General features: G+C 43.0%; 1 protein-coding gene and 1 long non-coding RNA gene across 4 annotated transcripts; both read right to left on the reverse strand.

Moving 5' to 3' along the window:
- Positions 1 to 2,196: 2,196 nt before the first annotated feature.
- Positions 2,197 to 4,600, reverse strand: LOC137229913 (uncharacterized). Its single transcript, XR_010945905.1, has 2 exons — positions 3,006 to 4,600; positions 2,197 to 2,737 (listed from the first exon to the last, which is right to left on the reverse strand). It is a non-coding gene; the product is annotated as an uncharacterized lncRNA (long non-coding RNA).
- A 103-nt stretch (positions 4,601 to 4,703) lies between these two features.
- KDM2A (lysine demethylase 2A) lies at positions 4,704 to 107,584 on the reverse strand. Of its 3 annotated transcripts, none has more exons than XM_067748129.1 (21): positions 107,158 to 107,584; positions 105,814 to 105,937; positions 45,772 to 45,910; positions 44,928 to 45,006; positions 44,475 to 44,521; positions 39,960 to 40,138; positions 34,320 to 34,426; positions 33,861 to 33,954; positions 32,521 to 32,674; positions 31,547 to 31,662; positions 27,879 to 28,005; positions 25,052 to 25,446; positions 16,060 to 16,143; positions 14,347 to 14,616; positions 13,672 to 13,803; positions 12,017 to 12,106; positions 9,388 to 10,100; positions 7,324 to 7,487; positions 6,571 to 6,729; positions 5,777 to 5,992; positions 4,704 to 5,344 (listed from the first exon to the last, which is right to left on the reverse strand). In XM_067748129.1, the coding sequence occupies exons 2-21, from the start codon at positions 105,853 to 105,855 to the stop codon at positions 5,163 to 5,165; spliced, it is 3,489 nt and encodes a 1,162-aa protein (XP_067604230.1). In that variant the 5' UTR covers positions 105,856 to 105,937; positions 107,158 to 107,584; the 3' UTR covers positions 4,704 to 5,162. The 3 variants fall into 3 exon arrangements, with proteins under 3 accessions (XP_067604230.1, XP_067604231.1, XP_067604232.1); XM_067748130.1 differs by lacking the exon at positions 107,158 to 107,584 and adding an exon at positions 106,652 to 106,837; XM_067748131.1 differs by lacking the exons at positions 39,960 to 40,138; positions 44,475 to 44,521; positions 44,928 to 45,006; ... (1 more) ...; positions 105,814 to 105,937; positions 107,158 to 107,584 and adding an exon at positions 32,848 to 32,915 and having other exon boundaries at positions 32,521 to 32,649.
- Positions 107,585 to 130,072: the final 22,488 nt, after the last annotated feature.

Consider the following 130,072-nt stretch of genomic DNA (forward strand, 5'->3'; position numbering starts at 1 on the left):
TGTATAGTATGGGGAACTATATTCAATATCTTGTAATAAACCATAATGGAAAACAATATGAAAAAGTATATGTATATATACATGTATAACTGAATCACTTTGCTGTACACCAGAAACTAACACAACATTGTAAATCAACCATCCTTAAAAAAAAAAAGTAGAGTTGCTGCGAGGATTCGGAGTTACTTCATGTAGGTGCTTAGAACAGTGGTCAGCACATAGTAAGGCTCAGAAGATGCCAGCTGTTTTTACTATGTTGTTGCCTGTGAAAGGTACAGTATGTCCAGGTTAATCCCTTCTGGTTGGTGGGGAAACAGGAAGGGCTTCTGGAGGAAGAGGTGTTTGAAGGAAGGATAGATTTTCATAGTTGTGAGGGTGACACACCCTGAACACAGCAAGCCTGGTGACTACAGAGGTGTCCAGTTTGAGGCCTCTTATAAGCACCTACCACCAACCTGGTGCTTCTCATTTTACGGATGCCAGTGGCAGGATGAGTTTACACATGACTCTGGAGTGTTACACATGAAGACTGAAGATTTTTGTGTGTGCTTTAGGAAGATTCATAGCTGAATACAGGTTAGATTGGAAACAGGCCAAAAAAAAAAAAAAGCTGGCAGCATTAACACAAGAAAGGAGGGGAAAGATGTATGAGGTAGTGAATTTGGAGAACATGACAACAAACTGGCTGTACTGGGGAGGCACAGGCCTCTGGGTATCCAAGCTACTGGGAACACTCAACCCTGTTGCTTGGGCATCTATTATGTGCCAAGCTCTGCGCCAGCTGCTGGGGATGACATGGTGAGCAACACAGTCTGATCCCTGTCCTGGTGGAGCTTCCCAGCTAGCTGGGGAGACTGATTTTAAAGGAGTCCTAAAAACCAGTAGGGTGCTACGGCAGCATATGATCCAGTCTTGAGCAGGGTGGGAGATGGCTTCCCAGAGGAAGTAACATGTAAACTACGGAAGGTGTACCAACAAAGGGAACAGCAAAGGCCCAGAGATGGTGGCACTGAAGTTAGCTGTGAGGGTGGAGGGGAGTAAGAGGGGCAGATGGTGAGGGAGGAAGCTTGGACTTCATCCTGAGACAGACACACTAATGGGTTTTAATAGAGAAGTAGTCAAATCTAAGAGAAATGTTCTGGCTGCCAACATGGAGGACAGGGGGCTGGCCTAGAGGCTGGGAAGCCTCAGGGCTCCTGCTGGGGTCAAGGTTCTGGACAATGCTGGCTTCACCTAGGGTGGTAGGCGTGAGGTCATCGAGAGGTGGACGAGGGGCTCTTGTGATATTTAGGTGGCAAAACTGACACTCTGCCTTCCCCTGCAACATGGAACATGGCCACATCCACATCCAACCTCAGGAAGTGGACTGGGAACCAGCTCACCGTCCAGGACCCTGTGCTTTTCCAGAATGTGCAGCAGAATTGGAGATGGTCCTTAACAGCTTGGTGAGTAGGATGGGCAGGGATCCCCAGATGCCCTGAGGGTAGTGATGAGAGCCTCCTCAAGACCTCCCGGATGGGATTTCAGCTCTCCTGAGATGGTGCAGTCAGGGCTGAGGGCAGCACGTCAGACATTCGTCTAAAGGCTGGAAGCCTGTACTCAATAAGCAGCCGGACAGTGGGACAAATGCCGAATGGAGCCTGCCTGACACACACCTTGTGCAGTGACCTCGAACAGCATTGTCCTTGAGGCCTGTTCTACAGCTGTAGTGGTTGGAGGTTGGCCTCGGCTAATGGCTGTCGAGGATGGCAAGATTAGAAATCCCCAGGCCTGCTCTCAGGAGAGCATCACAGGGGTCCTTTCCAGCTCTCCTTGAGGACTCTGTAGGGCCACTCCAAGCACTGCTTTGTGAGGAAGGGGTGGGGGTCCAGTAACCTCATACTTAAATTTTCACATCTATTAAAAAGTTCCCCTTCATGAAGTAAAATGTTTTGGTGTTTCCATAAGCAAGTGCTGCTTTTTGACATTCAAAAAAGGAAGGCAAGACAAGTAGTAGAGGCACATAGCAGTTCTGCTGCTAACTCAGGGATGAAGCAGGAACTGCGGGCCTGGGGCGGGGGGCGGGCGGGGGGAGTGGGAGGCGAGAGCCTGCAGGACCTTCTGACTCTCCCTCTTTCACATGGACGCACACACACACACCAAGGCAGAAAAGGTTTTGTTGTTGTTGTTGTTGTTGTTTTTAAAACCTTTTTATTAAAAAAAAAAAAACCAAATCAAAATATTTCCCATTGGAGGCTATTTCTTTTTTTGTCTTTTAAAAATTTTATTACACAAATATCTCCCATTCCCACATGTCAGAGGAAAGATGTCCTTGCTCTTTCTAAAACCAATAGTGGAGAACGTTTAGAAAACAAAAGTCCAACTAGCTTCCCTCCTTCCCTGGCCCAAAATAACCCCAATGTGTCAACTGAGATAGCATGACTTGTCCCCTTAATGCTTACATTTAATTTAATTTTTTAGCACAACATTGGAGATTGACTCTAAATCAGCAACAAAAAATATATATTTACAATATTTCTCCGAAAACAAAAACACAACCAAACCCTTTAAACATAGTGACTTTAGGAGTTTTATTTATGGAGCAGTTATTTTTTAATCACCAAGTGATTTTATATTATATATATATATAAATTTTCTTCCTTTCCTTGTGGTCTTTCGCCCCGGTGCTCGGAAAGATGGAGGCAGGGTGTCTGGTCCCGCGGTCTGAGGAAGGCAAGCTCTCCTGGCAAGGCCGTGTCTAAGAGCAGATTGCAGGAAATTTGGCGGAACTCCCAGGTTCCTCTGTCCCCAAAAACAGACTTTCTTTCCTCCACATGGACCAACCCTCACCTCTAAAAACCATTTTCCCCCTCACAGTCCCAGAGAAAAGGAAAACCCAGCAAGGGCACAGGTCCGTTGGCTGCCACTCCTGAGCTCCCTTTTCTGCTGACCAATTTACGTGCGCGGTAAAAATGCTTGTTTTTCCAAACCAAAAACAAAAATAGAAACCAAAACCCAAAACAAACCATCAGCTTGGAAATTTCTGTAGATGAAACGTCCCAAAGTCAGAGGCACTCTCCCGGCACAATCCCTGCTCTGAAGGGGTCTCTCCACCTCCCCTTTTATAAAAAGACAAGAAAACAAAACAAAGTAATCTTTTCAGTATTTTCCACAGGAGCAACCAAAAAAAGGCAGGAAGCTTCCAATTATAGGTCATTAACAATAATATTAATAAGGTTTTTGCTCAATACCCAGGGTTCTTTACAGAGAAGTTCCCCTAACTGAGGCACTCTGGAATAAGTCACTGGCATTTCCTCAAAGTTTCAGCCCCAGTTGGCTGGGGCCTGGAGACCAATGGAAGGGGCAGAGGGTCACGGGAGCAGACTGCTGCTTCTAAGGTGCAGCCAAGAGAATCAGCAGATTGGAAGAAACAGACACAATGCCACCCCCTCCCAAGACCCAGTTTTCTCTTAGGAGGCCAGTCAATGCCAGGGTCAAAGCTGGGCTAGGTGGCAAAGAGGGAGCCCCTCTGCCTCTATTGCTTTGGAAGTGGCAAGGGTGCATGTGGCGTCTCTCCTTGGGGTGGCTCACACTTCAGACCCCTGGTGCCTGGGCTCCTTCCCCTCCCCCAAAGGGCTTCAGGAGGAGGAGAGCCTGAGACTGGGCTGCAGGAAAGGGGCCAGGAAGGGATGGGCTGGAGGACGAGAAGGTGGGGCAAGGTTGTGCTATCTCGCTATCCTTACAGATGGGGAGCAGAGTGCAAATCCGCGTCTATCATTTATAAGCTCTTGCCACAGGCTGCTGCTACTGAGCATCTCCTCACACACTTAAATATTGACCCAAAAGAAATTCCGACCTTTCTTTCCATTTTTTTTTTTTTTTTAAAGTGCAAAAAGCTCTCTGCTGCCCTAGAGAGAGGATCTTTGGACAGGCCGTTCAATGCAAAGTAAGAGGGGGCAGCTGATGGGGCTCGACACAGGGCGGTGGAGTGGGAGATACCACGCTCCCCTCCTTCCCTCCACACACACGCTTACTACACTCAGCCACACACACAGAGGCACATGCACACCCCCTTCCATGGCTGCAGGCAGAGGGCAGGTGACTGGCTTCTAAGCAGGACCTCCCACCCCTCCAAAGGTGCCAGATCAGTGAGCCACTGGGGCTAGACACAGGCCTAGGCTCTGGTGGCTACGGGACACCTGAGGCCCGGAGCCTGCTGGGAGGCAGGTGGGGACTTGGCCTAGTTCTCTGATCCCCCCCAGCTGGGGGAGATAGGCTGCTCCCTCTGAGGACACGCATCCTGGGAAAGCCCTATTCAGGTGGGAATAAGGTAAGTGTGGAAAAGGGCAGGGCAGGCTGAAGAAGGAGGGAATGGGGAGATGGTGCCTGTCCCAGAATCTGCCTGGAAAGCAATAAAATGGGGGTGTCCCTGGGGTAGACAGTTCCAGCTCCTCTGAAGAGCCTCAACCCCAATAAGTGCAACAAGGACTTCACAGAAACTAGCAGGCAAGTCTGGGCTGGGGGAACCTCATTATGTGAACTACCACGAGCATCGGACGGGATCAAGCTAAAGGAGAGGAGAGGAGGGAGAGCACAGACACAACAAGAGGTTTCAGACACCTCAACAGCACCAGTGTGATCTGCATGGGGCTGGCATTCCTGGGGCTGCTGGCCCCTCCTGCATAAGCCGGGAGAGTGTGATGGAGGAGAGACACGCACTGGACACCATAAGGAGAACCTGGCCACGGAGATAGGGCCACTTTCTTCCCTGGGAGTTTGCTCAGAACCAGGCACTGCTGGGGACCATGGATGGGGAGGAGGACCCCAGGGCCCAGTGCAGATGACGGTTGCACAGACACCCCAAACTGAGAGCCCAGCCTCCTGGCAGGCGAGTGAGCGAGTGGGTGAGCAAGCGAGCAGGCACTGTGACAGCACACAGCCTGTGCTTTCCCCTCAGATCAATTTGCTACCCCCTTCTCCTTAGGAGGGAGAGAAGCAGGCAGGTAAGCCTGGTGTCCACCACCCTCTCTGCCCCGGCTGTAAGGGAAGGGCTCAAGGGACAGGAGAGCAGAGAGGGAGTGTGACGCTGGCCTCAGAGCCCGTGCAGGGTCGGGGAGAGAGGCTCTCCTGGCTGGGGAGTCAGGGGAAGATCGGTTTCCTGTTCAGTCTGGGCTGGGTGTGTCTTAGCTGATCTTCTGTATCAGCTTCTCGTCAGACAGGCAGTAGAGACTGTTGATGGACAAGTCTGAGATGAAGTGCTCGCAGGCTTTTCGGGTGATCTGCTTGCATCCTCGAAGGTCGATCAAGGTGACATTGGCGATGCGCCGTAGGTAGATCAGGGTCTGGTCTGTCAATTTATTGCAACCTGTGGGGAAAGTGACCACAAGGACAATGCTATGTACACACAGCCACAGGAGCCTCAATTTCCCAGCTTGCCTTCAAAATGCTAAACAAAAGCCCCCTTTTTCCCATAACTACCTGGCTCAGAGACCAGAAGCGCCATCAGCACAGCGGCCTCTGAAGGCCCCCTGCCACCGCACTCCCTGCACTGCAAGGCTCACCAAACTGCAGCTGGGTAGTGGCTGTGCTCTTAGGCACCTGACAACTGCTCGAGGCCTTAGTTCCCATCAGTTACAAAAGGGACAGAGTTCCATGTCCTTGTCCAGATGTCAGGAAACAAATTAACATGGTTTAGTCAACAGACCATGTTCTTTCTGTTCCACCGGTCAAGCTCCAAGGAGGGCTGGGCTTCTGGGAGGCAGGGGGCAGTTTGTCACAAAACATCACAGCGCCATACCTGCCATGTTGAGCTCTGTGAGGGAGTAACGAGTGGAAGACCCAACAGCGGTGAGTAGATTGGAGGACTGATCTGTCAGGTGGCTGCAGTGACTGAGGTCGAGTCGAGACAGGAGGGGCATGTGGCGGATGATGAGGCGAAGCGTGGCATCTGTGATGTCAAGGCCCGCCAGCCGGAAGTCAGTCATGTTCCGGAGCTTGCTGCGATTGTCCTGACCTGCACAGGCAAGAGAAGGGCCTAGATCAAAATTCCCAACTCTAGTCCAGCTCCAAAGCTGCAGGCAGCTTCAGCTACTTGCTGGCCAGGGCCCCCTGCAGGGGTTAATAAGCAGAACTGCCCACACGCTTCCCTTCAGGGAGTGAGCAGTGCGTGGGGGCCGTTTCTAGGAAACCAGACACGTTTTCTTTCTTCCCAGCTGCTGGACTGTGCCTCACTTACACAGCAAAGGGGTATGTGTGGAATGCTCCTCTCCTTGCCACACTCCCGCACTTTTCTAGACAATCATGGAAACAGCTTTCAATGCTCCACCTCAACCATGAAGCCTTCCTGAGCTTCCTCGGGCTTATTCTCTAAGCCCCAAGCTCCACTAACCCACAAAATGGACTTACTCCTTTCTTTGTTGGCAGTTATCTATAAACAGGTAACCTGTACTTGTACGCAGTCCATCACTCTGTTTTCAATTTGCATTTTTCTACTCTTCAACAGCATCAGAACCTTAGCTTCTGGGAATGAAGTTCAGCTGAAAGACAAAGCTACCCCAAGAGGAGCACAGAGAAATCAGGCCCAGAGCACACCTGGTTTATCAGCCGGTGGAGTCAGCAAGTCCCGAATTTGAGGGTCCTTGATTCCTACTGCCCACCGAAGATCAAGGGTCCTGAGAAGGGGGCAGCTGGAGGTGCTGAGGGCAGAGACTGCAGACCAGGAGCAGCCTGCCAGGAGGAGGTCTTTCAGTCCTGCAATGGAAGGAAACAGACACGCAATAATACACTCTACCAGCCCATCCAAAGCCTCAACTACCAGCTGATCAGATCAAGGTAAACAGATGCCCAGTCTAATGGAGAGAGGGACCATGTCCTAATTTTACTCTAGTAATCCAGCTCAAAGACTCCTATGCTTTCCTAAATTACATCTAACTCTGGTGGTAAAATGGACTGCTTAGTTCCTACCAGAGTCATGTAAGTGTGAGTGACTTCCTCTTTATCCAAGACCTCAAAATGCTTAAGGGAACAAGGCCTTACAAGGGGCTGATCAAGGCAACATCTTACTCAAATTTCCTCTTCAGTGGCTATGCTGAGCAGACCTGCAGGGCTGGCAGCAGCACCTGATCCCGTTCTCTTCATTGTCTACTGCAGTGATTGGCCTGCCAGTCCAGAGTGGCACCGTGGGGACTGGCAGTTAAGATGGCCCAGGCTAAGTGTCTTGCTAAGCAGAGAGGCAACAATGGCACAGACTGCTGCCCTAAATTGCCCTAAAGCAATTCTAAGAAGCGCTGCCAACAACGCAGCTTTCCCTGCCTGCCCTTGGAAGGACAGCGCAGGGCTGCTCACCTGGCAGCCTATTGACGAGCCACGTCAGTTGTTTTTTGGAGATGTTGGTCCAACTGAGGTCGAGGCTAACTGGCTGCCTCTTGATGATGCCACTGAGAGCCTGGGGTACAATAGCCTTACACCTACTCAAGTCAATTTTTGTCCAAAGTCTCTTGTCGCAGCACCTGTGACAGAAGGAAAGAGAACTAGCTGTCAATACCTGATGTCCCTTGTCAGAGGAACTTCATCACAGGCTGCTGGAGGCTTCTGGGAAAAGCAGAGCACCTGGAGGATTCACCTTCTCTAGATTCTTCTACATGCATACAAGGATCATGCCCTGTCATTTTTTTGCCTCAGAGAATAGGGATTACTTGACCAGTTCACCCTGATTTACTCTGGATGGGCTGAGAACACAGCACAATTGTTAGGGACACACAGTGAAACAATATACTATAACCCCTCATTTGCATTAAAATGGTACGGCTCCCATCAAAGTATATATATGGGAACATCAAAAAGTTTTTTGACTTCTTAACTGCTGGAAGCTACTAGGCTTCCCTCTACTCTCTCCCTCATCACAGTGTCTCCCAGCTGCCTGAGACGCAGGGCGCTACGTGGCACATCCACAGTTCATTTTGCCTTGAGCTCCACAAAGAGCCATTACTGTATCAGGTCGAAAGAGGCTCTTTATTAAAATCAGGCCTGGAGAGTCCTCTACCACCCTTGGGTTTCAGTGCTATCTTTACATTTTCTAGCCAGTCCAGACCAGAACTGAAAAGGAGAGGCTTGCCCTTCCACTGCAATCTACAAGTCCATAGGCCACAAATAGCACTGCAACATGCAGGCTTCTGTTTAATATTTTATAGTTCCTGCTCCCCAGCCTGGCTCAGAGTCTGGCTGGCAGGGGAAGAGGAGACGGCACATAATGCGAGTCTTATGTGGCTTGGCCTGGAAACTGAGGGATAGAGCCAGGCAGGCCCACTAGCCCTACGAAGAGAAATATTAGGAGAATTTGGGTAGATCACATATTAATTCAGATTTGGGAAATAAACTCAAGTTTGCAAAGAATGGAGTCTTTATTTAAAGACTGAAAAAACTTCACCAATGGCACATGAAACTTCTATGGCAGAAACAGGCTGCTTACAATAGAGCAGGGGATCTCAAACTTTAATGTGTATCAGAATCCCCTGGTGGAGAATTTATTAAAAACAGATTGCCTGGCCCCGCCCCCGAGGTTCTGATTCAGTAGGTCTGAGATGGGCCCTGAAAACCTGAACTTCTAACAAGGTCCCAGGTGATGTCACTGGTCCAGGCATCACACTTTGAAAACTACTGTAATGGGATTTGACCCAGATATAAAGGATATGTCCTAGGGTCCAGGAGCTTAAAGGAAAACAATGCCCAGTGGAAATCTTTATCACCTCTAGGTATCCCCCCCCCCCTTGTCTTAACGTTTAACTTGAGAAGAAATGGCAGGTCTCACTAAGAAGGACAACTAAGTCTCAGGAAGCTTCAACACTGAACTGCTTGCTGGAGAAAGGAATTCCGATCCAGGTTTAGAGGATGAGAATTAAAACTATGGCAAATTGTGAGCCTGTGAGCACCTTCAAAGTGTTTTAAAAGCATGTATACCTCTCTCATTAGATGGAGACATAACTGAGGCAGGGGCTTAACAGCAGTCATCTGTGTCACCAGCACCAGGAGAGTGACTGGCATATCACAGGCTCTCAACAAATGTATAACAAGTTCAGTTGACTGGGGGGTAGGGGGATTATGACTCTGAAGTTTTAGCACAAACTACAAATCCATCCCCCAGGCCCAAATGTACAAATCCATCCTTAAGTCCAGTAAAGAGAGATGGGAAAGTAGCAGGGAGAGGATGCAAAGGGCCAAATTTCCCCAATGACACCTGCAGGCACAACTGGCCACATATTTAACAGGACCCACCGTCTGGGGAACAGACTGGGTTGATTTAATCCTTTAGGACCTGACAAGCCTCCAGATGCCAAGACACATGCTGTTCTCATATGGAAACCTGCCACCTACTCCCGTACCCCTATTCCTGATCCCTGTATCCCTGCTCACCATTTATACCACGTCTTGCACACTCGCATACATTCACAAAGTTCTCTGCGGCTGAGGTAGCGGAAGACAGACATCCAGACCTCCCGCTGCATCCAGCTTTCGTCTCCATCCTGAGCCCAACTGCCCCGGCCATTCAGCCTGGCTGCACCCCCCTCCTCTGCACTGTCATCTTCCTCCTCCTCCTCCTCCTCTTCCTCCTCCTCTCCCCCCAGCCCCTCCTCATCCCCACGCTGGGGGGTTCGGGCTGGGCAGTGCTGCACTAGCACACGGGGGGAATGGCGAAGGTTGGCAGAGGAGGCCGTGATGGCCTGCAGCTTGGGCACAATGGATGTCCCGTGGAGCTCTTTGGTGGGCCTCTGTAGCGTGACAGTGAGGTACGATCCCCGGATCTTGGCTTTCTCAACTTCAGACAGCTCCTTTTTGCCGCTGGGGTTGTTCTCCTTTTCCCGTACCATGGTGCGCTCTGTGGCCTGCAGCCGCAGCAACTGCCGCCGTTTGAAGCGCTCATCGCGGCTGGCACTGTGGTGGTCGCTGGGGCCGGCCCCAGGGGATGAACGAGTCACCACGCCCCGGGGGGAGGCCGGGTCGTGGATGAGCTGCAGCATGGAGGTGGGCGAGTGAGGTGGGGGCGTGAGGGGCTCGTCGCAGCTCCGCAGGGGCCGCAGGACTTTGGCTTGCACGGCTTCTTCGTCACTCTCTTCCATTTTCCGCTTCTGCAAAACAGGCCCCCAAACGCCACATCAGTGCCTCATTTCTTCAAAACCCTCTACACTTACAGGGTCAACCTCACTGTTGCTCTCAGAGGACTAGCGAGAAGGCAGGACACTGCTTTTCTACGGGGAAAGGGATCTCTACCTGCTGCAGGGTGGTCATCTCCTCCGTCTGCAATCTAGACTCTGCCAGGATCAGCAACTGAGCTCACGTCTGTGCTGGAGAAAGCTGATTACAGAGCAAAACCCTCGAAATAGGTCACTTGGGAAATCTACCTGTGACAGAAAGGTCTGTGTCCAAGTACAGAGGAGTGGGATCCAAATTTGGGCTGCATGATTCCATAGCCTGCCCTATTCAGCTCTTGTCCCAATTTTTTGGTTATAATTCCCTGGGTAAAGAAATCCTTTAAAGAGGCCACAACTCTACCCCTATGCCATCTGACCATTTTAAACACCCAAGAGATGCTTCTGTTGGAAGAAAAGCAGCCTACATATATTTGAACTAGGATGTTGATTGTGATAGCAGTAAACACTACTGACTTTTAGCTCTACCAGGGTCTAAGCTCGACCCTACCAGGCTGCTTCTTCCACTCAGTGCCTCACGCTGTCCCGGGAGACCAACCACAGGTGAGAGATTATGCTGAGAACGAGAAACTGCACTGCTCCCAGAGGAATCTCCTCAGGATGAAAATGAGGAATTCAAGTTTGGTGAAGCCAACATCTCACAAAAAAAGCACAACCTCACCCTCTGCCACTTGTGCTTACCGGTCACTTGTCCCTTCCTGAAGCCCACCTTGGCTATGCTGCAATGAAGCCTAACCAATGTGCTCCACTAGGTATCACAGCAGTAGTTCAGATTTCCTTTAAGGAGACATTTTGTGTCCCTATGCAACAATTCTGCTCCCTTTTCTCCTTATATTCTTAGATCACTATGGTTGGAAGAGAATGACCAACTTTTGGGTGCTGGCTTTTACAATGCATTAGAAGGTAATATTAAAGTATCTGCCAATCCATCTGCTATAGCAAGAGCCCACCACCACCACCACCACCACCAGTGAAGACACATGTAAAAGCTATTACTAAAAGAACTTGCTGCTAGTATAAGAACTTGGAATAAGGAGAACTTTAGCACTAGTCAACTCCAGAAATCTTTGCCCTCAAAGATATTTAGACTGAAAATTCAATGACCTCAGTGCCTAAGTGGGAAGAAAGAGAAAGAAAACAAGGAAACGTGTCCCTACTCCTGCGCAGGGTACCTGGAATCATCCACCAGGGCATGGATGACTGACACGAAGCCAACGGCCTCCTCTGTATGTGCCCTTAACAGGTCTTGCCTTCCTGGCTGGAGTAACCAGCGTCTTTTTGGTCCTTTGACATTACTGGTGACCACTGGACCAGCAACAGTAGTAGCCTGGGGCCAAGGTCATGGCACTGATCCCCTCCAGAGGAGGGACGGCCTCTGTAGGACACAATTGGGCACGAGGGCAGGGTTTTCTGCCACAAAGGTGAAGATGACAAAAATGTAAACCTGCCTAACTGGAAACTCCAGTATACCACCGTATTTACCAGCTGACTCGGGTCACTGCCTCCCCTCAAGTTTCATTCCTCATGAGCAGCCCAAGCTCACCTCATTTCCCTCCTCAAACAGCCCAGCTGTGGCTCCTCTTTTTCAAGGGCCCCAAAGTGTAAAAGAACCTCAGGAATTTGCAGACCCCCAAGACCCCCAACAATATTCAATAGTAAAAAAACCCACAAAATTTAAAACTCAAAAGAAATATAATTAACCAAAGGAAAAAAAAAGATAGCAAACAAAACAGAATAAAAAATAATCTTGAAAATAAAGATGCAAAGGCAAACGTTATCCTGAGCTTGATGCTTCCTTCCTTCTCACAGTGCAAGATTGGAGAAAGTTCCCTTACCTGGGTTTTCTCTGAGCTGTCCTCCTGGTAGCACTTTGGACACTCCCAGCAATTTGGCAATTCCTCGTTAAGCAAACCCTCTCCATCCATCTGTAGGCAGATAACGATGTTAAAAATCTGTCTCATTTAAAAAACAGACAAAACCCAACCTGTCTCTTAAGTTTCCTTTATCAAACAATAACACAGCCACATGGTTGGGAAGAGTTACCCACTCTTAAACACACTGGTCCACAGGGGAGAAAGATAGAGAACCATCTGGCCTCACTCCCAGACAGTGGGAAACTGGCCATCCTCACTCTTGGTTACCTGATCAAGTTTAGACTCCAAGAGAAGATTCCCAAGAGTCTGGGTCAATCTGGGGTCTCTTCCCCTGACACATACATTCTCCTGAGGGTCTCATGCCACTTTGTAAAACGAACTGGACACACAGAAACAGTGCCAGTGTGATCTTGACAGTGGGGCATAATGGTTAAGACTTAGTTATGGTTTGGGGTCTCTGTGACTCAACTGTTAAGTGAGGATAAATAACAATACCCATTTTACAGGGTAGTGGTAAGGATTAAATGAATTATGTACTATGTAAAATGTTTAGAAAAATGCCTGGCATGTAGTAAACACTTTGTATTAACCATTGTCATCATCATGAAGATAATACCTTATTTTATCAACTCTAAGATGCATATTTTCACGTTTGAATCTTCTGAAACTGGGCTGCTTCTCACAATTAACAGTGTCTTATAATCACTGTCAGCCAGGTGGCAGTCATGACATAGTTGACACCTTCAGGAAGACCAAGAAAGTACCAGCACCAATGCATTTTAGATTTAAAGAAAACTTAAAGAAGAAACAGGTCAGACCCAACTTCACAGGGCTGTCTTAAAGATTAGACAAGGGAGTATATGTAAAAGAGTGCTTCTTCACTCCGGCTGCACATTAGAATCACTCGGGGAGCTTTTGAACACGCCTGGGCCCAGAGTCCATGACAGAAGAGTTGACTCAACCTCTGAGGTTGAGGTCTGAACTTTTTTTTGAACCTTCTAACTACTTTTTTTTGGCTGTGCTGTGCGGCTTGCGGGATCTTAGTTAGTTCCCTGACCAGGGATTGAACCCAGACCCTCGGCAATGAAAGTACGGAGTCTTGACCACTGGACCACCAGGGAATTCCTGTTACTATTTTTTTTTTTTTAAAGCTCTCCGGGTGTGCACCGAGCCTGATACAGACTGAACACACATTAAATATTAGCTGACAGTATTACTCTCACCATCTTTCAGGAACTAATATCCAGAGATAAAATGAAGTATGTAACAGAGGCACTTAAAGGCATGAGGCATTCCAAAACAGACTAGGCTATGCCACGATGGCCTGGGGACTCCAAACATACCCACCAGAGGCCAGACTGTAAGCTCCATGAGGGTAGGAACCAGGACTATTTTGTGTACCGGTTTATCCTCAGGGTCTAGCACAGTGCCTGACATTGAATACAGACACTGAATCAAGAGCAGATGTTAGACCACTATATGACCCACAGCTGATGGCCCACAGTAGGGATGCTGCCAGCCTCTCATGACAGATGTTCCACTTTCCTCTGCTCCACTCAGTATCTTTAGACATTCTATAAGCGGAGACCTCATGGGCCCCTTAGGCCTCTCCTCACCTGGAGGCAGCCAGGATGAACAATCTCGTTGCAGACACAGCATTCCATGAGTTTCTTCTCAAAGTCCTGTGTCTCCTCATTTTGATCCACCTCTCCACAGAGGGAACACGTGACTGAGTGAGGCAGTCTGGGCTACAAGAGGACAAAGACAGAAACCAAGAAAAGAGCAGGCTTAGATCCTTATCATTTCAGCTTCCCTTTAACCAAAGATGGACGATTTGGTTCCTGTAATTCTCTAGTAAACACTTAGAGAGCACAGAGACTGGGTGGTGAGAAGAGAGGTTTTGGCAGGAAAAATGGCTAAGGAAGAAAATGGGGAGAGTCAACTAGCTGAGGACAAGAGACCAAAAGAGATCAGTTTATTTTCAGTTGGCCTGTCCTTGGCCTCTCAGGTCCTTCCTTTCTAATCCACTTAAAGAGGGGACAGACAGCAGTGATTTGCCCTTCAAGTGCTGGTCCCTCAGTTGAAAATTGGCTAAGGCTGAAAGATTAAATTCGATTATTTTAAATATTAGATACCTTCTTTCTAAACCTAGAGAAAAAAGGGACAAAATGAAGAAAGCCATAAAGAGAGCAAAACCTTGTCTTCCCAACTCTGAAGTCTACACTGTGTGTATTTCGGTCCCCTGGTACCACCCCCCCTCCCCCATATTCTTTACCCAGCAGATCACTCACTGCCAAGCACTGCCGGAGAACACAGGACTGCTTCATGCGACCAGGGCCCCCAAACTTCTTCATGTCCCTGCAGTAGTGGCAGACACCACACTCTCCTTGCACACAGGCTTTGCATTTTCGACATCGCACTCGTCTCCGCCTGGCTCCTGACACTATGGGGGAGGCAGCAGCTGGCCTCACAGGTGTTAACCGTGGAGCTGGTTTCATAGTGTGAGGCTTTGTGATGGGGATGGTAGGAACCCGCACCTTTGGCCGGGTCGGGAATTTAAGCTAGAAAGAGAAAGCAGTGAGGTCAAACATATCAGGTAGTTTTAAGGACTGGAGGGGGTAGATCACTACACGGCTTGGCAAACTATGGCCAGAGGGCAAACCGCCCACTGCCTGTTTTTGTAAATAAAATTTTATTGGAACAAAACCATGTTCCGTTGTTTATGTTTTGTCCATGGGTGCTTTCAAGCACAGTGGCAGAACTGAGAAGCTGCAACAGACTGTATGGCCTGCAAAACCTAAAAAAATTATCTTTATTTATTATATTTATTACCTACACATTATCTTTATGGAAAAAGTTTGCTAATCCCTTCAGACTACTTCAGCCCCATCCCTCTCACTCTGCTGAGCTACCCTTCCCTGAAGCTTTCTATGTACCAAAGTCATTCCAGGGGCACTCTAATATTTCCTTATCCTGAATATTACTACTCAGAATACATTCCTGAAGAAGACAGTAAACTACTTGAGGGTGAGACAAGTCTTGTTCTTTATTATTCCAAATCCAAGCCTACAACCTGGTACACAGGAGACACTCCAATAATAGGTAAGGGCGGAATAAATCTCTAAGGTATATGTTTATAATTTTAGCACTTGTATTTTACCCTGCTGGTTATCTTTTCAAGAACAAGGACTATGTCTTCCACTTCTTTAATTTCCCACTGTGCCTTAAGTACTTTTCTGACACAGAACACTCAACAGCCAGGGCCAGAAATGCTGTTCTGAGGCAGTCCCATGTGGCCATGCATGAGCCAAGTGGGATGACACTACTTAGGAAGGAGGAAGTCTTCTTCAAAGACATCTTTTAGATACACACCTTTATATTCTGCCTAAACGTTCCTGGAACGTGATGGCTCTGCAAGTTTTAGCTAGGGAACCAAAGAAGGGCCTAATTTATTTGCCAGACTCACGACCAGGATCAGAATGCTATCACTGACCTTGACAAAGGACAATATGGGAAAAAACTATACAGGACCTGACTGAAGAGGCATGAAAATTCATAACTGACAATTTACTAACTAATGGGTAACTGTTTTCCTCTCTTTTCAATTCAATACTGAAAAGTCCAAATTAAGGGGAAACTTGAGAGTGTGGTCTCACTCCAATATAGACATCTAGCCTTTTAAATGTATATGCAATTATTTTAACTAGTTTTACATCAGATGTATGAAAATAATTGAGTCACTGGGCCAGAAGGATAGGAACTGATCCATTCTTGGCATCTGAACCTGGAGGCAGGTCTCCTAGTTTGACAGTTCCGTTAAGAGAGTCACCTCCAAAGATAGCCAATTATCCTGACTTAAGAGGCAAAACAGAACTGAGTAATGATTTTCTGTCAGTTCACACTAATGCAACCAAAGCTGTCTGCCTCTAGTTGTTCTTTTTCTTCCAGGAACAGTAATGGTTAGCCAGCAAAATGTTTCAGCAGCCTGAAGAATAATTTCTTACCTTATCCCTTTTCGGCCACTGTACAATAGGGACTCCAGTGAGGGCTAACTTGGGATCACTGTTGGCAAGCTCCTCCAGCAAAATCTAAGGGTAAGACAGGAGAGAAGAGGGGAAAAAAGGACATAGTGAACAGAGAGCCAACCACTCCTAACAGCATCCAGACTTAGCCTCAGTCCCCCTAAGCACCAAGGTGAAGGGCAGGCTGGCAACTGTCTATATTTTCCCTTCATATAGAGAGAGACTCACTGCAAAAGAAATCGAAGAGGGAAAAGAACTCAAACGAGTGCAGTACTATCAAGACTTCAAATTTACCTTTGCTTCCAACCCCATACTTGTGTACTTACTGTAACCACTTATGCTACCACTGTGACAAGTGTTGTCACACAGTTCTATATATGACAGTAAAACTTTACCTCATCCCATTACTCTTCTACACCAGTTAACAAGTATTATCATGTATTTAAATATTGCCTTCATTTCGCAGATGTTATCGGCGAAGTGGCAAAAAAAAAAGGATTGGCTAATACTGAATTAATAATATGAACAGCAGGGTGTTAATGTCTTGATTCAACCCCGGGCTGTGTTCTTCTAAGGCTGATTACAGAAATCTCAATCTCAAATCTCTCTCTCTCTCTCTCTCTCACACACACACACAGACACACACACACACACACACACACACGCACACACACACACACACACAGAGTTATTTGCCTTTATTCCCATAAAGGGGAGCAGGAACTACCTTAGGGGCAATAGTTCCCATGACTTTAGCCAATCTAGTTTGAATGACTTCAGGTACAATTCTACAGTAAGAAACTGCCACTCAAGTGAGTCACACTAGTTGAGTGTTATTTTGAAACAAATCTTTTACGTTTTAGACAGAAATTTCTGAGTCCCAAACCTTCTAGCAGAACGAAATCCCTCCTCATCTGACCTCATGAGCCCTAAAGCAATGGCAACTGCAAAAAAACACAAATCCAGAAGACAAGTTACACAATTTCTTTCTGGTTGCTTTAGGTGTATACAGGATATTAACTGTTTCAGGGAAAAGTAAACTTTGATCCTGGACAGGCCAGCATGCCTGGGCCATTTTTAATAATAATTCTCCTAACCCTGTGGGGTCTGTGCCTAGAGACCAGGACTTTTTGAAGCATGAGGCATTTCTCTACCAAGTTTTTTCATCCTTAACCTAAGGATCATGCTCCAAATCCAGAGTTGGGACTCAGAAAGACCCTTTAACTCATACCCATGAAGCTCCTCCACGATGATCCCCTTTGCCAAAGCTCCAGATGCCTCTCACACTCCCCCAAACTGATTTCATTTGCAGACGTTTTATTTACTTCGAGTTGCTATGGCACCCTATTCTGGAGCCTCCTCTTAGCACCACACTGCGTGGGGGTGAAGAGGCGGGGTGCAGTGCCACGTGGGACTAGGCTCTGGTACGGGCTCCTAATCTCCCCAGGGTGAAAAATTCAGGTCCATTCAAAATGTGTGCTAGGGAGTGCATGGCTCCCCTCCCCCACTTCGCACTGCCGAGGAGTAGGACTCTGCCCATTTCCTCTGCCTGCGAGCACTGAGCTGTCCACAAACAGGGACTTTCCACTTTCAGCAAAACAGACTACACAGAAAGATCCGCAATTGTTTAAGAGTAGAAAAGGAACCTAATTATTCACCAAAAGCAGTCCACCTGCAAGACTTCTGTGGGGGACAGGGAAGGGTAGGTGGAGAAACTGTGTCTGTGTTGGGGTGCGGGGCGGGTGGAGGGGGGCAGCTGTTCACACATACACGACTCAGTTACTAGGGTCTGTGTGGGTGTGGAGGGAAATGCAGATTTCCTTCCAAGCCTTATTTCACCGGGGCCATACGACCAAGCACGACCAAGCACGTCCTGCCTTCATCAAAAAAGGCAGACTCCAGCTGAGGCCCTTCAAGAAACCATATAAAGAAGCCACCACCCTTCACCAGAGGGGGTTTGGGACAGGGAGCGGGGGTGGAGTGCGGAAAGGCTGACGCCTATCTAGGCTCCTGGCATTCGAGAGAATGTTCAAGCACAAGCCCACACCCGACACAGCCCAGGAAGGGGAAGAGAACCGCGGGCGCCTGAGTAGAGAAGGGGAAAAGATTCCCAAAAGCCAAACGACCCAATTTGAAAGCACATCCCACCAGAAGGGGAACAAGTGCAGTGACGGCACAACCAACACCTAAGCATTGTCCCGGACTCGCTCGGCAGGCAGTTCTTCTGCCTCTTCACCAAGACAAAGTCCCTACAGTTACATACACCCCGAACCAGAAAGGGTTTGCCGCCCGCCTGCCTGACCTTGCGTTTCTCGTCGCTCTGGAGCTGCCGAGGCTCTTGGTTGAAGTTTCCCCAGCGTCTTTGTTTTGCTTTCTGTATTGGAAGTTGTGCTGAAGGACTTAGGTTTTCTGCCTCTAGGAAAAATCCCAATTTACTTGAAAATTCTGAAATCTCCCAGAGCAGCTAAGGCAGGACAGTCGGGCTAACCCCTTCAGGTTACCCAGAGGGAGCGGCGTGCAGTGCTCTAAGCTCCTTCTCGAGCCCTTCAGCTCAGCCGCGGCTTCCTGTGACTGCGAACAATGCTGCTGCGTCACCCACATGCAGCTCCCAGAAATGCTTTGCAACGGAAGATGGCAGGAGGGGAGCCGAGCTCTAGTGAGCAAGCCAGCAGAGGGCCCAGCGTCCTGCGGCAGAGTCAGGAGGGGGTGTGTTGGGCTGGCGCTCTCTGCCCGGCGATTGGAGGAGAGCCCGCCGGGGAGGTGAGCCGGCCACGCCCCGCCTTCTCCCTCCCACCGTCACCGCAAGAGGAGAACCCAGGGCCGGCCCCCAGGGCTCTCGCTGGCTGACTTCGGAAGGCGCCAGCAAAGGCAAGGCTTTAACCCATTCCAAGTCTGGTCCCGCGTTTGTCCTTGCCTCGGTCCACACCCTTCCCCCCAGGGTCACCTCTTATGGTCACAGCCGGTGCTCTCACTGGCTGCACACACCGATCTCTCCCCACTCTCAGGCAGACAGCGAGTCGCCCAAAGTTCAGCCTCTGCAGCTGAGCCAGGCCCCAGAGCTGAGCTCCTCTGGAGTTACCTTCACTCCCTGAACAACCGGCCTGCTTCACCTGCCCCTCCCCCAGCCCAGAAACCATAACCAGCACACGTTCCCAGAAAAACCTTCAGAATGACACATTTCAACCAATACTGAGGTATTCAATACAATACGTCTGTTTAATATCAGCTACTTCCACAACAGATCCCGGCCTCTGCTCACCACCCGGGGAGCCTCCCACAGTGAGAGAACCGCCTGGGCAGCTCTGCTGGCAGTTCCCTCGTGACCAAGTCAGACCAGCTGAGGCGCAATCTCAGGTCAAGGAGCTTTACTCTCCTACCTCTCCTACCTCGGAACCAGGCACAGGGAACCAGGGGGAAGTGCAGCTGCCAACTCCACACCTGCCAGTCTCCTGGGACCCTGCCCCTTGGACTACCCCGCCCTCAGGGCACCAGCACTCCTGCACATCTCCTCTGCCTATGCCAGTTGTCTGTTCTGCCTGCCTCTTTCTTGATATTCCCTGGATGAAGCAGCCAGCCTCACATCCTGTCAGACACCTTCATGCCACTTCTGACGGCCACTCGAGTGACACGTGTCACCCACTCTCCACGCACCGATCCACGGTCAGGGTTAAGCTCAGACAGAATGAGCACTCTCTCAGGCTACAGTGTCCCATATATTGGGGCCAGATTTATGTAATTTTTAGACTCTAATAAATGTAACTTGGCTTTTTTGGAAATGACAGAAGCTGCTTTGAAATAAACATCTCAGGCCACTGAGAACCTAGCTCTTAACCACTGGAAACATGCTTATTTATTCTCGCTTATTCCAGGACAGTTGTTTCAGTGAGTTTCTGGTGCAGGCAATGGCCTAATAGGCTCTCTGGGGCCTGGGGCTTTGGATGCCGGGCTCTGCATATTTTAATTTTTACAGTAGTTTACCAAGGAAAAGGAGGGACTTTCGTGCTCTTCTGTGGAGCTCTTCCTGGAAATGTTTGAATGGTCACTCTAATCCTAAACCTCATTTGCACTTTATCTTAAGACTCAGAGACCCTGTGTAATTTAGTCTTAATCACTGGACTGCCTGGGAAGTCCCTAGCCTATTATGTTAGAAAAACCTTCCTTAACAGGTGTGAGAGGTCTTCTTGGAAAATGCTTGTTTTGGTCTTAGTGTTATCTAACCTAGAGGGATGATGAAGTATGCACAAATACTTGACAAACAAGTTACTCCAAAACAAAACAAAACACAAGTTCAAGTTGTAGCAAGCAGAAATTCTAAAGGCCACCGGAAAAGGACAAAAACTAGACAGGAAACTCACTCCAGGTAAGTTTTCAAATCACACATTAAACAAGACCTAATTTTTTTCTCTTATTAATTCAGAATAAAAGAGCAACAAAGATGAGAATAAGAATATAACATTATATAATACAGGAATATAATGAAAATATTTTTAAATAATTGTATCTATTTTAACCTAACCTATATGCCTTGGAGCTGAGTTATTTAAAACTTTTTAGTCAGTAAGAATATGTGAATTATTACAAATATCTTGTCAGTAAAAATTGCAAATGAAGTTTTATTTATACAAGTTCTTTTTTTCCCTCCTCATCTGGCTTAATGGACTAAGTTCTAATTACACTGGGTCCTCTATCAGCTCTTCTCTTTATTAGTGTCAGAATCACTCCCAAAGTGTCAGATGAGGGAAATTTCTGATTAGTGTTTCTGTATTTATTCACAACCGTAACTCTCTGCTTCAGTCCCATCATACTCCTGGGATGGAGCTTAGTGTAAATTTTTACATCACAGTTACAAAATAAAATGTTAGAATCTTAGATCAGAGCAGCAGTAGCCAATTGTACCACAAAGAAAAAATTTCAAATTTATAAATTGAGAGCTTTCATCATTTAGATAATGTTGTAGTAATCAATCTGTATCATCTAACAGGAAAGTTTATTAACTGGTAAATTAAAAAGACTGGCACCTCCTTCCCTTAGAACAGAATCGACCACCCGCCCCTCAGTGTCATGCCCAGCACCTGTAAACCTAGAAGGCACTTACTTTCTTAGCCCACTTAAAATGCCTGCTCCACCACTGGACTGTAAGCCCCCTGAGGGTTTGGTCCACAGTATGTTCGCGTATTTATACCAACTCTAAGCCTGGTTCCTGGCAGAGAGTAGGCAGGCATTATTCACATTAGTGGAATAAGTGAATTTCATAGATCTGTAACAGTTAATTTTTTTCTGTAATAATGATACTGTTTATTAAGTACTTTACTAACATTATCATTAATTTTCACAACATCCCCACTGAGGTAGATGTTATTTTACAGAGGAGAAAACATGCTTTTATAGATCTAGTATCCTGCCCAAAAGTCACATGTTTGCCAAGCTTATCAAAAGGTTTTAGAGAAAATAGGAAAGTAGAAAAATATTCAGTAACACTGAAATTGTTTCATTAAGTGAGCTGGGCAGCCAAATGTATTGATATATTAAAAGCTTCTTTATATAATACACACACACACACACACACACACACACACACACACACACACATACATTAAGAGCTCCTTTATTACCAAAATAAACACAAACAGAACAGTAAAGTCTGATTAAAACTTCAGTCTTCCAGCTGACTCCCACCATCTTGCTATGACGCACTGTCAGCAGTTGATATGCCCCCCTCCAACCCCGCTGTAATGCACATACAAACAAAGACACTTTTTCTTACATTAATGGGATTGCACCATACATACTGCTCCAGGTCCTGCCTCTTTAGTCAACATTTCTCAAGGACATGGCCTCTCAATTTTAGATTAGGAGCCAAGGTTACTCACACCCCTCCCAAATAGGACTTTACACATGCTCATTACTTTCCCCTGAACTCTGCCAATAAATCAAAACTTTTTAATGCCTCATTTTTCATCTAATTCCCTTCAAACTCTATACTCCATGATCTTTCTTCAACACTGCAGAACATTTTAGAATCTTCAAAGCCCTTTTACCACATCAGTAAAATTGACTTTTCTCTCAGGGAATAGGTAATTACGGATGTCTTGAGATATCCACCAATTTTCCTCTCATCTCTTCTCCTAGTTATTTGTGAGAGTCATATAGGCTACAACAAGAAACAATCCCTCTCACTGCAGGAAGGGTAAACTCTGGGCTTGCTTTTGTCCTTTGCTGCAGTGTAGCCTTCTGTGCTACCACAGCACCAAGTTCTCTAGCACTGCAGTCTCCAGCTGTGGCAGTGATTCGGCACCCACCCAATCCAATGCTTTTTCCTTTTTGGTGATGCTTAGATTCTCGAAGTATTTAAGCCATAAACTCAGTGTTATCTAAAGCTCAGATTAAATATAACTGGTCAAATGTAGGAATAATCCGTTTGATCTTAAGTGAAATTACCTGCAGAACTGGGTTCTAAATCTTTTGTCTTCTGTTATCAGCTACATGTTGACTATGGTATTGGGTAAACAAGAGAAGGGAGAATTCAAACACTGTCGGTCTATGCAGTCATCCTACTGGGCCACTCATTCCTCATGCTCTGGTCTCTATGCCACTCTGTCTTAGTGAGCAATGGCAGCCAGATTCTCCACGATTCCTGATAAACAGGAAGCTCTCTCTAGACACTTTTCACAGTGTTAAGAGTTCTCTTTAGATGGTTCTTCTTAACTCATTCCCTTTCTTGCTGCCTCCTTTTACTCTGCTTAATATTTGACACAAATCTTTCTACATTTTCCCCTACCACTCTGCCTCTGCAAATATCCTTATTTAACTACATTAGTTAAGGGAGTTTGTGTATTTCTATCATGACATTTGACCTGTACAACTGGTTAGTGAATTATAATATGACTTCCTACAACTGGATTCAATGAAATCAAATCCATCTATAGACATCCTTTAGGATTAAAAAGATATTTTTCTTTTTCATGAATTAGAAATACAGATTCCCCAGGCCACAAGAACATTAGTGAGAGATAAACTTACAAATCTTTCTTCTTAGGGTTCCTAAAGGCAATTATACAAGTTAATAAGTCGCCAAAGTCACGGTTTAATGTTTCCTATATGCATCCATGATGGAATAGCTACATGAAAAAAGAAACTTCTGGGGAGTTCCCTGGTGGCCTAGTGGTTAGGATTCTAGGCTTCCACTGCCGTGACCTGGGGTCAATCATTGGTCAGGGAACTGAGATCGTGAAAGCCGCGCGGTGCAGCCAAAAAAAGGAGAACCTTCTGTAGAAAAAAAGATGATGTTACACTCAAACTCTCAGGAAAACATAATTATACACGTCCCATCACAATGGAAAAGAAAAAATGTAAGTGCCCTTTGTTCACTCAGGGGTGGGAAGTGAGTTTGGGAACTGGTTTGTGAGTCTGGAAAAGTAGGCTAAGTTTGTTTTGCTGCACATTAATCATGACAGATATAGGACCACACCCACCTGGAACTTTGTTATTTCCTCCCATAAATACAAGCCACAATGATAACCACCTGCCTTGTCTAGAACAGCTGTATAAAACCAAACTATAAAACCAACTGTCTAGCTTCCATCACTATGGAGAGGACCAACCTCACTAGGGTACCACCCCTTTTAGTCTTTTAAAGTTTTTACCACTTCACAGATGCATAAACAGTAAGATATAATTAAAATGTCAATCGAAGAAAGAAAACATTAAAAAAATTAAAAGTCTAGGTCCTGTCCCAGTCTTTGGAATTCTTTCCTGAGGTATCTGGCAGAAGGTAGGGAGCACCTCAGCTGGCTGGTTAGTGGTGGCCAAGGGAAAACTTGAATCAGGAATCAGGAATGGAAAAGATGTACTATGAGATATTTTGCCCATCTTCCTTGAGGTCACTAAAATTATTCCTTATAAATTCTTCTGTGGCTTAAAACAATCTATATGACAGGTCTGAAAAATAACACTTACTACAAATGGTGAACTAACTTTCTAATACACATACCCATGCCCTGCATCCAAGACATAATTCCAAACAGTGACTTAAAGACTTTTTGGTGTTCATATTAATGGTTACTTTTGTGTGTGTGTGTGTGTGTGTGTGTGTGTGTGTGTGTGGCCGTGCCGGGTGGCATGTGGGATCTTAGTTCTCTGACCAGGGATCTAACCCATGTCCCCCTGCAGTGGCAGCGCAGAGTCTTAACCACTAGACCACCAGGGAAGTCCCCAATGTTTATGTATAAGGAAAGATTTAATAGAACTCTCTCCAGTTCAGACAGCTCAAATCTGGATTCCTTAAAAATAAGCTCATTTCTTTGAGACCAATATATGAGGGCTGGGCTGGGCTTTGAAGATTACTAATGCTTGGAGACTTATTGAGAAAGAAGAAAAATATACAACAAGAAGAAACTTGAAATAGCAATAGGATGAATTATGTTTAAAATGACACTCTTCTCAAAAGTTGCCCCAATGTATTTAAGTCTTAATACTAGATAAATTTGAAGCTAAATATGTTAAACATGCTCAACATAACCCAACATTTCAATTTCTTTCCTCTAAATCTGCTTGGGGTAAGACTGCTAGAGATTGTTATTGGCCACTTTTGCTCTGAAATAGGCCTCTTTATCTTAGTGTAACTTAAGTTCAAAGTAACATTTCTTAATACAAACATTTTCTCGGGCTCTTCCTTTTTTTAGGGTCAGCCTGAAATCAGCATTTTTAGGACTAGATTTAAGTCCTAACTGAACGTACAAATGTTAGTATTTTCATAACAGGGACCTAACCTCATTCTAGGAATTGAAACACTGTACAGTCCAAACACACACACACACACACACACACACACACACACACACACACACACACACACACTTAACTTCTTTCTCGCTGAACCAAGATTACCCAAAACTCCCAAATTTTCTCTCAGAATCCAGAAACTGAATGCCCTAGCCAGATCAATAGCTGTCATGCAAAATAACCAACCCCTTACCTTTACATCAGCAATGAGAGCATCCTCGTCTTCTATCCCTGTAGGGACACATTTCTTGTGCAGTGGCAGAGACTCCAATTTATCTACAAGGCAACGAAGGCCTTCAAGCTCAAAATGGGTCAGATGCACCTGTCGGTCCTTTCTGGGGCTACACTGGGGATCCCATACTTGGCCATTGTGGGAGCCCCGGCTAGAGTCAGAGGATGAGTCCCCAGACAAAGTTTTCTTCAGACTTGGAAGACTTCGGCAGGTTTTGCCCAGTCCATCATAATCCAGGTTAACCCCATTGGCTACAGGGCTAGTGAGGACAGAACGCCTGCTGCTCAAGCGCCGGGGTTCTCGATCTACTGCTTCCTCATCCCCATTTCCAGACTCCAACCCATTTAACTCCAAATCTGCCAGTATGAAGAGAAAATGCAGTAAGAACATGACACATGGCCATGTGATCAACAGAGAAATAGGTAGTATGGGAGGGGCCTTGAGGTTATAAATGACAAAGCTGTCACATTTTAAAAATGGTCTTCCCTATTCCAACCCATTTGTCCACTGTTGAAAACCATTTACAGGTAAAAACAGGATCCTGAGCTAGCAGGACAACTGAGGTAACAGTCAACTGGATTTTTAAAAGATTGGGAAGGGTGCAGTCTTTAAACTGTGTGCTAGAAGTAAGTTACCTATGAAAATAGTTGTAAATTAGTTTCAAGTTCAAACTTAATTTGGGTATTATGGGATTTCATTATCTTTTAAAAAATTAGTGTGAAGCACATATATTTAAAAAGTAGTTTTGTTCAAAGTTTTCACCATAAAATTAAGCTTTGGAATTGAAATCTTAGCAACATGGCTAATAAAACAAAGTGAATATTTTTTAAAATAAAGATTTTGATAATCAAAACAAAGTGAAAATAAAAGTTTTAATGAAAGAAAAATTTTAAAATGTTAACTGATCTTTTATTATGAAAGTAACACATGTTGACTATTAATAATTTAGAAAATACAGGAAGGTGCAAAGAAGTAAATAAGTCTTCCCATATCTCTCCACCCTTGGATAACAACTCAGTGTGATGTATCTTCTTTCCATCTTTTCCTATACATATGTGTATGACTATGACTCGATGTATTTTTTTTGTAAACCTTATAATTTAATTAATTAATTAATTAATTAATTTTTGGCTGCGTTGGATCTTCATCGCTGCGCACGGGCTTTTCTCTAGTTGTGGCGAGCGGGGGCTGCTCTTCGTTGCGGTGCGTGGACATCTCATTACAGTGGCTTCTCTTGTTGCAGAGCACGGCTCTAGGGGCGCAGGCTTCAGTAGTTGTGGCACATGGGCTCATTAGTTGTGGCTCGTGGGCTCTAGAGCGCAGTCTCAGTAGTTGTGGCACACGGGCTTAGTTGCTCTGTGGCATGTGGGATCTTCCCGGACCAGGGCTCGAACCTGTGTCCCCTGCATTGGCAGGCGGATTCTTAACCACTGTGCCACCAGGGAAGCCCGACTTGATGTATTTTTAAACAAAATTAGGATCATGCCGTATGTACAATTCTGTATCTTGCTTTCATGCATTGGTGAGCATGTTTCAGAAATGCTAAGGCAAAAAGTATCTTGCTTGGATTGAAGACTCTCCATTAAATATATGACCACAGGATACTACAGTGTTGGCTCCTCTTTATTTTTAAGGCATGGAATAGCCTAAAAATGTATAACTGAAACTATCTTGACATCCAATAAAATATTTCTCTTGATAGAAGTTGGGGAAACATTAAAGCACAAAGGTTAAGAAAATACATTTTAGAATCTTACCAACATGGTTTAAGCTGTAGCTTTCCCACTTATTAACTCTTAGATCACAAACAAGTTTTTTAATCTCCTTGAACCTTAATGCCCCCATTTGTAAAATATGCATAATAATACCTACACCTCACAGCTAATAATAATAACTTAATGTATATAAGCTGCTTAGTTTGGTGCCTGGAATATAGTAAGAGTAATTATGATGATATGATCCTAGTTTTTATTGTGCCAAAGACCATTCTTTACAGAATAAAACATTTTAGACAACTGATTACTCTTCTCTTTTTTTTGGCTGCGCTGTGTGGCTTGCGGGATCTTAGTTCTCCCACCAGGGACTGAACCTGGGCCATGGCAGTGAACGTGCGGAGTCCTAACCACTGGACCACCAGGGAATTTCCAACTGATTACTTTCGTGAGGAGCTAAGTACTAACAACTCAGACAAAGATGAGATCCAGAATATTTCATTTAGCCCTAGTAATTCACATCTGGATAGGAGGATCAGCTGTAACCAGTGTTCAACTTCAGTGAATGGATTTGGTACTTCTAAGTAGATAAGTAAAAAAGACAAACTATAAAAACAGAACTACTAGACTTCCCTGGTGGCGCAGTAGTTAAGAATCTGCCTGCCAATGCAGGGGACATGGGTTCGAGCCCTGGTCTGGGAAGATCCCACATGCTGCGGGGCAACTAAGGCTGTGTGCCACAACTACTGAGACTGCGCTCTAGAGCCTGGAAGCCACAACTACTGAGCCCATGTGCCACAACTACTGAAGCCTGAGTGCCTAGAACCCATGCTCCGCAACAAGAGAAGCCACCGCAATGAGAAGCCCATGCACCGCAACGAAGAGTAGCCCCTGCTCGCCTCAACCAGATAAAGCCCGCAATGCAGCAATGAAGACCCCACGCAGCCATAAATAAGTTAATTAATTAATTAATTAAAAACAAAACAAAACTACTGAGCAACAGCCTACGGAATAGTCCCAGTCTCACCCTCAGTCCTGCAGAGTATCTTGAAAGTTCATGTAGGTGGAACACTTACCCATGCTAAGGGACTCTTTCTGAAATTCCTTAGTTAGGTGGGAACGGTTGGTTATGCAGTACACATAGCGCTCCAACACGTACCAACACATCTCATAGTAGAATGGATAGCGGAACTTATTTGGAACCTACACAGGAAAAAAATGATGAAAAAATCAAGCTGATAACAATTTTCAAGGAAAGAGAGAAACAAACAATCACTGCAATAATTAGCCCAGGAAAAACACTCTGTAAGTAACCTGCAAACCTAAGTTGTCATGTGGAGCAAGAACTTAAGTGGATCTGTCAACTTAGAAAATGTTGGTCTTGGGAAATAATCACTAAAGATAAAAGGTACTTGGAAAGACCATTTAGAACTATCAAGAAGCTGTCTTGTTGAGTGGGAAAGCATCAAAAACAAGTTTCAAGACAGAGAGTAAAATGTTAGTAAGACACAATATACTTAATTGAGAAAATTGTTTTAGGGTTCTTAGGATACAAAGGCATACCAACCACTCTTGCCTTTACTGTGGTTTTACCCTGAACCAGAAGGCCATGAAACACAGAATATAATAGGAAATCAGGACATGAGATAAAGTTATATGTTTTTATTATGTCCTTACATATATGAAAGTATGATTAGAGATGCATTCTCAAGGTATATCTAGTCTAGGACATGAGACTGAGTACTTGCCCCACTATTAACTCTCAGCTTGCCCGTCTCATACATTGTAGTCTACCAAAATGGTATGTCCACAAATCAGGTTACTACTCCATGTGGCCTAATCAGTTGCTATCTTTAGTCTTCTTTCCAATTCTCCCCAAAAGTAGCATGAAATTATTCCAGCTGAATTATAATAAAAATAAGTGCCCTTTAGATCTACCATAGTCAAGGAAATGGCAAATCAGCATGGATCAACGAGTGAGAAAGATCAACCATGGGGACTATCCTAAATACAGGCATAACTCATTTTATTGTGCTTTTGCTTAACTGAGTTTTACAAATTGAAGGTTTGTAGCAACCCTGCACTGTCAAATGACGGTTAGCATTTTTTTAGCAATAAAGTATACTTTAATTAAGGTATCTACTTTTTTTTTAAGACATAATGCTACTGTACACTAACAGACTACATGTAATGTAAACATAACTTTTATATGCACTGGAAAACCAAAAAAATTCATGTGACTCAGTTTACTGCAATATTCGCTTTATCGCGTGGTCTGGAACCAAATCTGCCATATCTCTGAGGTATGCCTGTATATTCTGCCCGTCTTCTTTCAGAGGGGCCATCTCTCAAAAGGATAAGGCAAACAATACTTTTAGGATTGTTTTGAATATGTAACTCCTGAAAATGTTCCCACCTCCTTTCAAAGCTCCATGTCAGGTAGTCTTCCCCAGTCAAGGAGACCCAGATGGGAGTCCCTTTTCAAAACCCTTCACTATGTCACAGGGCATCACTGTGGAATGAGGAGATCACTTTCCTCATTGCAAGGCAATGCAGGTACTTTTCATTAGCTTTAAAACGCAGAGGCTTCAGGCTCCGAATCTCGGTCTCTTATTGCCACTACATCTTTAACAACTAGAAGAGGTTTATCCACCCTTATTTGAAAATCAAATTAATTTACTTCTGGTACAGTAGGAGGGAACACAAGAATTAATAGATACTTGATCCCCCCCCAAATTAAACATAATATACTGGACTTCTCTGCTCGTCTTTTAAGTTTTATTAACACTTTTCTGAAAGGTCTTTATTAAAAGTTCAGGACAACCCAAAATTCTAAAACCTCTGGGACTCTGTTGAGAGCGGAGTAATACTGACAGAAAATAAATAAATAAATAAAATATAAAATGGGCATTAAACTTTTGATTTTTCACTTGGAACTCAAGAGACTGTACTAATAATAGCCAAGACATCACACACCCAAACTGTGCCATTACATTTTACCTATGCTGCTAGACACCACAGAGCACAGCAGTTTCTAAGACTGGGTTAGAATGTTTTTGGAAGAAAAAATTTTAATACTCATTATAAAATTACTGAACCTTTAAGAGCTATCAACAGAATAATTACTAACAATCAAGTTCAAATAGTCTATTTCTACACTGGCATGGCAAAGTAGCTAAAACATTGTCTTAAATTCACAACACTGTATATTTCTTCCCTAAAGCATTCTCTACACATTCTCTTTTAAGTTAAATTCTGTAAGTTTATAGCAGTTTGTAACATAATAAACATATGTCAGGTTGATATTGGCAATGTGAAAGCTTGGTGGAGAAAGTAAAAAAAAAAAAAAAAAGGCTCTGTGTGTACATATGTAGAGGACCCAATGAAATGTTATAGAAACACGGAAGGGTTCCTATTTGGAATGAAAGAATTAAGCCGTTCTTAGGAAAAATGGAATAATATAGCAGTTAGATACTGAAATTTGACATTTTCTGATAAACAAAGTCCAGGAAAATTAGATAAATCAACATCAGTTATTAACAGTTTAACCGTCTGAAGGAAATTTTTCATGCAGAGATAAAGGTGATCATTTTACCTATGCCATTGAATATACATTCTCCCTTTCTTCCCTCAAACTGAGCAAACAATTAAGCTATGGGTATAATAGCTATTTTTAGCCAAAAAAGGGAATGCTTTTTAAAAACATTTTCAGATTGAATCTTACAGCAGTGTAGGTGGTATTACCTCTTAGAACGATTTTGAGTTAAATAAGAGTATTTTACTATGAAATTATGTAATTTTTCTCTTTTGAAACATTTTAACTACTTTTACTGTTACTATAACTTAAAACTTACTAAACTATTTACTGTTTTCTGTAGTTTCATTACTTTTAACAAACAAGCAGAAGTTCAATTCTATAAAATTTATTTAAAAAGCACTGCATCCTCTCAATTCTAACAGGGCAATCCCTATAACTCCAACAATACCAATCTTATATCTTACGTATAATAGCTCCAACCAGAATAAATGTTTCAAAATAGGCACCAAAATGGTTAACTGATCATGTTCACAGTAAATTGGTCAGTGACTACTCCTTCTAAAAGTTGTGAATTCTTCATTAATTGTTATTTTTTGATTTTTGATTTTGAAAACTTTCAAATCCACCGAAAAGTTTAAAGAGCAGTACCACTAAGACTTCCACAGCGTCTCCAAGATTCACCAGTTGTTAACATATCACATTCTCAATGGCTGGGGTTGGGGTGGGAAGAAAACCTAACTAAGAGAGGGTTTTGTGACATGAGAAACTTATATGAAAGCAAATTTCAGTGTCCATAAATAAAATGTTATTTTATTTGAGCCATCCTCACTTATTTAAGTATTTCATTCTACAAGGCAGAGTTAAGTGCTTGTGACAGATACTGTATGGCCCACAAAGCCTAAAATATTTACTATCTGATCCTTTACAAAAAAAGTTTGCCAATTCTTGCCTTAAGGTATCCAATGCATGTAACTTTTCCCCTATATATCCAGAATGGTTTATCAGCTATGTAACATCCTATGGAAAACTGACAAAACAAGACACACAAATCATTTTCTATAGGGCTTCATTCTCTCACACAACCCCAGTTGAGAAAGGCAGTATACACATTTGTAAAGTATAACAGTTTGAGTGTTACATAGTAAGCAGAGTAAAGAAAGATATAAGAAACCTCTTCAAATCCAATTATTACATAGAGTTACTTACCCGTGTCCGATCTTCAATGTTGTATATTTTTAACTGCATGGGGATATTGAAGCTATGCAAAAAATTGCCTCCAAACACTAATGTGTCTGTAGGAGTATACACAGCATGAATCCAGCCTAGAAGAAAGGGAATGGAGGGCAGTGGCTGTAAGCACACGTTGTAACATGGCTCTCTCAGAGCATTAGTACAAGACTTCTGGATCACACTTTTTACTCTAATTCTGCCTCTTCACGGCTGGTCAAGTTACTTAATCTCTTGCAGCCCCAATATCCTCTATAAAATCAGGATAAATTATACTTTATATGTGTGGTTGGTAAGCACTGAATGAGAAAGTACATGTAAAGTGTTTACAACAAACTTTCAATAAATGGTGCTTGCATTTTTTGGAGCACCTAATATTAACCAGGCTTAGTACAAGAGAATTTACATGTATTGTCATTTACTCCTCACAACAAAATGAGACAGGGATTTAAATATTTGACCAAAGTAGTATTAGCAGGTAAATTCATAGTCAGTCATACAGGCCTGTGACTCCAAAATCTATGCTCCCTCTAAGTACTTATTTGGGAACTTAGTTACCTGATAAAAACTATTACTGATTTAGTACTCTAGCCTTCACAGCTATCCCTTAGCAGAGTAGGTAGCTCTTAATAGGGGGCTGTTTATCACCTGCAAAACAGGTCTTATCCCTAGGATTCTGAAGAGCTAGGGCTAATGTGGGGCTCAAACATGTAGATCTGAAAAGCCGCCACTGGCAATTCTGATACATACTCTTAGTGGAAAATCATAGACTTTAAAAAAGAAGATAAATTCTTGTCATCTACTCAGTAATGACAAGAAAGAACACGCCATTGTTTTCTGCCCACTCCAGCATCATAACCATTCTTGGTGTTGGTGGTAATCTATCAATTTATTTTTCTTTAAGAAAAGAAAGTGGCTAGAGTAGACAACCCACTTTTTTGCATCTTGCTTACCTGAGGGAATGACGAAGGTATAGCCCTGCTTGAGCTCAATGCGCTGGCAATCTGACACCCGGTCACCCAGAAAGATGTCTCCCTGTTTCCCTGACAGCAGCCAATTCTCGTACAGCTCCAGGTTGTGGGCTGTAGGGGGGATGAGCCAGAAGACCTGTGAGTTAAAAAACTTCAGTCTGTTAACAGCCATTGACATGACCCAGTCGTCTCCCTCAACTGATAAACAGGTACAAACTTAAGACCAACAGGTAGAAGAGAAACAAGCAATCCTCCCAGCCTACAGAACTTGACCATTTGGGAAATTCTAGAGGCCTCAAGGAAGTGAACCTTTTTTGTCCTCCACTTGATCAAACAGCATTAGGGCTTCCCTGGGGTTTGATTGTAGAACCCGGAACCTATACAGGACTCAGAGAGAAGGAGGGCATTTAGCTTGTCACCTAGGCAGTCCCTTATTTGCCCCTGGCTGGCTGGTCTAAATGGTCCTAAGAAGCACAGTTAGTTAGGTACAGTACCTTCAAAACACAGGCCTGAGTTGCTTTATTCCAAGATAGTAACCAAGACTGAAAGGACAGAACTTAAGATACCACTTAAATGGATCCAAAATAAACAAAATGACTCTGGATTTGGAGGTACAGCTGTTCTAGATTTGGCCCTCACATTTTAAAAGCATCATCTGTTTTCATTCCAGTTCTACTTTTCTCTCACAAATGCTTTCACTTCTTACAAGAAAAAAGGGTAACGGTAAGAGTGTAATACTATAAACCTCTGATATTAATTCTACATTTCCATTCTTACACAGCATTCAGAAGCACTCTGAGAAGCTGGAACAAAGGTCTTTATGAATGAGGATAATCTTTCAAAATCTATTTATATCCTCTGACAGGACTTAAAGGCTTCCTATGGCTACATTTCAGACCAATGCCTCTATATAGGGAAAAGAGGTTTGGATCCCAATTTGCTGATTTCATTGTGAATCTACCCATAATTTGTGTTTCCTTCTACTACTTTATTATACTTTCATGTAGAGAAATTATCTTGTCCTCCTAAAACCAGTTCCTAGCCTTCCTTTGGAGAATTCTGTTTTGGGAATCTAGAAACAGGACCATTGAGGTTTACTAAGTAGTGATGCCAATACTGGTAAAATGAGAATGAACTAGATGAATAGTAATTCCTACTGGACTCTAGCCAAGGAGGTCAACTTAATCTACAATTCTCTCCAGATACGAGTGGGGACAATCCCCTAGTAGACTCGTTTCCAGGGTATATGAAGCATGCATGAACTGAAGGAAACTCATATAACCAGCTTCAGATTCCAACCCCCATCACAACTATGACCGTACCTTTCCCCCTTGATGGATGTGATACCAAACAGAGGTACCACCAAAGTCCACATGGAAGTCAGTATAGCAGCCTCGAACACTCATCAGACAGTACCTGACCCAAAAAAAGCAGTAGCTTTAGTGCACTGACAAGAAAAAGAGGACTTTTCCCACCACAATGCCACACTCTCCCCTTGTGTACTCCACTCCCTCTATTTTCCACCTAATAAACTCCCAGTCGGTGAGAGGAATGCAATCTCAAGCTATCATATTATCAGAAGATACTTTTGTTTTTATGTCATCATGGGCTATGGTTCTCTTACATACACTCTTCCCTTTGGAACTAAAGTCTACTCTTTAAATAATTCACCTTTTTGATCACTTGGGACCCAGAGCAAGGTTCCGAAGGGAGGAACCATTTCTTGCTATCACTTTGGTGTCCCACAGCACACCGAGGAAAATGCAGGGTAAGCCACTTACTTCTGCACTTTAGGGTACTGCATCTCCAAGATGGCATTTGTTGACTCAGTCTGACTTTCTTTTAAATGCCTTGGCCACATATTGTCTACCCAGTCAATGAAATCCACCTTTAAAAAGGAGGAGGAACATTTAGGCTTCAAAGGAAGGGTTGGGATTAAAGAGAATTCTAAAGTCAAGAAAAATAGAAATTCTCAAAACACACACTGAAAGACTACAATTTAATTTTAAGCAAACAAATAATATGTTGGTGAATCTTAGGATCAATAGGCAAACATTCTAGAAATAATTATTAAGTGAAAATAAAGACTAATGGTTCCATCAGCATGATCATAAAAGTAGCCCTAATGAAAACAAAGTCATTAAATGATGCCATAGTATCCAACCAAGCCCTCTCTTCTGTGTCAGTACTGGTATAATCAGCTATAATTTTTTTTTTTTGGTCCAATAAAAGGCACTGTCTGGAAGGTACCTATAAACTTACCAAAAGATATAAGTACTGTTAGAGCAGCTAAGATACCATTTAAGAAAGAAAGAAAAGAGAAAAGAAAAGAAAAAAGAAGAGGAGAGAAGTATAGTCAGCTGTACTTTTTGAATCCACCTTACAATGCAGGGGACGCGGGTTTGACCTCTGGTCAGGGAACTAAGATCCCACATGCCGTGGGGCAACTAAGCCCGTGTGCCACAACTACTGAGCTCCTGCGCCTCAACGAGAGGGCCCGCGTGCCGCAAACAACAGAGCCCACGTGCTCTGGAGGCCACGTGCCACAACTAGAAAGAGAAACCCCCCCCCACACTACAATTAGAGAGAAGCCCGCGCACCACAACAAAGAGCCCACATGCTGCAACGAATGATCCTGCGTTCCTCAACGAAGACCTGATGCAGCCAAAAATAAATAAATAAATCTAAAAAAAAAAATCATTTAAGAAAAGGTTAAGATAATAAATTTAAAAGAAAAAGGAAGGGGAGGGGAGGGGAGGTGGAGGGGAGAGGGAGGGGAGGGGAGGGGAGGGGAGGGGAGAGGTGGAGGGGAGGGGAGGGGAGAAGTGGAGGGGAGGGGAGGGGAGAGGTGGAGGGGAGGGGAGGGGAGAGGTGGAGGGGAGGGGAGGGGAGAGGTGGAGGGGAGGGGAGGGGAGAGGTGGAGGGGAAGGGAAAAGAATTCCAGTAGGGGTTTGTAGCTTGCATGAGCAATGTGCTATAGAATCTACTGGGTTAGGAATCAGAAGTTACAGGTCTAGTTTTCTGAAGATCGTATGTGAGCCTCTGGAACTTATCTGTAAAATAAGGATAATTACCGCAAAGGAATATTGTGAGGATTACATGTAAATACATGTTAAAAAATTTTTGAAATAATGTCATCAGAGTTTAGGAATCCGTTTGTTTGGCCACACCATGCGGCATGGGGAACTTCCCTGACCAGGGATCGAACCCGTGCCCTCTGCAGTAGAAGCACGGAGTCTTAACCACTGGACCACCAAGGGAAGTCCAGGAATCTGTTTTAAATATTGGGTTGGCCAAAAAGTCCGTTTAGGTTTTCCGTAACATCGTACAGAAAAACCCGAACGAACTTTTTGGCCAATCCAATATGTGCTGAAAGAAATGAGAAATGAAAACAGTATGAACTTATTAAAATACTTCACACTGAATTGTAACGTGCCCTGTACCTTCAAATGACTGCACCCAACCACTGAACTCCAAGAAACAGTCTTAGGTAGATAAAGTGTGATAACCATGTGATAACCAAATAACCATAGATTCAGCATAGCACTGGTGTTCCAAGTATCTAACTTATGGCTATAAAAAGCATGTACCTGGTAAGCTTTATAACTTATGTATGTATATATTTGATCATTTATTTCCTTACAACATAGATCTAGATAAATGCATACAATCTGTGCGTAATGATATGAGGCAAATGTCCAGTGGACACTCAGATGTAAACTGTGGGAGAGTGTTTGGAAGGGGTCACCGATGATATACAAGGTTTTTTTTTTTTTTAAAATATTTATTTGGCTGCGCTGGGTCTTAGTCACAGCATGCAGGATCTTTAGTTGCAGCACGTGGGATCTAGTTTCCTGACCAGGGTTTGATAACCCAGGGCCCCTGCACAGGGAGCACAGTGTCTTGACCGCTGGACCACCAGGGAAGTCCCGATATGCAAGTTTAAATAAGCAAGATGAGGAACAACTATGAAGGTTAACTTGCTGCCCCATTTCAAAGAATTTCCACTCAGGGATCCAACAGTTTTAACTAAGCATCCACTGGGCCTAAGAACACTGAATGAGCCCCAGATTCTTCTTTCTATCAAACAAAATCTACTTTCTGCTCTATTGATGTAGTGGCCAGTTTTCTCCCATCTCCTGGTATTGTCCTTTGGAAAGCCTTTAACAGAATACAGAAAAACTGTGAGTTGCTCAGTATACTCACTATAAGTTCTTATATCTAGATAGGGAGAGGAAAAGTTAGGAACACATGAGTATTTTTTGTCAAGTGTTCACTCAGAGATAGATGAACTTCTCTGGCTAGAATTTCTCACCTGCAGCAATAAGTCACTCTCTGGCCTCCCTTTATTTGATATTATTGGGTATTATCTGACTATCAAGAGAATATTATGGTAAGGCGTTCATACATTTTTCTTAGGTTAATCTTTAGGCTCTGGATAGGCCTTTTGCTAAATGGCCTCATCCATATGACAGCAAGTCTCCAGCGGAGATAATCACAGTTTCTTCCTGTCCCGTACCAATACAAACTGGCAAGAAGTGCAATAACTAAGACATAATCTATTCATACACTGTGCAAAAACAGCTCATGGCCTTCCACGAACTAATTTCCCCATCACCAAACAAATCTGCACATTACATCTGCTGCTATTTTTCATCTACTTCTCAGTTACTGCTGGGATGACAGCAGAAATCACCTCTCTCTCTTCACTAGAGAGTCCCACTTTATGCTACCACCTACAATGGGCACTTAAAAGTTGTCCACCTTGGGCTCCCCTGGTGGCGCAGTGGTTGAGAATCTGCCTGCCAATGCAGGGGACATGGGTTCGAGCCCTGGTCCGGGAAGATCCCACATGCCGTGGAGCAACTAAGCCCATGTGCCACAACTACTGATCCTGTGCTCTAGAGCCCACAAGCCACAACTACTGAGACCGCATGCTGCAACTACTGAAGCCCGTGTGCCTAGAGCCCATGCTCCACAACAAGAGAAGCCACCACAATGAGAAGCCCGCACGCCACAAGGAAGAGCAGCCCCAACTCGCCGCAATTAGAGAAAGCCTGTGCACAGCAACAAAGACCCAACACAGCCAAAAATAAATAAATAAAATAAATAAATTTATTAAAAAAAAAAGTTGCCCACCTTACTTTCCCTGCACCTACTTTTGCACATATTATTCTTCCTGCCTGGGATTCTGGTCTTCCTTCTCTTTGCCTCATTTTTTCTTTCATGTCAAGCCTAGGTACCGCTTCCTCCAAAAAACTTCGCCCAATTCTCCTCCGGTTTAGGTTAGGTGGGTCCTTCCTACTGGCTCACACAACATTCCGTACTTATTCAGTTTTGAAGCACTTACCACACTGTAGTTTCTATAAATGCCAATTCTCTGGTCTTTCTTCCCCATGAGACTCTAAGCATTTTGAGGACAAGAATGATCTTGTTTTCCACTGTACCTCTAGCACCTAAGCACAGCACTTAGCATGTAGCAGGCACTTAAACCAATAAGCTCACTCTGAAGGTGTGAAGATCATAGAGAACAAGAAATTATGTAGTTTATGTAAAAGATTACTACATGAATGAATACATTTTTCAAAACTCACTGAAATGTACCCTTAAAATGGATACACTTTATTGTATATCAATTGTACCTCAATAAAGTTGGTTTTTTATTAAGCATTATTGAGATATATTAGAAAAGACCTAGATAAATGGAGGGATATACCTTGGGGGAAAATACCCCGGTAAATAAATAACACCCTAGTAGAATAAGAATGTTGCTGCTTATATAGCAAGGTCATAAAAAGCTTGCTTCCTTTTAGGAGGTGACTTTGGTAATAATAGCTCACTCAATCTTTCTGGCCTTGTTTTAGGTCTCTAGAAGATACTGGTGCACTGTTCTCTGCCCTCTAGAAAATTTTCTATTTCTGAGCTCTTCCATGGGTTCTATTCCTCCATTTAATGGTGGAGTACTTTTCTAATTTTTATAAAATGATGTAGCATTTTTATCATTAAAACTAGGGGCAAAATGAATTAAGGATGTTACAAAGAAGGCTTCATGTGTGAATAACACATTTCTAAATTTTAAGAATGGAAAAGTATGATCCAGGCCAAGTTTTACTTTTACAGCTACAATCTTACTACTCTTAAACTGAAATTCTAAAAATATTAAGGAACACATTTATAAACAATGTTATTGTGATTCTTACTATCTCTCTTATTGAATTCTTTATTTATTAAGTGCACCTTGTTAGGTTAATAACAAGGCTAAATTCTAACCACCTGTCTTCCTGTATTTCCACATGACCAAACAAATGACAATTAATATATAAAAAGGATTTTTGTCATTTTAGGGGGGAAAAGTTTTCTTGAGAAATTCTGTATTTGTTGTAGCATCTCCAATAACAAGAAACAATGACAAAAATTATAGTCTCTTCACATAACACTGACAACATTTTCCCTTTGGTCTGTACACACCAATGTGTTAGTGATAAAAAACAATGCAACTAACTAGTAAGTTGAAGGTATGTATGTATATAAATGTATATATAAAACAGTATTATAACCAATTAATACCACATTTCAACTTTGAAAGTCAAAAGGTACAATTTGAAAGTCAAAGTATATGTATATATATATTTTATATATAAATGTATATATAAAACAGTATTATAACCAATTAATACCACATTTCAACTTTGAAAGTCACAGGGTACAATTAGGATAATTTAAATGGCGATAGGATAAAACACTGAGAACTTGACTCCGAAAAAATGTACATTTTTTCCATTAGTACATTCCAAATTCCACCGTTCCAGGTGGAATACTTGACTCAAGTGAGTTCTGTGACAGGAATAAAAGTGGTCGAAAAATGACTAGGTGTATTTTAAAAGTGAAACCAATCCCACTTAGGGAAATGAGTGCTCTCAGCATCCTGTAGACAGCCACTTTCATAAGAGATGGGTTAAATCAGTATCTACCTCAGGAAAGTTAAGCATCAAAAACTAACTTCCCCTCAGGATGGGTTGTCAAATTACTGCTATTAGTCATCCAACAGAATCTACTCGAGAAACCATCTCATACAATCACCTGGCTCTAAATCAGTTTTCTCCCAAGCATCTCTGCAAGTATAAACCTATAGGATAGAAATTTATTAGGCAAACTTCCTATTCACAGTTCTTATCAGAATGAATTTAAGACTTTTCTCCATTACATGCAAAGGCCAATGTTCTTAAATTATCAGAATGGCCTCTCCCTATCAAAAACTAAGTGATGTTGGAAAATGATGAACCTTCTAAAAACACAAGTTATTCTTATCAAATTGTCTTGTTCATCCTTATCCTGGTATGTTTAAGAAGTTATAAATTCTCCCAGTGTATAATCAACCCTCTTGGTGACAAAGACAATGTGGAGAAAATGATTAGACTAACCGTGGAGGGCCGCTGCACCATATTCTCCAGCCTGGTGTGGCTAAACTCCAGGCTGATGACATTATAGAGTTTTTCTCGCTCCTCCTCTGGGGTCTCATAGTAGCGTGTCCACTGAGCCATGGTCATTTCAATGCCTTTCTGTGTGTTCACATCCATGACATCCACCATCCGACGACTCCCTGCCATGAAAGATGCATTGATCATCTCTACTGAGCCACTAATATCCTTAAATATATTAAAAATATAAGACACAAGTGAAAGTAAACAAACTATCCTTTCTTCTTTACAGTATTCACTAATAGACAGGCTATAGCTGTCACTTTCAAGGTAATCGACAGAAAATCAAATCATAAAGAATGACAAAGACAATGGTTAATATTAAAAACAACAATCACTCCCTATGGCATGTTTACTATATGGTCAGGCATTGAATCTTATATTCAACATCTCACTCAATCCTAACAATTTTAAATACTAAGTACCATTCATAGATGAGAAATTTCATTCATTCCATAAATATTTACTGAATGATAAAGACATCTTAATGATCTTAATGAATACAAAGATGTACATCAGATTCTCAACCAACTATAACAACCACAACAAAAAGCAGAATGTCACAGAGCCAGCATAAAATAGCAGAGGGGAGAAAACAATAGCCTCAGAGCCAGAGACCCAAGTTTAAACCTCAGCTCTAATATTACTTAGGCAAGTTATTTAACTTCTCTGAACCTTAATATCTTCTTCTGTAACTTGGGAATAATATCACCTTGTGGGCCATTGTGAGGATTTAGTCAATGAGGTAAAATGTCTGACACAAAATAGGTGCTCAGTTAAACAGCAGTAAAAATAAAAGAAAATTTAAAAAAAAATTTTAAACTAGACTGACCAGAGAAGGATTTTAGAAAAGGGGGCGTGCGGGGTAGGGGGGGCTTCCCTGGTGGTCCAGTGGTTAAGAATCCACCTTCCAATGCAGGGGCCACAGGTTCGATCCCTGGTCGGAGAAGTAAGATCCCACATGCCGCAGGGCAACTAAGCCCGCGCCGCAACTACTGAGCCTGCGCACTCTAGAGCCCATGCGCCACAACTAGAGAGAAGCCCGCGCTCCGCAACGAAGAACCTGCGCGCTGCAACGACGATCCCGCGTGCCGCAAATAAGACCTGATGCAGCCAAATAAATAAATTTAAAAAAAAAGAAAAAAAGGAAGGGGAAGAAGAAACATTTGAGTTGAGCCTGGAGGAATAAATAGAATTTCAACAAGATTCAACAGAGAGAATTCCAAGCAGAGGCAACAGCATAAGAGAAGATATGGAGAGGCAGCACACCTAAAAAGTTAAGAAAATGGAGGTCAAGGAGGGGAGAGAGAGAATAAAAAGTTGCCACTGAAATATTAAGAATACTGTTCAATTTGTAAGAAACTAACAAACACCTATATATCCACCTGGCTTGGTGGATATACCAAGCAGTGTTAGGACCTGGTCCCCTGCCTCAAGGAGTTTATAGTCTAGTTAGAGATAAGACATAATAGGCAAAAGGACAAGAATATGGCCATAATGAAGCAGATATAGCAGAATACACATAAAAAGATAACTGCTAATGTAAGACAACGGACTGAACCTACTCTTCATTATTTGGAAGAAAAAGCAAACACTAAATCAAAACTGCCTTGAAATACCACTTCACACCTACTAGGATGGCCACAATTTAAATTTTTTAAAAAAGGGAAAATAACAAGGGCTGGCAAGGGTACAGAGAAATCAGACTGTGCCAGCAGGAATGTACAATGGTGCAGGTGCTATGGGAACACTTTGGTAGCTCCTCCATAAATTACGCAGAGAATGACCACATGATCCAGCAATTCTACTCCTAGGTATATATCCAAAAGAATCAAATGCAAGTGTTCAAACAAAAACTTACACATGAATGTTCTTAGCTGCTCTAAATCACAACAGCAAAAAGGTGGAAATAACCCAAATGTCCATCAACAGATGAATCGATTAACAAAGTGTGGTGGGACTGCCCTGGCGGCGCAGTGGTTGACTCTGTGCTCCCAATGCAGGGGGCCCAGGTTTGATCCCTGGTCAGGGAACTAGATCCCACATGCATGCCGCAACTAAGAGTCTGCATGCTGCAACTAAGACCTGGCGCAACCAAATAAATAAATGAAAAACTAAGGAATTAAAAACAAAACCAAAAACAAAGTGTGGTATACTCATACAATGAATGGATTATTCAACCATAAAAAGGAATGAAGTACTGTTATATGCTACAACATAGATAAACCTCAAAAACATTACGCTAAGTGAAAGAAGCTATACACAAAAGGCTGCATATTTTATCATTCCATTTACATGAAATATCCAAAATAGGCAAATCTACAGAGACAGAAAGTAGATTAGTGGTTGCCAAGGCCTGAGGGAAGGAGAGGACAGGGAATGACTACTTAATGGGTATGTAGTTTCTGTTAGGGGTGATGAAAAAGTTCTGGAAGTAGGTATTAGTGATGGTTGCACACTGTGAATATACTTAATGCCACTGAGTTGGATACTTTAAAATTATTACAATGATAAATTTTAGGTTATCTGTATTTTACCATAATTTTAAAAAAAATTAAAAAGTGAATGCTTTCCTTTAGGAATGTAGATAAGGCAAACACAGTTCCACTCTGCCAATGCTACCAGAGCACTCAGATAAAATAATGACAGTCATAGAAATAGCTAACTTTTACTGAGCACATACTACGTGCCAGACACTGTTCTTCACATTTAAGTAACTTGCCCAAGGTTACACAGGTAGTAATTAGTGGAGCTGGGATTTGAAACCAGCCAGTTTTGTTTGAGTCCACACTTTAAAATCAATATATCCCATTATATAAAGTTTACACAATAGAACATGTGTACTATCTTTTGGGGACATGAACTGACACTGGAGATGTAACATTCTACTTTAGGTAGAAAAGAAGAATGGATCAGCCAAAGTACATTTAGTAATAATGGGTTATTGTAATCACCAATATGTTGTTCCTGCATTTTAACAATCATCATTTGAAACTTCTGATAAGTCTGTCAGTTTAAATATAATCACTGCTTTATTTTAAATCACAACAAAGATATCTGTGACCATCCACAGGTCTATGTGGAAAATATAAGGTTAGGAAGGGCTCTAAAGACCATTATTAGCAGAAAACATATTGAGGACATGAGAAAGTGATAAGTGAGAAGGAATGCAAAAGAAGGCTAGTGAGTGAATCAGTCCTTATATCTGTATAGCTCAGAAATTTGGATACTGTAAGTCTATGACAGGATCTAGAAGTCTATATTTTTAACAAGTATCACAGACGATTCTGATGCAGGTCATCTGTGGACCATAAACCCCTAAGAATGCCTGACCAATAGAGAAAAGCTTTGGTGGTCCATTAACTTGTGGATCCAAGGAATTACTTCCTGGAGGTCCATTAGGAAAAAAAAGTCAAGCGATGGACCGATAAGTACTCAAGTACTATGTTTTCCGAGGCCCCCTGAGAACCCTGCCTTGTGAAGAGTAGGAAAGCATTTTAATTAGTAAACAGATTTACTGAGTATCTACTATACTCCAGAGACTGTGCTAAGTAATAGGAAATACATAGTGACAGGCAGATAGCTGGAATCTAACATAGAAACAGGTAGGGGAGTGAAAAATACAGGGAATTAGAGAAACTTCCTCTACCTAGGACATTTATCTCTTGGATAAACGGAAGTTATCCAGCTGTCTAAAAAGAGCCCTCAAGTGGCCAAGAGACAGTACTGCAATACTTAATTTCAAAGGGAGAGACTGCACTGGAGCTTCAGCATAGAGGACAAAACATAATAGAAGTTGTAGTGTTAGGCGGGAAGCATCTGAAAACTTTTGTTTTAGAAGCCCGCACACCGCAACGAAGACCCAGTGCAGCCAAAAAAAAAAGAAGAAAGAAAATACAATTCTTATTAAGACTCAAGTTAACCAATCAAGAATGGTTAACCAATCAACCAATGAAGAGAAATTTTAATGAACCCACTTCTCAGCTTACAAAGTTTCAAACCTTAGCCAAGTTACCAAATGTAGCATTGGTGAAAATTTCCTGGAAATTTCTCCATGGCTTTTAGGGAAAGGAAGAGAATCATAAATGAAGTGTTATTCTTGGCTCAGAGATATAAAATTTCACTTTTGAAATTTTGCCCTGGAAGGTAGGCTCTTCATGGAGAGAAGGAAGGATGCACAGTGATAAAAACAGTAGGTAGGAAAGAGGCAGATGTTCAGATGTTGTATGTCTAATGGGTAGTAATAAATGAAGCAACTTCTATAACTACCTTTGAGAAAATCCTCAGTTGCTAAACAGTAGTTTCTAATCAAGAAACTATTTCAAGTAGTATATACTTCAATCAAATATATAGTTCAATGTTCCTAAGCCTTAAATCTCAGTAAGGGATTTAAGACTCAGTTGTAAATCTTAGATCTTTGCCTCAAAGACACTCAAAGGCCTCAAGTTTAATACTTACCCACACACATTTTGACATCATTCACAGTGAAGTCTGGATCTGGCATCCTATGAAACAAACACTAGTAAGTATAATGGGAAGCACAACTACTCTAGTCAGGTGAGTTTTTTCTTAAAGAACTAAGAACTCCCCAGTCAAGACATATCAATCTTCATATTGAGGATTAAAACATATTTGAAATATAAATGTATATATATGTACATATATATACATAGGAAAAAAGAATATATGAGAAAAGGTTAATAGGGATTATCTCAGGGTGGTAGATTTTAGGAGATTTAAATTTATTTTCTTTATATATAGCTCATCTGTATTTTCTCACTTACCTATAACAACACACTTTTAGATATTTTCAATGATCTATGCTTTGGATTATCCATACTGCATTGTCTATAGCCCTGGGTGTAACGTGGCCATTTTGCAACCACATCCAATCAAACAGCAAACACTTACTTTATTCCAAGTCCATCGGAGTTCTTGAAAATCAGAGGATCTCTTAAGCCACCTCGCTGGATATACTCTACATTAAAATCTGTCACCATAGGAAAACAATTGTTAGAAAGGGAAAAGGTTTAGCTGGAAAAAGACGAAAGGACCATAAAATGGATCCTAAATAATAAGGTAGAGATGGTATTTGCTATTTCTGTGTATACAGTTTTGCTGTTAGATAATACATGCTTGTTATTAAGAAGCATCTCTTAAGGTATAGGGAGAGCACACTGAGAAGCAGGGCTCAAGGGGTTTGCTAAATCTATACTTCCACAATAATTCAGAATTTAACCAACAGGGGATAGTACTATCGAGTCATCTCATAAATCCTAAGCAGAAATCATCGCCCTGTCACTTAATAGCCTAAATATGTAACTCTGTCCACTACAATACATACCATGACATCCTTGGAAGTTTGCCAAGGAACAAAGCTGCATGATACACATAGAGCTCAGTTTTGGTGGGGCAGGTACATGCATAAAAGGATTTTTATTATACTATTCTTAAATAAACCCAAACCAAGGGATGGGAGAAGAAGAAGGAAGAGGCCTTTAGGGAAAAATTCCAACATTCTTGCCCTAATAAACGCTTGCTTTTTCCAATATAGCAGAGAATGACTCACAGGGTGGGAGGACTGGGGCGGGGGTGTGTGCATGAGTGGCATTGAGTAGTAAGAGAAAATACAGATAAATAGCATCACAGCATCAACAGGCAGTACTTTGGCTGCAGAGATGCTGAGCCCACAGCTCCCAGAGTCTACAACTTCCTACATCAAGGGGCTGCAGGTCTGAACCCAAATGATACTGACCTCTTCCTTCCATAAAAGTAACAAAATTTGCATTATATTTGTTGGTGTGGAGTTTCTCTTCCAAGTCAAAAGTTCTTTTTCCTTCAATTTCATCATCTGAAATGCCATCATCTTCATAGCGTCGTCGCATGGTACCACGCTGGGGAGAGAGGGACATAAGGATGAAATCATGTACTTTTTCATGCCTTTCAGTTGCTATGTTAAGCATCAATTTTCCTTGCCTTATAGATCTTTTTCTCAACCAAAGGTCAGCTAATAGTCTCAGAATGTACAAAATTTTAAATGAGTCACTAGGTTTCCTACTTTGTACATTTTACCACTGCTAACTCTTTGAGCCTAGAGATATAAATTTACAACGAAAATATGACCAAATCGGGTCTACTTAACATTTTATTTGTCTATCATTGCTTAAACTGTCTTCATAGACATTACAGGCCAGGATACAAAACATAATTTTTTCATGGGGAAGGCCCTGTCTAGATTAGCTTTCTAAAACAACCTTCAAGAATAGACTAGAACACTTGAATTAATGAAACAGAAACTCTTTTACAGCAGATAAAGAAAGTTAATCTAAACAACAGTATTCCAAACAGCAGACCATCAATACTCAGCATTAAGGATAGTGTCTTGCCAAAGAAAGATACACAAATGGCCAAAAAGCACATGAAAAATGCTCGGGATCAAATGGCCAAAAAAGCACATGAAAAATGCTCGGGATCATTAGTCATTAGGGGAAATACAAATTAACACCACAACGATACACCACTTCACACCCAATAGGATGGCTATTATCAAAAAGGTAGACGATAACAAGTGTTGGAGGGCATGTGGAGAAACTGGAACCCTTATACAGTACTGATGGGAATGTAAAATGTTGCAGCCATTTTGGAAAACAGTTTGGCAGTTCCTCAAAAAGTTAAACACACAGTAAGTTATCCTATGACCCAGCAATTTTAATCTTAGGTATATATCCAAAAGAATTAAAAACGCACGTCCATACAAAAACGTGTACACAGATGTTCATAGCAGAACATTATTTATAATAGCCAAAAGGCAGCAACAACCCAAATGTCGATCAATTGATGAGTGGATAAACAAAACGTGGTATATTTACACAATGGAATAGTAACTGGCCATAAAAAAGAATGAAGTACTGATATGTGCTGCAATATGGAAGAATCTTAAAAACATGCTAAGTGAAAGATGCCAAACACAGAAGACCATAATCACATTTTTATTTTTTTACTGTACGAATGGACTTTATTGTTTGCAACAGGAAGTGGAAGAGAGGATACGACAGATCCGGCTCCTGGGGCAGCTCCAGACTCGGTCACCGCCCTCAAAAAGTCATAATTTTATTTACATGAAATGTCCAGAAGAAGCAAATCCACAGAGATAGAAAGTAGATTAATGGTTGCAATGGGCTGGGGAGAGGGAGAGATAGAAAGTAACTTTTAACAGTATGGGTTTCTTTTGGGAGAAATTAAAAATGTTCTAGAATTAGATAGTGGTGATGTTTGCACAACTCTGTGAATATACTAAAAACCACTGAGTTGTACACTTTAAACGGGTGAATTTTATGGTATGTGAATAATCTTGTAAGCTTTTTTTTTTTTAAGATAACACGTTGCTTTTGCTGCAAATTTACCTTTTGGTATATTTTACTTTAGCCAGTGTTAAAGTCTGTCCAAGTTTCTTGAATACATACACATAGGACAATTCACGTGGGAGGCAATGAATGGTAAAGTAGCCCTACTCCAGTATGTGCTAAGGACAACCAAACCTGGAATTTAAAGTTAGATATTGATGATCTAGAATTGATTACATGGCACCTGAATTTATATAAACACATAAGAAAATGAGACACTGTAGAAAGGTCTCTTAGGGAATGGGATCAAGGAAAGGGCAGAAATAAGTCATAAAAAATAAAAACTACACACAGAGGAGAGCACACCAGAGGAGAGCAAGATTCAATTTAGCAGTTTTAGGTAGAAACACTGATAGATACCTGATATCTTTTCCATATTTGGTAAAAAAACTTTATAACACTCTTGGGCTTCCCTGGTAGCACAGTGCTTAAGAATCCTCCTGCCAATGCAGGGGACACGGTTCAAGCCCTGGTCCGGGAAGATCCCACATGCCGCAGAGTAACTAAGCCCATGTGCCACAACTACCGAGCCTGTGCTTTAGAGCCCGCGTGCCACAACTACTGAAGCCTGCACACGTAGAGCCCGTGCTCCGCAACAAGAGAAGCCACTGGCCCGCGCACTGCAACGAAGAGTAGCCCCCGCTCGGGGCAACTAGAGAAAGCCCACGTGCAGCAATGAAGACCCAACACAGCCAAAAAGAATAAATAAATAAAATAAATATTAAAAAAAAAACACAAAAAACTTTATAACACTCTTACCTAGCACTTTGTTGCCATAAATCACAGCTCAAAGGCCAAAAGACCTAATTTAGTAGACCTCTCACTCTAAAAATGCCATCACTGCTCAAAATATTTTTAGTTACCTTTATATTTGAAAGGGGGGGTGGTATTTTCACTGACAATTTCTTAAATAGGTTCGTTTTTTAGAAGACACCACTCCGTTCTCTTCCTCACCTTATTTCATATATGTGTCTTTGAAGAGAACTCCAAAAGATGAGTTCCAAGTATGTCAAAAAGCAGGAACAATACCATCGGAATAAATGTAGTTTCCCACAATAATCACTTTTAGAAAGCATTCATTTGTGCCCAGAAATAAACCCACGCATACATGGTCAATTAATTTATGACAAAGGAGGCAAGAATATACAACGGGGAAAGGATAGTCTCTTCAACAAATGGTGTTGGGAAAACTGGACAGCTACATGCAAAAGAATGAAACTGGAGCACTATCTTATACCATATATAAAAATTAACTCAAAATGGGTTAAAGACTTAAATGTAAGACCTGAAACCATAAAACTCCTAGAAGAAAACATAGACAGTAAGCTCCTTGACATTGGTCTTAGCAATTTTTTTGGATCTGACTCCAAAGGTAAGGGAAAACAAAAACAAAAATAAACAAATGAGGCTACATCAAACTAAAAAGCTTCTGCACAGCAAAGGAAACTACCACCAAAATAAAAAGGAAACCTACTGAATGGGAGAAGTCATTTGTAAATAATTTATCTGATAAGGGGTTAACATCCAACATATATAAAGAACTCATACAACTCAATAACAAGCAAACAAACAAACTGATTAAAAAATGGGCAGAGGATGTGAATAAACATTTTTCCAAAAAAGACACACGTGGCAAGAGGCACATGAAAAGATGTTCAATGACACTAATCATCAGGGAAATGCAAACCAAAACCACAGTAAGGTATCATCCTACACCTGTCAGAATGACTATTATCAAAAAGGTAACAGGGACTTCTCTGGCTGTCCAGTGGTTAAGACTCCATACTTCCACTGCAGGAGGTGTGGGTTTGATCCCTGGTTGCGGAACTAAGATCCCTCATGCCACATAGAATGGCAAAAAAAAAAAAAAAAAAGTGACTTCCCTGGTGGTGCAGCGGTTAAGAATCCGCCTGCCAATGCAGGGGACACAGGTTTGAGCCCTGGTCCGGGAAGATCCCACATGCCGCGGAGCAACTAAGCCCATGCGCCACAACTACTGAGCCCGCGTACCACAACTACTGAAGCCTGCGTGCCTAGAGCCCATGCTCCACAATAAGAGAAGCCAGTGCAATGAGAAGCCCGCGCACCGCAACGAAGAGTAGCCCCCAAAAGCCCACGCGCAGCAATGAAGACTCAATCAATCAATCTATCATATCATCTAGCAATTCTACTACTGGGTATCTAACCGAAGAAAACGAAAATATGAATTTGAAAAGATATATGCGGGACTTCCCTGGTGGTCCAGTGGGTAAGACTCCGTGTACGCAATGTAGGGGGCCCAGGTTCGATCCCTGGTCAGGGAACTAGATCCCGCATGCGTGCTGCAACTAAGAAGCCCACATATGCAACTAAGAGTCTGCATGACAAAACTAAGAAGTCCACATGCTGCAACTAAATTTCCCACATGCTGCAAGGAAGACCTGGTGCAGCCAAAAATAAATAAATATTTTTTAAAAAGAAAAGACATATGCATTCTTAAGCTCCCTGCAGCATTATTTATAATAGCCAAGATATGGAATCAATCTAAGTGTCTAATTGATTGATGGGTGAATAAAGATGTGGTATATGTGTACACACACACACACACACACACACACACACACACACACACACACACGATGGAATACTACTCAGCCATAAAAAGGAATGGAATCTTGCCATCTGCAGCAACGTGAGGGTTGAGAGTATGACGCTAAGTGAAATAAATCAGGCGGAGAAAGACATACACTGCATATATATGGAATCTAAAAACCAAAACTAACAAAACAAAATCCAGAGTCATAAACAGAATAGACTGGTGGTTGCCAGAGGGGTGGGCGTGGTGTGAAACAGGTGAATAGGATTATGAAGTACAAACTTCCAGCTATAAAATAAACAAGTCATGGGGATGTAATGTACAGCATGGGGCAATATAGTCAATAATACCATATTAGCTTTGTAAGGTGACAGATGGTAAGGAACCATTGTGGTAACCATTTTGCAATGTATACAAATGTTGAATGTTGTACACCTGAAACTAATATAATATTGTATGTCAATTATACCTCAATTTCAAAGAGAAAAGAAAGCATTCTTTTGCATAAATTCTAATATGCACATCAAAAAAATCCCAGTCATATTTTCAAACTTTAACATTTCCTAGGTCAACTATTACCGACTCTTTTTCAGTCAAGATATCATCATCTTGATTATCCCAACATTTCTAACATGGTAGCCTGAAGTTCTCTGTCTCTTCTTTCTTTTTATATGCTTTTATTTTTCCTATATTCAAGAAGAATTATTCTTCCATTTGTACTTTCAATATGGAAAGTGTAAGGATATAAGGAAAACTCCTGCCCCAGCCAAGCTATGCCCATTTCTGAAGGACTACAGAAAAATTAAATTCTTGTTTTCTTTTGATTGTTGCAATTGGGAGGTCAACAGTAATGTGAAATTATTTGTGCTGGTTTTAACACTGTCAAGGATAAGGGTCCCCCCCACCATTCTCCTATCTATATGTAAACCCTGGTGAAAGTAAACATCTACGGCAAATCTCTAAGTGCTTAAAAAACATATTCAATCCTCAAAATAACCCTGGAAATAAGTAGTCAATGACACAATCTGCTACAGGTGAAACTCAAAAGGCAATGCCACTTTAACACTAAGGAAAGCAGCCACCAATCTCCTCCAGCCTACCAACATTACCAAATAATTCTAAATGGTTTAACTAGCATGCTGTGCTTTTTTTAATTCTAGGTGCTTTTTGGCAACCTAAAGGATGTTTCTGGCTTCCCATAGACACCAGCCCTTGCTGAACCCAGTGTCACAGTAAATAGTAGGCACAAACTGAACTATGAAATCTATTCCAACCACATTTTCACTCAAAAGCAATTTGTACTTTCCAGGGTTAACTAGTGAGTTTTACTCCTGAATAACCAATTATCATTTATTCTATTTAGATTACCAAACTATATAGCAAACTCATGTTTTCCAACTCACCATGAGCAAACTCATGGTGGCGCAGTGGTTAAGAATCTGCCTGCCAATGCAGGCGACACGGGTTCGAGCCCTGGTCCGGGAGGGTCCCACATGCCACAGAGCAACTAAGCCCGTGTGCCACAACTACTGAGCCTGCACTCTAGAGCCCGTGAGCCACAACTACCAAGCCCGCGTGCTGCAACACTGAAGCCTGCGCACCTAGAGCCTGTGATCCACAACAAGAGAAGCCACCGCAATGAGAGGCCCGCACACTGCAACGAAGAGTAGCCCCTGCTCGCCGCAACTAGAGAAACCCCACGCGCAGCAACAAAAACCCAACACAGCCGAAAAAAAAAAAATTTAGAAACTGCCTTAAAAAAATATTTACCACTCCTGGTCAGGTGGTAATTAACTATATTAAATGGTAAAAACAGCCACATAAATGGAATATTTAGTTAACTCAAGTACTGACACATAAGATGAAGGGCTACAGATACTATACTATACTATACTCTACTCTACTCTCCTCTCCTCTCCTAGATGGTTAGCTGTAGAAAAGACAATGGTGGGAATTCCTTGGCAGTCCAGTGGTTAGGACTCCACACTTTCACTTCTGAGGGTTCGGGTTCAATCCCTGGTCGAGGAACTAAGATTCCACAAGCTGCAGCATGGCCAAAAAAAAAAAAAAAAAGACAATGGTGCAAGAATAGATGCAAACAGGTATCCACTATTACACAGAAACATCTGGCATTCTCTTTTCTAAACATGTGTAAATGGAAAGCAACCTTTAAAACTATAAAAATTTTAAAAATTAAAAAAAAAAATTTAAATGGTGCTGGGACAACTGGATATCCACATGTAAAAGAATGAAGCTGGACCTCTACCTCACACCTTATACAAAAAAGCTAACTTAAAATGGATCAGACTTAAATGTAAAGGCTAAGACTATGCAATTCTTAGAAGAAATTGTGGTGTAAATATTCATGACTGTGGATTAGGCAACAGTTTCTTAGATAAGACACCAAAAGCACAAGTAACAACAACAAAATAGATTAACTAGATTTCTTCAAAATTAAAACTTTTTTTTTTTTTTTTTTTGCGGTACATGGGCCTCTCACTTTGTGGCCTCTCCCACTGCGGAGCACAGGCTCCGGACGCGCACGCTCAGCAGCCATGGCTCACGGGCCCAGCCGCTCCGCAGCATGTGGGATCTTCTCAGCCCGGGGCACGAACCCGCGTCCCTTGCATCAGCAGGCGGACTCTCAACCACTGCGCCACCAGGGAAGCCCCCAAATTAAAACTTTGTGCTTCAAAAACACTATCGAGAAAGGTAAACGGCAATTTATAAAATGAGAGAAAATATTTGCAAATTATATATCTCATAAGGGTCTAATATCTAGGATATATAAAGAACTCTTACAACTTAAAAATGAAAAGACAAAATATAAAATTAAAGTGGGCAAAGGTTTGAAAGAGTATTTTTCAAAGATATATAACTGGCCAATAAGCACATGAAACATCATTAGTCTTTAGCTCATCAGTCATTAAGGAAATGCAAATCAAAACCAAGAGATACTACTTCACAACTACTAGGTAGTAAGTGCTGGTGAGGATGTGAAAAAAGCAAAACCCTCATACACAGTTAGTGGCAATGTAGAACAGAGCAAATCTTTTGGAAAACAGTCCGGCAGTTCCTCAAATTGGTTAGAGTTACCATATGACCCAGAAATTCCATTCCTAGGTATTTACCCAAGAGAATGAAAACACGCCACACAAAAACATGTACGCCAACATTCATAGCAACATTATTCATTATAACCAGAGTAGATGGACACCCCAAGGGTCTATCAACTGACAAATGGCTAATAAAATATGGTATATATCCATACAATGGAATACAGTTGAGCAGAAAAAGGGAGTGAAGTACTGATAAATGCTACAAACACAGATGAACTTTAAAAAACACACTAAGTGAAAAAAGCCAATCACAAAGGACTACATATTTTATGATTACCTTTATCTGAAATGGACAGAATAGGCAAATCTATAAAGCCAGAAAACACATTAGTGGTTGCCAGGGGCTGGAAGGAAGAGAGATGGGGAAAAACTGCTAATGTGTACTGGGTTTCTCTGGGGTAATGAAAATGTTCTAGAATTAGATACTGGTAATGTTTTCACAACTTTGTGGATTTACTAAAAACTATTGAATTGCACACTTTAAAAGGGTGAATTGCCTAGCATATGAATTCTATCTCAGTACAAAATAATGATGGGCAATCTGTAAAAGAATAAAGGTAATACAACATACATGTTTAAGTAAAGCAATGTATTTTTATAAGAATAAAGTTTGATGTAGACCAATAGAAGACACATTGCCTGATATCATTTTTTTGAGAAAGCAAAGTCTTTTTCTAAACAATTTCCATAGACATTTCAGTTGATTTTATATGAAAGGACACACAGACAAGTGACTAAAAAAAGTTGTTCAGTATTTAATGAACTACCATGATGTGCCAAAAATGCAGAAGCAGTTTGTTAGTTCTGAGAATTTCCACTCCATCTACTGATATAATTCACCACATTAACAGATTAAAGGAGAAAAATTACATGATCAGCTAGATCTGAGCTGTCCAAAATGTTAGCTACATGTGACTATGAGACTTAAATTAATTAAGATTAAATACATTTTCAACAAATGATGCAGGGAAAACTGGGTATCTGCACGCAGGAGAATGAAGTTGGACCCTTACTGACACCATACAGTACAAAAATTAACTCAAAATAGATCAAAGACATAAACATAACTGCTAAAACTATAATAAAGTTCTTAGACAAAAACATGGGAAAATCTTCACAGCATTGGCTTTAACGAGGATTTCTTAAACGATATCAAAAGCAAAAGCAAAAAAAACAGACAAAATTGGACTTCATCAAAATTTTTAAAATTTGGGGACTTCCCTGGTGATCCAGCGATTAAGACTCCGCGCTCCCAATGCAGGGGGCCCGCGTTTGATCCCTGGTTAGGGAACTAGATCCCGCATGCCGCAACTAAAGATCCTGCACACGGCAAAGAAGATCCCACATGCACAACTAAGACCCGGCACAGCCAAATAAATTAAATAATTTTTTTTTAAAATTTGTGCAAAGGACACTAATGACAGAGTGAAAAGAAACCATAGGGAGAAAATATTTGCAAATCATATATCTGATATGGGATCAGTACCTAGAATATATAAAGAACTCTTACAACTCAACAACAAAATAAACCCACTTCAAAAATGGGCAAAGGACTTAAACAGAAATTTCTGCGAAGAAGATACACAAATGGCCAATATGCACTTGAAAAGATGTCTAACATCACTAAAAATCAAACCCACAATGAGATACCACTTCACATCCATTAAGATTCCTATCATCAAAAAAACACAAAATAACAAGTGTTAGTCAGGAAGTAGGGAAATTGGAACCCTTATGCATTGCTGTTTGCAGCCTGTGTAAAAAAACAGTCTAGCAATTCCTCAAAAAAGTAAACACAGAATTGCCATATGATCCAATAATTCCACTTCTAGGTATATACCCAAAAGAACTGAAAGCAGGGACTCAGACACCTTGACACCAACGTTCATAATAGCATTATCCACAATGGTCAAAAAAAAAAAAGTGGAAATAGTCCCAAATTTCCATTGACAGATAAATAAAATGTGGTGTTTATATATACAATGAAATATTATTCAGCTATAAAATGAAATGGAGGTCTGATACATGCAGCAACATGGATAAACCTGCAAGACATTATGCTAAGTGAAATAGGTCAGACATAAAAAGATAAAATATTGTATGATTCCACTTATGAAGTACCTAGAGTAGACAAATTCATAGAGAAAGTAGATTAGAGGTTACCAGGGGCTGGGTGGAGGAGGAATGGGAAGTTACTGCTTTATGATTACAAAATTTCTATTTGGGGTAATGAAAACAAGTTTTGGAAACAGTAATGATGGCAGTACACTGAATTAATACACTTAAAAATGGTTAGAATGGCAAATTTTGTTATAAATATTTTACAATTTCTAAAAATTAGTAACGTAATATATCAAAAATCTCCCTTTGAGAATCACTGTACAGGAACTTCCCTGGTGGTGAACTGGTTGAGAATTTGCCTGCCAATGCAGGCGACACGGGTTCTATCCCTGGTCCGGGAAGATCCCACATGCTGCGGAGCAACTAAGCCCGTGCGCCACAACTGCTGAGCCTGCGCTCTAGAGCCTGCGTGCCACAACTACTGAAGCCTGCGTGCCTAGAGCCCATGCTCCACAACAAGAGAAGCCCCCGCTTGCCGCAACCAGAGAAAGCCCATGCACAGAAACGAAGCCAATAAAAAAAAGAAAAAAAAGAATCACTGTACAATTCTATCATTTTATATCAAATAGTTTTTCTTGCTAAGATAATCAACCTGTGAGAATCAGGAAATATGGCGGTATTATTTTACAAAGAAAAAGAAAGGTAAAACTGACCTAAGTTAACCCTCTCAGAAAACAACAGAAAAACAAGAAAGTAAAAGTGTCTAAAGGGAGAAATTATCTAGTGTCAATTCTACTATTGCTACTTTCTGTGTGATCTTAGGCACTTAAGTAAATCATTTAACCTCTCTAGATCCTAGTTTTCCCCTGGAGGTAAATAATTCAAGGTCCCTTTGTGTTCTAAAATAAAGTCCTCAACAATCTGATTCCATCTAAGATATCAGCCTTGCTCCCTTTTACATTATACCATGTTGAAATTTTGCTACATACGGGTCCCCCAGGTCTGCCTGCCCTTATTCATAGACTATCTAAATTCCAGACCTAGCCCTCTCTGTCCTGACCAGAGACACTGAGAGAGACCAGTGGTGGGTTGGCAGGGTAGCCCTCCTAGGGACTTCCACATCGTCCTGCTGTCTGCCTACCCCCCATATTAAACAAACCTCCGTGTATCTCAATCAACCAGATGTTAGAGGCAGTTCTTTCTGGAGAGCTTAGGCAATTCCCATTCCCCTAGGGATACAAAGGAGTCAGAGAATGAAGAAATTGTATAAAGTATGAAAAGGCAGTTAGTTTTTTATTAATGACACCCACAAGGGCTACTGCTCTGAAGGTGAACTATGATGCCAGGGCAAAATTACAGTAGTAATAGCAGTTAACATTTGAGTGCTTACCACGTACCGAGTACTGTAATAAGCACTATGCATGTATTAACACATAGAAGAATAGTATCCTCTCTACTTTATAAAAATAAAAAAGGCAAATGTAGGATAGAAGTAACTTGCCCAAGTTACAAAGTTAGTAATTGGTGCAGCTGAGATTGGAACCCCAGCACTTTGGTTTCAGAACCAATGGTCTAACCACCCTATACTACTGAAATCATTTTGGAATGAAACTTCAGCCAGACCAGTAGCTTGAGACAGCTGGAAGTAACTGTCAAAGGAAGAAGACACCCAGACAACTGAAATGACTCTGTCAGCGAGAGGAAGTAAAGTGGTGGGACCTACTGGCAACAAAGGAGACTATCTATAAATCAGAAAACCATGCTTGGTAGAAAGAAGATTAGCAAAAGACCTTCCCTAAGGTTGGAGGTTTCTGATATTTGCTAAGGGATACTACATTTCTAGCTATGCCACTATTTATTTAACATTCTACCATTCCTGACTTCTAATTCTAGCTTTTACTTGACAAATTATCTTACGGGACATTCAGCTATTCTGGCTGAAATAAAAATATTGTTATTCCTAACCAGAGATCATTTTATTTTATATCAGAGTGCTTTGAACTTAGTACATTTATTGTGTATGGTATTAAAATTTGTTCTCATTCTCTGTATTTGTAGTCAGTGACATTTATTACACACCTTCTGTAAAAATGAAATTGCCAACTTTTTTTTTTAAGCAAGATTTCTATGTCTCCTATTTTCTCTAAGATTCTGATCTGAGATAGATCTACCCCACTACCTGATAGAAAAGTTTTTAATTACACAGCCTCTTTGCTGGTGATGGTATAAGAAGCCAAGTAATAACTGGATTTTCATGTCCACATCATGATACTGCTTTAAAAAAAGTTTGGGGCATCTTTTTACAAATTTATAAAGCTATGTGGATTAAATCTGAATCTTTCCAACATATACCAAATCCCCTATTTGATAAGTGCTTAATAAGCTCTTACACATCTTTAAAGAAAGCAGCTGAGGTTCTCAACTAGCCTCTATCACAAAAGTATGGACATATACATACCCTAAAAATCAATTGAACTTTAAAGTGTTGTTCTCATTTTCTTTCTTTCCATATTTTTGAAAACCCATCATTACTGTAAGATCACACACTGGGACAGGTACATATGTAGATAGATCGTTGCCTACCACCTTCCTATGTGTGTATGTGTGGTTTGTGCTATAAAAATTATTTGAGGGGACTTCCCTGGCGGTCCAGTGGTTAAGACTTCGCCTCCCAATGCAGGGGGTGGGGGTTCGATCCTTGATCAGGGAGCTAAGATCCTACAGGCCTCGTGGCCAGAAAACCAAAACATAAAAAAAAACAGAACAAATCAATAAAGACTTTAAAAATGGTTCCCATCAAAAAAAAATCTTAAAAAAAAAAGAATGAGAAAAATAAGTTCTTAAAAAAAAATTATTTGAACACTTACTCATTCATAAAACAGGACACTGAACATGGAGTAACAGCCAGATGCTCTGCATACAAAGATAAAAGGCACAGTCCTAGCCCTGAAGGAGACTGCTGGCCAGTAGGGGGAGACAGATATGTAAATAAATTACAGTATTACAATTCAATGTGATAATGTACTGTATTAAGATAGGTAGATACAAATGTTATTAGAGTCCAAGAAGAAGTAACAGAATGGTTGGTGAAGGCTCCACATAAGAGAAGAAATGTCTGTTCATTCATAATAACTTTACTGAACACCTACTAAGTGCCAAGGACTATAGATACAGACTCTATATTGCTCCTCTATAGCAGTGACCTCTTCAAACTTTTTTGGGTTTCCCCCTCACCCTACTGGATTACTCAGGACCTCCGTATTAAATGAGAGGGTGTGGATAACATTTTTCAAAAATAAAAGCTTATAATCTTTGTTTAGAAAATGTGATAATTTCATTACACCTCATGAGGGATTTTAATGGAAACACCCTAAGGTAGTACAAGAACAGTAGGAACCACTGCCTTACAGTGACTGAACCTTGGGCCCAAGTTTTTACCTTTTGATTTAACACTTACTGGCCCTTAAAATAAGAGGCCTGACCACAAAGATAAAGGAAGGCACATGCTTAGTTTTAACACGACTGCTTTAATGTATTACAAAGAATGTGTACTGATCAACTGACAGGGCTGAAAAGCTTGCATTTCTTTTGTTGACAGTTCAGCCTTCAAATATTTTCTGGGCTAACTGAAGATCACGTTCTGCAGAGATCAACAGTACACAGAACACTTTCTATATATGAAAGACGTTAGCAGATCACAGTAATTCCAACAAGGCAGAGTAATCCATAAATAGAATTTGGCAAGAAGCTTTATTCACACCTAAGTCTCTGATTAAAAAAAAAAAGATAGCTGAGAAGGCACAATGCTCTGAAGAAGAGGGATATATAACACAAAGTGAACTTTTCCCCTAAAAGTTCCCTCAGAACTAATATCAAATACCTACTATATACAGAATGATCCTAAAATTCTGAGTCAGGATACAGTTACTCAACCACAAACATGTCCTCCAAAAAACCAACTGGCTGAGAAATGAGTTAAAGTGCTGGATCTCTTCCACCAACATGCCCTGCTTTTCTGCATACTATGTGGTATAATCAACTGTTCAGTGTGCTTGCTGCACAAGTAACCATGATATTGCCACAATTCTGTAAAGAAAAAAACTGTGGCTACAAGTAGCCAAATCATTCTCTGAAATTCAGGATGAAGACAGGCATCTCAACACCATCTTTAAGAGGAATAATCTTAGTTCAGACATTATAGAAAAAGCACATTTTTATTCCCCTAAAGGTTTTTACTAGAATATACATACATTCTTCTTCTTGGATACTGGCAAAAGTAGTACTCAGCAATATTACACTATCAACATGCAAATGTTCAATCCGTTTATCCTCCCAAAGTAGCCTAGTCAAGCCATCAGAGAAACTGGAAATAAGTAACAATATTTGTCAATGTCCAAGTCATGTTGGGGGTTTTACTTCTTTTTTAGATTTATTTATTTATTTATGGCTGCGTTGGGTCTTCGTCGCTGCCCGTGGGCTTTCTGTAGTTGCAGTGAGCAGTGGCTACTCTTTGTTGTGGCGCGCGGGCTTCTACTTGCGGTGGCTTCTTGTTTTGGAGCACAGGCTCTAGGCGCACAGGCTTCAGTAGCTGCAGCAAGTGGGCTCAGCAGTTGTGGCGCACGGGCTTAGTTGCTCCGCAGCATGTGCGATCTTCCTGGACCAGGGATCGAACCCGTGTCCACTGCACTGGCAAGCAGATTCTTAACCACTGCGCCACCAGGGAAGTCCCAAGGGGGATTTATTTCTTAAATAACTGGGAAGTAAAGATGTGTAATTCCCCACCCTACCTTCTATCCCGCTTTCAAATCTTCACCTCCTTTTAGTAACCACAGAATGATTTTTAAACTCAGCACTCTTACTATATGACACTCAAAAATTAATCTACTCATTGCCAACCCCCCCCAAATTAATCTGAATTAAGTGAAATCATTACCCAAAAGGAACATAAAATGTTTGCTTTTTCTAATTGTTCACCTCCTAGAGCAGAAAAGGGAATTTTGGAAGGCCTAATCACTAGGAAATAATCTTCAAATGACCTGCACACAACCAAAATGGATAATACCACCCACCAAAAATGGAAACAATAATGAACTCAGTAATATTCAGTTTATCCCTCAACTCAACAAATTTCTTAACTTTATTTTCATTAGCCAACGAACATCCATTGAGATTCAAATACTCCCTAAACACTCATGTTTATTGCCTGGTTTGTTTCTATAGCAACAGACACCCAGAATCCAGAAACAAAGATAATGCCTAGTTTTTTCACCATCTTCGGTAACTGATGCAACTGTAAGCCATTAGTATGATGTGTGGCACAAGCCATGCCATTTCAGTTCCTAGAAGGTAGAGACTAGTGTATTTGTTAGGCAAAACAATTTGTAGAAAAAGAAAAAGCCCCTAGAAGTTTACCTTAAATCTAATGGGGAAGTAAGAGTGTGAGCTTTCTGCCAGTCACTGAGAAAGGTACTGCAAACCTAAAAGGACAGCTTGTTCTGGAAAACACTAACTCTAGACATTTACTCAGTAAATGATATGAACCATTAAATGTGTCCCACATGCTGCTTCTCCTAAATTTTAGGTGAGTTTGGGGAGACAGCAAGCAGTCACTTGAAGCCAGATGATATTAGATAAATGTACCTATCTCCAGTCTTGCTATATTCCTCTGATCAGGATGCTTTTCTCTATGGCCCTCCTCTCTGGAGCTATGATTAATGTTTTGATTCACAAAGATCAATCTCTTCACCAACACATGACCTCTTTCAAACTGTCAAACTTGAGATTTAGAGGAGTCATGAAATTTCATGTTTAGGAACAGAAGCTCTGGAAGGAACTGGCAAAAGATGAAGAGCTGGTATTTTAAACTGTCCCCCACAAACACATATACTCCTCCCCTTTCCCACTACCATGATTATATTATAATCCTGCCAAGACCTTTTTCCTTCTCATCTTTCAGTCACTCATTTGTGCCACCCAAGGAAGGTTAAAGCACAGAAAACTATGTCTTCACTTCTGAATTTACCTAGAAATGTTAGTGTAAGAGTGGTAAACTGACCCATAGCATTGAGAAGCCCAAGAGCAAAAGGAATACTTAGATAAAGCAGTTATACTCAAGCTATGAGAGAAACCAATAATGCAAATTAATGACCACATATTTGCTAACTTCTCCAGACATCTAAAACATTACCAATCACCTTCAACCAAGTGAACAATCTTAGAAAATTCACCGTCAGATATGACCCTATTTATTACTTATTATTTTTAGCAAAACTACATAATGAGAACAAAGGAACTGGAGTCAGAGTGGGTGTGGGCCTGGTCTAAGTACCGGTACTTTGAGCTTCAAATTCCTGAAGCTTCCATTTTCTTGTGTGAAAATGTCAAGATTTTCACTTAATGCACAGGATTGTGGTGAGGTTTAAATGAGAACATATGCACAAGTACTCTGCAAACTGTAAAGTGTCCCATACATAAAAAAAGGCTGAATGTAGTAGTGGCAGAGTCTAGGGTTCAAATAATGGTTCTGCCTCTCACTGTACATGAGCTACTTTAATAATTAAAATAGAAGCCATCACACAGGACTGTATGAGGATTAAGTGAGATAAAAGACGTGAAGTAGCCAGCACATGTCCAAAAAATATTAGCAACTATGGTTTTGAACAGGAACCAACACTGGACTGCGAAACAAACTATCTTTCCCAAAAAGAGCGGTTTATGCGGCTAGAGACAAGTCATACCTCACATGCCTTTTCTCAAACAGCATTAAACATCAGATAAGATTTTTTCCTCCCTTATCATCCCAAGTGGCAAAGCTTCTAATAAGTTTCCTAAGTCTATCCCTTTCACGAGCTCTTTTATGTTTTCACCATCTCTATCTCCTTACATCAAATATCTAATCCTAGGGATGAAATTTCAGGAAATGCAGCACCTGTACCCTCTCCATCCCCACACTGTCAGCAATTTAATATGAAGTGGTCATTGCTGGAAGGTGTTATTTGGGAGAAGCCTAAAAGTCTAAGTGGTAGAGCTGGCTCTACTGTTGTTGATTTCTGGGTAGCAGGAACTTAAAGGAATGGTCATATGTGAACAGGGGAAGTGCGGAGCCAGAAGATAGAGGAGCTATGTGCTTATATAAGAACAAGTTTTTGGACATTAAGACAGAGAGAAGGCTGAAGACAGACTAAAGGAGAAAAGAGAACTGACCAACAAAACTAGAAGGTTTAGAACACAGTTCAATTCTTGACATAAAATAAATTTCAGACCTCCCTGCCTGTGTTGCTCTAAAATCTCAGAAAGTGCTATAGAAGTAATCATGTACATTTACAGAAAACAAGAATTAAATCATCTATTGCTATGATTCTCTTGTATTGTTCGGATGTAATGAAAGAAAACCCTGGTGAAAAGTATACAATTATGTTAGAATTTTATACTGCCAAGAGAAAGGGCAATAACCAAATAAACTGAAATGATTTAATAAATTGTAATTCATCCTTCACTATACTTGTTAGGAAGCTTGTTTAGTAGTGGAAGGAAGTTCCTGAGAGAGACAGAGTAAAGAATCAAAACAGGGACCTACAAAGCTCTTTTCCCACCATCATCCTCATAGAGATTCTAAGCCTGTGTGTCGCACAGCCTTTGTACTAGGACTTACAGGACTTACATGTCCTGAGTACTTACTATAGGCTGAGTTCTGTCCAAGACAGAACAGAAATAAATAGAAGAGAGCGGCTATTTTCAAGAAGCTCATAATTTCTTTGGAAAACAGAACCCACTTAATTAAGAAAAGACTAGAGGCACAGGCAAGAGCAGAATGAGAACGAGAACTTAAGAGTAGGTTTAGACAATCCAATTTCACACAGGTGCGTGTTGCTATGAAATGCTACAGCTAAATATCAATGTGACTAGATGTTACTACATTTTCTATCATAATAATAGGTAACATATGAATGCTTCCTTGTGCTAAGCATTTTTGAGCCCGTTTTTCTAGCTCATTTATAATCCTCACAACAACCCTATGAAGACAGTAAAATGCCAATTTTAGTTATGAAGAAAGAATCAAAAAGGTTGGGTAAGAAGCCAGGATTACTCAACATGTAGCTGAGCTGGGACTCAAATACAGCCAACTATCATTGAAAAAAGCCTATATTCTAAGTCAAACTCACAGAAGCAGAAAGTAAAATGGTGGTTGCTAGGGATTGGGGGAAGGAAGAAACAGGGAGTTGCTGTTCAGTGTGTATAAAGTTTCAGTTATGCAAGATGATCTGTTGCACAACACTGTGCTTATAATTAACAATATTGCACATTTAAAAACTTGTTGAGAGGGCTTCCCTGGTGGCGCAGTGGTTAAGAATCTGCCTGCCAATGCAGGGGACACGGGTTCAAGCCCTGGTCCGGGAAGATCGCACATGCCATGGAGCAACTAAGCCCATGCGCCACAACTACTGAGCCCACGTGCCGCAACCACTGAAGCCCGTTTGCTTAGAGCCCACGCTCTGCAACAAGAGAAGCCACCGCAATGAGAAGCCCGCGCACCGCAAGGAAGAGTACTCCCTGCTTGCCGCAACTAGAGAAAGCCCGCGCGGCAGCAACGAAGACCCAACTCAGCCATAAATTAAATAAATAAATAACAATAAAAAAAATAAAAACTTGTTGAGTACAGATCTCAGGTTATATATATATATATTTCTTAACCACACAAAAAAAGTGCGACTCCCCTTCTGCAAAAAAACACAGACAAAAAATAAAACGAAACAAGCCTACATTCTTACCCCTATGCCAGAAGTTCTCGAACTTTTTGGTTTCAGGAATCCCTTACACTCTTAAAAATTACTGAGGACCCCAAATAGCTTTTGTATATGTGGGTTACATAGGTCAATATTTAGTGATTACAAATTAAAATGGAAGAATTTTCTAAGTATATAATTGCAAAACAAGACAATGTCTTGTATTTCCACAAAGGCTCAAGGAAAACTTCAGGATTTCACTGGACCACAATGAAGTTACAGAGATTACAGCAGTTATAATCAAACACTAGCTAGTAAGAGCACAATATGAGTACTGAAAACTGAGTTAATCTCTGAAAAAACACATTTAAATCCTACTACTTTACAAAATTTTAGAAAACACAAGAATACACAAATACACACTCTATTAACCCTGAGAGTGATGTCATCACACATCATGTAAGTTCTGGAAAACTCCACTGTATTTCTGGAAAATCTCCACTGATTAGTGAATGAGACAGAAAAAGGCAAATAACATCTCAGTATTACTATGAAAATAGTTTTGACTTCACAGATCCCTATACATAAAAGAATCCTGAGTATATATCATACTGTGGGAACCACTGTTCCACACCAATCTTCTTTAAATCATGGGTCATAAAAATCAATGTAGGTCAGATATGCATTTTAAAATGAAATAATAGAATAGAATGAAATGGAGAGTATAAGAAAACACAGTAGGCTAAGTACCATTTCCTGAAACTGCTGTTAAAATTATGTACACCCATGTGTATGAGTGTACTAGGTCCTAACAGAAAATGTATTTCCTGGACTTCCCTGGTGGCGCAGTGGTTAAGAATCCACCTACTAAAGCAGGGGACATGGGTTTGAGCCCTGGTCCAGGAAGTTCCCACATGCCGCGGAGCAAGGAAGTCCGTGCGCCACAACTACTGAGCCTGCACTCTAGAGCCCATGAGCCACAACTACTGAGCCTGTGTGTCACAACTACTGAAGCCCGTGCGCCTAGAGCCTGTGCTCAACAAGAGAAGCCACCGCAATGAGAAGCCCATGCACCACAACGAAGAGGGGCCCCTGCTTGCCGCAACTAGAGAAAGCGTGCAGCAACAAAGACCCAATGCAGCCAAAAATAAAATAAATTAAAATTAAAAAAAAAGAAAATGTATTTCCTACTGCAGCTCAGTCAAACACTGAAAAACACTGTACAACACACTAATTTCCCTATACTACTGCCAAAGCAGAGGCTATACACACATAACCTACAATCTGTATACTAAAAACTGATAATTTGTTATAAGCTAGATATTCTCCAACATGAAGGCAAATAAAGGTTTCAGGTGGATACAATTTCTATAAATTGAATAAAGTCACAGGTCACCTCACCACGCTATCACGCTGTTGCCACAGCCACCACTAAAGCTTTCCTACCACCTTTGCTTCCACAGTCAGTTCAGGTAAATAGGAAGGCAAGAGTTATCCAAGCTCCATCAGCCACAAATAAAGGTGCTCTTCCCTTCCCTCTAAACAGAGCTCTTGCTCTTAATCACAGGTTGACTTCCTAAATGAAGGGCCTGCCTTCAGAGCAAACTGGTCAACAATCACTTTGCTGCTGGCGTTATGGTTACTGCTCTCATCCTGAATCTATACGATTTCCTGGGTCAAAACAGCAGCATTCAGACAATGGTTCAAGTTGTAGATCTCTCTCTGTATCCTGGCAAAGGCAGGTCTGCATCTGGCGAACTGCAACAAATGGAAACAGCAGACAGTGAAAGGCAGAGCCTGTCTGCACCAACAGCTGAAGCTCCACCCACAGCCTGGGCACAATCCAGGACACCCAGAGATCTCAACAATGATCTCCCTGAGAGGCTACAAAGACAAACTCTACTGGAGGCAGTGAATGAAACATAACATCACTGCCTCTTCCTCTCTACCAGAACTGAACTGCAGAATTTTCTCTCAGAAACAGTTTCTCTCTCAATTAGTCCAAACAGACTAACAAAAGCCTGATGAAAATTATCAGCAAAAAGGCAGTGAGGCAGGACTGAGTTCAGTGATGCATCATAATGGCATATACTTTTAAAAAATTGTAGTAACATACACATAATGCAAGATTTATCATTTTAACCATTTTTAAATATACAGTTCAGTGGCATTAAGTACATTCACGTTATTATGCAACCAACACCACTATCCTTCTCCAGCCAGGAGTTTTACATCATCCCATACTGCAACTCTATACTTACTGGCATATACGTTTTCAATGACCCTATTTTTCTGATATCAGCCTACCCTAAGTTCCAAGTGCACCCCGTCCAAGAATAGACCCAATCCCACTACTGTCTTCAAACTTGGAGGGGAAAAGGCAAATTCTGTGAGAGCAGAAATCTTTCTTTTTACTGCTGCCTCCCAAGAATCTAGCACATGCCTGACAAATATAGATTCAAATATTCATCTGTTACATGGCCAAAGTTATCCCTAGAGTACTTACTAATTGCAAAGGGAAAAATATACCTTTACAATGGAAAGATCTGCTGGTTACCACCTTAACCAGTCTTAACCATCACTACCAGTGGGACAACCTAGCACTGTGTACCTTCTGACTTGATACAATTTGAAGTGCTCAATCATCCAGGAAGCATCCTTGCCAAAATGTTTAACATGAATCTAATCCTCTAGACTCAAGTTCTAGTTGATGAGGAATAGTTTAGGAAAACAAATTAAAGTACACAATGAGGAAAGAGACAAATCCAGAATGTAGGGCTTTTTAAAAGACAATGTCACTCACATGAGTACAGTCAACTGATCTTTGACAAAGGACCAAGGGCAATTCAACGTTTTCCTGTGGAACAGACAGTCTTTTCAATAATTGGGGCTAAAACAACTAGACAGTCAACGTACAAAAAAAAAAATACAATCACTGACCTTATACCTTTCACAAAAATAAACTCAAAATGGATCATAGACCTAAATGTAAAACACAAAACTATAAAACTTCTAAAAGATAATATGAAAACACCGAGGTGACCTTGGGTTTGGCAATGAGTTTTTAGATACGTACCAAAAGCAAAATCCATGAAATAAAAATGTTATGTTGGGCTGCATTAAAATCAAAAACTTCTGCTCTGTGAAAGACACTCTTTTAAGAGAATAAAAAGAGAAATCACAGACTGGGAAATAACATCCACAAAAAGAGTTGAAGACTTAGTCCACACAGAAAAACCTGCACACAAACATTTACAGCAGTTTTACTCAGAACTGTCAAAACCTGGAAGCAACTAAGATGTCCTTCAACAGGTGACTGGATAAACTAATTATGGTATAGCCATACAATGGAGTATTATTCAGCAATAAAAAGAACTATCAAGACACAGAGACATGGAGGAAACTTAAATGCTTATTACTAAGTGGGAGAAGCCAGTCTGAAAAGGTTGCAATACTGTATTTGGATTCCAACTACATGACATTCTAGAAAAGGCAAAACTATGGAGATAATAAAAACATCAGTAGCTGCTGGTGTGAGAGGGAGGAGGAGAGATGACTAAGTGGAGCACAGCAGATTTTCAGGGCAGTGAAAACCATTCTGTATGATACTGTAATGGTGGACACATGACATTATGCATTTGCCAAAACCCACAGAACTATAAACACAAAGGGTGAACCCTAATATAAACTATGGACTTCGGGTGATAATGTTGTGTCAGTGTAGATTCATCAACTGTAACAAATGTAACACACCGATGGGGACTTCCCTGGTGGCGCAGTGGTTAAGAATCTGCCTGCCAATGCAGGGGACACAGGTTCGAGCCCTGGTCCGGGAAGATCCCACATGCCGCGGAGCAACTAAGCCTGAGCACTGCAACTACTGAGCCCGTGTTCCCTAGAGCCCGCGCGCCACAACTACTGAGCCCACACGTCTACAGCCCATGCTCTGCAACAAGAGAAGCCACTGCACTGAGAAGCCCACTCACCGCAACTGAGCTCACACGCCACAACTACTGAAGCCCGCGTGCTCTAGGGCCCACGTGCCACAGCTACAGCACTCGCATGTTGCAACTACTGAAGCCTGAGAGCCTAGAGCCCATACTCCGCAACAAGAGAAGCCACCGCAATGAGAAGCCTACGCACTGCAACAAAGAGTAGCCCCTGCTCACCGCAACTAGAGAAAGTCCCAGCAATGAACCCCCAACGCAGCCCCCCCAAGAAAACAGAAACACGGGGTTTCCCTGGTGGCGCAGTGGTTGAGAGTCCGCCTGTCGATGCAGGGGACACGGGTTCGTGCCCCAGTCCGGGAAGATCCCACATGCCGTGGAGCGGCTGGGTCCGTGAGCCATGGCCGCTGAGCCTGCGCGTCCGGAGGCTGTGCTCCGCAACAGGAGAGGCCGCAACAGTGAGAGGCCCACGTACCGCAAAACAAACAAACAAACAAAAAAAAACATGTTGAGTAGAAGCCTGACACTAAAGGTCACATGTTATATTATTCTGTTCATATGAAACATCCAGAATAGGTTAATCTACAGGAAAAGAGAGTGAACTAGTACTTACCAGGAGCTGAAAGGAGGGGTATACTGCTTAACAGTACGGGGTTTCCTTCTTGGATGTTTAAAATGTCTTGGAACTAGATAGAATGTACTGAATGTACTAAACGTCAATGCAGTGCATACTTTAAAATGGTTAATGGTTAATTTTATGTTATGAGAATTTACCTCAATTAAAAAAAAATGATATGGGAAAAAAATGTAAAAACTATTCTTACCTAGCAGGCTGTACAAAAACAGGTGGCTAGCCAGGCTTGACACAAGGGTTGTAGTATGTCAACCTCTATCCTAGATTAAAAGAGACTAAAGAGTCACAATTAAACGTAAATCATAAACTTGGACTGAATCTAGAATTTTTAAAAGTCAGGAAAAAGCTATTTAGGAAAATGTGAATATTAGATATCAGGGAACTATTGTTATTTTCTTAGGTTATGACAATAGATTTGTGATAAGGTCATATCCTTATTGTTAGGAAAGACATGCTGAAATATTTAGGGGTGATAAATATGTTTCATGATGTGCAAATTACTTTCAAATAATTCAGCCTCAAAAAACTATATATAGAAACAACGTGGCAATTTTCAAAAAGCATTTGGGGACTCTAGGGGAAGAATATACAGATGTTCATTATATGGCTCTTTCAACTTTTCTGTATTAGAGCTTTTTCAAACTAAAAAAGTTTGGGAGCAACTTTATTTTGTGAAGGTAGAAAACTGGCTCTAGACAGCTGAATACAAAGGTTGACAACATATTAAGCCTAATGTCCCAAATTCCTTGGGAGTAAGGGCTTATGAGAACTGCACTGAGGAATATACCTGGTTCCAGGATCCTTTTCTGGGACAGAAAAGCATCGCTTTTCCAAGGACAGGCTTAATCAGGTAGGAAGATTGGTAGGACCCATTCCTTGTGGACATGGGTATAAGATGCACCATAAGCACTTGCAAGAGGAATTCCTGAAAAATAACACATGCACAAGTGCATGCATGTAACACACACATAAAAAAAATCTGGCACTGCAATCCTATATTCTCATTGACTTACAAAATTAAATTTCAAATGCTGTTTCCCCAGCCAAGGGAAAAAAATCTGACTATAAAAGTTAAATGATGGCTTAAATGTTCTTACTGAACTAAAATCACTCAATGTCTATGGAATGACCCACATGAAATTCTACAGCAAGTACGCATCCCTTGTGCAGGTTGTTCTAGACCAGCGGGCTCCAACAGAAAGTAATGTGAGCCACATATGTAATTTTTTTCTAGTAGCCATATTTTTAAGGTGAAATTAATTTTAATAATATATTTTATTTATTCCAAGAAATCATTTCACATGTAATCAATAATATCATTTCACTGTTATCATTATAAAAATTATTGAGATCTTTATTTTTTCATATTAAGTCTTCAGGGTTCATTGTGTATTTTACACTCACATCTCAAATTACACTAGCCACATTTCATGTGCTCAATAGCCAAATGTGGCCAGCGGCTTACTATGCTGAACAAAGCAATCTAGCTCTTAGAAGAAGCGACAGAAGCAAAGCTTAGAAAGTGAGCTACCAAGAAAGGGATTTAATGTATGTATATGAATCTCCAAAATGAACAAATGCTGGAATTGTTCTATATTTACATATGATAATCAGCCAAACAACCATTTACCAAGGTTTAATTTACAAACTAAACTCAATCCCTGCTCTGGTACCCTCCACGATATCCTCTAAGCAAAGGGGGTTATCACATCTCCATGTGGGCAGGGCAGACTTTACTCCACATCCTCTACACACATACCGGGTGGGCCTGGGAGTTCTGTCCCTTGGCTTTCATTACTAGGTTCAGTCTGAAGACTAGGATGAAAAAAGAAAAAGGTGCTAATGGTTAGAATTAGCACCATTTTCCCTTGGCATTTGTCTTTGTCTACTAACCCCTTCCCCCATTGTTTTGTCCAACTGACCTCCAATTCCCCAGAGAAGAGAGATCATGTCAAATCCATATTCTCCAACTCTTAGATTCCTGCTGCCAAAGTAACTGTGGCCTCTTCCTCTTGACATTCCCTTACTTTAAAAAGAAAATTCTGCCAGAAAGTGGCTTTAGGAGAGCAACTAACATCACTTCAAGATCAATCTCTTTCCATAAGTGGCCTAGAATCCACTTCCCAATGTCTATTTCAAAAATACCATAGGTAACAAAAAAATAATTTAAATATACTTAGGATCAATGATATACAAATAGTAGTTCAATTACTCTTCCCTACTATCCTCCCTCAAATGTCTCCCTTGCCCCATGAAGATGAGAGCAAATTTTTCACATTTTTGAAAAAAGGAAACATCATTTCTTACTTGTCAGACTAACAAACAGTATCTTTGACCCCCAACTGTAGAACTTCAGGTAAACGGAGAGACAGTGAATTTCATAAGTTCTAATCTTTTATTGGTCTTTTAGCAAATGTGTATTTTTGAGCTAAATGACTGAAACTATATTTCTTATTTCTTCCAGCTTCTTCCCTTGAATAAACCTTTCCACGGTTATAAGAATTCTAGGACTTCCCTGGTGGCGCAGTGGTTAAGAATCCGCCTGCCAATGCAGGGGACACGGGTTTGAGCCCTGGTCTAGGAAGATCCCACATGCCGCGGAGCAACTAAGCCCATGCGCCACAACTACTGAAGCCCGCGAGCCTAGAGCCTGTGCTCTGCAACAAGAGAAGCCACCAAAATGAGAAGCCCGCGCACCGCAATGAAGAGTAGCCCCCACTTGCTGCAACTAGAGGAAGCCCGTGTGCAGCAACGAAGACCCAATGCAGACAAAAAATAAATTAATAATAATAATAATAAAAAAGAATTCTGTAATTTGGCCTAAGATCTGACACTACATTAAAAATTGTTGAATTCTGGGCTTCCCTGGTGGCGCAGTGGTTGAGAATCTGCCTGCTAATGCAGGGGACACGGGTTCGAGCCCTGGTCTGGGAGGATCCCACATGCCGCGGAGCAACTAGGCCCGTGAGCCACAACTACTGAGCCTGTGCATCTGGAGCCTGTGCTACACAACGAGAGGCCGCGATAGTGAGGCCCGCACACCGCGATGAAGAGTGGCCCCCACTTGCCACAACTAGAGAATGCCCTCGCACAGAAACGAAGACCCAACACAGCAAAAATAAATTAATTAATAAACTCCTACCAACATCTAAAAAAAAAAAAGTCTTAAAAAAAAATTGTTGAATTCTGCTATCCTTTGTTTACTGAGCTTATAAAATACAGATTCTAATAACCAGTACTTGTAATATATACGAAATTACTAACTCACTATCTTTTTATATATCTATGAAGTAGAAAATATATATACCTGCGTATTATTTGTGTACATGTGTGCGCGTGTGCATGTGTATGTGTGTTTAAAGGCAAAGAAGATGACGTGGAAGGATACATGACTTGATAAAACAGTTACTTCTGGGGAAGGGATTGGGACTAGAGCCGTTTAAGGGGCTCTTTAGCCTTATCTATAATACTTTATATAATAATGTGTTCCTATTCTATTTGTATAATTAAAAACCGGTCAGGGGGCTTCCCTGGTGGCGCAGTGGTTAAGAATCCGCCTGCCAATGCAAGGGACATGGGTTTGAGCCCCGGTCTGGGAAGATCCCACATGCCTCGGAGCAACTAAGCCCGTGCGCCACAACTACCAAGCCCACGTACCACAACTACTGAAGCCCGTGTGCCTAGAGCCCATGCTCTGCAACAAGAGAAGCCATCAAAATGAGAAGCCTGCGCACTGCAACGAAGAGTAGCTCCCACTCACCACAACTAGAGAAAGCCCATGTGCAGCAACAAAGACCCAATGCGGCCAAAAATAAAATAAAATAAATAAATTTTAAAAAGAAAAAAAAAGTCAGATTTGAAATATGTAGAACTAGCTGGTTATATAACTTAAGTTCTGAAAATTATAACAGATACCATTCATTCAAAGTTCATTGTTTGCAGTCTATATTCATTACCCCATTAAATCCTCAAACAACTCTAAAAAGGCAAGTATCGTTATTACCCCCAATTTAGAAATGAGTAAATTGAGACTCAGAGAGGTTAAGAAGTGCCCTGTTTAAGGTCACACAAATGTCAGGGCCTGGAAGGGACCCCAAAACCACACTAAAGCAAATCTACAGGGAATTTGACAGATTAGTTATAGCCTTGCTAAGGGAATATTCAGTTAATTCAGGAGTAAAGAGAAAACACTTTTTAACTTTTGCTATTGTTAAAGAAAAAAATTTGCTTATTTATCTGCCAGATTCAGTAAACGAAGCTATAAGACCACTTTGTGGTATTTCTTGACTGGCTTACTAACTCCGCTGATCGTGGCTGCAGCGTCCTGAACCTATTGAAAGTTTGAGAGATTTAAGTAGAGCTGTAGTGACAAGCCATGTACCACCAGCTCCCACCTCAGCTCTTTTGGTTAATTCTAAGCAAAGTACAGCAAATAAATTCAGCTGGATTGCACTTTAGGGTGTGGATTATTTGTTTCTGACAAAGGAAAAACCCTATGATTTGAGTTTTAACTACCAAAACCCCCATAATTTTCTTAAAGGACAACAACAATGACAAGTATTTGTACCAACTATAACTGATCTGGTAAAAATTAAGTTAATCAACTGATACGTGTGTATTCAGTCAATTTACATTACCACTAGAAGATCAGCTAGAAGTCTTGCTACAAGAATCTCTAATGTAAGGGAAATATATACAGTGTCTCCGAAGCTCATGATCCTTGAAATCCTCTTTCCTTCTTACCTTAATCAAGTTTAGCTAGGTTCACTGACTCCTGAAATCCAGTGAAGGGCATCTCTTTTAACCTGACCTTTCCCAGGATGGAACAAGAGCTGTGGTTAAGCCTGGATGAAATATAAGTAAGATTTATCTCCACTCTCAAATGCCAAGTCTTCCATACAGCATTGTTTTTAAGTTGATTACATACTCTGGACTTATACGTCAGACACTTTCACAAATCTTAGTTCTATTTCAAGTTCCGTATCTGGTTCAGGAAATTTTTACTGCCAGTGCTACAAATTAACTTTAGTCCTGGGTGAGATTCTGAGGGAGTTTCAAACATATTAACCTAATTCCAAATGAAATAAAAAAGCTATGTACCTTTAAAAGCTTTTATAAAACATTTTTATACTCAAGTTAAGAAATCAATAGATAAAACCCACTAAAATGACGGAGGAAAGCATGGCATTATAGTTTATAACCAATATTTTTTTATAACCAATATTAAACTGAAGAGTTTTCTACAGCAAAAAAAAAAAAAGAGAATAAATGGTTATTTTCCATCCACCATTTCAATATTGCTCATTCTGTATTCAGTGTCTTCGGTTTATATTACACATGCTGTTTCAAGTTCCTTTCCTAAACTCTGTTCCCAGTTCTACCACCTTTCCTTACAAATGATGACCTCATGACTTACTCTATAAAGAACATCAAAACTTTAAAACGTAGCAATTATAGTTTTTCTTCCCCACGATGTTGGGCCAACACTTGCCTCTTTCATCCTACCCCCATTATCAAGGTACCTTCTCACCCTCTCACTGGGTCTCAGTAAATTCACTCAAATTTCAAGACGACTAAGTTCTAAAATGTGCCTTTTTTTTGCTGTACGCGGGTCTCTCACTGTTGTGGCCTCTCCTGTTGAGGAGCACAGGCTCCGGACGCGCAGGCTCAGTGGCCACGGCTCACGGGTCCAGCCGCTCCGCGGCATGTGGGATCTTCCCGGACCGGGGCACGAACCCGTGGTCCCCTGCATCGGCAGGCGGACTCTCAACCACTGCGCCACCAGGGAAGCCCCTAAGATGTGCCTTTTGTGCTTTACTTTCTAAAATTATTTCTCTGGCTCTCTGTCCTCACCAGTTTAAGATCCACCATTTCCAGAGAAGCCATTATTTAATTCTGATTCTTGAATATCTATCATCACAATCACCCAGCTCTATCTATTTATAACCATAAAATAACTCTTCTCTTTTCTTTGCCACTATATCAGTAGATCTTAAATTCTGTCCTCTCCTGAAAGTTTCTGCAATTGACTGCTATATTCTGATTACTGATTATTTATTATTTAAAAAGAAAACTCAGAAAGGTTTAACAGGCCAAATGTGTGCGTGTGTGTTGTGCTGTGTTCTACTAGAGAACAATTAGAATACAGAACAGTGCCTTTGACATACTTCAGAGTACACAGTTCAAAAGTAATTTAGCGGGCTTCCCTGGTGGCGCAGTGGTTAAGAGTCTGCCTGCCGATGCAAGGGACACGGGTTCGTGCCCCCGTCCGGGAAGATCCCACATGCCGCAGAGCAGCTGGGCCCATGAGCCTGCGCATCCGGAGCCTGTGCTCCGCAGCAGGAGAGGCCACAACAGTGAGAGGCCCGCGTACCGCAAAAAAAAAAAAAATTTAGGAATTGCAAAGTTATCATAAAAGAATAAAAGCTCAACAGTGCCTTTGAACTTTTTCTCTTCTTTGGAGATCACCTATTATCTCTTACAGTGAAAAATACGTTATTTGTTTAATTTTCTAAATTTTTGGTAATAAACTTTTAAAGATGTCAATAAAAGTATACCACAGCAAGGACAATAAACGGATGATTAGCAAAAAGTTGTTGGGAATCTCAAAGTACCATCCCACAAATTATTTTCTAATTACAAAGGAGAAAACACATTTTTAAAGGAAAGATATGACAGTCGCACCTGTAACAAAGTGATCAAACATAGCAATGCCAAAAATGAGACAACCTGAAACTGTCTCCTGGTATGATGCAATAAATAAACACAGGCAGTGACCTTTGTAGTATTTTTGCCAATGTGTTTAACCTGAAGCTAATCACCTAAAGCTCCATAAACTTATTTCTAAAGTGCTCCTTTCTGATGTTTTAGTCTCAGTTTAGTCACGATCAAAGGGACTCTGGTGGAGCGCCAACAACCACCATGAAAAACGGGGTAGCAGAATGAGTAGGTCTGGGGCCAGGCAGACCTAAGTTTGAATCCTGGAACTGTTACTTACTAAGCCTACATAAGCCCTGAGCCTCAGTTTCCTCCTCTATAAAATGAGGTTATATAAAATACTACCAATTTCAGAGATTGTTACAAGGATTAAACGGCATATCTAATAATGTAAAATATCTAAAATACTGCCTGGCATATTAGAGCGATTCAGCAAATGTTGGTTACCCTATCATACCATATATTGTTCTCTATGTCATGATTAACAAAAAACTTTTATATACATACAGTGTCTCATCATCTGATGCTCCCTGTAAATAACAGCTACAAGTCACTAAAAGTGAATACAATGACATAAATCTTCCTGCAAGGAGTTATTAATCTTTTAACATTATAAAAATGGAAGGATTTGCATTCATTCACACATGACCCCTTTTTTTTTTTTTTTTTTTTTTTTGCGGTACGCGGGCCTCTCACTGTTGTGGCCTCTCCCGTTGCGGAGCACAGGCTCCAGACGCACAGGCTGAGCGGCCACGGCTCACGGGCCTAGCCACTCCGCGGCATGTGGGATCTTCCCGGACCGGGGCACGAACACGTGACCCTGCATCGGCAGGCGGACTCTCAACCACTGCGCCACCAGGGAAGCCCCCACACATGCTCTTTTTACTGGTAGTACTTGTTTTCCACAATCCCATGTGCCCAAATTTCAGTAGTCACACTTTAGTTAAATAACATCAGTCTCCCAACAACATCGTTCAAACTTCAGTTACCATGGTATATGAACCACAAGTAGCTGCATAAAGTACAAATTTTTTTAAACATCTTTATTGGAGTATAATTGCTTTACAATGGTGTGTTAGTTTCTGCTTTATAACAAAGTGAATCAGCTATACATATACATATAACCCCATATCTCCTCCCTCTTGCATCTTCCGCCCACCCTCCCTATCCCACCCCTCTAGTTGGTCACAAAGCACAGAGCTGATCTCCCTTCGCTATGTGGCTGCTTCCCACTACCTATTTATTTTACATTTGGTAGTATATGTAAGTCCATGCCACTCTCTCACTTTGTCCCAGCTTACCCTTCCCCCTCCCTGTGTCCTCAAGTCCATTCTCTACATCTGCGTCTTTATTCCTGTCCTGCCCCTAGGTTCAAGTACAAATTTTACTGCTAGTTCTTCACTCCAGAATGGCTGTGTAAGTGAAGATGTGCATTGTGATCAGTGACCAATCACATCACTTCTTTCAAAGTCTGTTAGTGATGAGTCACTGGGCATGCTATTCAGTTCACACACAAACAGCACAGCGTGTAGCTGTGTTGACTCCTAGTCTCCAGTAATAAACCCATGTGACATTTTATAAAAATGGATAATCAAAAAAGGGAACTGGCCTACAGAGATAAAAATGAAGCAAAGATGTAAAAAGTGGTAATGCTGAAAGTAAAATCTGAATAGAAAATAAACAGAGTTAACATGCATCAGAGGAGCTTAGTACTGGCAAACTTATCAACATACACATAAGGAAAGTGATGATGATGATGATGATGAAAAGGATAAGGATGTCCCAGAGGAACTGACACCAGCAAAAAAAAAAGGAACTCTCAATGATATTTCATGACATTGAAAGTACAAAGGATAGGGAGCACAAATATATGGACACCAAGGGGGAAAGTGGCGGGGGCGGGGGAGGGTGTGGTGGTGGTGTGATGAACTGGGAGATTGGGATTGACATATGTACACTTATATGTATAAAACAGATAATTAATAAGAACCTGCTGTATAAAAAAAATAAATTTAATTTAATTTAAAAAAACAACAACAACAAAGGATATGGGCTTCCATGGTGGTGCAGTGGTTGAGACTCCGCCTGCCAATGCAGGGGACACGGGTTCAATCCCTGGTCCAGGAAATCCCACATGCCACGGAGCAACTAAGCCCGTGCACCACAACTACTGAGCCTGTGCTCTAGAGCCCGTGCGCCACAACTACTGAGCCTCCGCTCTAGAGCCCATGCGCCACAACTACTGAGCCTGCGCTCTAGAGCCCGTGAGCCACAACTACTGAGCCTGTGCTCTAGAGCCTGTGAGCCACAACTACTGAAGCCTGCGTGCCTAGAGCCCATGCTCTGCAACAAGAGAAGCCACCACAATGAGAAGCCTGCGCACCACAACGAAGAGTAGCCCCCGCTCGCCACAACTAGAGAAAGCCCACACGCTGCAATGAAGACCCAACACAGCCAAAAATAAATAAAGAAAAAAAAAAGAATAATAAAAAAAGAAAAAAAAGAATAAATAAAATAAAAAATAATAATAAATAAATAAATAAGAATAAATTAAAAAAAAAAGAAAGTACAAAGGATAAAATGCTGGAAGCCAAGGCATCCAAAAGACGTTTGCTCCATATCTTAAGTTATAGGACAAGAAGCAGGCAAACACTGCTCAAACTACTCTTGATAAATTTTAACAAAGATATAGAACACTTCAATATTCAATGTTTCTAATGCTTTAGATTACAGTGTATCAAATAAATACTAGTTTTACTTTTTCGTTTCCTCATACCAACAATGAAATTGTTTTTAATATTTTGACAAAAATTTTAAAGGGCACATCATAACTTTTCCCATTGGTCATCTTGCATGGCCTTAGTCTTCATGGTCGTTTTTATAGTCCTACACTACCATGCAAAGTGGGGACTGCTTGTGGATATATACAAGAGTGTGTGTGTGTGTGTGTATACAGGTGTGGAATTTTTGTTTATTTCTTTATTGAAGTCTGGTTGATTTACAATGTTGTGTTAGTTTCTGGTATATAGCAAATTGATTCACTTATATATACATATTCTTTTCCATTATGGTGTTATTACAGGATATTGAATATAGTTCCCAATGCTATACAGTAGGACCTTGTTATTTATCTCTTTTATATATAACAGGTTGTATCTGCCTAATTTATCCCTCCCCCACCTTCTTTCCCTTTTGGTAACCATAAGTTTGTTTTCTGTGTCCATGAGTCTGTTTCTGTTTCACAGATAGGTTCATTTGTGTCATTCTTTAGATTCCACATATAAGTGATATCATATGGTATTTCTTTCTCTTTCTAACTTACTTCACTTAGTATGATAATCTCTAGGTCCATCCACGTTGCTGCAAATGGCATTATTTCATTCTTTTTTGGGGGGGCACGCCACGCAGCTTGCAGGACCTCAGCTCCCCGACCAGGGATTGAACCCAGGCCATGGCAGTGAAAGGGTTAAATCCTCACCACTAGGCCATCAGAGAACTCCCCATTAGTTCATTCTTTTTTGTGGCTGAGTAATATTCCACTGTGCCTATACACCACATCTTTAGCCATTCATCTGTCGATGGACATTTAGGTTGCTTCCATGTCTTGGGTATTGTAAATAGTGCTGCTGTGAACACTGGGGTGCATTTATCTTTTCTAATTATAGTTTTCTCCAGATATATGCCCAGTAGTGAGATTGCTGGATCATATGGCAACTCTATTTTTAGTTTTTTAAGGAACCGCCATACTGTTTTCCACAGTGGCTGCACCAATTTACATTCCACAGCTGTGTATTTTTTTCCCCACTTACTCCCAAACCATCTGAGAGTAAGTTGTATATACGATGGCCCTTTACTCCTAAATACTTAAGTGTGCATTTCCTAAGAATAAGGATTTTTTTTTTTAACCACACCACAGACCAGGTGTCAGTAAATTCTGTAAGTTACTTTTTAAGAACCTATCTACTCTTTAGGAATAAAAGATGGAGTCTATGCCTGCTGTTCAATGTCAAAGATAGCAGCTGTGAAATGTATAAATTAGTTTTTCAGATGTAATATCTTTCAGGCAATTATATAGTTTAAATTTGCAGTTTAAGACATTGTCAATAGTAAAAGTAAATGAATAAAAATAAAGTAAATGGATAAAGAAAACTTCCTAAAGCTAGTCAAATATTCAATTCAATAAGTTTTAATACTCCTTAGGTATATAGGGAATAAAAAATAAATTTTTATAATCTTCACTTTAAAATATGATACAATCCTTTCAGGAATTCAGCAATCACAAGTGAAACATCATGACACTACACAAAAATGCTAAATTAAATACACAATAGGGTTTAAGTATACGGTACAAAAAAAAATCTGTCACTAGTAGATAAAGAGAGAATTATATTCAATCGAATTCATTATATTTTAATCATCTCCCATGTGCCAGACATTGTCAATTTTCTGGTAAATAAGACGGTAATGGTTCCTGCCCTCAGAATCTAGAGAGAGTAAGTAGAAAGACAATCAGGGTATTATTTGTTATGACAGCAGAAAAATCTAATGTTAAAGAAACAGGGAGAAGAGGTACCTTATCTAGCAGGAAAAGAAACAGATGTCAAAATTTTCCCAAAGGATGTAACATCTAAGCTGAAATCTGAAGGATAAATCAAATTCGAGAGAGGAAGGAAAGTGTTCAACTCAGAACTGCATACGCAAAGGCCCCAAGGTAAAATAGGCCAGAGAACTTCAAGAAAAAGAAAGTAGCTGAGTACAGTATCATTTTCAGGTAATGGGAAAAGAGAAAGGGAGAATAAGGTGTAATGGAAAGAAATTCAACCCAAAGTAAAAAGACCTGGTTTCCAAGCTTTGCTCTACCACTTATTAGTTGTATAACTTTAGGACAAGTCTTTTTACCTCTCTGGGCCTCTATTTCCTAATGAGCAAAATGAGGACACTACCATATTTCCCCTCAAAGGGTTATCTCAAAGATCAAGTTTTAAAAAGCATGTAACAAACCATAAAACAAACAAAAAAATTATTTAAAAAATTCTGTTCACCAAAATACACCATTAAAAAAATAAAATAAGTCACAGATTGGATAAAAATATTTGCAGCATGTAAGTCTAACAAAGGACTTGTATCCAAACATATAAAGAACTACAAATCAACAATTAAAAGATGAACAAATCAATAAAAAAGGGGGCAAAAGACTTGAACAGATACTTCATCAAAGACACACAAATGCTCAGTAAGCACATGAAAAGGTGCTCAACATTATTAGTTACCAGAGAAATACAAATTATAATCATGAGATACTATTTCACACTCACTAGAATCGCTAATGTCAAAAATGTTGGTAAGGGGACTTCCCTAGCGGTCCAGTGGTTAAGACTCCATGCTCCCAATGCAGGGGGCATGGGTTCCATCCCTGGTCAGGGAACTAAGATCCTGCTTGCCACATGGCGCAGCCAAAAAAAAACACAAAAAAACGTTGACAAGCATATGGAGCAAGTGGAGGTCTCATACACTGCTGGGGAAGTATAAAATGGAACAGCACTTTAAATAGTTTGGCAATTTCTTATTTATACATATATTTACCATATGACCCAGCAACCACTCTTTTGTATTTTCTCAAGAAAAAAATGAAAAACATGTCCACATCAAGACTTACACAAGAATATTTATCACAGCCTATTCATAATAGCTGAAAACTGAAAACCACCAAAGTGTCCATCAAAAGGAGAATAAACAAATTATGGTATATATACACAATGGAATATATTCAGCAATAAAAAGGAAAAAACTCTGGAAACACATGGACACAACTCAAAAACGTAATGTTAAGTGAAAGAAGCCCCTCACAGAAGAGCACATGCTGTGATTCTATATTTATGAAAACTGGCAAGTTTAGTCTATGGTGATAGAAGTCAGATATAGGGATGGAAGAGGACACTAAATACAAAGGGACACAAGGGAAATTTCCATGAAGATGGAAATGTTCTCTATCTATATCTTATTTTGAATAGTGACTACTCTGTCAAAACTCACCAAACTGGGGCTTCCCTGGTGGTGCACGCAGTGGTTGAGAGTCCGCCTGCCAACGCAGGGGACACGGGTTCGTGCCCCGGTCCGGGAAGATCTCACATGCCGCAGAGCAGCTGGGCCCGTGAGCCATGGCCGCTGAGCCTGCGCGTCCGGAGCCTGTGCTCCGCAACGGGAGAGGCCACAGCAGTGAAAGGCCCGCGTACCGCAAAAAACAAAACAAAACAAAAAACCTCACCAAACTGAACACAAGACCTCTATATTTCATTATATGTTACATATATCTCAATTAAAAAAAATAACAACATGGATATACAATCAGCAAAATCCAGAAAGTGGGAAATTCTACAGGACAAGTGACCAGATCTTTCCACAAGACAAGAAAAAGAAAAGGGGGGAATAGTGACTTATAGGTTAAGAGAGTTTTCAGACACACATCAACCATACACAACATGTGGGTGGACCTTGTCTGACTCATGATTCAAACAAACCAATCATTAAAAAAAAAAAAAAAAAAAAGGTAATTCCCTGATGGTCAAGTGGTTAAGACTCTGCACTCTCACTGCTGAAGGCCTGGGTTCTATCCCTGGTCTGGGAACTAAGATCCCACAAGCCGCGTGGCCAAAAACAAGAGGAAAAAAAAAAAGAAAAACCATTAGGGAAATTTGAACAATGAAGGTATTAAGAAGTTGTTCATTTACTTTGATACTAGTAATGTTGTTTCTCATCCATGTTTTTTTTTGGCTGCGCTGGGTCTTCGTTGCTGCGCATGGGCTTTCTCCAGTTGCCGCGAGCGGGGGCTACTCTTCAGCGCCGTGAGCGGGCTTCTCATTGTGGTGGCTTCTCTTGTTGCAGAGCATGGGCTCTAGGCACGCGGGCTTCAGTAGTTCTGGCGCGTGGGCTCAGTGGTTGTGGCTCACCGGCTCAGTTGCTCCGTGGCATGTGGGATCTTCCCGGACCAGGGAAGAAAACTGGCAAATTTAGTCAAACCTGTGTCCTCTGTGTTGGCAGGTGGATTCTTAACCACTATGCCACCAGGGAAGCCCAATAATGCTGCTATGCTTTTAAAAAGTCTATATATATTACAGAGCAACATGGATAAGTCTCAAAATGTTGGGTAAAACAAGCCAGACACAAAATACGCACTGTATTATTCCAATTTTAAAAGTTCAAACTCAACTAAAACTAAATTATAACGCTAGAAGTCTCCATTGGGAAAGAAAAACAAACGAGTGACTCGGAGAGGCATGAGGAAGCTCCTGAGGTAGTGGCAATTCTAAATCTTGATGAGTGGTAGTTACAAGGGTATTTTCTGTGATCATGCACTGAACTAGAAATTTATGTTTTACATTCTTTTCTGTATGTGCTTTATATTTCACAAACAGTAAGTTTTACTAAAAACTCAGATATACATAACTGAAGGATGTTACAGATGAAATAAATTACTTAAATAAAAGTATCTGTGATTTAAGTTAAAATAATTGAGAGGGAGCGGAGGATACAGATGAAAGAGTTCCATATGTTGATAATCATTGCAGCTGGTGATGGAGCTCATTACACTATTGTTTATTTTGTGTATGTTTAAATTTTTCCATAGTAAGTTTTTTTTTGTTTTTTTTTTTTTGCGGTACATGGGCCTCTCACTGTTGTGGCCTCTCCCGTTGCGGAGCACAGGCTCCAGAGGCGCAGGCTCAGTGGCCATAGCTCACGGGGCCCAGCCGCTCCGCAGCATGTGGGATCTTCCCGGACCGGGGCACAAACCCGTGTCCCCTGCATTGGCAGGCGGACTCTCAACCACTGCGCCACCAGGTAAGCCCCACAGTAAGTTTTTTTAATGTTCATAACCTTAATTACTGTACTTGTAGGAATGATAAGGATATACTCAGAAACATAAAAAAATACATAAGTTCACTGTATTTTTATTTTTTTATTTTTTTTAATTTATTTTTTTTTTGCAGTACACGGGCCTCTCACTGTTGTGGCCTCTCCCATTGCGGAGCACAGGCTCTGGAAGTGCAGGCTCAGCGGCCATGGCTCACGGGCCCAGCCACTCCGCGGCATGTGGGATCTTCCCGGACCAGGGCACGAACCCGTGTCCCCTGCATCGGCAGGCGGACTCCCAACCACTGCGCCACCAGGGAAGACCCTGTATTTTTATTTTTAATGCTCCCCAAAGGTAGATACAACCTAATGTTCGATAACAGAAATGGGCAAATAAACTACAGGAAATCACAGCATACCTTTAGTCACTAAAAACTCTTGTAAGATTTTTTAATGACTGGAAAATGATTATGATAAATTTAGAAAGCAAGATATAAAATGATATCAAGCATTATCCCAGCTACATAAAAATACTTTTATGCATGGGGAAAAAAAACTGGAAGGAGATATGCTAATGATGGTTAAGTTTTAAGATTATGAGTGATTGTCTTGTATTTTTCACAACTAGCATGTGTAACTTTTATCACTAGACAGGGTAAAATCCTTTAAACTTCTTCCTCATTCACTCACCCAAAATATCAATTCTATCAAAGTTCAGGGAAGAAAGCAAAAACACTAATAAATTGTGGAAGAGTCATCAGTATTACATTCCAAAAGACTGATCAGTATGGGAAAAGGTAAACAAAATTTTACCCATGGGAAAATCCTATTTGAATTTTTCTCCATTCCTTTGTATTATTCCTGTATTTAATTACAATTTCAATAGGAGTCATATTAATCCCATAGTACAACTAACCAATAGACTATTTTTAGGATTTAATAGCATATAAAGAAGCATTATACCCAAAGGAACTTCTCCTTTTCAGAAACCGAATAGAGCCTATTTCACACGTAAGCCAGTGTGCCTAGTTTAAAGTCCTGTGGTAATGAACCTATCAGACACCTGTGAAATGAACAGACAGGTTTTGATTCAAATGCACATGTGTCAGCTTGCCATTCTATTCCCATGAGAGCTTTAGCAGAAGCCAGTGAATTTGATTAATATGGGTGGGCATACATAAGTCATTCAAATGATTATTACCATAGAACAAGATTGAGAAATTTTAGCCAATAGTTTTCGGTTTTCAAATGAGTCTTAAAAACCCACCAATAAAGTCATCAAATTAAGGAGCTGTATCCAGGTGATTAGAAAACTCTCAATCCATAAAAAATGAGAGAGAAGCCTGTTCTCACACAGGAAAGGCGAGAGGCCTAGAGATGTGATGTATTCCCAGATCTAAAACTACCACCACCACCCACTTGACACTTGACCATGGCACTATAAACTCCCATTCTACTTTTACCCAGTGAAAGTAGAGTTCATTGGCTCATGGCTGGTAACTGAGAGTTCCTCACAGTTCCAACCTGACTTAGGATGGCAAAGTATCAACAGGGGCTTTCCCAAATGTGCTGTTAGAATGGTCACATGGATTCCATGAAGGGAGAAACTCAAGAGAAATATAATTTATTTAGAATTATAAAAATTCTTAACAAACAAAGTTTATAGAATTTTAAAAACAGAATCTGGAAGAATTTTATATCATATATGAAGAACTGGTAAAAAAAACTTAGAAAGAAGTAACAGGGGCTTCCCTGGTGGCACAGTGGTTGAGAGTCCGCCTGCCGATGCAGGGGACACAGGTTCGTGCCCCAGTCCAGGAAGATCCCACATGCCGTGGAGCGGCTGGGCCCGTGAGCCATGGCCGCTGAGCCTGCGCGCCCGGAGGCTGTGCTCCGCAACGGGAGAGGCCACAACAGTGAGAGGCCTGCGTACCGCAAAAAAAAAAAAAAAAAAAAGTAACAAGTAAACGGATGTTTCCAGATGTTTGTGTTTTCCACAAGATAATGTTTGGGACAGTTCCTAATATTTTCATAAATGATATAGCAGACAACATGGAATAATATTCCAAACAGAGGGAAATGAACTGAGAAAGGGCTTAAAAAGCCACATGAATCAGTATTATACTATTAGCCTTTGATCTGGGCAAGTTTAAAGTAAAAGGCCTAGAGAAAAAATAATTAATCCATGTAGTAATCAATAGTTTCTGGGACTTCCCTGGTGGTCCAATGGGTAAGACTCTGTGCTCCCAGTGCAGGGGGCCCGGGTTTGATCCCTGGTCAGGGAACTAGATCCTGCAGGCATGTCGCAACTAATAGTCTGCATGCCACAACTAAAGATCCTGAGCGTTGCAGCTAAGACCCAGCACAGCCAAAATAAATAAGTAAATAAAAAATTAATTATTTAAAAATACAATGGTTTCTGAACTAGTTTTACCTAATAAAAAGTCATCCAAATCTATGTGGATACCTCATGACATCAGCCCAGAATCTCTAGTAAGGTTCTCATAGAGCAGACCCAATAAATAATTGGTGATTTAAATACGCTAATGTAGGGCTTCCCTGGTGGTGCAGTGGTTAAGAAGCCGCCTGCCAATGCAGGGGACATGGGTTTGAGCTCTGGTCTGGGACAATCCCACATGCCGCGGAGCAGCTAAGCCCGTGAGCCACAACTACTGAGCCTGCGCTCTAGAGCCCGCAAGCCACAACTACTGAGCCCACGTGCCACAACTACTGAAGCCCACATGCCTAGAGCCCATGCTCTGCAACAAAGAAAGAAGCCACCGCAAGGAAAAGCCTGCACACTGCAACAAAGATTAGCCCCCGCGTAGCCCCTCCTGCTCGCCGCAACTAGAGAAAGCCCACGTGCAGCAACAAAGACCCAACGCAGAAAAAAATTTTTTAAATAAATAAATAAATACGCTAATGTAGACATAAAGATCAATATAAATATATCAAAATTACATTCTTGCCTTTGCATAGAACCATGGTATTCTCTCTCAGTGAGTGACACCACCCATCAACTGGGAACACAAGCCAAGAACTCAGGAGTCATCTTCCTCTCCAAGGGCATCTAACAGGATCACCAAGTCCCATCAACTCTGTCCTCAAGTACCTCGACTCAGTCTCTTCTCCATCTCCATTCTTGGTACCAAGGTTTGGTTATCATTTCTTTCTAAAATATTATCGTAAATTCTTATCTGATTTCCTTACTGCTGCAATTCTTCCCTCACTAGTCTATCCACCACAACACCTTTCCAGGGCGATCTTGCTAAAACAGATACCATCAAGTATCCCCATGTTTCTAGTTCCGATAATGTCTCCTCACTACCTATTGCATAAGGTACAAACAACTTAACAGGACTCAGACTCTTCAGATCTCAGATCCTCTCCCATTTGTATGCGCTAGTAACACTGAACTACTGGCAATGCTGTTTTGAGCTGGTAGTGCTGTTTCATATTTCTTTGCCTCTGGACATGCTTGGAATTTCCCCCCTCACCCTCTGGCCTCTTGGACAACCCTTAATGTTACAATATCGAGCTTAGTAAATAGTTTACCTCCTCTTCGAAGACTTTCTTTCCTCAGTCATACCCTCCTTCCTCTTGCCTCTTGTACTTTATACTTCCTAAATTTCATTTATCATAGTACAGCGTAATTATTTGTTTATATGGCTCTTATCAGACTATGAAGACGGGGTAGAGATATTCATTTCTGTATACCCAGCACACGCAATAAACATCAACAGTACACCCAACAATGTTTGCTGAATAAATAAATAAATGAGCAAAAAACCAAAAACAACAAAACTTCTGAACCTATGACAATTCTTATAGTTTTGGTAACCACACTAGGAAATAGTTAATAGGTAGAAAAGACTTGGAGAAAGGCCATTACAGTAATTAAAGAAAAAAAGAAAAAAGAAGAAGCAACTTCCATGTAAGGAAAGATGAAAGAAAACAGGCTTCTTCAATTTAGAAAGTATGAGATGGGTAATAACTAAAGGTACAAGCTACTATGTATAAAATAAATAAGCAACAAGGATATATTGTAAAGCACAGGGAAATATAGCTACTGTTCTGTAATAACTTTATATGGAGTATAATCTATAAAAATAATGAATCACACACACACACAAAAGGTACAACAGGTAAATGAAGCAAACATGAAACTGTTTACTAAATCCTGAAACTGTTCAAGTAGGTATCTTAAAAGGAGTTCTTGGGCTTCCCTGGTGGCACAGTGGTTAAGAATCCGCCTGCCAACGCACTGGACATGGGTTTGAGCCCTGGTCCGGGAAGATCCCACAGGCCGCAGAGCAACTAAGCCCGTGTACCACAACTGCTGAGCCCGTGTGCCACAACTACTGAAGCCCGCGCGCCTAGATTCCGTGCTCCGCAAGAAGAGACGCCACCACAATGAGAAGCCCACGCACCGCAATGAAGAGTAGCCCCCGCTCACCGCAACTAAAGAAAGCCCGCGCGCAGCAACGAAAACCCAACACAGCCAAAAATAAATAAATAAAAATAAATAAATCTATTTAAAAAAATGGAGTTCTTTTTAGGAACTCTATTTCCAAAAGGTTCCCTTTTATTTAACAGAGAGTAAATTTAAACTCAAGGTATTAAGCCAAAACAACAGTGGTGAAAGTGGGCCACATATAAAAGCACTTAGCATAGTGCCAAACACAAAATATGCATCTGAGATATGCCATTATTATGGTTTCCAATAGTAAAGTGTGCAACTCCCTCTATAGGAAGTAAGTGAACATCAACAATAATCAGTACCTTTCAGTCCACAACAACAACCCGCTGCAGGTAGCACAGAGGTAAAATCTGTTGCTAAGAGAGCTCCTTGGTATAGGAGGTAAATATAGTTGTCCCTCAGCATCCACATGGGATTTGTTCCAGGAACTCCCCTTAACCCCCACCCCCCACCACAGGATACCAAAATCCACAAATGCCCAAGCCCCTTACATAAAATGGTATGGCATTTGCATATAACCTATGCACATCCTCCCATATGCTTTAAACCATCTCTAGATTACTTATAATACCTAATACAATACTATATAAATGATTGTAAATACAATGTAAGTGCTACGTAAGTAGTTGCCACCGCAGCAAATTCAAGTTTTGCTCTTTGAAACTTTCTGGAATTTTTCCCCTGAATAGTTTCAATCCATGGTTGGTAGAATCCATAGATGCAGGATACAGGAACACAGAGGGCCAACTATATGTGTATCTGCTACTGTAAAAAAGCAACTTCTCCTTTTTAATACTTCTTATTCTGCCATACCACTCATTCAAGTCTGCCTAATAGAGGCCTGTACTGTATCCTTCCCTTCCTTTAACCACTCATCATGGAGAATTTTCCAGTGATAGAGAGAAAAACATGTATGTATGCTACATGCATATATACAGATATAAATATAAGCACATACACACACTCATACTTTGTGCAAGCAGCAGTCTTCAAATAGTTCTGAATCTACTACCTCTGATTCAAAGATACCTTGATATTTAGCTACAACTAGTTTAGAAAAATGTCCTCAAATTCAACTGGTACGAAACACATATAAAGAAAAGTTTTAAAAATAACTTTAAGCTAGGAAGTTTAAATTAAGGTCGTTAACTCTATTTTTTTTTTTTTTAATGCACAGAAAAACTAACTGCTAAAATAATTTCAGTGGTTCTCTTTACCATCTATCAGAATCACCTGGTGGACTTATTGAAACAAGTCCAGGTCCCGCTCCCAGAGTTTCTGATTCAGTAAGTTTGGGGTAGGACCTGGGAATCTGCATTTCTAACAAGTTCCCAGATGACGTGGTCTGGGTCACACTTTGAAAACACCTGGTTTAAACTATTAGAACTGAGAAGGACCTTGTAGGTAAATAAAATAAAGCTGAGATAACTAATACAGGCTTCCTGATTACCAAGCTAAGGTTTTTTTAATTGTTAGGGTTATTATGTTATATATGATGGTCTATGTACTTTCAAGAAAGTACACAACACATTTCTGTTCATTTCAATAGACATACAAGCATACCTCGGAGATATATGAAAGTTATGTTTATACTACACTATAATCTATTAAGTGTGCAAAAGTATTGTCTAAAAACATATATATATACCTTAATTAAAAAATACTTTATTGCTAAAAAATGCTAACCATCATCTGACAATGCAGGGTTGCCACAAACCTTCAATTTGTAAAACCTACAATATTTGCTAAGCGCAATAAAGCTAAGCACAATAAAATGCACTTGAGCACTTGAAAACAACATGGTTCTTGCCTTAAAGAAGTCTACTCTAGTGCTTACCAGAGATGAGGTGTGGGGGGAGTGGAAACTGGAGGATGGTGGTCAAAAGGTACAAACTTACAGTTAGAAGATAAATAAGTGCTAGGGATGTTACCAAAAAAAAAGTACTAGGGATGTAATGTGCAACATGATGTCTACAGCTAACAATGCTGTATGATATGTAGAAAAGTTGTTGGAAGAGAAATTCCTAAGAGTTCTCATCACAAGGAGAAAAAATTTTTTTTCCTTTCTTCTCTTTTTTTTTTTGCCACACCACACAGCATGTGGGATCTTAGTTCCCTAACCAGGGACTGAACCCGTGCCCCCTGCATTGGAAGCACAGAGGCTGAACCACTGGACCGCCAGGGAAGTCCCCTTCTCTTCTTTTTATTGTATCTGTATGAGAAGATGGATATTAGCTGAACCTATTGCGGTAATCATTTCACAATATATGTAAATCACACCATCATGCTGTACGCCTTAAACTTATACAGTGATGTATGTCAATTATTTCTCAATAAAACTGGAAAAGAGTCTACTCTAGCTGGGTGAAAATAGACTCGTGGTCAAAGAATTACAACACAAAGTGACTAGTCCCAGAGCAAAAATGCATAAGAAGTGTCTTGGGAATGTAACTGAGGAGAACTCAAGAGAAGAGCAACATCTGGGGGTCTTAGAGGACAACTAAGAGCTTACTAAGAGCTTACCCAAGAAGACAGAATGGGGTGGGAGGGAAAGCATTTTAGATATGCACATTCACAGAAAAAAAATCCATCAAGAACCTACTGTGGACCAGGACCTGTACCAAGCACGGGGATAAAATGGTGAGAAAAGGCACTGTAGCAGCCTTTAATGATGCTTATATTCTAAAAGGGAAACAGACAATCAAATAATAACCCAAGCAAAGTGGCAATTTTGAGAAGTGCTACGCATAAGAGGTATTCTATACTATGAGAATAACTGGAAGATCTGACCTAGTCAAAGAAATTCTCCCCGGAGAAAAGGGTCTGAGCTAAGGTATGATGGTACCTTAGCATTCTACACACCGTTCAAACCTTTGTACATAAGAAGAGTGTAGACACTACTACTGTTAAGTGGACATTCTTGTCTCCTTTAAGGTTCAGAGGAGAGACTTTTTTTTTTTTTTTTTTTTGTAGTACGCAGGCCTCTCACTGTTGTGGCCTCTCCCGTTGCGGAGCACAGGCTCCGGACGTGCAGGCTCAGCGGCCATGGCTCACGGGCCCAGCCGCTCCACGGCATGTGGTATCCTGCTGGACTGGGGCACGAACCCGTGTCCCCTGCATCGGCAGGCGGACTCTCAACCACTGCGCCACCAGGGAAGCCCCAGAGGAGAGATCTTGGTAGGCTAGTACTCAACTCTGCAAGATAAAAGGATTGTCAGTTAACTTCTTCACAATGCCTAGCACTGTGAATACTCATGCCCATTATCCAGGGAACCCATTTCCCAAGGAACAGGGGAACCAAACTAATTATGAAAGTAGCCTGGTGAGCACGGTATAAGAAATAAGGTAACTGGATGGTCTCAAGAACATGAGCAGTCTGTTCCACCTTTCTCTACTGACCATAACAAGTGGGGCAACCAGACGTGGCAAATTCTTGATCCTTGGCTCCCTTCTCTTTTGTCTGACCACCACCCTCCTGATAATTATAGCAGTACTGTCAGCACTTAACAAGAGAATGCAGTAAATTAATTTGATTACATTCTACCATGTGCTCATGACGAAGTTAACCAACTCGTAATGTTACAGTCTCAGTGATGTAAATAGTTCTGTGCTATCTGTGTGCCATGCTCTGTCCTCAAGGAGCATATAATCTAGACATAATCAAGCTTTCTATCTTGTATCCAGTTAGATATCACAAGAGATAGCGAGAAAAAACTATGAGTGTTCAGAAAAGAGGTTTCCTTCAACATATAGGATTAAGAAAACAATACTGCAAATGGGTTTTAGAGGATAAACCCTAGGGTAGGGACAGGATATCACAAGTGTGCAGGAAAGCCTGAATACCAGGCTAAGGAGTTCGCGTCTATAGTGGCAAACCTTTAAAGTTAACCAAGCACTAATAAGCTATTTCCAAAATGTAAGTTTTATTTTTACTATTCCACACATGAAAAATGAAAGTTCATCAAGGTTAAATAACTTGCTCAAGTTTACACAGTTTATAAGCTGAAATTCAAAGCCAAGTTTCATGAACCAAGGCCCAGTGTCTGTCCCATGCCACCAGTGACTTTACAGAATGGAAATGTCACAGAGGATAGGAATAACATTATCAGAACCTTAGAAGCACAATATAAGAAATAATGGAGGGACTTCCCTGGTGGCGCAGTGGTTAAGAATCTGCCTGCCAATGTAGGGGACACGGGTTCGAGCCCTGGTCTGGGAAGATCCCACATGCTGCGGGGTAACTAAGTCCATGCGCCACAACTACTGAGCCTGAGCTCTAGAGCCTGCGAGCTGCAAATACTGAGCCTGCGTGCCACAACTACTGAAGACCGTGTGCCTAGAGCTCATGCTCCGCAACAAGAGAAGCCACCGCAGTGAGAAGCCCACGCACCGCAATGAGAAGCCCGCACACCACAACGAAGAGTAGCCCCCGCTCGCCACAACTAGAGAAAACCCACACGCAGCAATGAAGACCCAACACAGCCAAAATAAATTAATAAATAAACTTTAAAAAAAAAAAAAGAATTGACACTAAAAAAAAATAATAATAAATAAAAATTAAAAAATCTAAGAAAAGGCTACTACAATAGTCCAGGCTAAGAGTAAGAACTAGAAGTGGCAGTAGGAACTACAAAGAGATGAATATCAGAAATCCAGCAGGGCTTAGCAACTAATTAAATATGGAGAGTAACAGAAGAAGGAGTAATAGTTGATAACGCCATTAACAAAAAAATGCAGTGGTCTCTTCTATCTTAAAACAAAACACAGCAAACAAATAAACATTGAAGAGAACATTCTCTGGATCTTACACTTGTAGCTAACGACTTGCTCCACTTCTCTGTTCACAGCCAAACTTCTCTAAACTTCTCTTCATTCACTGTCTCTGTTTAATCTCACATTTATTTTGAAGAATGTCTTTTGCCCCCAAATGCCACCAAAACTCCTGTTTAAAGTCACCAATAACCTCTATGTTGCCAAATCCAATGGAAATCTCAAGTCTTCAGTATACTCAGCCTGTAAGCAGCATCCACCTCAGCTGACCACTCTCTCCTCTTTGAAACACTATTAGTGTAAAGTGGTGTTTAAGAATATAAACTGGAGGGCCTCCTTCCCTGGTGGCGCAGTGGTTGAGAGTCCGCCTGCCGATGCAGGGGATACGGGTTCGTGCCCTGGTCCAGGAAGATCCCACATGCCATGGAGCGGCTAGGCCCGTGAGCCATGGACGTTGAGCCTGTGCGTCCGGAGCCTGTTGCTCCGCAACGGGAGAGGCCACAACAGTGAGAGGCCCGCGTACCGCGGAAAAAAAAAAAAAGAATATAAACTGGGGACTTCCCTGGTGGCGCAGCGGTTAAGAATCCGCCTGCCAATGCAGGGGACGTGGGTTCAAGCCCTGGTCCGGGAAGATCCCACATGCCATAGGGCAACTAAGCCCGTGAGCCACAACTATGAGCCTGCGCTGTAGAGTCCGTGAGTCACAACTACGGAGCCCACGTGCCACAACTACTGAAGCCCGCGTGCCTAGAGCCCGTACTCCACAAGAGAAGCCACCGCAATGAGAAGTCCGCACACTGCAACGAAGAGTATCCCCCGCTCGCTGCAACTAGAGAAAGCCCACACACAGCAATGAAGATCCAACGCAGCCAAAAAAACCCCCAAACTAAATAAACAAATTTATAAAAAAAAAAAGAATGCAAACTGGAGCCATACAAACCTGGGTTCGAAAACCAACTTCTCCAGTTACTACCCAGTGGTCTTGAGCAAATTATACAGTCCCTTCTTGTATCATTTTCCTGATCTATAAAATAGAGATAATAAAAGCACCTACTTCATAGAGTTACAAGCATTAAATGAGTAAAAATACACTGATGGTTAGAACAGTGCCTGATAAACACTGTTTATCCTTTTTTTTTTTTTGAAATCTTTTGGCCCCACCACATGGCATGTGGGATCTTAGTTCCCCAACCAGGAATTGAACCCATGCCCCTGCTTGGAAGCGTGAAGTCTTAACCACTGGACCGCCAGGGAAGTCCCCAAGGCACAACTACTCTTTTTTTTTTTTTTTTAAAGAATTTATTTATTTATTTATTTTGGCCACACCGGGCCTTAGTTGTGGCATGCAGGATCTTCGTTGCGGCATGCGAACTCTTAGTTGCGGCCTGCATGCGGGATCTAGTGCCCCGAACAGGGATTAAACCCGGGCCCTCTGCATTGGGAGTGAGGAGTCTTACCCACTGGACCACCAGGGAAGTCCCAGCACCACTTCTCCTGATTTTCCTCATATCCCTCTGGTTCCTCCTTCTCACCCCCTTTGTAAGTCACTCCCTGTCTACCCAACTTCAACTACCACACGTATGCCAGTAAGATCCAACTATATGCCAATAAGCCCTTCCTGAAGCCCAGAACCACAGCCAGTTACCTACTCAACAGTTCTACCAGGATGTCTCACAGGCACTTCACACTCAACCTGTCCAAACTTAACTCAAAACTGAACGTAAGCTCTTCCCCTCAATCTCCAAACCTGCTCTTCCTTCAGTGCGCCCTGTATCTCAATAAAAGGACTGCACCACAAACCACTCACATGAGAAAAACGTGGGAGTTATGCTTATATGTAACCCTTAACCTCACCCTCCACACAACCAATGAACCAAAGTCCTTTGATTCCATTTCCTAAATATTCCTGAAGACCTCTATAATTCTACTGCCAGCACTCTCAACCATACTACCATCTTATCTTACCTGAACTGCAGTAGCCTCCTAGTTGTTCTCACCAAATCCATTCTTACCTCTCCCTGATCCCTTCTCTACACTGCAGCTACTGATATTACTCCAAGCATGTTATACTCCTCTGCTGAACTTTGCATTCCCACTGCCTTCAGAATAAAGCTCTACCCTTTGAGCCCTGGACCAGGAAGATCCCACATGCCATGGAGCAACTAAGCCTGTGCGCCACAACTACTGAGCCTGTGCTCTAGAGCCCGTGAGCCACAACCACTGAGCCCACGTGCTGCAACTACTGAAGCCCGTGCACCTAGAGCCCGTGCTCTGCAACAAGAGAAGCCATCGCAGTGAGAAGCCCGCGCATCGCAACAAAGAGTAGCCCCCGTTAGCTGCAACTAGAGAAAGCCCGCGTCCAGCAACAAGGATCCAACGCAATCAAAAATAAATAAATTTAAAAAGAAAAGAATAAAGCCCTACTTGACCTGACCCCTGATTACCTTGTCAGGATTTTAACTGTCTCCACCACTTACTTCCTCTCTCCAGTTACACCGTCCTTTTTGGTTTGGTTTGGTTGGTAGGCTCCTCAAACATGTCAGATTCCTTCCAACCTCGGAGGTTCTGCATATGATAATCACTTCTCCTTTTTGCCTGGTTACCTCTTACTCACCCTTCAGGTCTCAGCTTTAAAGGTTTTCTCAGGAAAAGTGTTCCCTGATGCCTCTTCCCACTCCTGAAGTTTAGATTAGGTCACTCTATTATACACTTTCATTGCCTCCTACATTATCTTTGTAGCCCTTTGCATAACTATAATTAACATTATAAGTATTTATTGTCTGACTTCCCTAACAGACCGTAATCTTGATGACAGAGGGACCATGCCTATCTTGCTCATCACTGTATCTGTATCCCAAGTGCCCTGCATGGTGTCTGACATGTGGTTAAGTGCTTGTAATATTTTCTCATTCCTACCATAGGGCTTTGCATTAGGTGGTCCCTCAACCTAGAGCTCTGCTGACCCAGATCTGGTCCCCCAAGGCCTTGACCTTCACAAGACTGGCTCCTCATCGCTCAGGTCTCAGTTACAAACACCATCTTCTCAGGGAGCCTTTACCAATGACCCAACTCAAGGAGTGATCCCCACCCTACAAGTATTTTATCCCCCTCTTAATTTCTTCAAAGTATTCAGCACTACCTGAAACCACAGTTATTTGGAAGTTCTAAAAAAGCAAGGCCCATGTTAAGTGCCTGACACAGTGTAAGCACTCAGCAAACATTTAAGTGAATGAATCTCTTGAGTGAGAAAAGATGACTTGGGGAACACCCTAAATTCAACAGCAGAACATTTACAAACTGCGTTCCAACAAAGTTGAAAAAGAGGCAGTATATCTTAGACTGTCTACTATAAATCCTGGCTCTTTCCCTACTTAGCTGAATAACCTGGGACAAGTTATTTAACTGTGCTATGCCTCAGTTTCCAAACTAGAAAATGGAAATCACAGAACCTACCTCAAAGGGCTGCTGAAAATTAAATTAGTTAATATATGTAAAAGGTCAGTACCAAGCACATAATATACACTCAATTAATGTGTGGTATTATTCATCAGACTGGACTCTTTTCTCCCTTTGTTTCAAATATACAAGGTGGCTTTTCCTTTATCTTTTTTTTGAAAGAAATTTGTTTTATTTATATTTATTTTTGGCTGCATTGGGTCTTCATTGCTGCATGGGCTTTTCTCTAGTTGCGGAGAGCAGGGGCTACTCTTCATTGTGGTATGCGGGCTTCTCATTGCCGTGGTTTCTCTTGTTGCGGAGCATGGGCTCTAGGCACACGGGTTCAGTAGTTGTGGCTTGCAGGCTCTAGAGCACAGGCTCAGTAGTTGTGGTGCACAGGCTTAGTTGTTCTGCAGCACGTGGGATCTTCCTGGACCAGGGTTCAAACCTGTGTCCCCTGCATTGGCAGGCAGATTCTTAACCACTGCGCCTTGAGGGAAGCCCTTCCTTTATCTTACCCACCCAGAAAGGGTCCCTTTTTTTTGTTTGTTTGCACACTGCCCATCTCCAAGAGCATCTTTCACATAGAATAAGAAATGTGAATGGGTCCCTCAGGAATTGTGCAACATGGTAGCACCATCCCCATGTCCTAGCAACCCCTGCAATTGTGATGATCAAAAGAATAAGATGATCAAAAGACAATAAACACAGAGGTACATTGGAAATGATTAAAGTCCTACAATACAATCACCGTATTTATGAATATACATTCTCTTGAAGTTACTGTCAGAAACAAGAAAGGGTTGGCTAGATTACTGCCCTGACACAAAAGACTTCGTAACTTCTGTGATCCAGGGATATAAAGAGATAAATTAAGGTTGGGGCTACCTTAAATTCACACTGAGGGCCACAACCAGCTCATGAGGTTGTTTCTCAGGAATGGCCATGGGTTTATTCAGCCACATGGTAATCAAAAGTATTTCAATATTTGTTCACATCAACACCCACAGCTTTTAGCTCATTTTTTGCTATCCTTCAAAGAGAATACCAAAAGATGATTTATTGTTATAACTTAACTATTCATCTCAAGACAGTGAGTACTTACTTTGGTTGCCCAAATCAAGTGATCTTAGAATAAGTTTAAAGGAATAATAAAGAAATCTGCAACTAGGTTGAGGATTTGCCATGACCATGAAGTTACTTTTGCAAAAATTCAACAACAAAAAAACCACTTCATGCTTATTTGGGCAAAGCCCTGAGAAAAACAATCTGAGATGCTTTCAAGATGTTTTGTGTTGGACTTAAAACTCTAAGATTAACAGCAGATAATCAGGATGGAAACCTAGAACCCATCTACTGGATAGCTCTCTTTAAATCAGTTTTCAATCTCACCCAATTAACACTGGATAATTCTTTGTTATGGGCAATTTGTTTTGGTTTTTGTTTTGGGGGTATAGTTGCTTTACAATGTGGTGTTAGCTCCTGCTGTACAACGAAGTGAATCAGCTATATGTATACATATATCCCCTCCCTCTTGGACCTCCCTCCCACCACCACCCCATCCCACCCATCTAGATCACCACAGAGCACCGAGCTGAGCTCCCCGCACTATACGGCAGGTTCTGTTGTAGGGAATGTTTAATGGGATGTTTTAACAGCATCCCTAGCCTCTACTCACTAACATACCAGTAGTACTCTCCTAGTCTGACAATCAAAAATGTCTCCAGATATTGCCAAATGTCTCCGGGGTGGGGGGGCAAAAATCACACCCAGCTGAGAACCTCTGCTTTAAACAAATCTGTTCCAAATGTCTAAAACATCTGCCCACACTCACTCCTCCCTCTTTCAAAAATTCCTCCCTCTGATCTTCCTGATAATCGAGACTTAATCCCAGAGTCCACCTTAATTCATTTGTCTTTGCTTCCAAAATCCTCAGAAATCACTTAGTATAACTCCCTCAATAAGAGGTCAGTTCTCTTGCTCAAAACTATAGCTGGTAATAGAATTGGTACTAGGACTCTGGGCTCATGATCCCCAGTCAAGCACTCTTTTCCATCCTAACATGCTGGTATCTATCATTCACCAAGTTTTGTCAGTCCTTCACTGCCAAAGTGTCTTGCTTCTATCTTTTCCTTTCCATTTCTACTATCTATACCCCAGAGCAGTAGTTCTCAAACTTCTACACACAACAGAATCACCTGGCTTGTTAAAACACAGATCACTGGGTCTCAAACCCCAGAGTTTCTGATCCACCAAAAGTATGAGGCAGGGCCCAAAAATATGCATTTCTAACTAGTTCCCAGACATCCAGATAATGTTTACCTTGCTGGTAAGTGGACCACACTTCAAGAACCACTGCCCTAGAGTTCAGGTAACCTATCACCTCAAGAGGTAATCTATTTCAGTATTCTTCTAGACACCTCCCTGACTTAAAACTACAAAAATATTACTCGTAAAAAAACATTTTGATCAAATTAGTGTTCAATTAAAAACAAACCACAGCTTCTAACGGCTCTCTATTTTCCATACCTGGCTTTCGTAATTGTTTAAAATGTGTTCCCTACATTATCAACACTACCTCCCAAACAAATCTTCTACTTTAGTCCTACTAATCTCTAGTAAAGCTTACGCTCTCTTTAGCTCCTACAAGACCACCCTCTTCCCTCCTCCTCTCTACCTACCTGAAGGAGGCTTCACCACTGTATTTGCCAAAACCACTCATTTGGTCACTATCTGCTGCCTTTTATCTTTATGCTTTAAGTTTTTACCAAGTACTCACAGATAGAGAAAACCCCCAAGAACCTAAAATTTAAAACAGAAAACAATGATATGAGTGACATGCATAAATAAAAGGCTTGACATATACACAAACTGCATGAATATTGCTATTTTAATAGATCAAGTGCAGTAAGTTCAAAGTTCACAAAAAAGAAAGAACGTGCCAATTTTTAAAAAACATAATCAAATGTTAGCTGTCAAATATTTGTAGCTATCTCATTTAGGCTATTAAGCAGATATTTGTTAGGAAAGAAACTGTAACAGTAGCCTCAAAAAAAGATGAAGCACTCAGTTTACAACTTCCTACAACAGGAGTACCTATCATTTGTTTTCTGTATGAAATACACGGCAAGAGAGATGATAAGGTGTGAAAGAAGAAACACAGGGTTCAAAGTCTCGTTCCACCCCTTACCAACTTTGTGACCCTGGTCAAGTCAAGGCAGCTCCCTACGCCTCCATTACCATGATAAAAAAAATTAAGGTTGGGGCTTCCCTGGTGGTGCAGTGGTTGAGAATCTGCCTGCCAGTGCTGGGGACACAGGTTTGAGCCCTGGTCTGGGAAGATCCCACATGCCGTGGAGCAACTAGGCCCGTGAGCCACAACTACTGAGCCTGCGCGTCTGGAGCCTGTGCTCCGCAACAAGAGAGGCCGCGACAGTGAGAGGCCTGCGCACCACGATAAAGAGTGACCCCCGCTGGCCGCAACTAGAGAAAGCCCGCACACAGAAATGAAGACCCAACACAGCCAAAAATAAATAAATAAATTTATTTAAAAAAAAAAAATTAAGGTTGGAAACTATACCATCTACCTTACAGGGCTGTTTTGAAGATTAAATAAGGTAACGCATTTGAAAGAACCTAGCCTAGTACTTGACACATGATAAATGTTTATTGAATTTTAACCTCTGTTGATGTGAAAGCACAATGCAAAAACACTGTATTATCCCAAAAATGAGATAAAGAGAGCACATTAATAAAACCTGACTAAGGATGTTCATTCCCCAAGAAGAAAAATAAAAAGGAACAGAAAATAAGAATGTTATGTCCCTCTGCATGGTATACAGCAAATGTATCCATTCCCTGACTTAATGGTCAAAACCAAGACTTTTTTTTTAACATCTTTATTGGAGTATAATTGCTTTATAATGGTGTGTTAGTTTCTGCTTTATAACAAAGTGAACCAGCTATACATATATCCCCATATCTACTCCCTATCCCACCCCTCTAGGTGGTAACAAAGCACAGAGCTGATCTCCCTGTGCTATGCGGCTGCTTCCCACTAGCTATCTATTTTACATTTGGTAGTGTATATATGTCCATGCCACTCTCTCACTTCGTCCCAGCTTACCCTTCCCCCTCCTCATGTCCTCAAGTCCATTCTCTACGTCTGCGTCTTTATTCCTGTCCTGCCCCTAGGTTCTTCAGAACCTTTTTTTTTTTTTTTAAGATTCCATACGTATGTGTTAGCATATGGTATTTGTTTTTCTCTTTGACTTACTTCACTCTGTATGACAGACTCTAGGTCCATCCACCTCACTACAAATAACTCAATTTCGTTTCTTTTTACGGCTGAGTAATATTCCATTGTATATATGTGCCACATCTTCTTTATCCATTCATCTGTCGATGAACACTTAGGTTCCTTCCATGTCCTGGCTACTGTAAATAGAGCTGCAATGAACATTGTGGTACATGACTCTTTTTGAATTATGGTTTTCTCAGGGTATATGCCCAGTAGTGGGACTGCTGGGTCGTATGGTAGTTCTATTTTTAGTTTTTAAGGAACCTCCATACAGTTCTCCATAGTGGCTGTATCAGTTTACAAAAACCAAGACTTGAGAGTAACACAAACACCGTCGCTTGCAACTTCACAACTTTAAGGTTGTCTTAAAGTCAGCAAAAACCGTAACATGGAGGATTTAGGACAGGATTTGAGATAGGAAACTTAAAATTCAGACTGAGCTTTTACAGTTAACTAAATATTTTCTTATCTGTTCTAATGGCTTAAATACTATAAATGTGTTCATGTGGCACGTGTGCTAAGCATAAGTTTTCATTTGTTAGAGCTTAGGCCTTCTGGTTCTTATGTATACTACAGAACCCAATACCCCAATATTTTGCTCATCCCTGTATACCAAACTCTCCTCCATTCTAGTGATCTATTCCTAGCAGTCAAGAAAACTCATAGCAAAGAAAAGTAAATACTTATGAGGGCTTTCAACAATATCAACAAATACTTATTGAGCACTTTCTACATTGCAGACTGAGAGTACTTTCTTCTCTCTTTTTGAGGCTAATTATTGAGCACTTTCTATGTGTCAGGCACTATTCAAAGCATCCAGTAGACACCATAAACAAAAACAAAGTCCCAACTCTCAAGGAGCCTGTACTCTAATGGAGAGATATGCACAAACAAACTTAAGTATGGTAGTGATTAGTGCTCAGCAAAATAAATAAGAGAAAGTAATGGGGCTTAAATACAGCCCTGTATTCTGGGTCCCCAAAATACGGGTAAACTGTGGAAGACTGATGCATAAGTATAAAGAATTAGCTCCCTCATCATCTGCATTTTGAATGCCAAAAATGGGCAACAAGTTTTTCCTACATCACCAGGAAGGAGACTGCAACACTCCGAACAATGTACTCCTCCACCAATAGAGACTGACAGTTAAGTCTAATGGAATGACGATAAATAAGCAAATTCAACAATTTAGACCATCTATAATTTTTTTAATTATTAATAAACTATGGAAAAAATTGCTTAAAATTAGGTTTTTATTTTGCCTGGTCTATTCCTGGGCAGAAAGACCTTAGAGCGGGGACATTCAAAGTGCGACTGTTTGTAAAAGGGATAATCTGTTCATTGCTCCTGAATCTGGGGAGACGATTTTAAGGATGACCCAAAGAAAGGTGAGAATATCATAAGGACTCAGTGCCCTCAGTTTCTTGCAACAGATAAATGATTTAGCTATTTCAGAGAGAATCATATGTAAGGCACATTAACAGGATTGAGCATCCAGTAGTATAATAACATCCTTTAGAAAATCTCTTCATCTTAGCATCAAGATTGATAAGCAAGCTGAATTCTCAAGTAAATCAGCATCTCTCCCTTCAGATAACAGCACTAGGCTTAGGTGAAGTCAAGGGAAAAAAATATTCATGTCATATAACTTCTTTTACCCTGAAGTATATTGTCTTCACCTTCTTTTACATTGATTTAGGCGTTCATTTGTTTCTACAATTGCCTTTGGCAGGGGTCAGTGAATTTTTTTCCATACTAAATGTAACTATACCTTAAGCATTTACTTCAGATGCACATTATTTTGTCCTTGATTTTATTTTTATTGTGCAATAATAAGGATTACTCAGAATTGGTGTGATTTCAAAAACTTAAAAGATCATTGACTACAATTGCTGAGGATTTAACTAATATTTTAGATTAAGAAACTATAAGATATTATGTTGAACATTCCCTATAAACAAACATTTAAATATACATGGCTGTGACAAACATTCAAAAATACTTCAACACTTTGGCTCCTGAAACCAAATGAAGAAAAAAAGTTCTAAAATTAGTACCTGTCCATGTTTCTCAGTAAGGTCCTACATCTTAATTTACCAGAAATACAGAAATAAATCATCATTACCTCAGGATAACCAAATATCCACCCATCACCAACCTGAAGCTTCTATCCCTCTCACTTGAATACCTCCTCAACTATGTCAACTTCCCATGGAGATCTATCTGGCTTTCTTCTAGAAATCCATACACAAAACTACTAATCTTTTCATTAAAAACAAAACAGTGGCTTGTTTAAAAAAAATCAAAACAGCATTTACCCTCCCTTGTATTCCCTACACTGCAAAATAAGTAAATGTTCTAGTTCCAGAAAGAAGAGCTTATGCCCCAAATCTACACGTACATACCATATTCAAAGGTGTAATTCTCTTCTACATGTAATAGATAAATACTAGTTTGACAAAAGACAAGCCAATTTTTAAAAACTAGCTATGCCTGATTTTTTAAAAAATGGCTTGTCACAAAGATGATAACAAACATATCAAAATTTATCTCACCAAATCCAGTCTGTGAACTTGAAATAGCTATGTCAGTTAAAAGCATTAAAAAGGATCTATTCAATCATGAATAATACATATTCTTATAAGTAAGGATACAACTTTTTTTTTTTAAAGATAGGTAAAAGATCCTCAATATTAAAGTCACTCTTGTTCTGAAACGAGTTTGGCCTCAGACTGTTAATACTGGTATACTACATTTTCTCTCCCAAGAGGCTATTTTGAAAGTATGTCACAGAGGGATAACCATTTAGGTTTTGTCCTCTAAAACAATATGGAAGTGATAGCCAATAACACTATAATCAATGCACTAGGTAATTCAATTCGACAAACATATAGTATGAGACCACACAAAGTTTAATCACCAAGCCAAATTAGCACACCTGTCATTTTGTCTCTCTTTCAAACTTTATGTTCCATGGCCAGTAACTGCAAAACAAAACTAAATTCTATACTTTGACTTAAAGAGATACGATATTATAGCTACTGTAAAAATTAGCCTTTATGCCTTCATGTCAGTCTTAAAATTCCTCAAATATCTAACTTTATCAATAGAGAATTCTGTAATATAAGCACTTGCCACAGAGACATTAAAAGTTTGGTAGGCAGGGCTTCCCTGGTGGCGCAGTGGTTAGGAATCTGCCTGCCAATGCGGGGGACACGGGTTTGAGCCCTGGTCCAGGAAGATCCCACATGCTGCAGAGCAACTAAGGCCGTACACCACAACTACTGAGCCTGCGCCCTACAGCCCGCGAGCCACAACTACTGAAGCCCGCGTGCCTAGAGCCCATGCTCCGCAACAAGAGAAGCCACCGCAATGAGAAGCCCGTGTACCACAACGAACAGTGGCCCCTGCTCGCCGCAACTAGAGAAAGCCGGCGCACAGCAACAAAGACGCGACACAGCCAAAAATAAATAAAATAAAATAAATAAATTTAGGGCTTCCCTGGTGGCGCAGTGGTTAAGAATCCTCCTGCCAACGCAGGGCACATGGGTTCGAGCCCTGGTCCGGGAAGATCCCACATGCCGCGGAAGAACTAAGCCCGTGTGCCACAGCTACTGAAGCCTGCACGCCACAACTACTGAAGCCCGAGCGTCTCAAGTCTGTGCTCCGCAATGAAGAGTAGCCCCCTTTCGCCACCACTAGAGAAAGCCCACACGCAGCAATGAAGACCCAACGCAGACAAAAATAAAATAAATAAATTTTAAAAATAAATAAATAAATAAATTTAAAAGTTTGGTAGGCAGACTGCCATTCAAATTAGCCACCAATATGCTCTCATATCAAAAGTTATGTTATGGGGCTTCCCTGGTGGCGCAGTGGTTGAGAGTCCGCCTGCCGATGCAGGGGACACGGGTTTGTGCCCCGGTCCAGGAAGATCCCACATGCCGCGGAGCAGCTGGGCCCGTGAGCCATGGCCGCTGAGCCTGCGCGTCCGGAGCCTGTGCTCCGCAACGGGAGAGGCCACAACAGTGAGAGGCCCGCGTACCACAAAAAAAAAAAAAAAAAAAAGTTATGTTATGGAAGGGATTTACACTTTGGATATAATTTTGTCATGTAATTTAAAAAAGGAAAACAGACATCAGTCACCCTAAACTCAAGATTATTACCCAAAATTCTAAGTGAGCAAGATTCTCCCAAAATATTTGCTGTACCCTCTTACACAACACTGCTACAAAAACACATAAACCAAAAGAAAAAATATGCTAGATAAGGAAAAGGTTAATGTGTGCAACAGGTAGCAATCATTTTACAATTAAAAAAAAAAAACTTACCAGGACAAAAATCACGGATTCTTTGGATCTCCTTACCACTACCTCCCTATCTTGTTAAAAAATAAAAACTTGCTTTGAAAGACTGGATCCCAAGATCTCTCAGATATTTATGAAACAGCTCAGCAATTCTACCAGCCTGACGTGATAAAAACGAAAATCCATATAGCAGTAACTAACCAAGAAAAGAATTTTGCAGCATCTTCTTTCTTTTCCCCCCAAAAAACTGAATTCAAGAAATGTCAAAACAAAAATAAATCCTAAACGTACAAAATTCCACTGATGATATACTTTATTTCTAAAAGTTAAAGATAAAGAATTATAATCTCAACACACAGATTAGGAGACAAGAAGCAAATCTCTGAAATAAAGCTTTGCTAGAACATACTGCCTACTGGATACACTTGCCAATACACACCACACCTTTTCAACAGTCACACTGGGGCATGGGGGGGGGTGGGCGGGGGAGAACAGCCTTTTCTCAAAGAGTCTGGACATTATCAGAAAATGAATTAAAGAATCACTCTTTTTTCCTCCAAATTCAGTCTAAAATGCAGAGCCAAATAAAACCAGCATAAATTCCTTTAGTAATTTTCTAGGTCTTTCAGTTCACCAAAGTTTACATAATGCATATAGTTCTGTGGCTTTCCTCATTCCCCACTCTACAAATAAAGTCAAATTTCTGAAACGAATATATGGTGAGAATATTAATAAAGCTCTCTTTGACTAGGGAAAACAAAAATCAAATTCTTAAACTCCAGTAGGGAAACCCTGAGAGGAAAGCGGGAGCCTAATGGACAAAGTATTCATATGCACATACAAGCTAATTCCTTCCAAATCATTACTAAGTAAAAATTTACTTTTATAAGATATATCACATACATCCCTCCCCAAATACAAAATATAGAACTTTATCAGCATCCAGTATTCTCCCTTCTCTCAATCAATCCCCTTCAACCCTATCAGTGTTAATTTGTGTTTAAAAAAAAAAAAAAAATCCGCATTTCCACTCCCCAGCTCAAAGCCAAAAATCTTGGTACACAATAATCTAAAAAAATTATACGGAACTATCCTTCCTCAAACAGTTTTGCCCCTCAAATTTACATTCAAATCTAACGTAATCAATTAGATTTATTACAATGTCAGTATTGCAAAATTAGGAATCCTTGTCACACTGTAATCCACAAAATCCTTTGATTTACAACGGTTTCAGCAGAAGTTAAAAGCTACCTATAAATCCATTTCCAAATAGGATGACTACTAAGACTCTAACTACTTGGCCTAAAATTCAAATGAGATACTAATACACCTTCCCTCCTCTGGTGCAGAGAAAAGCCACCTGAAAAGTTTTAATCACAGTATGTTCACAAATGTAAACAAAATAGTTTTTCTGCTTCAAAATTGGAAAAAAAGAAAAGAAAAGAAAAGAAAAAAAAAGACAAGAAAATACTAACCAATCTCTGGCTGTAACGAATCCTTTCTTCTTCGGGTTCCATCTCTCACTCTTCTGTTGAAATTACAGAAAGAAACCACTCCAGGGCTGCCTTCCTCTTCCTCCTTAGGAACCAGATTGCAACACTAAAGAATAATGATATGAGCAGAGATGAGAACTCATCCTCGAACTCAACCTTTCTTTCCTCGGAATGAAGTGTTTAGGACATGTGTAAGTTAAAGGCTTCCTGAGAAATCTGGTTCCTCTTCATCAGTTTGGGACCTCTCAGCTCTGGGGCAAGTGGTTCCATGTCAAGATCAACATTAATCACATTACAACTGTCTGAGGCCTATAGGCAAGAAGATGTTGGTTTCAGTTCCTTACTGTCGGGCTATACCACTTGTTTCTCCCCACAGGATTACAATACGTAAGGCTCCCCTTCAATGGCAGCATTAGCAAAAAAAAAAAAAAAAAAAAAAAGAAAAAAGGGGGGGGGGGGACACAGGACTTTTCTCTTAGAGAGCTGGCCAGGTGAAGCAGCCACTGAACTAATCCAGATCCTAACCAAATTAGTTCTCTCTCACCCGTAATTAGAAACTAAAGAAAAGGACAGACTAACTATATAAGAAGAGAACAAGAAATTAGGATTTAAATAGACTCCAAAACAATTTCCCATACACCTCTAGTAAATCCGTATGCAATCGTCGCCTTCCTTCCTAGACTCCCCGGATCTTTTCATTCCCAAACCAACCCTCCACCCCAACACAAGATGTGTACAACTCTGAAACAAATTCAAGGGAGTTGCAAATCAGACACAAAAACGTATCAGATCTTTCTGTGTAAAGTAATAAAGATTTTACCTAGAGACGTAAGTAAAATTCATCTTTTCCAAACATTAAAGACCGGTTTGCGCGACGGCCGATCCCTAATACCAAGAAAGGTTTTTCTTTTTCCTAAATATTCTCAAGGATAATGGCTTCCATAGAGAATGCAGATTTTTTTTTCTTTTTTGTAACTACATTAAGGCCACGTTAACAGCATCCTTTCAAAACTGCTACGAGACCACTGGACCTGATGACACAGTTTGCAAGAGCAGTTCGTGGCAGAGCCCTCCTGGAGGAAGCCCTCGCCCCAAGTCGGGAGGGAAACCGTGTTTGCACCCCCTGGGCGAAGACCGCCCGGGCTTGAGAGCAGCCAGGGCCGGAGAGGAAAAATGGAAAATCTCGCCGGGTTCCCCCAGGAAAAGGCGTTTCAATGGTTCGTTCAACCATCGGAAAAAGAAATAGAAACTTTACATTAAGTCTTTAGATAACACAGCGAACCAAAACTTCCAGGGGGGGGGGGGCGACAGGAGGGGGAATCTCACCGGGGATTTTGCTCGTGAGTTCTTGTCCAAGTGAGAAGTAAAAGATTCCAAAAACTGAGAGGAAAAATTAAATCCCAAACGTCGTCTTCGGGTTTTTTCCGTGGATCAACCCAGTATCCAGAGGGTCACAGCGACCCGGAAAAGAGAGGAAACAGTTGCTGAATCAAACCTCCTCTTCTGGCTTTGGAGACCGGGAGTCTGAGGCGTCAGGAGAGGGGAGCGCGACCCCTCGGCGCCGAGCCCGGGGCGCCCCCGCCTCCCCCGGGCCAGCGGTCAGCAGCCCGAGCCCGAGCCCCGGGCCAGCCCCGGCCGCGGGGCCGCCGTGCCCTAGACAAGTAGCCGCTCGGCCACCGCCGGAGCCCGGGAGCGGCGGCCGATCAGCTGAGACCGGCCGACCCGAGGCTGCCCGCGCCGCCCCGGCCCCCCGGAACGCGGGCCCCGGCCCCGGGGGGCGGAGAGGGCGGGAGCGGCGCGGCGCGCCGGGCTGGGGGCCCCGGCTCCCCTCGCGTCTCCCCCTCAGCCCGGGCTCCGCGCTGCGGGACGAGCCCCCGGCTACTCCCCAGTCGCAGAGGAGGGATTCCGGGGGATGGGCCCCCTGGCGTTGCCCCTCCTCCCGAAGCGCCCCCTGCCCAGGATACACAGAGCGGCGACAGGCCCAGCCGCTGGGAAGGTGCTCTGCGAGCCGCAGCCGCCGCCGCCGCCGCCGCTGCCGGGGAGGGGTGTTGTTTCCCTCACACAGGAGGAGCCGCTGAAGCAGCCGCCGCCATTTTGAACCCGTCAGACTCTCACATACACACAGCTCCTCCGCGGCGCACTGCGCAGGCGCCGCCTCCCCACCCCTCCTTCGGCTAGCCTCTCCACCCCCCACCCCCCTTCAAGCCTCTCCTCGCTGCTTACCGCTCTCCGGGCTGCACGTGAACGCGCACGCGTCACTCCCCTCTAACGCGGACACTTTGCCGGCGCGCGCACGCGCGGATGCGTCGGCCTCGAATCGCCCGCGCCCCCGCGACGCCGACGCGGCTCCCCGCCCCCCCTAGCGTCAGCCTGCCCGCCCTCCCGCCGGCCCACCGCCCCCGCTCCCCGTCGGCCTTCTTCCAGGGCTCGGGCCCGGCCCGCTGCTCGCGCCTGCGCGCAGGCCACAGATCCTCCTCCGCGCGCGCCCTGCCCCCCACACGCCCTCGCTCGAACACACACTTCGCCTCTGTGACCCCGCCCCTCGCCGGCCAGCTGCGCCGGCGGCCCTCCCCCACCTCTTCTGGGAGGGTGGTGACCCCCCCGACCCCCCACAAAGCACAACACCCCCCTCCCCAAGCAGAGGGGAGAAGCGCCCCATTCCCCTTCAACCGCCCTCTGCGCGAGTCAGCCCGTCACAGTCGCACAACCTGAGGGCCGGGCGGCCTGGGCGAGGGCAGCCGTTGCCCGCCTCAAAGCGGGGTCTCCCGGGGTCAGGCTGCTGGGCCCGGCCGGCCAGACTGCCCAGGGCGAGGGGGCGCAGGGAAGGAGCGCCTTCCCGCCGGCTTCCCTCCCCTCACGCGCCCGCCGATGGGCCGAGGCCGGCCTGCCCGCCATCACCGGGCAGGCCCTGGCGCCCTCGCCGCGGGGCCAGTCCGCCCTCGGCTCGGGGGGCTCCTCGGTGCAGCAGCCCGGTCCCGCCTCACCCACTCCTCGCCGCTCCGAAGGGGCAGGAAACGGGAGTAGCATGTCTGTCCTGGGCTCGGCTCCCCCGGGGGAGCTCCAGGCTCTTGACAAGGGAGTCCACAGGTACCAGGCGCGGGAGTGGTCGCCGCGACGGCCCGGGGGCGGTGGCGGCCGGCGCGCCCACCGCGGGCCCGAGGCGCCCGGGGAGGTGGCCCTGCAAGCCCCCGCTCCTCGGCCACGCTCAGGTTTCCGCAGCGCCCGTGCCCCCGGCGGCCCGGGTGGGACGTGACCCCGCCCCCGGCGAGTCGGGGCGCCCCCCACGGAGGGGTGCGCGAGCTGTCCCGAGCCCGCGGGCCGACCCCGCCGCCCCGGGCCGCGGCGGGCGCTGGAGGCCCGGCCGGGAAGATGTCTTCTCTCGGTGCGCGCAGCTTCGCGCGAGGGTCAGCGACGGGGCAGCGGCCGCCGAGCCGCGCCAGCCCTGCCCACGAACGGGCTCCCGCGGCTCGACAGCTGCCCGACGGGCTAGCAGGCTGGGGACGTCGACGGAGCCCGGCCAGAGGTATCTGAGCAACGCCATGCGAGCAGCCCAACCGCGATCAGGGCATTTCCCCAGCCAATCTCGTGCTTTGGGGCCCGTTTAAATTATAAATCCCGTAAAGGACCGTGGCTTGGGCGTTAACGCACCCGGGTCAGCTCTGTTGGCTTCACTACACTCTTGCTGAGAGGTGTCACATAGATCTTTTTTCTCCCTGCCTTGGTTTCCTACCTTTTAAACTCTTGATTCCTGGGATCCGGGGATGGAGGAGAGAGGAAGGGCATGGAGTGAATCATATAACTTCCATGAACAACATGGAACTCTTTTAGGAAGACGTTAGAGAAAGACAGTAATTGAAATAATGATATCTTCTATTTCTGTCAAGGTTTGGACCCTAGGGCCAAGGCAGTATGTAAACCCAAAGTATCATTATTTATTAGCACATGAGGTTTTTCTACATGCAAACTTGGGGAGCTTTACAGACATTCTCTGCTTTGTCTCACAACATCCTTAGGGGACAAGCTAAAGTGTAGGTACCATTACACTCATTTCAAAGATAGACACTTGAAGTACAGAAAGGTTAAACAGCTTGCATGACTACTCTAACAGAGAAGAGTTTAGTGCTTTGCCACACCAGACTTCAACTTCTCACAAACAACACAAAAGGTTTGTTAACATGGTATCACCCTCTTGCATTCCAGTCACTGGGAAATATTCTTTATTCTAATACTAGTTTTGTTCAGACTTCTTAGATTTTCAGGGCAAATGAAGAGCTTCACCCAAAATTATCAGGCCTAAAGCCTAAGCCTTTCAGACTATAGTAAAATATATTTAAAAGGCAGCAGTCTTTAACATTGGCACTACCACATGCCATCCCATAGGCATCTGGCTCTCTGCAGGTATAGAAAAAGGCAGCAGCTTGTTTGTATTGTCTTTAAGAAGGAGAGAAAGACTTTTGCCATTGTCAGGCCTCATTGCTATTTGCAAAATAAACGGCTTTATTTCCTTCCCACTCATCCCTATAAACCCATGAGATACTTGGGGGCAAAGAGAGAGAGAAGGAGGTCTCTAGCAGAAACTCAACTTGGTCTTAAGATCCAGGACCCCTTAAAGTAATTAACCGTCAGTGAACTGAGTTGCTCCCCTCAGATAACAGATGCCTCCTACAGGTTTAACTCAGGTGGGTATGCTGGGACGAAACCTAAGAAGGCTTCAAGAACAATAATAGTAATACTTACTTTGAACAGGACTGCGAGTAAAGGTTTGTCAGATTGCAGCCAGCTCTTTTCCAGTTGAAAACTATTTGTTAACTAGTCTGCACTGGGCAACATGATGTTTAAACATATACACAGTGGTTTCTCCACAGGCAGGCTTTGTTAATATTCCAAAGCAGATGTGCAGGGTGAGATAAGAGATAGGCAGATGGCCAGTGATTCCCACCCCCCCAAAATCACAACGGCTCTGGTTGGCAAGGGCATATCATGAGGCTCACTGCTTTGCCCTAAAAGAGCCATTTTCAAGGAGAACAGAGATTGGGGATTCCCCGAGAAGGCCACTAGAACTGTGAACAGCTATATGACTTCACCTGCAGCTGCAGGGAGAGGGCGAGAGTAGTAGAGGGAAAGAAGGAAAGAAAAATTCCTTCTAGAAGCATTGAGAAGAGAATCCCTGACTGGAATAAGCTGGTACCTTAATAAGATATTAACAAACCTCTGCTTTCTTGAGCAAAGCTAAGACCCCTCAAATGCTGAGAGTCAAAATTCAGATCACCCACTTCCTTGGAGAGACTTTAGTGAGAGAAAAGAGAACCCTGTAGTCTGGTCAATTAAGTTAAGCTATTTCTGATTTCTCTGCACTCCCTAAATGTTCAGGAGGAAGTAGGGATATCCCAAACAGTGTAGGTCTAAACCGAAATAGAAGAGTTGGTCTTGAAGAGCCCCTGGGAGGTAGCATAGCCAGTAATTAAAAAGTATTGGCATCAAAGACAGAAGGTCTACTCAGCTGGCTACCAGCTAGTCAGTCCTAATGAACTCCTCAAAGCCTGGGTTTTTCATCTATACAGTGGGAAAAATACCTAACTCTCAGGATGAGGTAAATAATGTCTTAAAGCCCAGTGTCTGACACATAGTAGCCATGGATTATGAGCATTTACTGTGTTTCTGACCTCCAGTTTCGAGGAAAGTTTTAAGTACAGATGCTTCACTGTTTAAGCAAATTTAGAGTGTAAGGAGTGACTTACATAGCTTTTCCTCTTTCCTTTCCTGGATCCTAGTCTCTCCTCTCCAACCCCTGGTGTCTCTGATCTCCAGTTTTCTCTTGTCCCTGACTCTGTCTGCCTCTCCCTGATCATCACCTGATCATCCTGAGGTCTCTTTCTTTAAATCATTCTCTCCATCACTCTGCTGCTCCCCACCTGCTGTGCTCATTCCTCTCTCCAGCCATGCCCATGTCATCAGCGGAGTAGACCTTGCTTGCCTACTTCCCTTTACCCATGGTGCACCCTCATCACGTGCTGTCTAGTTTTGTAACTTAATCATTTCCTGAACATCTTTCTCCACCCCCCTTCACTGGACTGGAAGTTCCTTGAAGGCAGGGGCCAGGCCACATCTGAGTCCCTCAAAAGACCTTCCAAAATCAATATCAGATACTTACCGTGTCAACCCTAGGAGGGATAAAAATTAGGTGTTGGGTGATTGTGAGTTTTAAGGGATAGAAAGTTTTCTTTTGAGTCTGAAAGTAAAATCTGAATTGATCAAGAAAAGAAAGGAAGCCAGAAATGCCCTGCAGATTCTCGTATCATTGAACATCAGTGGCACGTGAGATTCTCTTAAATTTCATGGAACACGGTTGACCCTTTCCTTGGGACTATAGGACAAAAGCCCTCCCTGGCCCAGTCTCTCCTTGCTGCCATTTTCACCAGGCCTTTGGCCTGCTTTTGTGCAGACCCACCTCTCCTGAGTCATGGGGTTGACTGGCTGTGGGGCAGCTGCAGCAGCATCTGGGATCCACCCGCTCTTTTAGCAGCCTTAGCTTTGCCTTGGGGCCAGGCCACGCTCACTTCCACTTCTAAAAGGGAGAATCTTCCTGCCCTTTCCGAGAGTGGGCCTGAAAGATGCTGAGCCCTGTGCCTCACGACACCTGTATTTGGTAGGGGGACGTTTCTGTCACCCTAGAGTTCCAGGGTGTGTTTGCAACCCTGTGCTTGTTTGCTGGCATCTGGTGACAGCTGTTAGCTGTGGGGTGCCCCAGCCACATCCGCAAAGGGCTAGTTGCCTAAACACTTAGGCCTGTTCCTAGATCCTCCCAGAGGGTCTGATCTTTGCCCATCTTCTTCGAAGGCATTCACTGCCTTTTGTCAGCTACGGTTAAGTCTGGTACTGTTTCAGCTGCTTTGTGAGGGGCCTTACCAGATGTGTGCTATTAGTGCAGTCCTGTAACCTATAAGGAACTTCTTTCTTTAATAAAACAGAGATCATGACTCCTGCCCTGTTTCCTCCTAGGATTATTGTGGAGTCAAATGGACTAATGAGCAGCTTCCTATGGAAGCTGGAAGATAATATATTTAGAAAGGATTGGGACTTCCCTGGTGGCGCAGTGGTTAAGAATCCGCCTGCCAGTGCAGGGGACATGAGTTCGAGCCCTGGTCCGGGAAGATCCCACATGCCGCGGAGCAACTAAGCCCATGTGCCACAACTACTGAGCCTGCACTCTAGAGCCCGCGAGCCACAACTATTGAGCCCGCGTGCCACAACTACTGAAGCCCGCACGCCTAGAGCTCGTGCTCCACAGCAAGAGAAGCCACCGCAGCGAGAAGCCCGGGTACTGCAATGAAGAGTAGCCCCCACTCGCCGCAACTAGAGAAAGCCCACACGCAGCAACGAAGACACAACGCAGCCAAACAATAAATAAATAAATTTATATATACATAAGAAAGAAAGGTTGCTGGTTCTACTATTTCTTTTTATTTATTTTCCTACAAGAAGGATTTGTTTTGTTACTGAGTACCTTGTGCTTAACACTAAATTAAGGGCTTGGATGGAAAAAGGAGATTTGAAAATTTAGAAAGCTTGGCTTTTACCCTTGCAGGCTTTGTATCATGGAGGAGATGCCATGAAGATATGACATACTAAGAGAACGTTTGTCATTACAGTGAATCACTGGAAGATAATGTAGACAATAAGAACTCGGTATAGAATTCCGCTTGGCTGTAGGCCCCATGGGGCAGGAAGTTTTGTTCATTTTGTTCATGTTCACCGATGCATGCCCAGTGCCTAGAACAGTGCCAGGCAGAGTCGGCACTTACTCACTCTTTGGTGTTTATTGAATCAATGAAGAAAGCAGTGATGCTTCTGAGGGACAGAAGAGTGTGAAGGCTGCAGGGCTTTGAACGCTTGCAGAAAAGTTTGATTTTGACAGAGTAAGAGAGGCACATGTGTTCTGGAGCAGAGTGTTGGTGTAATACCAATTGTTCCAGGTAAACTGTTCCTGCAGCTGTCACTTCAACTGGAATAGAGGTGATAGAAACTAAAACCCCTACTACTGCAAACCGAGCCAGAATGTATGTTTGCAAATCTTAGGCCAAGTACTTCACCCTCTTTATTCCAGCTTCTCTTGTAATCTAGTCTTTCTGTTCTGCTTATCTCTGCTGTCTCCAGTTTCTGGGTGTCCTCTATAGAGTCCATATCAGACCACAGCTTTTGATGTAATATTATAAACTTAATATCTTCAGCCAACTTTTTTTCAAAACGTCTCTTAATTATACTACTGTTCATTATCTTTGAATGTAATTTTAAAATGACAATCTCCTTTTTTCCCAAAATGCTCGCTAAATATTTAAACTGTGAAATGTATTCAGTCTTCATTTTCTTTCTGGCTAAATCTATTTTTACCCTCTCTGGGGGACTGCAAGAAATTATTGACTGCGTTTAAGGTGAGATTTCCATGTTATATTTTTTGCAGCTATACTTGATTTGCCACAGCTTAGAGTTCATGTTTTGATTTGGTCATAATTACTAGATCTGCTACTACTGTTGATCTAATTCTCTTCTTATTGGTAAGCTGCATATCCTTAGTTAACTTTCTATTCCTGTATAGTTTTATTGGTATAAGGAATGTGGGAGATACTAGATCTATACCTTAGTCCTTTATTATTGAAACTGCTTACAAGATTTACACATCAATGTTTTTAATGCATATGTTTATACCGGTGAAGGTTTATGTTTTATATAAAAGTTAATATTTTTATAATATATTTTAGCATTTTCTATGTCATTTCACTATTAAGTACATATTTACTGTTTCCTATATTTTATGCATTTTTATAGTCAACAAATTCAGAAAAGTGGGCAAATTGAGTTCTCAATTCTGGCTCGCTGGAAGATAAATATAGAAATGGCAGAGGTTTCCTTGTTCTGAATCCACGTTATTCCTCTTGAAGGGACCATATTTCTTTCTATATGCATTTAAGTTGCTCCCTAATACACAGGCATGCAATTTGAATGCTATTGATAGTAGAACAATGCCGCTAATTTCCAGGGCTTTCTCTTCATTCTCTGGTTTGTTACTCATTAAATCTGCCACCCAGTGTCTCACACTTGACTGGATCTCTATATGACCATTATCATCAGTAACCACAAAATACATGCCAGTTTCTAACTACCTGCTGGGTCTTCAAGATTTAAAATATAAGACTTGGACCCTGCCCTCAAGGAGCTTACAGTTTAGAGAAGAAAAAAAATGACCACTTCGAAAATGCCAACGTGCATTGACAAGCAACAGCATGGCAGAGCTCAGAAAGGGAGAAGTGAAGAGAGTTCCTGCACAGCCCCAGGAGCTGCAGCAGTACTTCTCTCTCCTCCAGGACTTCATGGTGTGTTTACTCAGGTGCTGCATTAACTTTTTCCCTATGGCGCCTACTAGGTCCTCCTCCATTTAAAGGGGATATTAGCACTAAATTACAGAATCTTAGAGTTGGCATGGAGCTCACAGGTCATTTAATCCAACCTGCTCATTTTAAACAACTGGCAGTCTGAGGCCCAAAGATGTTAAATAGCTTGGCCAAGGTCATGCAGCTAGTTTAGTAATGACATTGGAACCATAAACCATGTCTTCTGATACTTACTTTTCCTGCTACTCCTCAAATTGATGGCATTTTTCACCATCAGATCAAATGTTTGTTCATTCGTTCCTTCCTAAGAAAGAGCACCTGTCTGTTTGAGACAGTGTGTTTGGCCCTGGGGTTGCAAGGTGAGTGTGAATGAGACCATGTTGGGGCAGGTCAGGTGACCATATAAATTAACCACCAAGCTGAGACCCTTTGAAACAGTGAAAGGGTCTAATAATAACTATATGCACATCAGGTGTAATCCAAGACAAGTGCCCTGATGGCCGCCAGGTCTATGCAGGATATATACACGGTCTGTACTGGATACTGTGAGGGCACAAAGGTGGGAGGGGCCAAGTCTGCTGTCGGGGAGGGGTGTCCAGGCAGGGAAGGCTTCATGGAGGAGGTGATGCTTGAAGTTACTGAGGTTTCTTTTTGTTTGTTTGTTTTAATTAATTAATTTATTTTTGGCTGTGTTGGGTCTTCGTTTCTGTGCGAGGGCTTTCTCCAGTTGCGGCGAGTGGGGGCCACTCTTCATTGTGGTGCGCGGGCCTCTCACAGTCACGGCCTCTCCCACTGTGGAGCACAGGCTCCACACGCGCAGGCTCAGTAGTTATGACTCACGGGCTTAGTTGCTCCGCGGCGTGTGGGATCTTCCCAGACCAGGGCTCGAACCCGTGTCCCCTGCATTGGCAGGCAGATTCTTAACCACTGCGCCACCAGGGAAGCCCGAAGTTACTGAGGTTTTGAGGTTCACCAAGAAGATGGTGGAGGAAGGGTGCTTCCCATCCGTGGTGTGCTCTAGACACAGCAGCACAGCTGACAAGGACCGAGCCTACAGAGGGAATCCTAGCCTAGAGGACTTCTCCCACCATATTCAGCAAGTGGATGGGGCTTTGTCCTTTGTAGGGGATGGTTATTTGGTTATCCAGGCAGCAAATATTTATTGAGTATCTACTAGGTAGCAGGCACTGCTGTAGGCACTGGGAATACCGTGGGCAAGACAGATACCTGCTCTGAGAGGGAACACAGTGTAGTGGTCCAGCAGGGACCCTTGCAGTGAACATGTCACCTTGCTCAAGCTGCACAGCTTCAGGGGTTCAGTTTCCTCATTTATAAAAAGGGCTAAGAATCCCTCCTCATAGGTCACTGTGGCAGGATCTGAATGAGTTTAACATTCACAATGTTAGAACAGCGCCTGGAACATAGTAGATGCTCATAAACAAGTTTGTGAAATAAACTGAGCTTATAGTTAGTTGGGAGAACCACAGCAAATTTATTACGTAAAGTCTATAAAGAAAATAGGAAAGCGGGACTTCCCTGGTGGTCCAGTGGTTAAGACTTCCACTGCAGGGGACATGGGTTCGATCCCTGGTTGGGGAACTAAGATCCCACATGCTGCGTGGTGCGGCTGGGGAAAAAAAAAAAAAAAAAAAAGACTATAAAAGAAAAAGAGAAAGAAAATAGGAAAGCTTCTCTTACAGTTGAAGCTGTCATACAGTTGCGACTGTATGACAAAAAGGAACATTCCAGGGAGAGGCAACAACTTAACCAAAGCCCTCTGTGGGACGGGCATTGGTGTGATCAAAAAGCAGCAGACCAGAGAGGCCAAGGTGGCGAGGCTGGGCATACAAAGCTTGCCGTGAGCTGAGAATGTACTCCCAAGGTGGGGGTAACCCATGGTGGTCGCGGAAGCAGGGGAATGACAAGGTCAAATTTATATTTCAGAAAGAACTCTGAAGTGGAAAATCCAGGAGAAGCAGGGGAGGCAGGGCCAAAAGATGGGTTCACATTCGCACTTGAGGCTGAGAGGCTCTGTAAGGACTTCAGTGGAGAGCAGTCTGCACCCAATTTGGAGCTTCAAGAATCAGCAGTGACAGCTTAAAACCATGGGGGTGGGGGGAACAAGATGTCTCATGGAAAGTGTAGAAGGAGTCCAGAATCCCAGGGACAGGGCTCCATCGGGGAGGACCATGCCTGGCCCATTTTTGGCGCTCCATTACTGCTTGAAGAATGAATGGTTGTAGGAAGTGGCCCACAGAGGAAGAGGAGCCTGTGAAAATAGCTGAGAAGGAAAGACCAGAGGGGTAGGACACAGAGAATGAAAGCAGCGTAGAGGAGAGTGGAGGAGAGTGTCAAGCAGGAGGGAGGGGTTGAGGGGTGAGATGAAACTGGAAGACCACCCCTGGATGGGGAGCCACTATGACATCACTGGCAACTTTTGCCAGCAGTGTCGGTGGAGTTGGGGGTGGTGGAGTTGGAATGCAATGATTGGGAAGTAAGAAAAGATGGGGTGCCTACACCCTTCTTTCAAGGAACACAGCTGTGAAGCGAAGAGCAGAAGGAAAGAAACAAGCTTGTGTGTGGCCTACAAGAAGGTGTCAGGAGAGATAAAGGGCTTGAAAATGGAACCTGGAAATAAGGGATAAGGGATAGAGTAGGAGGTGCTCAGTGTGCGACAGTCAGGGTGGCAGACTGGTCCCGAGATTAGCTCCAGCTGAGAGAAGACATGCCTTCCTCTGACCCTGCAGAGAGGTCGTGAGGGAGAGAATTTGGTGCAAGAGGTCGAGGGAGTTTACACTTGAAAACCCTTGGAATAGTAGTCTCGGGCGGAGAAGACAGTGTAGTTGATGTAGGCTTTGAATTCCAACCACTTTCTCTCTGACAGAAGCCATGTCATACTGATCTTAACTTCCTTGATGGGAGAAGCTGTGCCAGTGATAGCAGGAAGCCCACTTCCTGTGACCACTAGTCATGCCAGAGGTCGGTGAGGACCCAGGCAGGTGTGCTACACAGAAAGGAGAGCTGAGAGTCCAAAGGACATGATGGCCCCAGCTGACAGATAAACAGGAGTTTCTGTCCTGACCTTCCCACACCACCTGGCCAGCAACTTCACTGTTAGAGCTCCCCCCGGACTCTCCTGTGAGGGACGCTGTTTCCCACCCGATCCTCCCCTCCAAACAGGGTTTGGCTATGCTCCCTCCTCCCTGTGCCTTCCTCTGCCCCCAAGCCCGTGCACCAGGCCTTCCCTGCTGCCTGCTGTGAATTCCCACAGTGCCCACCCACCTAGTTTGGCATTTTTTTAAATAAATTTATTTATTTTATTTATTTATTTTTGGCTGCGTTGGGTCTTCGTTGCTGCACGCGGGCTTTCTCTAGTTGTGGCGAGCAGGGGCTTCTCTTGTTGCGGAGCACGGGCTCTAGGCACACGGGCTTCAGTATTTGTGGCTTGCAGGCTCTAGAGCGCAGCCTCAGTAGTTGTGGCGCATGGGCTTAGCTGCTTCGCGGCATGTGGGATCTTCCCGGACCAGGGCTTGAACCCGTGTCCCCTGCATTGGCAGGTGGATTCTTAACCACTGCGCCACCAGGGAAGCCCCGTAGTTTGGCATTCACTGCATGCCCTCTTGCAGTTAAAAACCTCTAGTATGTCTTATTCTCCCTCCAGTGGAGGAAGCCCCTGAAGGCTTAACGTGTGCTTGTTTCCTCCACTGTGTCTGGAATCAGGCCTTGAAAATAGCCATTTTCTCACTCAGTAAATGCTTGGGAAGATAGTGGGAGAGCAGGCCACCATGTAGTGGCTGAGGACACAGGTCGACGAGAGGGATTGCCAGGAAAGAGGTGGAATTTATAAAAGTAACTATCAACTATCAGAAGTAATTCAAATGGGATGAAATGGTGGGAGGCAGGGGATGTTGAGTCGCTTTGCCAGGAAGACCCAGCCAGTGGGTGTAGTTGAAAGAGGAAGAGGAAGCAAGAGGGCCTGGGGAGAAGGAGCTGGTGGCGAGTTAAGACTGGGTGGGAATGGGTTGGTCACTGACAGCCACAGAAGGCTCTAGAGAGATGTGTATCATATGCTCCAGGCAAGAGCTGGAAAAAGCAGCACTAGGTGACCGGCAGGCCATCCATTGCTGGAGGCCGAGAGTGAGAAGGTAACCGACAGATGGAAGAGGACTCTGGTCAGAGACAAGAGTGAGAAGGTAACCGACAGATGGAAGAGGACTCAAAACGTGGCAGAGAAAGACCAGTGCTCGGCAGAGGGCATGGAGTGAGGAGGGTGGCGGAACTCACATAGCCCAAGCTTCGCCCCGTGAGTGGGAGAGAAGGAATAAAGAAAAGCTAATGAACACTGCATTTTCTGGTGATCTCCATCCAACCCTATTCAAAGGTGTTGTTCCTGCAGGTACCCCAGTCTCTCTCTCAGAGATCCCCCCTCGGTGGTCTTGAGGGAGAATGCTGGCATCTTCCTTCTGTGGAAGTTGAAGGGGCCAGCCCCTCCTCCCCTCACCTGGTGTAGCTGGGGCTGGTTTGTGACATAGGTTTGACCCAGCAGACCCTCCCTGGCAGGATGTTGACAGCCGAGCAGGAGACCTTAGGATGTGGTGGAAAGTGGAGATCATTCCTACCTGGCAGCCTGTTCCTACTAAGTCACTAGCAGTGGGACCACAGAGCTCCCTGGCCTCCCACCAACCCAAAGCTGGTCCCCCAGCCCCCAGTCAATTCTGGGCGCCGTCTCTACCACCGCCTCCACCTCCACACACGCACATACACGCTCTCCTTCAATTCCTCTCTGGTTAGCTGGCGTCAGTTTCTGTTGTTTGCAACCAAGAACTCTGACGATGCGAGAGTTCAATCCTGTTAATTAAAGGTTGAGAACGCCATCCGATTCCTACGCAGATGTGGAAAAATTTGGAAGGACTGCAGTTTGGTTCATCTCTTTAGTCTCCTAAGTGCCAGATGCTGTGTGCTGAGTACTGAGGATAGAAAGACAAACACAGCAGGCCCTGCTCTTCATGTAAGCAAGTGAGTGTGTCTTAGTTTGAGTTCACCCGGAAGCAAACCCCAAGACAAAGATTCAAGTGTAAGTAGTTTATTTGGGAAGTGGTCTGGGAAGCACAGATAGGGGAGCAGGGAAATAAGACAAGGAAGGGAAGGAGGCCAACAGAGGGCACATCATCAAAACTACTGCAGAGGGCCACTGAGCTCAGCCTGGCTGGGGCCTGTGGGAGACCATATAGCACAGGCCTCAAAGCGTCATTTATCTATCAGCTGCCATCTGCCATTGGTTGAGGGCTGCCTCCAGAGGCCCTGGGCCCCCTGACACTTTCACTGCCTGGCCCATGTGCAGTTAGCAGCCTGAGAAGCCCTCGGGCAGAGGCACAGAATGGGGACTGCTGAGGGGCCATGTGTGGGCCACCACATCCAGGGCTGCAGAATGCAGTGGAGAGAAAGTTCTATGGTTCTTTGAGAGAACTAGGACAGGGACAGTGAGAGAGCTGTCTATGAGAGACAGTGAGAGAGCCAGAAGAGAGCTGTCAACTCCTGAAAGAAAGTGTCCTCAGACTTGAGCGAAGTCCTTCACTAAGGCTTTCTAGGTATGATGGATTTTGAATTCGAATCTGCAGATGTGGTAAAGGAAGGTCATATGGGGAGAAAACTTTCTGTGCCAAGGTCCCACGCCAAGAGGAGCCAGCCTAGCTGGAGGCAGACTGCTGGGCAAGAGGAAGGAGATGGGTGAGGGGAGGCCTGAGCCTGGCAGCATCTCCCCAGACCCCTTGCTCCCAGGGGCCACCCACTGCCACCAGCTGCCAGAGATACCCTCTAAACCATTCACTTTTTCTTTTTTTAATTTATTTATTTTTGGCCACGTTGGGTCTTCGTTGCTGTGCGTGGGCTTTCTCTAGTTGCGGCAAGCGGGGGCTGCTTTTTTTTGCGGTGAGTGGGCTTCTTATTGCGGTGACTTCTCTTGTTGCGGAACACGGGCTCTAGGCGCGCAGGCTTCGGCAGTTGTGGCACGCGGGCTCAATAGTTGTGGCTCGCGGGCTCTAGAGTGCAGGCTCAGTAGTTGTGGCACATGGGCTTAGTTGCTCCACGGCATGTGAGATCTTCCCAGACCAGGGATTGAACCCGCGTCCCCTGCATTGGCAGGCGGATTCTTAACCACTGCACCACCAGAGAAGTCCCTAAACCATCCACTTTTATTGAGGGCCCAACCCTGTCCCAGCTCTTCACACTGATCTTTAACTCCCCATGAGGAGGTGCAATGATTACCCCACTTCAGAGACTGAGGGAAAAGCACGGGGAGGATAAGGGTCTTACCCAAGGTCATGTGGCTAGGGTTTGAACCCAGGTAGCCTGGTTCCCAGGCCTGTGTTCCCAGCAGGATTATTTAAGCATACAACTGAGCGTGTTCCTGCTCTGTTAACACACAGATGGCTGTGTGTGTTGAATGACAAGTGACATAAAATGCAGTTCTCAGAGGGCAGGTGGCTGCTTGGATGGCTGCAGAAGGATGGCCAGGCATGGGCGGAGTGTAGAGGTATGGTGAGGAGTTTCCCCTGGGTGCCGGGCATGGCTGCAGGCTGGGGGATGAGACATGTCACACGACATGGCTGAGAAACCCAACCTGGGGTCACTGTCGGGCACCAGCAGCCACTAGGTTTGCAAAGGCCGTGGAAGACCCTGCCTGCCCTTTCTCTCAAACAGAACCACAGTCCAGTGGAGGAGATCAAAAAGGCCACAACAAATGGCAGAGGGAGGTGACAGCTACCATGCAGGGTGTGACAGCAGCCTGGAAGTGGAGGAGGACTTAGGAAGTAGGAGGGCAGTGTGATCCGAATCCTGCTTTGTGGGAGCAGGCCCTGCTCCCACATCCTCCCCCTCCACACACCCCTCCCTCCTGCCTGCTGGCTCCCGTCCACCCAGCGCCCAGGCTAAAGGCTCCTGCCTGCTGCAGGCCCAGCAGTCACAGCTGCACACCCCTCTGCCCACTCCTCTCTCTGCACAAGGTTCAGCAGGTTGCAGTTAACACATGTGTGCTGCAGTTTTCTGTTGGAAAATGCCCCATGCCCCACCACCCAGAGGTCTACTGTCCTCTTTGATCAATGTTGGGCATGAGGACGTTGAGTTTCGGGCAACGGGCCGGCAGCAATGTGCTCTCTGGGGCCCAGCCGGGGCCTGGGAGCTCATGGGCTTGTGACAAGTCTGAGGACATCAATCCCTGGGACAGAGCCCTGGGCCTTCGCTGCTTAGCTGTGCCTGGGGTGATGCTGTGGCTCTCTGGGTGCTGGGGTGATGCACCGGATAAAAAGAGCTGAGCCTCACAGGATGCTCTTCTAGAGATACTCTGGACCGCCCAGCTCAAGCTTGCTTTCATCTCAAGGTTCTCCAGGGTAGGCATGAGGCAAGGTTGTTAAATTGAAGTTCTGCTTCCTTCTGAGAGAGAGAGCGAGAGAGTGAGAGCCCAGCCAGGGGCCTAGGTGCCTTTAACTTCTTCAGCGATTGTGCCACGGATGGGCCCTTGGTTTGCAGGGGCTGCAGCTGAGGGGCAGGTAGCAGAGGGTGGCCCAGCTGTGAGAAGGCTGCTCCATGCCCACGGACACACTGCCTCCAGTCCGCCTTGGATTCCAGCAGCCTCCCCCTGCAGTTGGGGGACTGGGGCGGAAGCTGTCCTCTCAGGGAGGAGACGAAGGATGTGGGGCAAGGAAGGCAGGCTTGTCTGCAAGGCTCCGGCAGCTTCTGTGACTGGAGCAGAAGCCTCTTCTAAAAACTGGGGTACGTGGCTGTGTGGGCAGGGTCCCTCCAAAGGGGAGATTTGGCCTGGGTCTTGTCCACAGCTCTGGGTGACCTTGATGTCCTAGGTGTCAGGTGTGCACTTGGCGGGAACTGGACAGAGCAGCTTTGGGGGAAGGGAGCTGGGGTGGGGGAACAAGCTGGGCCTTTGCCCTTAGGTGAAGGGTCTCTGTCCTGGCCTGACTAGCTGTCAACCTGAACGCATGCTTGAGCATTCTGTCTAGGTGGGTCTGCAGGCCCATCCCACCTGTGGTTCTCACTTTGCCCTGCACCACCCTCAGCTCAGCTGCAGAAATTCTCCAGGGTTCCCCCCACCCCGCCTGGCTTAGCCTGACATTCTTCTCTCACCTCCACCATGACCCCCATTCCAGGGCCCAGCCTCATGCACAGGTGGCCGCAGACCCCTGCCCTGTGAGGCTGGACTGGATAGAATTTTGGCCAGAGGCATAGGGAGGCTCTGGCCAGGTGGGTTCAGGGGACCAGGGCCTCTTCTGGCCAGTGGACAGCTGTGCGTTGTGCCCCAGCAGGTGCCCTGGCCTCCCTGACAGGAGCCCTGCAACTTCTGCCCTGCCCTGGCAGGCTTTTAATACCTGCCTAATCCTTTCTGCTGATGAGGCTGGCTGTGGGGTGGGAAGAGGGGTCAGTGAGCTGAGAGAGGCCCTGGGAGCAGCTCTGAGACCCTGGGAGTGGTGGGCCGGTGTTCTGGGCCCTCAAGACCAGGGTCACTCAGGCAGGTTATCAGCCCAGGGGCGGGGCCGTGCCCTGGGGCTCCAAACTCTTGAGGACAAAGTACTTAGATGTGATTTGAAACTGTTTGGATAATTGACTGTTGGTAAGTGACTTCCCCGACTCCTGGGCTAAGGGAACTTGGCCTTGGCAGGGCAGACAGGACAGACACAGTGAGAGTGAAAACGTGTGAGCAAACCCATCAGGGGCTGTTAACATCTCTACCGTCAGCCGCCAGCTTCTGTTTGTTTAAGCTTCAGGAGGTCTTGCCGCTTCATTTGGGTGTCTGCTCCAGGTGAGAACTTGAATTTCACAAGTAGGTGTGAATTGCACCCATCTTATCTGTCTTGCCTGGAAGTAGAGCACTTCAGGCCTTAGGCAGTCCACATTCATTTAATGAACACTGTCTGCACTGAGGGAGCCCCCGAGGGGGTGTCACTAAGTCTCTGGGACCTGCCCTCAGCCATTTTGCCATCGAGGTTGGTGAGGCTGTTGCTCAGACCCTGATAATTAGGGTCTTCAGAGGCTCTCAGCGGAAAGAACCTGGGGGCCCACCCTGGCAGAGTTAACAGGACAGCCGTCCAACTCCCAAGATTTCTCCGGGTGACTATTTTGACTAATTTTTAAATAACCTTTTTAGTTTAGAAGTTTTAGATTTACGTGGAATTCCCTGGTGGTCCAGCTGTAAGGACTTGGTGCTTTCAGTGCTGGGGCCCGGGTTCAATCCCGGCTCGGGGAACTAAGATCCCGCAAGCCGCTCGGAGCGGCCAAAACAAAAAAACCTCCCTAGGAGTTTTAGATACACAGAAAAAGTGAGGAGATAGTACAGAGGAATTCATATACCCCTGCAACCAGTTTTCCCCCATTAGCACCTTATGTTTGCCTGGACAATAAGGTACATTTTTTACAAGTAAGGAAGCAACATTGATACATTAGTATCAGCAGATTTCCTTAGTTTTTACCTAATGTCCTTTTCTGTCCCAGGGTCCCATCCAGGACACCACTCATTTGGTTTTCTTTCCTTCCTTCCTCCCTCCCTCCCTCCCTTCCTTCCTTCCTTCCTTCCTTTCTTTCCATACCATGTGGTTTGTGGGATCTTAGTTCCCTGACCAGGGATTGAACCTGGGCCCTCAGCAGTGAAAGTGCCGACTCCTAACCACTGGACTGCCAGGGAACTGCCAGTTTTCATATCTTCTTAGGCTCCTCTGTGCTACCGTTTCTCAAACTTTCCTCGTTTTTGATGACCTTGACAGTTTTGAGGAGGACCTGTCAGGTAGCTTATGGAATATCTGTCAATGGCGGGTTTTCTCATGATTAAGTAGGGGTAACGGGTTTTGGGTAGGAAGCTCACAGAGGTAAAGTGCTTTGATTAATTTTTGGTATAAAAATACAGTTATTTCCAAAATTGTAACTTTTCGCTCCCTCCATCCCTTCCTTCCCTGTTTCCTTCCTTCCGTCTGTCTTTTTCTTCTGTGGTGCACCTGCTTTGCCGGCCCCGAGAGCTTCCTCTGTCTCTCTGCTGGGTAGTGAGCACTAGGCCTGGCATCAGAGCTAAGAAGTCGAGGGGTGGGGCGCTCAGTGGGATCGGAGAGCCTCAGGGAGGCTGCTGGGGGCGGGAAGGTGGTCTGCGTGGTGCAGATCTGCTGCTTGAGATCATGGACTTCCTGGGGGTTTGAATCCCAGGAAGCCTTGCACTTCCTGCTTCTCTGTTAAGAGCACCCTTAGGTACTTGCTAGGGTTGTTGGGAGCACTAGGGAGATGGTAGATTATGGCCCCATCAAAGGGGGTGCTTGAGGTGAGCCCTAAACAGTCCTGCATGACTGGAGTGATGGGAGATGAGGGGCAGCACCCCCTTGCCCTCAAAGACCCTTCAGTAGCTGCTATAAGCTGTACAGCAAAACTGTCCTCCGGGCTGACCCTTGGGCTGCAGGCCATCACTAATGACAGAATGGCCTCCCTAGAACACCCACTGGGCTCTCATCTGCTGGGCGCTCACTAGGCCGGGAGTTATGTTAAGTCGTCCCATACACAGGTTGGACCTCTTCCAACCTGTGAGCATGGTACATCACAGATAAGTGGTATTATCATTACCCCCTTATAGAAGAGGAAGCCCAGGCACCACTCACTGAGTTAGCCACTGTATACTGATCTTGATCTGACAATAAATCAATGTATCTGAAACCAAGAGTGTCATAGAAGAATCCAGAACGAGTTTTTCCTTCTCAAAAACCTTTCTCCTCTAGTTTACTGATTCCTGGGTGCCCTTGAACAGTTCTGAATAAAAGCCTCACTAGCACTTTGATGGAACAGAGTTTCAATTTGAGGACAGTCACTCCAGTCCTGCAGGAAGACCTGTGTCCTGCCAGCACCCTGTGACCTTGGGTGGGGCTGCTAACCCCTGCTTCCTTATTAGTGCACTGTGATGTGTGCATGGGTGTGTGGGGAGTAATCCAGTGCCCTTGATTGATTAAGAGATACTGCTGATCCGCAGAGCTACTATTGAAATAGCATTTGTTGTCAAGTAAGCTTTCTTAGTTGCAGAAAAACTAGAAACAATGCAAATAAATTTACAACAGGCATAATAAATAAAGTTTTAAAACTTTAGACTATTCACTAGATGAAATAATATGTGGCCACTAAGAATGACAGTCACTTAAATGCACCGTGGTATCCTGGATTGGATCTTGGAACAGAAAGAGGACATTAGTGAAAAAACTGGTACAACCTGAATAAAGTGTGGAGTTTAATTAATAGTGTTAAAGTTAATTTCTTAGTTTTGATAAATGAATGTTAACATTAGGGGAAGCCAGGTGAAAGGTATATGGGGACTCTATGTACTATTTTTGTAATTCTTGTTTAAATCTAAAATTATTCAAAAAAATTGAATGACATTCACAAGTTGTTTGGAATATAGGAATAGTTTAGGCTAAAACATTCAATGAAAAAGACAGAATTCAAAATTGTGTGACAGTGTGATTACAGCTATGCAAAATTATTTTTCATAGAAAAAAAGAGGAAAAGAAAATACGCAATTATTGGGACTTCCCTCGTGGTGCAGTGGTTAAGAATCCACCTGTCAATGCAGTGGACACGGTTTCGAGCCCTGGTCCGGGAAGATCCCACATGCCATGGAGCAACTAAGCCCGTGCGCCACAACTACTGAGACTGCGCTCTAGCGCCTGCGAGCACAACTACTGAGCCCACGTCCCACAACCACTGAAGCCAGCACACCTAGAGCCCGTGCTCCACGACAAGAGAAGCCACTGCAATGTGAAGCCTGCGCACCACAACGAAGAATAGCGCCCCATCGCCGCAACTAGAGAAAACCTGAGTGCAGCAATGAAGACCCAACGCAGCCATAAATAAATAAATAAATAAATAAATAGTTGGGTGACTATGAAATTGAGAGTTATTCAAATCCTAGGTTTTTTTTGTTGTTTTCCAATTTTTCCTTAATATGGGATCTCAACCACTTAGAGCTTTTCAGAAGCTGGGAACATCAGAAGGGAGTGGTTAATTTCAGCAGGAAAGAGCCTTATGGAAAGGCTGTCTGATCACTCTCTGAGTCAGTAAGAGGGCCAGGGAGCAGGTCCCCACCACTCGGATTACAGCCACTGGCTGTTGTCTCTGGGCCCACCACCCCTACCCATTGCCTGCACAATGCAGGCCTCCAGCCTGGGTTCAAATTAAACTTGTCATTTGCTAGCTTGAGACCTTGGACAAATTTCTTAATCTCTCTGCCCCTCAGTTTCCTGATCTGTAAAATGAGGCTTCTGCTAGCTGTGCCTACGTCGTAGGGCGGCTATAAGGATTGAATGGGTCTGGCATGTAGTGAGCTCCATATACTTGTTAAAGGAAAAGAAACATCACCAGTGTCAGTGGAACAAATTTAAACATCCCTTTTTGTCTCTTGCCCAGATTCAAAGTCCTAAGTGAGGGGGCTAGCAGGTGACTTGACACTGGTGATGTCCTACCTGCCAGAGTCAGGAGAGAGTGAGCGTCCAGTGGGCGGTTCGGCTTCCATAGAAGAAGGGGTGCTGCTTCCCCACAAGGCTCCACAGAAGACCAAGAAACCAGAGAGGGTCCAGGTACTAAGCTGCGAAGCAGGGATTTTATAGTAAATGCTCAATAAATAATTATTGAATGTATGAACGGGCAACCAAATAAATGCAACAGCTGCAACAAACAGTAGAGCTCATTTGGGAAGAGATGCCAGGAAGCAGGAAAGAGTTGGAGAGCCCAGGGTGTCTCAAGTGGCAGGGCTGGGCCAGAGAGAAGCCCCGAAGGCTGCCACCTCCTGGTGCAGTGGCAGCAGCCCTTTGTCACGTGACTCAGTGCTCAGCTGGTGGCAGCACAGGGAGAAGAGGGTCCGCAACTCCGCTAACTTTTCCCAGCACCTTCCCGCCCCCATCACAGGGTCTGGATCTCCTTGTGGGCTGGTTCTCCAGCAAGAAGGACCCCAGGGTTCTCCAGATGCCCCCCCTTCTTCCCTTCCCTCCTCCTCCTGCCAGTCCCCCAGGTTCTGGCCACAGCGGCAGGGTGTGTCCCCAGGTGCTGGCTCATAGCACCTTACTTTCTGGCAGCACTCCCTTGGGGTTCCTTGTTTTTAAAACAAAATTTTTTTAATGTATTTATTTGGCTGCACGGGATCTTCGTTGCAGCATGCGGGATCTTTTTCAGTTGCGGCATGTGGAATCTAGTTCTCTGACTGGGGATCGAATCTGGGCCCCCTGCATTGGGAGCGTGGAGTCTTAATCCCTGCACCACCAGGGAAGTCCCCCCACCTTGGGGTTCCTTGACATTCTGAAGTTTTTTGATCATCTCCTGAACTATGTTACAAATTCTGGGGTGGGATCAGGGGAGAGGAGGGCAGGGACCGAGACCCCTCAGTCCCAAGCTGCCTCCCCAGGTGTAGCACAGAGGAAGTTAGATGAGGCTTGGTTACATGGCCCCGTGGAAAACTCTTTGCCGAGCTGTCTCCTTTGGTCTCACTCTGGACCACGCACTGGACTATGATCCTGTGAGGTGGTGCGCGCAGGATCGGGATTCAAACCCTAGATTCTGACCCTAGAACCATGACAGATGCGGGACAGCATAATTTTCATTCTAGGTCTGCTCAGACTGGCCGAATAGTCAACTCACTTTGGCCACTCTGAGCTTATCTTTTCTTCAGTAAAATGTTGGGATGGGTGGGGCTCAGTGGGTGGTGGCTGGTGGGAGCGGCGTGTCCCCAGGCAGGAGCGATGAGGTCGCTCTCCACAGCTGGCCAGCCTCCCCGTGCTGGGGAAAGTCTCCTCTCCTTGGGCCCTGCTGCCCTCTGCTGGTCGAGGTCCAGCCGCCTGGCCTGTGCCCAGGGGCGGTCAGGAGCTGGGGCTGGGAGTCCCGTCCTGTCCTGTCCCGTGTCCAAGTCCCTAGCTCTGCCACTCACTGCTTTTGGTCCCACTCTTTGGCTTTCTGAAACTGCTTCCTCAGCTGTGAAGTGTGGGGATGGTGAGGGCTGAATGGGGTAGGATGTGCAGAATGTCACGTACAGCGCGTGGCCAAACAGGGCTTTGTGATGCTGCTCTGGTGGGCAGACAGGAGCGGGAGTCCTAGAACAACTCTGTCTCAGATGCCTGGGTGTGAGGGGTGAGCTCGATGTGTCTTTCGTTCATTGACTCCCCCAGCCCCCTGGAATCCCCAGGTTCCTTCCCGTTTATCTCAATGGCAGGAGCAAGCCGCTCAGTGAACACCAGACACTCCTCTCCCCCACTGGTTGTGTCCACATTGGAACTCCCACACAGGATGGGGGCTGGGAAGGCAAGGACCATATCCTGCTCACTCCTCCACCCCTGTGCTCCGCCCTGGACCGGGCTTGGTGTCCCCTCAGCAATCATGAGCCCTGGAGGAAATTCCAACCTATCCTCCCAGCTCCCCTCAGAGGGTTCAGCCAGCCTTGCAGAAAGCCATCTGCCTCATACTCCATGTCCACTCCCCTCTGAGGCTGCCCATCCTTGTCATCAGGAGGGTCTATGTTCCCTCTCAGGCCTGGGATCCAGATTGGGAAGAGGGGACCAACACCCGAGAAACACTTCCATGCTTGCCCCTGCAAGAATGTTGCATAGCAAATAACCCTCACTTCATAGTTAATAACTCTAGTTGACACTGACTACGGACTGAATAAGCCCTAGTTGCATTACCTCATTGAATCCAACTCTGGGAGGTAGGTCCTACTCTTACCCTCATTTTACAGATAAGGAAACTGACACAGAGAGGAACCTAGTGACTCCTCCGAAGTCACAGAGCTGGTAAATTGCAGAACCAGGATTTGAAACTAGGAAAATCCCCTGCTTTCCATGAGCTGG

This window comes from Pseudorca crassidens, chromosome 9 (genome assembly GCF_039906515.1).
Source record: "Pseudorca crassidens isolate mPseCra1 chromosome 9, mPseCra1.hap1, whole genome shotgun sequence".
Lineage (NCBI taxonomy): Eukaryota > Metazoa > Chordata > Mammalia > Artiodactyla > Delphinidae > Pseudorca > Pseudorca crassidens.

Excerpts from the sequence above, each read along its gene's own strand:
- KDM2A (XM_067748129.1), bottom strand. The coding sequence starts at position 105,855 with ATGGAACCCGAAGAAGAAAGGATTCGTTACAGCCAGAGATTG. Across the intron at positions 34,427-39,959 it reads TGGTGCAGCGGCCCTCCACG|GTGGATTTCATTGACTGGGT; the intron begins GTTAGTCTAATC and ends TCCTTTTTAAAG. Across the intron at positions 5,993-6,570 it reads TCCACCGGCTGATAAACCAG|GTCAGGACAATCGCAGCAAG; the intron begins GTGTGCTCTGGG and ends TTGCCTGTGCAG.